The sequence below is a fragment of the Mixophyes fleayi genome, chromosome 2, assembly GCF_038048845.1.
Source record: "Mixophyes fleayi isolate aMixFle1 chromosome 2, aMixFle1.hap1, whole genome shotgun sequence".
Taxonomy (NCBI): Eukaryota; Metazoa; Chordata; class Amphibia; order Anura; family Limnodynastidae; genus Mixophyes; species Mixophyes fleayi.
In genome coordinates this window covers 266,601,810-266,745,988 of record NC_134403.1, presented here as the reverse complement: position 1 = coordinate 266,745,988, position 144,179 = coordinate 266,601,810, and the positions used below count along the sequence as shown (strand labels likewise).

Below are 144,179 nucleotides of genomic sequence, written 5' to 3'. Positions count from 1 at the left end.
GGGTCACCACAATATATATAATAAGAAAACCATCAACTTGTATGATTCGCACCAATAAATGTACCTGGACTGCGTAGAGGAGTGGGTCACCACAATATTATTAAAAAACCCTACACAGGTCTGAATTCCACCCAAAAAGTTTATGGACTGCGTAGTGTAGTGTTCCCCACAATATTATTTAAAATTTTTGCAGCAACAGTCAACATTGTTTAATATCTGATACACCTCTATCTGGACTGCGTAGAGGACTGGCCACTGGCCACCACAATATAATATATAGAAAACCTTCAACAGGTCAGAATTACACCCAAAAATAGTATCTGGACTGCATAGAGGACTGGCCACTGGCCACCACAATATAATATATAGAAAACCTTCAACAGGTCTGAATTACACCCAAAAATACTATCTGGGCTGCATAGAGGACTGGCCACTGGCCACCACAATATAATATATAGAAAACCTTCAACAGGTCTGCATTACACCCAAAAATAGTATCTGGACTGCGTAGAGTAGTGGGCACTGGGCACCACAATAAAAAATATATAGAAAACCTTCAACAGGTCTGAATTACACCCAAAAATAGTATCTGGACTGCATAGAGGACTGGCCACTGGCCACCACAATATAATATATAGAAAACCTTCAACAGGTCTGCATTACACCCAAAAATAGTATCTGGACTGCATAGAGTAGTGGGCACTGGGCACCACAATAAAAAATATATAGAAAACCTTCAACAGGTCAGAATTACACCCAAAAATAGTATCTGGACTGCATAGAGGACTGGCCACTGGCCACCACAATATAATATATAGAAAACCTTCAACAGGTCAGAATTACACCCAAAAATAGTATCTGGACTGCGTAGAGTAGTGGGCACTGGGCACCACAATAAAAAATATATAGAAAACCTTCAACAGGTCTGCATTACACCCAAAAATAGTATCTGGACTGCGTAGAGTAGTGGGCACTGGGCACCACAATAAAAAATATATAGAAAACCTTCAACAGGTCAGAATTACACCCAAAAATAGTATCTGGACTGCATAGAGGACTGGCCACTGGCCACCACAATATAATATATAGAAAACCTTCAACAGGTCTGCATTACACCCAAAAATAGTATCTGGACTGCATAGAGTAGTGGGCACTGGGCACCACAATAAAAAATATATAGAAAACCTTCAACAGGTCAGAATTACACCCAAAAATAGTATCTGGACTGCATAGAGGACTGGCCACTGGCCACCACAATATAATATATAGAAAACCTTCAACAGGTCAGAATTACACCCAAAAATAGTATCTGGACTGCGTAGAGTAGTGGGCACTGGGCACCACAATAAAAAATATATAGAAAACCTTCAACAGGTCAGAATTACACCCAAAAATAGTATCTGGACTGCATAGAGGACTGGCCACTGGCCACCACAATATAATATATAGAAAACCTTCAACAGGTCAGAATTACACCCAAAAATAGTATCTGGACTGCATAGAGGACTGGCCACTGGCCACCACAATATAATATATAGAAAACCTTCAACAGGTCAGAATTACACCCAAAAATAGTATCTGGACTGCGTAGAGTAGTGGGCACTGGGCACCACAATAAAATATATAAAAAACCTTCAACAGGTCTGCATTACACTGCACATACGGCTGCTCCTCCATCCTCTCCATCATATACATGTTGGAGTTTCAGCGTGTGAAAACCTCTTGTTTTTGATAATGTCAGTGCATTTTGAATATTTTTCAATTTGCCCCACACCACTGAATGTACTTTATCTATGATACGCATCTATCTATCTTGACTGCGTAGTGTGGTGGCCCCGGTACACAATTTGGTACCGAGGCCACAATATAACTAAAAAACCCTCCACGGGTCAGAATTCCACCAAAAAAGGGTATGGACTGCGTAGTGTGGTGGCCCCGGTACACAATTTGGTACCGAGGCCACAATATAATTAAAAAACCCTGCACGGGTCAGAATTCCACCAAAAAAGGGTATGGACTGCGTAGTGTGATGGCCCCTGTACACAATTTTGTACTGAGGCCACAATATAATTAAAAAACCCTCCACGGGTCAGAATTTCACCAAAAAAGGGTATGGACTGCGTAGTGTGGTGTGCCCGGAACACAATTTCTTACAGCGCCAACAATATAATTAAAAAATTGGGCATCAACTGTCACCGTTGTTTAATATCTGATACACCTAAATATGGACTGCACAGTGAAGTGGCCCCGGTAGTAAATTTGGTGCCGGGGCCACAATACCTCCTCCAACTTCCAAGTGTAGTGTTTATAAAGACAGACAGCGTCGAAGTGTTATTAGTTGACTTTCTTAACCCTAAAATTGTCCCTGTTGCAAATATTCGTGCAATGGACAGTTACTTTTTTATTGAAAGACTCAAGCTTTCAAGTGTAGTGTTGTCACTCACCGGACTGTGAGTGCTTCTTCCCGGACATTTAGGAACCGTGGCCGTCCTCCATCCTGAGGGACTGCGCATGCGCAGCCCTTTCTATACCTCCAGTGTATGTTCCTTTAACTTAATTGGCAGATCAGGCAACCTCCCTATATTAAGCACCTGTGGTCATCACCACATTGCCTGATCTTGGAGTCTCATTCCCCATGAGTCTCTGAAGGTGTTCCTGTGTTTCCTCGTGTATTCAGCGCTGCTGATTCCTGTGGTTTCCAAACCACTTCTACCTCTGTGGTTTCCAAACCACTTCTACTCCTGTGGTTCCCATACCACTTCTACCATCAAGTTCATCATCAAGACTGTGAGCTGATTCCTATCCGCTGCCTCCGTGCACTACAGTCTTCTATACCACTTCAACTCTATCTCATATCAGTGTGACTATGAGCTGATCCCTATCCGCTGCCTCCGTGCACTTCAGCCACTCTCCACATCTACTCACCTGTTCATCATCAAGACTGTGAGCTGATTCCTATCCGCTGCCTCCGTGCACTACAGACTCCAGCCTGCAACTCGTCTGTGTTTCATCATCGTGACTGCTAGCTGATTCCTACCCGCTGCCTCCGTGCACTACAGTCTTCAACCTGCAACCCGTCTGTGTTTCATCGTGACTGTTTAGCTGATTCCTATCCGCTGCCTCTGTGCGCTTCAGTCTTCAGTCCTTGTCTACTCTACCGTGTTTCCTTGAGTCTGCCGCCACTATTGCTACCCGCTACTCTCCGTGATCATCTGTTCCAGTTCAACTCTGCTCCGGTGTCCCATCGTTACTGCACCTGCTGGTTGCTATTGGTTACCTCCGTGTTCCCGCAGAGACCCGCTGCTGTTACTTCTCAGCGCTACTCATCCATCTACTGCTGATCCGCTCTTCACGCCTTCCTGTGTTCCCTGCTGGTCTACCTACCTGTGCGCTGCACCTGCTAGACTCCTGCTTCACCCATCCAGGGACTTGTATCCTGCTGGCCTCCTGCCCTTCAGGTATCTCTGCACTCCTGTCTGACTGCCTTCTCCTGAACCACGGTATGCATACTTCCCATTGACTGTGCTGTGTATTGCATACCTTGCTGGACTGTGTTGGTTCTCCTCTGGAGTGTACTATCCGCTGAGTCTATTGCCATCATTGACTGTGTTGGTTCTCCTCTGGAGTGTACTATCTGCTGACTCTACTGCCACCATTGACTGTGTTATCTCATGCCGGATTACTTCAAGAGACTTTCTATATTGGCAGTGTTGTTCAGTCATTTATACATTTATATTGTGCATATTACTGTGGATCAAAGTCAAGGTGCCCGTGTATATATTGTGTTGCAGTCTCTCCCCGTGCACCTCCTCACATATATATTCAGTAGTACAACTTGCTAGTGGCAGACCACTGACTCCTGTTTACAGTTTCACCTGTTCCAGTATCCTCTCACATAGCAGTGGTACAACTTGCTAACGCAGACCACTCACTCCCCGGATACCTCCACTTGGATTCCATTCCTTCACTCAGACAGCGGTACAACTTGCTATCCGCAGACCGCTGACTCTCATCACCTCCTCGTTTCTGTTGGACATTCCTCCTCACTATAGCAGTGGTACAACTTGCTACCGCAGACCACTGACTACCTTCACGTGTCCTTTGTCCATACAGTTCCTCGTGTATTACTACCTCCATATTGCCAGTGCTGCTAGTCATAGACTTTCCTGAGCATCTCATCATCTGCTATTTCCTGTTCCGTGATCACCCTGCTACCAGAGTACCATATTACCACCTATACTGCTCTGGTAAGCCTATCACCTGGTGATCCCTGGGTAAAGACTCCTAGTGCCCGTGACAGTAAGATCAGGCCATGACAGACCCAGATACGGAACCTACTGCTAAAGAGATGCTGCAGCATCTGGTCAGCCGTGTGGAGCAACAGGATGCTCGCCAACAGCTGTTACTTCAATGTTACCAATCGTTAACCTCCCAAGGAACATCTGGACAGACTGTTACAGCTAGTATTGAAGCTCCTGTGCTTTCCTCCGTTTCCCCAGTGCCATCCCAGGTGTCTACAGCTCCTACGCTTCACCTGCCTACTCCGTCAAAATATGACGGGGACCCCAAAACTTGTAGAGGTTTCCTTAACCAATGTTCAGTCCATTTTGAACTCCAACCTCAAAATTTTTCTACCCATCGTTCCAGAGTGGCCTATCTTATCTCATTGTTTTCTGGACAAGCCCTGGCTTGGGCCTCCCCTCTGTGGGAGAGAAACGATCCAATTCTACAAGATAGTGCCAAATTCATTTCCACGTTCCGAAGTGTGTTCGATGAACCAGGTCGTGTGACCTCCGCTGCTTCCAGCATTCTTCGTTTGCGACAAGGCTCCCATACAGTAGGACAGTATGTCATTCAATTTAGGATCTTAGCCTCTGAACTTCAGTGGAACACTGAAGCATTAGTTGCCGCCTTCTGGCAGGGGCTCTCCGATAAAATTAAAGATGCACTGACTACCCAAGAGCTTCCTTCGTCACTAGAAGATTTGATCTCTCTTTGCCATCGTGTAGACATGAGATTTCGTGAAAGAGAATCTGAGAAAACAACTTCTGCTAAAGCACCTCTTCGTTTAAACCCTCAATTTCGTCCAGTGTCACCTTCTGTGATTCCCATGGAGATAGGACGTTCCAAATTATCTTTAGAAGAGAGGAAACGAAGAGTAAAGAATAGACTCTGTATCTATTGTGCTGATTCCACACATATGCTCAGTTCTTGCCCTAAGAAATCGGGAAATGCCAGGCCCTAACTAGTTCTGGAGAGGTGAAGTTAGGGTCCCTGGAGTCCTCTCCATTGTCTATGAAATCTAAAGTCTGCGCTTTCGATGTTACGATTTCCTTTGCTACCAAATCCTTTGAGTCACAGGCATTGATTGATTCCGGAGCAGCAGGAAATTTCATTTCTAAATCACTAGTGAATCAATGGTCCCTACCAGTGATCACTTTAAAAACACCCATTACTGTGACGGCTATAGATGGATCACGTCTCATCAATGGTCTCATCACCCAGAGTACGTCTCCAGTAACCCTTCAGATTGGTGTACTACACCATGAAGAAATTTCGTTTTTAATTCTTCCTGTTACGACAAGTCCGATTGTCTTAGGCCTTCCATGGCTTCAATGTCACTCTCCCCAGATTGACTGGCGCACCCCTCAAGTTACGTCTTGGGGGCCTGAATGTCACCATCGTTGTCTCTCTCAAGTTATTCCTCTTAAAGTACAGCAATCTTCCATCTCATCTTCCTCCCCGGGACTCCCTCCTCAGTATGCTTCATTTGCCGATGTGTTTGATAAAGCTCAGTCTGAACGTCTTCCTCCTCATCGTTCTTGGGATTGTCCGATCGACCTTCTACCTGGCAAGACTCCTCCCAGGGGTCGGGTCTATCCTCTCTCGTTACCTGAAACTCAAGCCACATCTGAGTACATACAGGAGAATCTCCAGCGTGGGTTCATTCGACCTTCCACCTCTCCCGCTGGAGCTGGGTTCTTCTTCGTCAAAAAGAAGGATGGATCATTACGCCCTTGTATAGATTTTCGTGGACTCAACGCCATTACTATCAAGAATCGGTATCCCATTCCGCTGATCACTGAGCTATTTGATCGCATCAAGGGAGCTCGGATATTTACTAAGTTGGATCTTCGTGGTGCCTACAATTTAATTAGAATCCGTTCCGGTGACGAATGGAAGACCGCGTTTAACACCAGAGATGGGCATTACGAATATTTAGTAATGCCCTTCGGGCTGTGTAATGCCCCCGCGGTTTTCCAGGGTTTCATCAATGAGATCTTTCGGGACTTATTATATGTATGTGTCGTTGTCTACCTGGACGACATATTGATCTTCTCACAGGACCTGCCTTCTCATCACCAACATGTGGCAGAGGTCCTCTCCAGACTACGGAAAAACTCATTGTTCTGTAAATTGGAAAAATGTTCATTCGAGTTACCCCAGATTCCATTCTTGGGGTATATAGTTTCCGGAGTTGGCCTGAAGATGGATCCAGACAAAGTAAATGCTGTACTACATTGGCCTCAGCCAACTACTCTTCGTGCCATCCAGCGTTTTTTAGGTTTTGCCAATTACTATAGACGCTTCATTCAAGACTTCTCATCCATTGCATCTCCCATTGTGGCCTTAACTCGGAAAGGGGCTAATACTAAGCAATGGTCATCTGAGGCTCTCCAAGCCTTTCAAATCCTCAAAGAGTCCTTCTCGTCTGCTCCTATTCTGCGACAACCTGACGTGACACTCCCCTTCTTCCTAGAAGTAGATGCCTCTAATGTGGGCTTAGGAGCTATTCTCTCCCAACGCTCGGAGCAACAAAAATTACATCCTTGTGCCTTCTACTCTCGGGGTCTTCTGCCCGCAGAGAAAAACTATACTATCGGGGACAAGGAGTTGCTGGCCATCAAAGCTGCATTAGAGGAATGGAGATACTTGTTGGAAGGAGCTCGCCATCCGGTGACGATCTTCACGGATCATAAGAACTTGTCATATTTGCAATCTGCTCAATGCTTGAACCCTCGTCAAGCAAGATGGTCTCTTTTCTTTTCCCGTTTTGAATTAATTATAACCTTCAAACCAGCTGCTAAGAACAAGAAAGCTGACGCTCTATCTCGAGCTTTTGTGACGTCCTCTGATGTAGAAGAGGTTCCCAACCATGCTATTCTAGACCCCAAATGTATTTCTCTGGCTGCTTCATCCACCAAAATGCTACCATTTGGGAAGACCCTCGTGCCTCCTACTCTGAGGAAGAAAATCCTTTCGTGGTTCCATGCCTCTCGTTTTTCTGGACACGCCGGTGAACATAAGACCTTTGAGATTCTCTCTCGTAGTTACTGGTGGCCTTCAATGAGGAGAGACGTCAAAGAGTTTATTGCTTCCTGTGATTTATGTTCTCAGTTCAAATCCTCCCGCAGAACTCCAGCAGGGTTGCTGCGACCACTACCCATTCCGTCCAAGCCTTGGACCCATATTAGTATGGATTTCGTTACTGATTTGCCACCAAGTAAGAATCACAATACTATTTGGGTAGTGGTAGACAGATTTTCGAAGATGGCTCATTTCGTCCCTCTGTCCGGTTTACCTTCCTCGTCTACTCTGGCTGAACATTTCATTAAAGAAATCTTCCGCATCCATGGATGTCCGTCTGAGATTGTGTCAGATAGAGGAGTACAATTCGTTTCCAGATTCTGGCGGGCCCTTTGTAAAACCTTGGGCATACGATTAGCACTCTCATCGTCTTACCATCCGCAATCTAACGGACAAACGGAACGAGTCAATCAAGATCTTGAGACTTTTATTAGGATGTTCTCTTCAGCCAACCAAGACAACTGGGTAGAATTGCTCCCTTGGGCTGAATTCGCCCATAACAACATGTACCATGAGTCATCATCCAAAACTCCATTCTTTGTGGTCTACGGTCACCATCCGTCTTTTCCGGAATTTCCTGCCCTCCCGCCCACCCAAGTTCCTGCTGTGGAGACTGCTTGTCAGACCTTCAAAAATATCTGGTCTCAGGTCAAAACCTGTTTAAAGAAGACATCTAACAAATATAAGTCTTTCGCAGATAAGAAGAGGCGGGCTATTCCACCACTAAAAATTGGAGATCGTGTCTGGTTATCTACCAAAAATATTCGTTTGAAGGTTCCATCTATGAAATTCGCCCCTCGTTTTATTGGTCCATATAGGATCATTCAAGTTATCAATCCAGTATGTGTTAAACTTCTTCTTCCTAAGAATCTTCGGATCTCCAATGCCTTCCATGTGTCCTTGCTCAAACCTCTCATCATCAACCGTTTCTCGACTCCTTCCTCAGCACCGCAGCCAGTTCAAGTTCATCAGGAGGAGGATTTCGAGATTACTGAGGTATTGGATGCAAAAATTTCGCGAGGAGTCCTCCGTTTCCTCGTTCATTGGAAGGGCTTTGGTCCTGAAGAGCGTTCATGGATCAAAGCTGAAGATCTTAATGCTCCTGCCCTTCTGAAGAAGTTTTATTCCAAAAATCCGGACAAGCCCGGTTCCAGGCGTTCTGTGCCCACCTTTAAAAGGGGGGGTACTGTCACTCACCGGACTGTGAGTGCTTCTTCCCGGACATTTAGGAACCGTGGCCGTCCTCCATCCTGAGGGACTGCGCATGCGCAGCCCTTTCTATACCTCCAGTGTATGTTCCTTTAACTTAATTGGCAGATCAGGCAACCTCCCTATATTAAGCACCTGTGGTCATCACCACATTGCCTGATCTTGGAGTCTCATTCCCCATGAGTCTCTGAAGGTGTTCCTGTGTTTCCTCGTGTATTCAGCGCTGCTGATTCCTGTGGTTTCCAAACCACTTCTACCTCTGTGGTTTCCAAACCACTTCTACTCCTGTGGTTCCCATACCACTTCTACCATCAAGTTCATCATCAAGACTGTGAGCTGATTCCTATCCGCTGCCTCCGTGCACTACAGTCTTCTATACCACTTCAACTCTATCTCATATCAGTGTGACTATGAGCTGATCCCTATCCGCTGCCTCCGTGCACTTCAGCCACTCTCCACATCTACTCACCTGTTCATCATCAAGACTGTGAGCTGATTCCTATCCGCTGCCTCCGTGCACTACAGACTCCAGCCTGCAACTCGTCTGTGTTTCATCATCGTGACTGCTAGCTGATTCCTACCCGCTGCCTCCGTGCACTACAGTCTTCAACCTGCAACCCGTCTGTGTTTCATCGTGACTGTTTAGCTGATTCCTATCCGCTGCCTCTGTGCGCTTCAGTCTTCAGTCCTTGTCTACTCTACCGTGTTTCCTTGAGTCTGCCGCCACTATTGCTACCCGCTACTCTCCGTGATCATCTGTTCCAGTTCAACTCTGCTCCGGTGTCCCATCGTTACTGCACCTGCTGGTTGCTATTGGTTACCTCCGTGTTCCCGCAGAGACCCGCTGCTGTTACTTCTCAGCGCTACTCATCCATCTACTGCTGATCCGCTCTTCACGCCTTCCTGTGTTCCCTGCTGGTCTACCTACCTGTGCGCTGCACCTGCTAGACTCCTGCTTCACCCATCCAGGGACTTGTATCCTGCTGGCCTCCTGCCCTTCAGGTATCTCTGCACTCCTGTCTGACTGCCTTCTCCTGAACCACGGTATGCATACTTCCCATTGACTGTGCTGTGTATTGCATACCTTGCTGGACTGTGTTGGTTCTCCTCTGGAGTGTACTATCCGCTGAGTCTATTGCCATCATTGACTGTGTTGGTTCTCCTCTGGAGTGTACTATCTGCTGACTCTACTGCCACCATTGACTGTGTTATCTCATGCCGGATTACTTCAAGAGACTTTCTATATTGGCAGTGTTGTTCAGTCATTTATACATTTATATTGTGCATATTACTGTGGATCAAAGTCAAGGTGCCCGTGTATATATTGTGTTGCAGTCTCTCCCCGTGCACCTCCTCACATATATATTCAGTAGTACAACTTGCTAGTGGCAGACCACTGACTCCTGTTTACAGTTTCACCTGTTCCAGTATCCTCTCACATAGCAGTGGTACAACTTGCTAACGCAGACCACTCACTCCCCGGATACCTCCACTTGGATTCCATTCCTTCACTCAGACAGCGGTACAACTTGCTATCCGCAGACCGCTGACTCTCATCACCTCCTCGTTTCTGTTGGACATTCCTCCTCACTATAGCAGTGGTACAACTTGCTACCGCAGACCACTGACTACCTTCACGTGTCCTTTGTCCATACAGTTCCTCGTGTATTACTACCTCCATATTGCCAGTGCTGCTAGTCATAGACTTTCCTGAGCATCTCATCATCTGCTATTTCCTGTTCCGTGATCACCCTGCTACCAGAGTACCATATTACCACCTATACTGCTCTGGTAAGCCTATCACCTGGTGATCCCTGGGTAAAGACTCCTAGTGCCCGTGACAAGTGTTTATAAAATATAAATAACAATACAGTAGTTTTAGAGCACGTCAATACCTCTTGTTTTAAATTATGACAGGGCATTTTACTTTTGGTTTAATTTCTTGAATTTGTTTAAATTTGGTTTTACTTTTTGAACATGGCAAACGACTGTTGGACGGTCAATTGTTTTGTGAAAGACTTAGCGGTCTTACGACTTCCCCTCTGGGAAGATGACCGACTAACAGCAGCAACAGCAGCAGTGGCAGTAGTAGGCGTACCGCTGCAGGATTCCTCGGATGAATCCCGTATTGAGGAGGACTCAGTCTGGCTGCTGACTTGGGCTGCAGGACTGAATCTGATGGAGATTGTGGAGGAAGTTGACGAGGAGGGTGTTGCTGGTGTGTATCCAACTGGACCACGGGATTTAGGTGTCCCTGTACCGATGAGGGTCCTAGCCCCAGTTCCTGAACTAACCACTGAACTATGAAGGTTATTCAGGTGACGTATAAGGGAGGATGTTCCTAGGTGGGCAAGATCCTTACCCCTGCTTATTTGAGCTTTACATAAGCTACATATGTCCATACATTGGTTGTCTGGGTTTGGATAAAAATAACTCCAGACCGAAGAGGTGCATTTTTTTTTGGTCTTCTGACCAGGCATGACGATGGGCTTTTTCATCCCATGGACATCAGCTGTTTCCCTCCCTGGTGCCTCATTTACAATAACCACATCACCATCCTCATCATCAAGTTCCTCCACAGCGCCAGCTACATCATCAATAGGCTCCTCCCGAGCCACCTCTTCCCGTACAGTGATGGGAAGGTCAGTCTTGACAACCACCAACACCCTTGGACTCGCCTTGAGGATTTGTGATAATTTCTCTTTAGAAGGCAGAGTTGTTTGCTGTTTTGTTGCTGACAGCATAACTCTCTTCAATTTTTTGTAGGGGGGGGGAGGAGGAGGGATAAGATCCGTGGGTGCAGCTGAACCACTAGTCATGAACACGGGCCAGGGCCTAAGCCGTTCCTTGCCACTCCGTGTCGTAAATGCCATATTGGCAACTTTACGTTTCTCCTCAGATGATTTTAAGTTTCTCTTTTTGCTACTTTTTCTTAACTTGGGCTTTTTGGATTTTACATGCCCGGTACTACGAGATTGGGCATCGGGCTTGGAAGACGACGTTGATGGCATTTCATCGTCTATGTCATGACTAGTGGCAGCAGCTTCAGCATTAGGAGGAAGTGGGTCTTGATCTTTCCCTACTTTATCCTCCAAATTTTTGGTCTCCATTATATATGTAGCACAAGATACTGCAGAATGTGTGAACTTGGTAATATTGCAGTACCAATGGACTTATACTTCTGGATTGGTTTTGCAAATTTGGTTATAATTACTTTTTTTTAAAAAAAAATTATTTTAATATTATTTATAACTTTTTTTTTATTTTTTTAAAAACTTGGGAATAATGGGGAAATAACTATGCCCTTAGAAGCACAGAGCACAGGACACAGCACCACTGGACTGAACAGGACACAGCACAGGACCCAGCAGCACTACGGAACTCAGCAGGACAGAGCACAGGACACAGCACCACTGGACTGATACTGCAGAATGTGTGAACTTTGTAATATTGCAGTACCACTGGACTTTTACTGCTGAATGTGTGAACTTGGTAATATTGCAATACCAATGGGCTTATACTGCAGAATTGGTTGTGCAAATTTTGTGGTAATTAAAAAAAAATTTAATTGGTTTTTGGTATTTTTTTAAATAACTTTTTTTTATTTTTTTAAACACAGGGGAATATTGGGGAAATAACTATGCCCTTAGAAGCACAGAGCACAGGACACAGCACCACTGGACTGAACAGGACACAGCACAGGACCCAGCAGCAGTACTGAACTCAGCAGGACAGAGCACAGGACACAGCACCACTGGACTGATACTGCAGAATGTGTGAACTTTGTAATATTGCAGTACCACTGGACTTTTACTGCTGAATGTGTGAACTTGGTAATATTGCAGTACCAATGGGCTTATTCTGCTGGATTGGTTTTGCAAATTTGGTTATAATTATATTTTTTTTTTTAATTTTAATTTTTTTTTATAACTTTTTTTAAATTTTTAAAAAACTTGGGAACAATGGGGAAATAACTATGCCCTTAGAAGCACAGAGCACAAGACACAGCACCACTGGACTGAACAGGACACAGCACAGGACCCAGCAGCACTACGGAACTCAGCAGGACAGAGCACAGGACACAGCACCACTGGACTGATACTGCAGAATGTGTGAACTTTGTAATATTGCAGTACCACTGGACTTTTACTGCTGAATGTGTGAACTTGGTAATATTGCAATACCAATGGGCTTATACTGCTGGATTGGTTTTGCAAATTTGGTTATAATTATATATTTTTTTTTAATTTTTAATTTTTATTTTTTTTTATAACTTTTTTTACATTTTTAAAAAACTTGGGAACAATGGGGAAATAACTATACCCTTAGAAGCACAGAGCACAGGACACAGCACCACTGGACTGAACAGGACACAGCACAGGACCCAGCAGCACTACGGAACTCAGCAGGACAGAGCACAGGACACAGTACCACTGGACTTTTACTGCTGAATGTGTGAACTTGGTAATATTGCAGTACCAATGGGCTTATACTGCAGGATTGGTTGTGCAAATTTTGTGGTAATTAAAAAAAAAATTAATTGGTTTTTGGTATTTTTTTAAATAACTTTTTTTTATTTTTTTAAACACAGGGGAATATTGGGAAAATAACTATGCCCTTAGAAGCACAGGACACAGCACCACTGGACTGAACAGGACACAGCACAGGACCCAGCAGCACCACTGACCTCAGAAGGACAGAGCACAGGACACAGCACCACTGGACTGAGCACAGCACAGCACAGCACAGCACAGCACTGAACAGCACGAGATATAGCAGGACAGAGGACCACCTAACACACCCTCCCTCTACCCTGATCAATGCCCGAGTGAAGATGGCGGCGACTAGCGGGGAATTTATAGGATCCGAGTATCGCGAGATCCGACAACGGGATTATGAGTCAGAGCCTCAGTTTCAGATTTGAATTTGGCGCCAATACCCGGATCTGTCTCGGATCCGACTCGGATCGGCAACGTTCGGGTGGGCTCGGATTTCATAAATCTGAGTGCGCTCATCTCTACTTAAGACAGGGGGTAATCATTTTAGACAAGAACACAGGCAAAACTGGGTGAACTACTATTAGGTGCATGCATCTCTGCCTTCACGAGCAGTAAAGGCTGAAGCGGGACATACCTCCCAACTATCCTTTCAGTCGCACCAAATCCTGACTAAGCAAGACATTCACCCAAATTCTAGGCTGTCCCACCAGATTCAGAATAGTTGTTAGACTGTCCTGCTCTCGCCTATCTGTTCACTTTTACCACATGTGGCTGCTGGTTTCTTTAGATCAGTTGCTACTTGTCTGGATCCTGGAATGTTGGATGCCCTATTTGGAGAAAAAAATGGGTAAATGAAATTCAGAAAACTTCAACTAGCACTGGCATTTAATCACTAGCACCCACATTTAATTATTAGGCCTCACTCCATTAACATTAAAATACATTAAAATAATAGTACTCACATTTGATAAATAGATCTATTTCCCTCCAACCAGCCCTGACATTAAAGTAATAGTATTCCCATTTAATAAATAAACCTATCTCCCTCCCTCCAAACAGCCCCAGCAATAAATTAATAGCATTTACGTTTAATATAACCATTTCCCACAACCATCACCGGTATTAAATAATTAATAGCCCTCCTCCCCAAAGTCAGCCCCACATTCAATTAATAGCCCTAAACCACCCCAGCATTAATTAAAAGGTCCCTTCATCCCATATTAATTTAAAAGGCCCCAGTATTAAATTAAATAGCCCCATCAATATATTAAATTGCCCCACCATCACTCCACAAATAATAGCACTCATTAAATAATTAACCCCAACCTAAACTCCATTAAATTAATAGCCTACCTCCCACCCATGTACTATTAAGACAGCTCCCCTGCCTTCCCTCATATCACACAATATTCCATTCCACACTTTAGCAGCCCCACCTGTCCTACACACACTTTAGCAGCCCCCTATCTCTGTCGTGCACACACTTTAGCAGCCCCCCTGTCCTACACACACTTTAGCAGCCCCCCTCTGTCCTACAGACACTTTAGCAGCCCTCCCGTTCTACACAAACTTTAAAAGCTCCCCCATCCTACAAACACTTTAGTATCCCTGGCCCTCTGTCCTACACACACTTTAGCAGCACCCTTCTGTCCTACACATACTTTAGCACCCCCCCATCCTACACAAACTTTAGCAACCTCCACCTGTCCTACACACACTTTAGGAGCCCCCCCTCCACCCTTCACACACACTAGCATTCTCACACTTACCTTGTTCCTTTTGCAGACTCCTCTCTCTCACACATGGGATGACACCTGTCATGTGGTGCGCATCCCATGTGACCTCTGTATGGAGACTGCAGCCACAGAGGTGAGGGGAGGAGGGAAGGAGGGAGGGACGGATCATCCATGACCACATCAAGGAAGTACCATTAATGTACTTCCTTAATGTGGAAGTACGTAGTAGTACCACTAGTACTAGTACCCACCTCCCCCCCCCTTCTTGCTGGCTCCTGGTCCGGGAGGGCACTACATACATATCAGTTTTTTTCTTTTTTTTTTTAAATTAACCTCTGAAAAGATGCTATGTTACATGGCCAATCTGCCCCTGCATGCAAACTGTTCACAGCCTCTATCTTTTCGCATCTTTCCCTCCACTCCCACTGTTGGTTTCGCACAAAGCCCTGCTCTCGGACCTCATCCTAACCATTTATTTATATAGCGACATCAATTCAGTGCTGTACAGAGAATATTTGTCATTCACATCATAAGATATTTCCTTACACTGTTCCTAGATAGTCTTATAAATTATTTTCACACTTTTCCTTAGTATACATGCCTACGCCAGCCCTTCCCACAACTTAACTAACAAACAGACCTCACAGAGGTCTCTGCTTAATACATATCTAACTCTTCACCTACATTTGTACATATAAATGTTACACAGTTTGCACATATTTTATCCACACACGTGTGTGTGTGTGTGTGTGTGTGTGTGTGTATATAACTATATATATATATATATATATATATATATATATATGTATATATATTGTTTCCGCTGCAGGTAAGTAGAACAATTTGAGGAGGAAGAGCAAAGAGCTTGACAGCCCAGCTCCCGACGTTGAAACTTCCAAGAAGCCAGCGGTCGAGCTTGCAGAGGCCCTCCTTCCACAGTAGGAGACCCTGGAAGAAATGGTAGAGAAGATGCTAGCAGCTCAGGATTCTAAAACAGAGGAGTTGGAGGTGGAAGAATTCCTGCAGCTGCCCAATATATGCTTTTTCGATCAGCTGAAGTGAAAGGTCTGCTCCCATCTCAACAGAAGGACACAGGAAAACCGGACTAAGACCCACCTGACAAGGATGGTAACTGATGTATTGTAACTTTCTTTTTTCGCCCAACTAATGGCTAATTTTTTTTTTAAACATTAATGTGAGGAGTGTTAAGTATAAGATTAGACGTCAGTCTGTGTTTACTTTTCTTGACAGTCAGAAATGTGATGTTTCCATCCTGCAGGAATGTTCTTTGTTTTTTTCTAGCTCTTATAGACACCTGGGCAGGCAGTGGTCTTATGGGCCCTCCTATTGGTCTGTGGGAGTGACTGTAAGTCTGCGGGGGTCACCATACTTAACAGGGGAAGCCTCTTTACACTAGATTCCGCTCAGGAGCTTGTATGCGACAGATTGTTTATCGTAAATCGCTCTTGGGCGGGTGAGCCTATCAGGCTTATCTGTGTGTATACATCCCCTGGTAAGAAAGAGCATTTGGATCTTTTCCAGACCCTGCAGACCCATCTTGTGACCACCAGGGTGGTAGTGATGGCCAGGGATTTTAACTGTCCTATAGAGCAAGGAGGACATAGTACTAACAGCACTGCTAAACTTGATGTGCCTTCTAGATTGTTGCAGAGGATGATAGCCGAAGCATCTTTGCGGGATGCAGTGGGATCCATGGGGGCTGGCTCTGTAAATTATACCTGCAGCTACCCCGATGTCTCAGTGCGTTCCTGGATGACTTTGTGTTTACCACAAGAGCAGTACGGCAGAACAGGCATGCCATGGTTCCTTGCTTCTTCTCAGACCACAGGGCCATTCCCTTTGAAGGGGTTCTGGGCCATGGTTTTCCTCCTTGCCCAGGCTCCTGGAAATTGAATTGTGCTTTGCTGGAGAGGGAGGATGTGTTGGAGGAGCTGAGGGATGCCTGCATCACGTGGAAAAATTATAAATGTAATTTTGATTGCATGTGTTAGGAACCCCAACAGCCAGCACCACAAAACCCGGAGTCTGCTCTGAAGCCTGGTGTTCGCTGGAGCCTCTAGTGGTGGGGACAGACTTGGCTGCAGACTACAGAGGGTCATGAGTTGCGTACTGACTGGGGGAACCCCAGGAAAATGAAGTGAGGTTCAGGCAAGGGTCGAATAGGTCACAGGCAAGCTGGTAGCGTCAGTATCCAGGCAAAAGATCAGGGGTCACAAGCGAACAATCGTAGTCAAAATCCAAGCACAGGGTCAAAAGGTCACAGGCAATAAATCGTAGTCAATTCCAGGCAAAGGGTCGGTAACAGAAATCAGGATCAGAGGCTAAACAGAGAAGGAACAGGGTAGTGTGCTGGTAAGCAGGGACTATAACCGGCAGGGAGGGCTTGCCCCTTCCTGCCTTATATACTAGAGTGGACCAATAGGAAAAAACGCTATGGGAGGACCATAGAATCAGAGCCCAGCTGGGCAATAATAATACTCTCCTATGCGCACGCGCCTGGCTGAGCTATGTGCCGACCGTTGCCTTGGCAACGGCCGGGACATAGTGGAAGTAACGTCCCAGTCGTCCTGACGACAGCCGGGACGCGAGGGCACCAGAGGAAATGGCTTCAGGCACCGCCGCGGCTCGTTACAGTACCCCCCCTTGAGGAGGAGTCAGGGAACCCCGACAACCAGGTTTTCCCGGGAATTTTTTGAAGAATTCAAAAAGTAGCTTGTCAGCATGTAGACTCCTTTGCGGCACCCAGGACCGCTCCTCAGGACCATACCCCTTCCAATGAACAAGAAAATGAGTCTGTCCTTGGACCTTTTTTGAGTCCAAAATTTTCTCGACTTCATATTCTTGCTGTCCATCCACGGATAGAGGCTGAGGTTTAGAAGGTCGTTGATGTCTGAACTTCTTAGAGGAGCGAACGGGTTTCAACAAGGAGCAGTAGAACGTGTTGGGTATCTTTAATGATTCCGGAAGCTTCAGCTTGAAAGCTACTGGGTTAATTTGTTTCAGGATGGGAAAAGGACCAATAAACTTGGGTCCTAACTTTTTGCATGGTTGGCGGAGTTTGATGCTCCGGGTTGACAACCACACGAAGTCTCCAACCTTAAAGGAACAGGCAGAACGGTGAAGATCAGCAAAAACTTTGGACTTAAAAGAGGCTCGGAGTAAGGATTGATGAACCATCTTCCAAATTCTTCTAAGCCGGGTGGCCGTAGACCTAGGTTCACAGGACTTATCGGTAGGCAAGAAAGACAATGAGTTGGTTCTGGGGTGATATCCGAAATTGCAGTAGAATGGAGAATGTTGGGATGACGAATGGCATGCATTGTTGTAGGCGAATTCAGCCCATGGGAGAAGGTCCACCCAGTTGTCGTGACTTTTAGAAATATATAATCGCAGGTATTGCTCTAGAGATTGGTTCACTCTCAGTCTGTCCGTTAGACTGCGGATGGTAGGCAGATGACAGACTAAGATTAATACCCAGCAGGGAGCAAAATCACCTCCAGAAGGCTGCAATGAACTGAGAGCCTCGATCCGATACTATATTTTCAAGGAGACCATGGATTCGGAATACGCGTTTAATAAATAATGATGCTAGGTTGCGTGCTGAAGGTACTTTACACAACGGAATGATATGGGCCATTTTACTGAACCTATCTACAGTAACCCATATGGTGTTGCACCCGGAGGAAGGAGGTAAGTCAACAATAAAATCCATGGATAAGTGAGTCCACGGTCTGACTGGAACGGGCAATGGTAACAATAGACCGGTAGGTGATTTCCGAGGAACCTTGTTTTTTGAGCACAGATCACAAGATAATATGTATTCTTTAATATCCGCAGACATAGATGGCCACCATCAGTGGTCTTGGCAATTCCGGGGTGTCCAGAAGACTGGTTGTCGTGACATTCAGAAAAAAACTGTTTTCCTGAGTTGGATAGGCACAAACAGTTTGTCTGTAGGGGTTTCAGGAGGTGCTTGCGATTGAGCTTGTAAAAGATTTTTTCTCAAATCCTGAGTGAAGGCAATCAAAACCGATGAGGCAGGAACAATCGGACACGGCTCCATGGTAGCAGTTTGACATGAAATGAAACTACGGGATAAGGCATCTGCCCTAGGGTTCTTCGAGCCAGGCCGGAAAGTTATAATAAAATGGAACCGGGAGAAGAAGAGGGACCATCGCGCCTGTCTGGAGTTCAACCTTTTGGCTGATTGGACGTAAGATAAGTTCTTATGGTCAGTGTAAATGGTGATGAGATGTTTTGCTCCTTCAAGCCAATGGAGCCACTCTTCCAATGCCCATTTAATGGCCAGTAGCTCTCGATTGCCTACATCATAATGCTCTTCAGCGGAAGAGAACCTTCGAGATAAGTAGGCACAAGGATGAAGGCGATGATCTTTTGGGTCTTTTTGTGACAGCACGGCTCCTATCCTACCTCTGAGGCATCCACTTCAACAATAAATGGAAGGTCTAGGTTAGGATGTCTCAACACAGGGGCAGACACAAAAGCCTGTTTCAAAGCTTTAAAGGCAGATACTGCGGCAGGTGGCCAGATTTTCGGATCAGCACCCTTGTGAGTCAGAGCAGTGATGGGAGCAACGAGAATAGAAAAGGAACTGATGAATTGCCTATAATAGTTTGCAAATCCTAGGAATCTCTGGATGGCTTTAAGGTTCTAGGGCTGTACCCAGTCTAGGATTGCTTGTAATTTCATTGGATCCATGGCGAAGCCTTCTGGGGAGATCACATATCCCAGGAAAGTGACTTTAGTAACTTCGAACTTAAATTTCTGTAACCTAGCAAATAGATGATGATGACGAAGTTTCGTAAGAACTTGTCGAACATGAACTCGATGCTGTTCTAATGATTGGGAGAAATAATTAATATGTCATCCAAATAGACCACTACAATGGAGCCCAGGAACTCACGAAGGACATCATTGATCAAATCTTGAAAGACAGCGGGAGCATTGCTGAGGCCGAAGGGCATTATGAGATATTCATAATGGCCTGTCTGAGTATTAAAGGGCGTTTTCCATTCGTTGCCACTCCGGATACGTATCAGATTATAAACTCCATGTAGAACAATTTTAGAGTAAATTTTTGCTCCTTTAAGTTGGTCAACGATGACTGAGATAAGTGGCAAAGGATACATGTTTTTGATGGTTATATTATTCAACCCTCTGTAATCAATACAGGGCCTTAACCCACCATCCTTCTTGGCCACAAAGCAGAATCCTGCTCCAGCAGGTGACTTGGAAGGCCTGATGAAACCTTTTCTTAAATTTTCTTCCACATATGACTCCATGGCTTGGGTCTCTGGAAGAGAAAATGCGTACAGTCTTCCCTTTGGTAATCTAGAACCCGGGATGATGTCAATTGCACAATCGTATTCTCGGTGAGGGGGAAGAGTGTCAGCTTCTTTTTTAGAAAAAACGTCCCGGAACTCACGGTACGGAGGAGGCAGAAACTCAGAACTAGTATAGTTAATCCTAATTGGCAAGGACAAGCAGGAAGAAGAGCATTTAGGACCCCATTGAATTATCTCGCCCCTAATCCAATTAATATGAGGATTATGCAGAGCTAGCCAGGGATGACCCAAGATCAAAGGCACTGAAGGGCAATGAATTAAGTACAATGAGATTGTTTCGGAGTGAAGAGCGCCAATCTTCAACTGCAGAGGAGGAGAACGATGATGAATTTCTCAGTGGTTGAGACGATTCCCATCCAATCCGCACACAGAAATTATGGAATCTAGGGGAACAGCTGAGAACCCCAAGGAATGAGCAAAGTTTAAATCTAAAAAATTCCCAGCGGCTCCACTGTCCAGGAATGCTGGAACTGAAAAGACTTGATCACCATATGTGAGCTGGGCAGGTATTTGTAAAGAATTTGTTGGAGAGATGGCTTGCAGGCCTAAGTGTACTCCCTCCACGTTCACTTGGCCAGATCTTTTCCCAGTCTAATGGGACAAGTACGAAGCAAATGGCCTTTTTCTCCACAGTATAAGCAGAGACCCAAGGCACGCCTTCGGGTACGTTCCTCAGATGACAGTCGATACGCTCCCAGTTGCATAGGTTCAACTTGATCCACGGGGGCGACTTGAGGAGGCACAGGAGAATAAGATGAAGAGTCTTCCTTCTCAGCTTTCCTTTCTTTATATCTCCTGTCAATCCGAATAGCCAATCTCATGAGTTCCTCAAGCGACTCCGCAGTGGGATACTGGACTAGGGAGTCTTTAATTTGATCAGAGAGACCCAAGCGGAATTGACTGCGAAGAGCTGGGTCATTCCATGCACCGTCTGAGGACCACTGCCTGAAGTTGGAACAGTACTCTTCAGCGGAACGTCGTCCTTGCCTTAATGATCGAAGCTGTGCCTCAGCAGAAGCCACTCGGTCCGGGTCATCATAAATTAAATCAAGCGCTTTGAAAAAAGGTTACTACGGACTGCAACTGAGGACAATTGGGCTCCAGGCTAAACGCCCAAGATTGAGGATCCCCCTGAAGAAGAGAAATAATTATCCCCACTCTTTTCTGTGGAGACCCAGACGACAGTGGTCTCAATTTAAAGTAAAGTTTACAACTTTCCAGGAAATTACGGAAGTGCCTGCGATCTCCCGCAAACCGGTCTGGAAGGTGCATCTTGGGTTCCATAACAGAAGGCTGAGCAGCTTGTGAAACTCTGGACGCCTGTTCCTGGGCAGCCTGTCGCTGGGACAACTCCTGGACCATTTGAGACAGGGTCTGGATCTGTCCCGCCAACACTTGAGCCGGACTTGGTTCCATAGGACCGGTGTCAGACAATTCACTCACTTCAATAATTTGGGCCGGTTATAATGTTAGGAACCCCAACAGCCAGCACCACAAAACCCGGAGTCTGCTCTGAAGCCTGGTGTTCGCTGGAGCCTCTAGTGGTGGGGACAGACTTGGCTGCAGACTACAGAGGGTCGTGAGTTGCGTACTGACTGGGGGAACCCCAGGAAAATGAAGTGAGGTCCAGGCAAGGGTCGAATAGGTCACAGGCAAGCTGGTAGCATCAGTATCCAGGCAAAAGATCGGGGGTCACAAGCGAACAATCGTGGTCAAAATCCAAGCACAGGGTCAAAAGGTCACGGGCAATAAATCGTAGTCAATTCCAGGCAAAGGGTCGGCAACAGAAATCAGGATCAGAGGCTAAACAGAGAAGGAACAGGGTAGTGTGCTGGTAAGCAGGGACTTTAACCGGCAGGGAGGGCTTGCCTTATATACTAGAGTGGACCAATAGGAAAAACCGCTCTGGGAGGACCATAGAATCAGAGCCCAGCTGGGCAATAATAATACTCTCCTATGCGCACACACCCGGCTGAGCTAGGTGCCGGGACGCGGCGCTACAGCCAAAGAGCGTCCTGACCATTGCCTTGGCAACGGCCGGGACATAGCGTAAGTGACATCTCGGTCATCCTGATGACGGCCCGGGACGTTAACTGGTGGGCATGTGAGAGGAAGAGAAACTTCAGGAGGCTGCAAAGACAACTGGAGTCCCTTTTGGATCTCCAACTTTGCGGCTGGGATGTGAAGGATGATCTGGCGAAGGCCAAGGGGGGCCTGAAAAGGCACTTTGAGGAGGAAGCCAGGCGCATCGTCTTCTGTTTCAAGGTGGAGAACCTGGAAAAGGGTGAGAAATGTAACTCTTTTTGTTAGGCTGCTAGCTCTGATTACCAACCCACAGAACTGATGATGGAGGTTTTACCTTTAGCAGCCACCTTTCCCTAAGAGCTAGATGCGCTCACTGGTACTCAGATGCCCCCAGGACTTAGCTCCAGGTGTAGTGTGGGTTGGTAATACAGGTCCACAGCGGCAGGCCAGGAGACTGGTAGAAAGCAGCGAATAATCAAAACTATAGCCAAGGTCAAGGGTCACAGGCAAGCAGGATAGTCAAAAAAACACGCCAGAGGTCGGGGTCACGAGCTAGGTAGCAGGGTTCAAAGTACAAGCCAGAAGGGTCAGGGTCACAAGAGACAACAGGTAGAGTCCAATTCCAAGCAAGGGGTCATACACGAGAAATCCGACAGAGTATCCACAGGACAAGAACAAGGAGCAAAGCAGGTCAGCAGAACTTGAAACAGCTAAGCTATAACCGGCAGTGAGGCTGCAGACCTCACTGCCTTAAATACACAGAGGGACCAATCAGGGCTTGCCCCTCAAGTATACACACTTGTAGGCTAATGCCTGCTAATTGTGGCCTGTGGGCTGAATCCAATAAATAATCTGCTGATAGCGCGTGCGCTCCCGGCTCTCTATACTGCCGGGACGCCGCGCTGAAGGAGCGTCCAACCGTTGCCTTAGCAACGGTCAGGTGCTGGGCGGAAGTGACGTCCCGGTCATCAAGGTGACAGCCGGGACGCCAGGGAGCGCAGGAAGCGAGCCGCGGCGGCTGCGAGTACCGCTGCGGCTCGTGACACTTTCTTTTTCAGAAAGCTCCACTCCTGTCACACGCCCCTGACTGAGCTGCAGCATTCCCAGGAAGGGGACAAAGGGGCATCATGGGAGTCACCACCGACCATTATAGCAACTTCTACTCCCCTAAGAACATCGACACAGATGCGGCTGAATCATTCCAGCCAGGTATCACTAACACAATTGATCCTGCAGATAAAGAAGCCATGAAAGCCCCCTGACGTTGGGGGAGCTGCACTCTGCCGCTAGATTTTTTAGGCCAGGTAGAACCACGGGCAGTGACGGTCCCCCAGCTCTAGGTAGCACTATGGAACCTCATTGGCCCGGACCTGCTAGAGCTGTATGAGGAGATGGTGGTGGAGGGCACTATGCCTCCTACTCTGAGAGAGAGACTGATCATGATCCTGTATAAGCACAAGGGGGACAGATGTGACCTTAAAAATTGGCGGCCCATCTCTCTCTCCTGAACGTGGATTACAAGATCCTCGCTAAGGTACGGGCCAACAGGCTAAAGGTTGTCATTGGGCAGATTCTTCATACGGATCAGACTTGTGGTGTTGCTGGTTGCAGGATTGCAGAAAGCCTTGCACTGCTGAGAGGCATGGTCCATTATATCAAAGATCACCATGCACACGTGGCCCTGGTTCGTCTTGATAAGGAGAAGGCCTTTGATCGTGTTTCTCATGATTTTATGCGTAGGGTTTTGTGCGGGTTTGGGTTGGGTGATATGTTTTGTTCCTATGTTATCCTGATGTACCTTGACATTTACAGCTTGGTGTTGGTGAACAGCTGGAAGAATGACCCCTTTTCAGTCATATCTGGGGTCAGACAAGGCTGCCCTCTTTCATTTCTTCTATTTGTTTGTTGTATAGAGCTCTTTGCGATGTGCATCATGAGGAATCCAGAGATAAGAGGCATCACCGCACTGGGTCCAGACCATCTAGAGGCCAAGTGTTCGCTCTACATGGACGTCGTCACTATCTTCTGCGCTGACCAGTGCTCGGTGACAGCACTCGTCCAGAGAACTTCGGCCAAGCTTTAGGGACAAAGTTCAACTGTGGGAACTCAGAAGCGATGCTCTTCGGGCAGTGGCACTTGTCATCTTCCGCTGCATTCCCCTTCACAATCAAGTCGGACTTCATCAAAATTCTTGGCGTTTGGTCTGATGGAGAGGAGACGGCCCTGAAGTGTTGGAAAGAGAGACTGGCGACAGTCAGACAAAAGATTGCCCAGTGGACCCTCAGAGACCTTACCATCAAAGGGAAAGCACTGGTACTGCACAACGAGATCCTTCCCGCTTTGCAGTACACGGCCCAAGCCTTGCCACCTCTTGCTGCTGTCTGCAAGACCATCATGAGGACAGTCTTCCACTTCATCTGGGGCTCCAAAATGGGCAGAGTGAAGCGGTCGGTTATGTACAAGCAGCCCCTCAAAGGTGGGAAGGGATATCCGATATCTCCACCATGCTCCGTGCCTCCTTTGTGTCACTCACCGGACCGTGAGTGCCTCTTCCCGGACATTTAGGAACCGTGGTCGTCCACCATCCTGAGGGTCTGCGCATGCGCAGCCCTTTTCTATACTTCAGTGTATACCCCTTTAACTTAATTGGCAGATCAGGCAACCTCCCTATATTAAGCACCTGTGGTCACCACCACGTTGCCTGATCTTGGAGTCTCATTCCTCATGAGTCTCTGAAGGTGTTCCTGTATTACTTGTGTATTCAGTGCTGCTGATTCCTGTGGTTTCCAAACCACTTCTACTACTGTGGTTCCATACCACTTCTACCATCAACTGTATCATCATGACTGTTTGCTGATTCCTATCCGCTGCCTCCGTGCACTACAGTCTTCTACACCACTTCAACGTTATTTTATATCAATGTGACTGTTTGCTCATTGCTATCCGCTGCCTCCGTGCACTCCAGCTTTTACCTCACTCACCTGCTTCTCATCAAGTCTGTTTGCTGATTTCTATCCGCTGCCTCCGTGCACTACAGTCTCCTGCTTGCAACTCGCCTGTGTTCAACATCGTGACTGCCAGCTGACTACTATCCGCTGCCTCTGTGCACTACAGTCTCCTGCTTGCAACTCGTCTGTGTTCTACATCGTGACTGCCAGCTGATTACTATCCGCTGCCTCCGTGCACTACATTCTCATCTCATCTTTGCTGTGGTTTCCTCGAGACTGCCGCTTTTCATTACCATCTGCTACACTTCGTGATCTACAGCTCCTGCCCTGCGCTGCACTCCTGTTTCCCATCGCTGTTGGTTCCTGTGGTTGCTACTGGTTACCTCCGTGTGCCGCTGAGTCCTGCCGCTGTGGTCAGCGCTATTGTCCATCTCCTGCTGATCCACTCTCCACGCCTTCACGTGTTCCACTGGTCTCTACCCTCCTGTCAGCATTGGATTTGTATCTCTTCTACTACCCTCTGCTGGATCATCTCCATTCTCCTGGGTTTCCTATGAGTCCAGTTCCACGTGTTGCTGACTCCTGTGGATTCGTGTCCCTGTCGGTCTACTCACCTGTGCGCTGCACCTGCTAGACCGCTGCTTCTCCTATCCAGGGACTTCCTATCCAGTCGGCCTCCAGCCGCTCAGGTACCGCTGCAATCCCATCTGACTGCTACTGCTGAACCACGGTATGCATACTTCTCATTGACTGTGCTGTGTATTGCATATCTTGCTGGACTGGGTTCTCTCTGGAGTCTGCTATCCGCTGAGTCTATTGCCATCATTGACTGTGTTATCATTTTGCTGGACTACTTCAAGAGACTTTCTAGATTGCAGACCTGATCAGTCATTTACATATATATATATCTATATTGTGCATATTACTGTGGATCGTGTATAAGGTGCCTGTGTATATCCTGTGTTGCAGTCTTCCCCCGTGCACCTCCTCACATATATATGCAGTGGTACAACTTGCTGATGTCAGACCACTGATCCCTGTTTCCGGTATCACCTGTTCCATTATCCTCTCACATAGCAGTGGTACAACTTGCTACCGCAGACCACTGACTACCTGGATGCCTCCACTTGGATTCCATTCCTTCACTCAGACAGCGGTACAACTTGCTACTCGCAGACCGCTGACTCTCATCACCTCCTTGTTTCTGTTGGACATTCCTCCTCACTATAGCAGTGGTACAACTTGCTATCGCAGACCACTGACTACCTTCACGTGTCCTTGTCCATACAGTTCCTTGTGTATCATTACCTCATTATTACCAGTGTTGCTAGTCATAGACTTTCCTGAGCATCTCATCGGTCATCATTTCATGTTCCGTGATCACCCAGCTACCAGAGTACCCTATTACCATCTACATTGCTCTGGTAAACCTACCATCTGGTGATCCCTGGGTAAAGACTCCTAGTGCCCGTGACAGTAAGATCAGGCCATGACAGACCCAGATACGGAACCTACTGCCAAAGAGATGCTGCGGCATCTGGTTACCCGTATTGAGCAACAGGAAGTTCGCCAACGGCATTTACTGCGGTGTTACCAGGCGTTGGTCTCCCAAAGACCGTCTGTGCAAGATGCCACAACTACTGTTGATGCTCCTGTGCCTTCCTCCGTTTCCCCATTGCCATCCCAGGTGTCTACAGCTTCCACGCTTCACCTGCCTACTCCGTCAAAATACGATGGAGACCCCAAAACTTGTAGGGGTTTTCTTACTCAATGCTCAGTTCATTTTGAGCTCCAACCTCAAAATTTTTCTACCCATCGTTCCAGAGTGGCCTATCTTATTTCATTGTTTTCTGGACAAGCTCTCGCATGGGCTTCCCCTCTGTGGGAAAGAAACGATCCATTGTTACAGGATAGTGCCGAGTTTATTTCCACGTTCCGAAGTGTATTCGATGAACCAGGTCGTGTTATTTCCGCTGCATCCAGCATTCTCCGTCTTCGCCAAGGATCTCGCACTGTGGCTCAGTACGTCATTCAATTTAGGATCTTAGCCTCTGAACTTCAGTGGAACACTGAAGCATTAATTGCCGCCTTCTGGCAGGGGCTTTCCGATAAAATTAAAAACGCACTGACTTCACAAGAACTACCCTCCTCTTTAGAAGATTTGATCTCTCTTTGCCATCGTGTAGACCTGAGGTTTCGTGAAAGAGAACCTGAGAAAACAACTTCGGTTAAAACACCTCCTCTCTCAAATCCTCAATCTCACCCAGCTTCATCTCCGGTGATACCCATGGAGATAGGTCGCTCCAAATTAACTTTAGAGGAGAGGGACCGAAGAATAAAGAATAGACTTTGTATCTATTGTGCCGATTCTACGCATATGCTCAATTCTTGTCCCAGGAGATGCCGGGCTCTAACCAATACTGGGGAGATAAGGTTAGGGTTCCTGGAGTCCTCTCCATCTTCCATGAAATCTAAAGTCTGCGCCTTTGACGTTACGATTTCCTGTGCTACCAAAGCCTTTGAGTCACAGGCATTGATTGATTCCGGAGCAGCAGGAAATTTCATTTCCAAATCATTAGTGAATCAATGGTCCCTACCAGTGATTACTTTGAAAACACCGATTACTGTGACTGCTATGGATGGATCACGTCTCATCAATGGTCTCATCACCCAGAGTACGTCTCCAGTAACGCTTCAGATTGGTGGGCTACACCATGAAGAGATTTCGTTTTTAATTCTTCCTGTTACGACAAGTCCGATTGTCTTAGGCCTTCCGTGGCTTCAGTGTCACTCTCCCCAGATTGACTGGCGCACTTCTCAAGTTACGTCTTGGGGAGCTGAATGTCATCATCGTTGTCTCTCTCAAGTGGGTTCATTCAAAAGACAGCATTCGTCTATTCCACCAGGTCCTCCTCCACAGGACCCTTCATCTACGGATCTGTGTGATAAAGTTCAGTCTGAACGCCTTCCTCCTCATCGGGCGTTCATGACGTCATCGGACGTTGAAGATGGATCTCAGGAGTCATCTTCAAAAAGTCAAGTACTGGTGGTTCACGGTCACCATCCGTCTTTTCCGGAATTTCCTGCCCTCCCGCCCACCCAAGTTCCTGCGGTGGAAACTGTTTGTCAGACCTTTAAAAATATCTGGTCTCAGGTCAGAACCTGTTTAAAGAAGACATCTGTCAAATATAAATCTTTCGCTGATAAGAAGAGGCGGGCTATTCCACCACTAAAAATTGGAGATCGTGTCTGGTTATCCACAAAAAATATTCGTTTGAAGGTTCCATCCATGAAATTCGCCCCTCGTTTTATTGGTCCATATAGGATCATTCAAGTTATCAATCCAGTATGTGTGAAACTCCTTCTTCCTAAGAGTCTTCGGATTTCTAATGCCTTCCATGTATCTTTGCTCAAACCTCTTATTATCAACCGTTTTTCAACTCCTCCCTCAGCTCCGCAGCCAGTTCAAGTTCATCAGGAGGAGGATTTTGAGATTACCGAGGTACTAGATGCAAAGATTTCGCGAGGAGTCCTCCACTTCCTCGTTCATTGGAAGGGCTTTGGTCCTGAGGAGCGCTCTTGGATCAAAGCTGAAGATCTTAATGCTCCTGCCCTTTTGAAGAAGTTTTACTCCAAAAATCCGGACAAGCCCGGTTCCAGGCGTTCTGTGCCCACCTTTAAAAGGGGGGGTACTGTCACTCACCGGACCGTGAGTGCCTCTTCCCGGACATTTAGGAACCGTGGTCGTCCACCATCCTGAGGGTCTGCGCATGCGCAGCCCTTTTCTATACTTCAGTGTATACCCCTTTAACTTAATTGGCAGATCAGGCAACCTCCCTATATTAAGCACCTGTGGTCACCACCACGTTGCCTGATCTTGGAGTCTCATTCCTCATGAGTCTCTGAAGGTGTTCCTGTATTACTTGTGTATTCAGTGCTGCTGATTCCTGTGGTTTCCAAACCACTTCTACTACTGTGGTTCCATACCACTTCTACCATCAACTGTATCATCATGACTGTTTGCTGATTCCTATCCGCTGCCTCCGTGCACTACAGTCTTCTACACCACTTCAACGTTATTTTATATCAATGTGACTGTTTGCTCATTGCTATCCGCTGCCTCCGTGCACTCCAGCTTTTACCTCACTCACCTGCTTCTCATCAAGTCTGTTTGCTGATTTCTATCCGCTGCCTCCGTGCACTACAGTCTCCTGCTTGCAACTCGCCTGTGTTCAACATCGTGACTGCCAGCTGACTACTATCCGCTGCCTCTGTGCACTACAGTCTCCTGCTTGCAACTCGTCTGTGTTCTACATCGTGACTGCCAGCTGATTACTATCCGCTGCCTCCGTGCACTACATTCTCATCTCATCTTTGCTGTGGTTTCCTCGAGACTGCCGCTTTTCATTACCATCTGCTACACTTCGTGATCTACAGCTCCTGCCCTGCGCTGCACTCCTGTTTCCCATCGCTGTTGGTTCCTGTGGTTGCTACTGGTTACCTCCGTGTGCCGCTGAGTCCTGCCGCTGTGGTCAGCGCTATTGTCCATCTCCTGCTGATCCACTCTCCACGCCTTCACGTGTTCCACTGGTCTCTACCCTCCTGTCAGCATTGGATTTGTATCTCTTCTACTACCCTCTGCTGGATCATCTCCATTCTCCTGGGTTTCCTATGAGTCCAGTTCCACGTGTTGCTGACTCCTGTGGATTCGTGTCCCTGTCGGTCTACTCACCTGTGCGCTGCACCTGCTAGACCGCTGCTTCTCCTATCCAGGGACTTCCTATCCAGTCGGCCTCCAGCCGCTCAGGTACCGCTGCAATCCCATCTGACTGCTACTGCTGAACCACGGTATGCATACTTCTCATTGACTGTGCTGTGTATTGCATATCTTGCTGGACTGGGTTCTCTCTGGAGTCTGCTATCCGCTGAGTCTATTGCCATCATTGACTGTGTTATCATTTTGCTGGACTACTTCAAGAGACTTTCTAGATTGCAGACCTGATCAGTCATTTACATATATATATATCTATATTGTGCATATTACTGTGGATCGTGTATAAGGTGCCTGTGTATATCCTGTGTTGCAGTCTTCCCCCGTGCACCTCCTCACATATATATGCAGTGGTACAACTTGCTGATGTCAGACCACTGATCCCTGTTTCCGGTATCACCTGTTCCATTATCCTCTCACATAGCAGTGGTACAACTTGCTACCGCAGACCACTGACTACCTGGATGCCTCCACTTGGATTCCATTCCTTCACTCAGACAGCGGTACAACTTGCTACTCGCAGACCGCTGACTCTCATCACCTCCTTGTTTCTGTTGGACATTCCTCCTCACTATAGCAGTGGTACAACTTGCTATCGCAGACCACTGACTACCTTCACGTGTCCTTGTCCATACAGTTCCTTGTGTATCATTACCTCATTATTACCAGTGTTGCTAGTCATAGACTTTCCTGAGCATCTCATCGGTCATCATTTCATGTTCCGTGATCACCCAGCTACCAGAGTACCCTATTACCATCTACATTGCTCTGGTAAACCTACCATCTGGTGATCCCTGGGTAAAGACTCCTAGTGCCCGTGACAGTAAGATCAGGCCATGACAGACCCAGATACGGAACCTACTGCCAAAGAGATGCTGCGGCATCTGGTTACCCGTATTGAGCAACAGGAAGTTCGCCAACGGCATTTACTGCGGTGTTACCAGGCGTTGGTCTCCCAAAGACCGTCTGTGCAAGATGCCACAACTACTGTTGATGCTCCTGTGCCTTCCTCCGTTTCCCCATTGCCATCCCAGGTGTCTACAGCTTCCACGCTTCACCTGCCTACTCCGTCAAAATACGATGGAGACCCCAAAACTTGTAGGGGTTTTCTTACTCAATGCTCAGTTCATTTTGAGCTCCAACCTCAAAATTTTTCTACCCATCGTTCCAGAGTGGCCTATCTTATTTCATTGTTTTCTGGACAAGCTCTCGCATGGGCTTCCCCTCTGTGGGAAAGAAACGATCCATTGTTACAGGATAGTGCCGAGTTTATTTCCACGTTCCGAAGTGTATTCGATGAACCAGGTCGTGTTATTTCCGCTGCATCCAGCATTCTCCGTCTTCGCCAAGGATCTCGCACTGTGGCTCAGTACGTCATTCAATTTAGGATCTTAGCCTCTGAACTTCAGTGGAACACTGAAGCATTAATTGCCGCCTTCTGGCAGGGGCTTTCCGATAAAATTAAAAACGCACTGACTTCACAAGAACTACCCTCCTCTTTAGAAGATTTGATCTCTCTTTGCCATCGTGTAGACCTGAGGTTTCGTGAAAGAGAACCTGAGAAAACAACTTCGGTTAAAACACCTCCTCTCTCAAATCCTCAATCTCACCCAGCTTCATCTCCGGTGATACCCATGGAGATAGGTCGCTCCAAATTAACTTTAGAGGAGAGGGACCGAAGAATAAAGAATAGACTTTGTATCTATTGTGCCGATTCTACGCATATGCTCAATTCTTGTCCCAGGAGATGCCGGGCTCTAACCAATACTGGGGAGATAAGGTTAGGGTTCCTGGAGTCCTCTCCATCTTCCATGAAATCTAAAGTCTGCGCCTTTGACGTTACGATTTCCTGTGCTACCAAAGCCTTTGAGTCACAGGCATTGATTGATTCCGGAGCAGCAGGAAATTTCATTTCCAAATCATTAGTGAATCAATGGTCCCTACCAGTGATTACTTTGAAAACACCGATTACTGTGACTGCTATGGATGGATCACGTCTCATCAATGGTCTCATCACCCAGAGTACGTCTCCAGTAACGCTTCAGATTGGTGGGCTACACCATGAAGAGATTTCGTTTTTAATTCTTCCTGTTACGACAAGTCCGATTGTCTTAGGCCTTCCGTGGCTTCAGTGTCACTCTCCCCAGATTGACTGGCGCACTTCTCAAGTTACGTCTTGGGGAGCTGAATGTCATCATCGTTGTCTCTCTCAAGTGGGTTCATTCAAAAGACAGCATTCGTCTATTCCACCAGGTCCTCCTCCACAGGACCCTTCATCTACGGATCTGTGTGATAAAGTTCAGTCTGAACGCCTTCCTCCTCATCGGGCGTTCATGACGTCATCGGACGTTGAAGATGGATCTCAGGAGTCATCTTCAAAAAGTCAAGTACTGGTGGTTCACGGTCACCATCCGTCTTTTCCGGAATTTCCTGCCCTCCCGCCCACCCAAGTTCCTGCGGTGGAAACTGTTTGTCAGACCTTTAAAAATATCTGGTCTCAGGTCAGAACCTGTTTAAAGAAGACATCTGTCAAATATAAATCTTTCGCTGATAAGAAGAGGCGGGCTATTCCACCACTAAAAATTGGAGATCGTGTCTGGTTATCCACAAAAAATATTCGTTTGAAGGTTCCATCCATGAAATTCGCCCCTCGTTTTATTGGTCCATATAGGATCATTCAAGTTATCAATCCAGTATGTGTGAAACTCCTTCTTCCTAAGAGTCTTCGGATTTCTAATGCCTTCCATGTATCTTTGCTCAAACCTCTTATTATCAACCGTTTTTCAACTCCTCCCTCAGCTCCGCAGCCAGTTCAAGTTCATCAGGAGGAGGATTTTGAGATTACCGAGGTACTAGATGCAAAGATTTCGCGAGGAGTCCTCCACTTCCTCGTTCATTGGAAGGGCTTTGGTCCTGAGGAGCGCTCTTGGATCAAAGCTGAAGATCTTAATGCTCCTGCCCTTTTGAAGAAGTTTTACTCCAAAAATCCGGACAAGCCCGGTTCCAGGCGTTCTGTGCCCACCTTTAAAAGGGGGGGTACTGTCACTCACCGGACCGTGAGTGCCTCTTCCCGGACATTTAGGAACCGTGGTCGTCCACCATCCTGAGGGTCTGCGCATGCGCAGCCCTTTTCTATACTTCAGTGTATACCCCTTTAACTTAATTGGCAGATCAGGCAACCTCCCTATATTAAGCACCTGTGGTCACCACCACGTTGCCTGATCTTGGAGTCTCATTCCTCATGAGTCTCTGAAGGTGTTCCTGTATTACTTGTGTATTCAGTGCTGCTGATTCCTGTGGTTTCCAAACCACTTCTACTACTGTGGTTCCATACCACTTCTACCATCAACTGTATCATCATGACTGTTTGCTGATTCCTATCCGCTGCCTCCGTGCACTACAGTCTTCTACACCACTTCAACGTTATTTTATATCAATGTGACTGTTTGCTCATTGCTATCCGCTGCCTCCGTGCACTCCAGCTTTTACCTCACTCACCTGCTTCTCATCAAGTCTGTTTGCTGATTTCTATCCGCTGCCTCCGTGCACTACAGTCTCCTGCTTGCAACTCGCCTGTGTTCAACATCGTGACTGCCAGCTGACTACTATCCGCTGCCTCTGTGCACTACAGTCTCCTGCTTGCAACTCGTCTGTGTTCTACATCGTGACTGCCAGCTGATTACTATCCGCTGCCTCCGTGCACTACATTCTCATCTCATCTTTGCTGTGGTTTCCTCGAGACTGCCGCTTTTCATTACCATCTGCTACACTTCGTGATCTACAGCTCCTGCCCTGCGCTGCACTCCTGTTTCCCATCGCTGTTGGTTCCTGTGGTTGCTACTGGTTACCTCCGTGTGCCGCTGAGTCCTGCCGCTGTGGTCAGCGCTATTGTCCATCTCCTGCTGATCCACTCTCCACGCCTTCACGTGTTCCACTGGTCTCTACCCTCCTGTCAGCATTGGATTTGTATCTCTTCTACTACCCTCTGCTGGATCATCTCCATTCTCCTGGGTTTCCTATGAGTCCAGTTCCACGTGTTGCTGACTCCTGTGGATTCGTGTCCCTGTCGGTCTACTCACCTGTGCGCTGCACCTGCTAGACCGCTGCTTCTCCTATCCAGGGACTTCCTATCCAGTCGGCCTCCAGCCGCTCAGGTACCGCTGCAATCCCATCTGACTGCTACTGCTGAACCACGGTATGCATACTTCTCATTGACTGTGCTGTGTATTGCATATCTTGCTGGACTGGGTTCTCTCTGGAGTCTGCTATCCGCTGAGTCTATTGCCATCATTGACTGTGTTATCATTTTGCTGGACTACTTCAAGAGACTTTCTAGATTGCAGACCTGATCAGTCATTTACATATATATATATCTATATTGTGCATATTACTGTGGATCGTGTATAAGGTGCCTGTGTATATCCTGTGTTGCAGTCTTCCCCCGTGCACCTCCTCACATATATATGCAGTGGTACAACTTGCTGATGTCAGACCACTGATCCCTGTTTCCGGTATCACCTGTTCCATTATCCTCTCACATAGCAGTGGTACAACTTGCTACCGCAGACCACTGACTACCTGGATGCCTCCACTTGGATTCCATTCCTTCACTCAGACAGCGGTACAACTTGCTACTCGCAGACCGCTGACTCTCATCACCTCCTTGTTTCTGTTGGACATTCCTCCTCACTATAGCAGTGGTACAACTTGCTATCGCAGACCACTGACTACCTTCACGTGTCCTTGTCCATACAGTTCCTTGTGTATCATTACCTCATTATTACCAGTGTTGCTAGTCATAGACTTTCCTGAGCATCTCATCGGTCATCATTTCATGTTCCGTGATCACCCAGCTACCAGAGTACCCTATTACCATCTACATTGCTCTGGTAAACCTACCATCTGGTGATCCCTGGGTAAAGACTCCTAGTGCCCGTGACAGTAAGATCAGGCCATGACAGACCCAGATACGGAACCTACTGCCAAAGAGATGCTGCGGCATCTGGTTACCCGTATTGAGCAACAGGAAGTTCGCCAACGGCATTTACTGCGGTGTTACCAGGCGTTGGTCTCCCAAAGACCGTCTGTGCAAGATGCCACAACTACTGTTGATGCTCCTGTGCCTTCCTCCGTTTCCCCATTGCCATCCCAGGTGTCTACAGCTTCCACGCTTCACCTGCCTACTCCGTCAAAATACGATGGAGACCCCAAAACTTGTAGGGGTTTTCTTACTCAATGCTCAGTTCATTTTGAGCTCCAACCTCAAAATTTTTCTACCCATCGTTCCAGAGTGGCCTATCTTATTTCATTGTTTTCTGGACAAGCTCTCGCATGGGCTTCCCCTCTGTGGGAAAGAAACGATCCATTGTTACAGGATAGTGCCGAGTTTATTTCCACGTTCCGAAGTGTATTCGATGAACCAGGTCGTGTTATTTCCGCTGCATCCAGCATTCTCCGTCTTCGCCAAGGATCTCGCACTGTGGCTCAGTACGTCATTCAATTTAGGATCTTAGCCTCTGAACTTCAGTGGAACACTGAAGCATTAATTGCCGCCTTCTGGCAGGGGCTTTCCGATAAAATTAAAAACGCACTGACTTCACAAGAACTACCCTCCTCTTTAGAAGATTTGATCTCTCTTTGCCATCGTGTAGACCTGAGGTTTCGTGAAAGAGAACCTGAGAAAACAACTTCGGTTAAAACACCTCCTCTCTCAAATCCTCAATCTCACCCAGCTTCATCTCCGGTGATACCCATGGAGATAGGTCGCTCCAAATTAACTTTAGAGGAGAGGGACCGAAGAATAAAGAATAGACTTTGTATCTATTGTGCCGATTCTACGCATATGCTCAATTCTTGTCCCAGGAGATGCCGGGCTCTAACCAATACTGGGGAGATAAGGTTAGGGTTCCTGGAGTCCTCTCCATCTTCCATGAAATCTAAAGTCTGCGCCTTTGACGTTACGATTTCCTGTGCTACCAAAGCCTTTGAGTCACAGGCATTGATTGATTCCGGAGCAGCAGGAAATTTCATTTCCAAATCATTAGTGAATCAATGGTCCCTACCAGTGATTACTTTGAAAACACCGATTACTGTGACTGCTATGGATGGATCACGTCTCATCAATGGTCTCATCACCCAGAGTACGTCTCCAGTAACGCTTCAGATTGGTGGGCTACACCATGAAGAGATTTCGTTTTTAATTCTTCCTGTTACGACAAGTCCGATTGTCTTAGGCCTTCCGTGGCTTCAGTGTCACTCTCCCCAGATTGACTGGCGCACTTCTCAAGTTACGTCTTGGGGAGCTGAATGTCATCATCGTTGTCTCTCTCAAGTGGGTTCATTCAAAAGACAGCATTCGTCTATTCCACCAGGTCCTCCTCCACAGGACCCTTCATCTACGGATCTGTGTGATAAAGTTCAGTCTGAACGCCTTCCTCCTCATCGGGCGTTCATGACGTCATCGGACGTTGAAGATGGATCTCAGGAGTCATCTTCAAAAAGTCAAGTACTGGTGGTTCACGGTCACCATCCGTCTTTTCCGGAATTTCCTGCCCTCCCGCCCACCCAAGTTCCTGCGGTGGAAACTGTTTGTCAGACCTTTAAAAATATCTGGTCTCAGGTCAGAACCTGTTTAAAGAAGACATCTGTCAAATATAAATCTTTCGCTGATAAGAAGAGGCGGGCTATTCCACCACTAAAAATTGGAGATCGTGTCTGGTTATCCACAAAAAATATTCGTTTGAAGGTTCCATCCATGAAATTCGCCCCTCGTTTTATTGGTCCATATAGGATCATTCAAGTTATCAATCCAGTATGTGTGAAACTCCTTCTTCCTAAGAGTCTTCGGATTTCTAATGCCTTCCATGTATCTTTGCTCAAACCTCTTATTATCAACCGTTTTTCAACTCCTCCCTCAGCTCCGCAGCCAGTTCAAGTTCATCAGGAGGAGGATTTTGAGATTACCGAGGTACTAGATGCAAAGATTTCGCGAGGAGTCCTCCACTTCCTCGTTCATTGGAAGGGCTTTGGTCCTGAGGAGCGCTCTTGGATCAAAGCTGAAGATCTTAATGCTCCTGCCCTTTTGAAGAAGTTTTACTCCAAAAATCCGGACAAGCCCGGTTCCAGGCGTTCTGTGCCCACCTTTAAAAGGGGGGGTACTGTCACTCACCGGACCGTGAGTGCCTCTTCCCGGACATTTAGGAACCGTGGTCGTCCACCATCCTGAGGGTCTGCGCATGCGCAGCCCTTTTCTATACTTCAGTGTATACCCCTTTAACTTAATTGGCAGATCAGGCAACCTCCCTATATTAAGCACCTGTGGTCACCACCACGTTGCCTGATCTTGGAGTCTCATTCCTCATGAGTCTCTGAAGGTGTTCCTGTATTACTTGTGTATTCAGTGCTGCTGATTCCTGTGGTTTCCAAACCACTTCTACTACTGTGGTTCCATACCACTTCTACCATCAACTGTATCATCATGACTGTTTGCTGATTCCTATCCGCTGCCTCCGTGCACTACAGTCTTCTACACCACTTCAACGTTATTTTATATCAATGTGACTGTTTGCTCATTGCTATCCGCTGCCTCCGTGCACTCCAGCTTTTACCTCACTCACCTGCTTCTCATCAAGTCTGTTTGCTGATTTCTATCCGCTGCCTCCGTGCACTACAGTCTCCTGCTTGCAACTCGCCTGTGTTCAACATCGTGACTGCCAGCTGACTACTATCCGCTGCCTCTGTGCACTACAGTCTCCTGCTTGCAACTCGTCTGTGTTCTACATCGTGACTGCCAGCTGATTACTATCCGCTGCCTCCGTGCACTACATTCTCATCTCATCTTTGCTGTGGTTTCCTCGAGACTGCCGCTTTTCATTACCATCTGCTACACTTCGTGATCTACAGCTCCTGCCCTGCGCTGCACTCCTGTTTCCCATCGCTGTTGGTTCCTGTGGTTGCTACTGGTTACCTCCGTGTGCCGCTGAGTCCTGCCGCTGTGGTCAGCGCTATTGTCCATCTCCTGCTGATCCACTCTCCACGCCTTCACGTGTTCCACTGGTCTCTACCCTCCTGTCAGCATTGGATTTGTATCTCTTCTACTACCCTCTGCTGGATCATCTCCATTCTCCTGGGTTTCCTATGAGTCCAGTTCCACGTGTTGCTGACTCCTGTGGATTCGTGTCCCTGTCGGTCTACTCACCTGTGCGCTGCACCTGCTAGACCGCTGCTTCTCCTATCCAGGGACTTCCTATCCAGTCGGCCTCCAGCCGCTCAGGTACCGCTGCAATCCCATCTGACTGCTACTGCTGAACCACGGTATGCATACTTCTCATTGACTGTGCTGTGTATTGCATATCTTGCTGGACTGGGTTCTCTCTGGAGTCTGCTATCCGCTGAGTCTATTGCCATCATTGACTGTGTTATCATTTTGCTGGACTACTTCAAGAGACTTTCTAGATTGCAGACCTGATCAGTCATTTACATATATATATATCTATATTGTGCATATTACTGTGGATCGTGTATAAGGTGCCTGTGTATATCCTGTGTTGCAGTCTTCCCCCGTGCACCTCCTCACATATATATGCAGTGGTACAACTTGCTGATGTCAGACCACTGATCCCTGTTTCCGGTATCACCTGTTCCATTATCCTCTCACATAGCAGTGGTACAACTTGCTACCGCAGACCACTGACTACCTGGATGCCTCCACTTGGATTCCATTCCTTCACTCAGACAGCGGTACAACTTGCTACTCGCAGACCGCTGACTCTCATCACCTCCTTGTTTCTGTTGGACATTCCTCCTCACTATAGCAGTGGTACAACTTGCTATCGCAGACCACTGACTACCTTCACGTGTCCTTGTCCATACAGTTCCTTGTGTATCATTACCTCATTATTACCAGTGTTGCTAGTCATAGACTTTCCTGAGCATCTCATCGGTCATCATTTCATGTTCCGTGATCACCCAGCTACCAGAGTACCCTATTACCATCTACATTGCTCTGGTAAACCTACCATCTGGTGATCCCTGGGTAAAGACTCCTAGTGCCCGTGACACTTTGTTTGTAACTGCATCCGCAGGACTCTTATTGAAAAGAACATTTGCTCTGCAGGGAAATCCATGCCTCGCTTTTTCCTCCTGCCTCTTTGGAGGTCCCTTGGTTGGGATAAGAGGCACAGCTCTTTCCCTTACAACTGGACTACACCTTGATTTTACCTGGATGTTGGACAATTTGTGAGGGAGCACCATCTGGAGGGACTTAAGCCAGACTTGTGGAAGCCAAAAACTGTCCACAAGCTCATCAAAGCGAAAGATGTTATGGAGTCTGTTCCTGGGCTCCCAGTTGCTACAGTAAAACATGTGTGGTAGAATGTGGCCTCTAAGAGGCTGACTAATAGACATAAACACATTGCATGGATGGCTATCCAGGGGGTCTGCCTCTCAGGACATTCATGCACTCCTGGAACTTGTGCAGATATGTCCACTGCCTCTTTTTGTATCACCAGAAGGGAAACAGCATAGCATATTTTTTGGGACTGCCCCACTACACAGGCACAGTGTGCCCAGGGCTTGCCTTTTATACCATTCAGTATTTTATGGATTATTTCCTGGGACCCACATTATTGGTGCAATCCAGGAGGCCTGGCGCCTTATGAACTGCTTTAAGGACGCTCTTTTGCTTGCTAGGAATTGCCTCATCTTGAAAACGTAGAAGATGACAATCCAGGACTGCTAAGAGACTATAACACCATTGACAGGCTCCCTCTTCTCCTTCTCCCCCTATGTGTCTGTTTATTCATTGGACTTGTGTCTCCCCCTCCCTTACCCCCTCCAACCCATTCCCCCATCACTGTTTGAAGTTTTGTTGAATGTCATGCCTTAATTTATGCACATTTCCCTATATTTGTGTCTGTCTCAATAAAGCTTCGGACTTGTGATCTCCCCTCCCTACCCCTCTCACCTACCGCCCCCTCACATCCATTGCTTGTTTGAATATGTTATGTTGTTTGGTTAGTGCAGTACTTGATGAATAGTGTAGGATGTCATATATTGTACTTTATGCCTTGTATTGTACTAAAATGTATGAATGATTATGCTTCACGGTGTACTGCGTACATTTGAATGTAATGTATCGTGTTCATTTTGTACCTTTATACAAATAAAGATACTTTTTCAATTAAAAAACATGCTCCCTAAGGTCTCCTCTCTCGCTCCCAGCACATATTTCCGCACTACTGTTCCATTATGCAGTAAGGAGTTTAAGATTTTGGAGCTTGTGGTTATGTGATTGCTACAAATCGGACCTGCGCAACGCCAGGTGACCCTGCTAGTATACGCATATATTCCTCAATACTCCAACACATAATACAGTTCCTGATTTGTCCAGCACAAAAATTAGCCCCTGAAATGTCCAGCTGTTGTCACACACATCTGTTCCCCCCTTGCTGCTATTCACCATAGAGACCAGACACACATGAATTTGCCATTGGTTACAGTGTTATAGGTATAGGATTTCTGTGAAATACAAGTGGATGGCCTTTCAGCAAATTGGAATCTGTATCGTTATGAAAAATGAATGTGCAGGGCTATTGTACCATTTTCAACATGGGAGAATGAAAGGACTGCTGTGTGCATATGGGCTCTTCAGGGGCGCACGCAAGGGGTGTTTCTGGTTCTCCAGAAACCCCCCCCCCCCTCCGTGAAGAACAGTGTACAGTACCGCCGCGGACGCTTCTTTGACAGCGCCGCGGCTGCTGTTCAGTGCAGCTGCATGCGCAGCAGCTCTCTATGTTTTTAAAAATCCTGCGTGCGCCCCTGCTCTCTATGCGCATGTGATCTCGGCAACCATTATCTCCTTGCCACATCATCAAATATATTTTCCAGATAAAGGTTTCTGTATATGCTGAAGAATAAACCAATCAAGGTGCAAATCAATCAGACATTACTACCTAATAAGATTATTTGAATTGCATTTGTCCTCAATGTGAAAATTCATCAATTAAATTGCTTCAAAATGTCTTCCTGTTACTGGATCAATAAAGTGCTCTTATTTGTTAATGACTGAATTTGATGATTGTATTATTGAGTTATGAAAATACACAAGTTGAAATTTATCTTTAAACACATATATCAATTTGGATAGTTTGAAACAAAGCACTGACAAATCCTTATTAGAATGATTTAGCTTGCTGGTCTCTTTTTAAAATTAAAATACCTTATTGCGCTGCTTATGTAGCTGCTGCTATATAGACATCATGAGCAATCCTAATAATAATCAAAACCACCCATAGCACACAGCAGCTGCTGCCTACATTCAACCACCCACACATAAAATATTTCATTCACAGGTGTATTAATATGACAATAGCCATGGCAACTGTTATAATGCATTAATCAACATCTTTCTCACAGTCCAACCTAAAGTATAATGCGATACAGAAAGATTAAATCCATTTAAAGGCCTGGAACTGCTTTATTCCCGTTATTTACATTATCAACCAATTAAAATGGTGAACTGCAAGAGAAAACTTTCTGCAATAATTTGTAATATAGATGAAAACTAAAAATACATATTTTTATGGCATTATACCTACATTCATGGTGCTGGGTGTTTTTAAAATACTGCATTTGTATGCTTTGCTTCTGGATGAGCACAAGAAAGCACTTCTTACATTTATCTAAATAAAAAATAATATGGTTTCCGTCAGTTGTGTGTGTTTAATAAAATGATCTTTTACATTAAATTATACAAATTTAGACTAGGTATCATTACAATTATGTATAAGCAATGGGGCTAAAATGAAAACTCTGAAGAAAGTATGCCAATGTTCCAATAGATCAGTTCTACCAGGGTAAGTATAACAATTTTTACTGAATAAACAAATGTACTTACATCCATCTGTGGTGAATTGCCCTGTATTGTATTCATCAGAACATGAGCACAGCTTAAATGCTTGTTAAAATAGTGATTGATAGATCACTACATCAAACTCTGTTACAGTAATCACAGCAACTTTAACAAATGCAGGACAAATAAAAAATTGAGCAAGCTACATTTATGTTCTGTCCAGCATTTGAGAAATCTGCTGTGAGTACTGTAACATCATTTATCATAGTATAGTTATAGATTTTGACAAGCGTCAAGGAAGAGCGAGATCTTAAAGTCATATTAGGAACATACTATATATAGTATATATTTTTTTACTCCAGGGATGCAAACAATGGATGCAAAAATGTGAGACACATTAGGGTAACTTAGCACTTAGTGCAAATTCTGCACCCAGGCAGGGGGGCCCTATCTGTTACATTTGTACTGGGCCCCGCAATTTCTAGTGGCAGCCCTGGGTCCACTATCTGTTTAGTGAAAAGAAAAGTGCATAGATTTCGGTTCTGAAAGGGATCACAATATGTAGAGCTATGCCAGGAATCTAGACACTAAATAGATTTTAATGGGAGTTAAATGCAGAGATTAATTGATATATTTCTTTGGTAACAAAAAGGGTTGCCTTCTCTAGCATCTGTCTTACCGTTGATTTCAGCAAAATTGCCTCAGTGACAGGGGCTGGCTGGCAAATTTTAGCCCGGCGAGACAAGATTCAGCTCAGCAGTCTATTAGGAAGTTTTAAAGGAAAAAAATGCAGGTTGCCCAGTTGCCCATGGTAGCCCTCTATGGGACCGGTTCGGGTGTCAGATGCCCCCCTGTCTCCCAGGCCAACCATCCCCTATTCAGTGAACACTTGCACCATCACATTAAGACATTAGTGGGCCCAGTACAAAGATCACATTAGTGAGGCCCCATCCCATACCTCCCAAATGTCCCGATTTCAGCAGGACTTTCTCGAATTTAGGACTCTGTTGCGCTCTCTGGTCCGGGAACATGTTTGTCCCTTGGGTGGGAATGTTGGGGGAAGGGATGTAATGGGCAGTCTATACATCGCTAGTACTGTGGCCACACCCCCTATTCTACTCTCCCGGACAGACATGTTGGGAGGAATGGTATCCCCATTGCAAAACATGAGGGTAAACATGCAACAAGTAAAATGTATTTAGCATTATAGAGAGCAAAAAAGTTTCCACTGGTAGGTATTAAATTATTTTAGAGACTGAACTAGGATTTATGGATAGGCTTGGATTAGAGCTTGGGCAAGGGTTAAAGCATGCTGCAAATTCAGATTTACTCTTGTTTAACAAAGATCTTTTAAAATTAAAAATAAAATGAAATTCCTGTTTCTCAGAGCATATTGAAACACCACCCAATACTTGGCCCACAGAGATTGCCATCACTGCTTGCGGAAACAGTTTGCTTTCTGTCATGGAAACAGATGGTGTTGCTAGGAGAGCATGGTGGGAAACTGACATTTGTGGTGTATGTTCAGTGCACTATTTAGACAGAGCAACAGGAATGATAAAGGGAATCATTATACTTTGCCTTTCTCCACCTGAACAATAAATAATTTAAGGGCTTTTCTAAAATAAGATTCAGAACGCTTAGCTGAAAATAGCATGTGTATCTAGTAACAGAGCAATAAAGAATGCAGAAATGGTTACCTTGTCAAGTTGTAGGCTTAATGTTCTCTCATGGGATCTAGGCTCAGTTCCATCACTTTGCTCTAGCTGTATAAGGCTCTGACATTCCCAGTGACGAGAAAATTTATAATCTGTGTATAAGGATAGAGTGCAAGTTATCAAACATAGTTTTTACAGTTTTGCTATAGTTCGTTATTGCGCTAAAACTTCTTTAGACATGTGGGAGTCAATATGCTGTTAACATGATAGCAGAGTGAGTGTTAGGCCGCATAGGCTTAAAGGGGTTGTACAAATTTAGATGACTTAAACTTATTGTCTTATACATATCCTTCAACTTTTACTAACTATATTGCTTTATTCATCTGGCTACCTTCTGTGCCTTTCAATCATTTGTTTATCAGATCAAGTAGAATTGTTTATTTTTACAGCTCTAGGGTATACACAGCGCTGCTGTGCTCTGCTTTGAATGCAACTATATCCAGAGAATATCTTTGTGTCATATGCAGTGAATAAAGTGAGTCAGTATGCAATGGTATGACATGCCAGCACTTGTCTCAGTCTAACTCACAGTGGTGATCACGCCTTGTCGATCCCTCCTTAGAGGTCATCTCTAGGTAACCAATTGTCACAATCACATTTGTCTCCAATGCAGAAGCGATAGTAGATGAGTTTATACATAGGCCTCGGCGCATTTTGGTCTACAGAAAAATGGCTGCCAGAATGGAACAAACTTGGAGTTCTGGTTTATTTATTCATTCCTCGCCACAATTCCCAGCATCTATCTGTCCCATGGCCGTGTCTGTCTGTGCATCTCATTTATTAAGTGCAAGCAAAGATAAGTAAGGTGTAATTAGGATACAACAGAAAAACAATTCAGAGTAAAGTGTGGTATCCTCTGTCTGTTGTGACCAGGTCTTTGCATGCACTTGGCTTTATAGGCCACTTTGCCAGTTAATGTCCCCAGAAGTTGTGAAACTCACAAGTCTAAGTGGTACATGGGAGACCATATTAAAAAAAACAAACTCATTCCTCTAATATATAATCTTCTTAGTGGGCCATCTTTGTTCAAATCTCTCACTTTGATATATTATTTCACTCACTGCCTTCTTAGATACAGGGTCTACTGACAGTTTTATTTAGCACACTCTGATCACTCAATTTATAAGTTCTACACTTGGAATGATGCTTCCATTACTTTTAATGATGAGCAGAGGGCTCATCATTAAAAGTAATGGAAGCATCATTCTAATGGTATCATTTTAGTTCAAAACAGTTACTCTATAAAATAGTTTTTCTAAATTAAGAGATGATCAAGAGATTAAGGGCTAGATTTACTAAGCTGCGGGTTTGAAAAAGTGGGGATGTTGCCTATAGCAACCAATCAGATTCTAGCTTTCATTTATTTAGTACATTCTACAAAATGACAGCTAGAATCTGATTGGTTGCTATAGGCAACATCCCCACTTTTTCAAACCCGCAGCTTAGTAAATCTAGGCCTAAATGTTATTTATTATTTATAATCAAATAAGTGCTGCCCTTCTCAGTCTACAGTGATTTCAACAATATCTTACCTCTAGACTGGAGGTCTGAACACATTAAACAGACTGTAGAACTGTGCACTCAACCTTACTCCTGGAAACACTCCGCCCTTTGATCGTGTCTATCCTGTCTTTGTGCACAAATTTAAGGCCATGTTGGATTACATTAAGTACAATCTTAAAAGGGGGTTTATCTGGAAAAATATCTTCAGACAAAGCTGGAGCTTGATCTAGTACTAGTGAGGTCATAATAATTTATCATGTTCTTATTCCGTAGTTCACAAATAAGCCCATGGTGTAAACAACTGAGGGAGCTGCGTAAGGCAGTAATTTTATTGGGCATCACAATGCAAATGCTGTAAATGTTTAAAATAATAATGTGTACCTGCTTTGTTAATCTAATGAAGAATAAAGTCCAATGTTTTCCTTCCATAGAGTCCAACTCCTCTTACATTTTTATGGTTTTAAGGGGTAAGGAAGGGCACTAGTTTACTTGCTGCCTCAGACACACACCTATTACTTGTTCGGTAGCCCCAAAGAGCTATGGAACATACTGGCTATATATAAATGAATACTACTAATAATAATAATATGCCTTTCCCAATACCTGTGTCACTCTTTGGATAAGAGAGAGAAGCAACAGATACAATAAGTATTTTAGTAGTTTCAAATGAAAGTTGTTCCTGCTACTTTAATGGATTTAAGCTTTTCCTATCAATAATCAGGGTTTGAACCCTGTGACATGGCCTCCCTTGCTTATGTAAGCTTGTAATTTTAGGTATTCATTGATGGAAATAAACTGGCAATTAGAATGTACAAGTTTCTGTGAGATTAAAAAGAAAGGTACTAATCACAGCATAATTATCTCTTTTAGAGCAAATCACTTATGCAACACTTCCAAGCTGACGTAAATGGAACATGTTTATTTCTATCCTGTTATTTCATGGTTTGAATAAATACTGGAAAGGCAAGAACCGTGGAGAGGATTTTGATATAGTTGCATTCCCTGGGGAGCATATTTACTAGGGAAGCACCTTTTTGCCAATATACCAGTGACATTTTTGTTTCAGCCAAATGATTTTCCTTTATTCCCTCCCCCCGCCTGATTGCAGGGAGGTGAACACTAGCGCAATAAGCTGTAGCTGAGTTAATCCTTTAGTAAATCACCCCCAGTGTTTGCTAAAATAACTTCACTCCTATATGCTGATTTCCCTTGAGTAACATTTATCACTTACCGTTCTGGCTCCTTGCAAACTCTTCACCTAAGATGCCACTATTTTTATAGAGGTAGCAGTCATATGCATCTCATGACATGCAGGCACACATATGGCCCACTTGCTGATGTAACCCACTCAGATTATTGTAGGCTTTCAATCCCAGTGCACAGTGTCTAAAGTAAACAATAGTTCAGTTGTTAATATATGTACTTGTTTATGCTATACTGACTGCTAGTTGTTGACCCGGCTTGTCTTACGACAACTTTTGTTTGCTAGTGACCCTGATCTCAGCTGGATTTCTGACTATAATACTTTGATGTGTGTGTAGGGCTAAGCCGGGGTCCCAACCTGTTATGTCTAATTCCTCCTTGTTGATATCCTTGATGAAACCAGGGTTCCCATTAGGCAACATGTCTCAGATGAGCCAGCACAAACTACTAATGGCAAAATGGGTCCATATCTGGCTCTCATTATATTTCGATCTGGCTCCATTGACATTCTGCTACCAAACTCTGCTAACCTGGACCTTTCTGAGAAAATGGAGAAACAGAAATCCAGTCAAGACCATCAAAAAAGTCCTGTAACCGAGAATGGGAGGATGTGATGAGAGTGGAAGACAGACGTAGATCTTGTGCAGAACAGAGGTGTCGAATAGGGAGATATTTCGAGACAAGTGAGGAAATGTATGTCGGTGCAATTTTGTTGATGGCCTTGTATGTTAGTATAAGAATGTTATATTGGATTCGTTGAAATACAGGCAGCCAATGTAGAGATTGACAGAGTGGCTCAGCAGAGGAATAACGGTTAGTAAGGAAAATCAATCTAGCCGCTGCATGCAAAATAGATTGTAGGGGTTCAAGTCTGACTTTGGGAAGACCAGTAAGGAGGGAATTGCAATAGTCGATGCGGGAGATGATGAGTGCATGAATTAATGTTTTTGCGGTGCCTTATGTCAGATATGTGCGTATTCTGGAAATGTTCTTTAGGTGTATGTAACATGATTTAGATAGTTCATGTGGGGAATAAACGACAGTTGTGAATCAAGGATTACACCTAGGCAACGAGCTTGCGGGGTGGGATTTATGGTCATGTTATCAACAGAAATAGAAATGTCAGGCAGGAAGCTACTGTTTTTGGGTTGGAATAATATTAATTCAGTTTTTGAAAGATTGAGTTTGAGTTGGCGAGAAGACATCCAAGATGAAATGGCAGAAAGACAGTCAGTAACGCGAGACAACACAGATGGTGAAAGATCAGGAGAGGATAGATACATTTGTGTATCATCCGCATAGAGATGATACTGAAATCCAAAGGAGCTTATTAGTTTTCCAAGAGAAGTGGTGTAGAATAGCAGAGGACCTAGGACTGAGCCTTGTGGTACTCCAACTGATAAAGGAAGCTGAGCAGAGATGGATCCAGAGAAATTAATACTGAAAGAGCGATTAGATAGGTAGGATGAGAACCATGATAGGACAGTGATCCAGGAGAATTAGAAGAGAGTAATGGTTATTATTTTTTGCTGTGATCAGATGATTGACAACCTTGGTCAGCGCAGTCTTTGTGGAGTATTGAGAGCGAAAGCCTGACTGAAGAGGATCCAATAGGTTGTTTGCTGTAAGAAAGTGTGTGAGGCGAGTGTAGGCAATTCTCTCGAGAAGCTTGGAGGGGCATGGGAGTTGGGTGATGGGGTGGTAATTTACGAGTGTGTTAGGGTCAGAATTCTGTTTTTTTAAAATGGGAGTAATCACTGCATGCTTGAATAGTGAAAAATACCAGTAGAAAGAGAGAAATTACAGATTTTAGTTAGAGGGGGAATGAGCACAGGAGACTCTGACATACCAATTTGTGAGGGAATGGGATCAAGAGGACAGGAGGTAGAGTAGGAAGATGAGAAGAGAGTACAAACTTCCCCTTCATTTGTGGGATCAAATGAAGAGAGAGTGTCAGAGGGTGCTACAAAGGAATTGAGCCGATTGCTTGTCCAGGAAGATGATACCATTTCAAGGCTGATCTTATCAATTTTGTCCTTGAAATAGGAAGCAAGATCCTGTGCACTGATGCTAGTTGGAGGATTTGGGGCAGGGGGATTCAGAAGAGAGTTAAATGTGTTAAAGAGATGTTTGGAGTTAGAAGCCTGAGCATAGATGAGAGATTGGAAGTAAGCTTGTTTAGCAGTGTCCAGAGCATTTCTATAGGAGTGGTAGATATCAGTATATGTGATGAAATCATTAGAGGCACAAGATTTACACCAGTGACGTTCTGCTTTACGAGAAAGTTTTTGTAGAGTTTGTATTACTGTAGTGTGCTACGGTTGGCAACAAATTCTATGCGAAGTATGTAATGTCGCTGGAGCCACTTGATCCAGGGAAGTTGCTATGGTTTGATGAAAATGGGGTACTGCCCGATCAGTGGAGGAGAATGTAGAAATTTGGGAGAGAAGGTGTTGGAGAGAGGTGGAAAACTGTTGAAGATCAATAGAGTTGAAATTCCTGCGGTTGTGAGGAGGCTTGGAAGAGTTTGACACTAAGGAGAATGAAGAACTGGGGATGAGCGAGTAGCTAATAAGGTGATGATCCAAGAGGGGGAAAGGAGTGTTAAGGAAATGAGAAACTGAGCATAGTCTAGAGAAAACAAGATCAAGACAGTGGCCATCCTGATGAGTAGCGGATTCAATCCACTGGGAGAGGTCAAGTGAAGAGGTTAGAGAGAGTAGTTTGGAAGCAGCATTGGAATGTAGATTAGAAATAGGGATGTTGAAATCACCCATGATGATGGGGGGGATATCAGTAGATAAGAAGTGAGGGAGCCATGCAGAGAAGTGTTCAAGAAATTGTTGGTGTGTATCAGGGGGCCGATAGATGACTGCAACACGCATAGAGAATGGGTTAAAAATCCTAACAGCATGTACTTCAAATGATGTGAACGTGAGTGATGGGACACTTGGTAGAACTGTGAATGTGCACTGTTGGGAGAGAAGTAGTCCAACAACCCCTCCTTCTCTGCCTCCTGCTCAGGGGGTGTGGGTGAAATGGAGACCACCATGTGAAAGGGCTGCAGGTGAGGCAGTGTCTGATTGTGTGAGACATGTTTCTGTTATTGCTAGAAGGTTTAGGTTGTTTGAGAGGAAGAGATCATGAATGGAGAGACCAGATACTACAATATGTTTAAAGTATTTATAATCATATGCATTTACTCTAGACTACTCTTTGTGGCTGCTCCACACTTCTTCCACAATCTCACTACAGTATACACGGATCATAGGGGTTTTTGTTTAATCGATGTGCTGAACTCCAGACATGGAATATTGTCTCTTAGTGGACCACAGTGGCATTTTTATTATCTCAATAATCTTTGACAAAACTCCAGCTTGGTTATCTACTCTGGGAAAAATAGTATCCTCTGATAAACTAGAGCAGTGTTGGCTAACCTGTGACACGCCAGGTGTTTGTGAAACTACAAATCCCAGCATACCCTTCCAGCAATAAGCTGCTATATATTGGCAAAGCATGCTGGGACTTGTAGTTTCACAACAGCTAGAGTGTCACAGGTTAGCCAACACTGAACTAGACAGAGCCTTTATATAAGATTTTCATAAAGTCTTTGATAAGTCCTGCCAGATCTGTTCTGAAAGTACAAGCCTGCTATGCATACATATGCTATGGTATCTTTACAATCTCTTTCATACAACCAACATGATTTCAGGGAATAGAATCATGAAAAGTTTGCACTACAATATGTATGTCTATTTGTTTTACTCCAAACTTTCAAAATCCTTTAGTTTCTACTACAGAGGAACCAATTCAAGTTGGATTATTTTGTTTCCTACTGAAGAATATTCTCACAGACAATCAATTGGTTTTTGCACCTATTGTGGTTCTAAGGCCCCTTGTCAGCCAATGTTAAAAAAAAGTCAGGAAAATCAAGAGTGTAAATGGTACTGGGGAAGCCATACTAAGCAGAATCCATTCCTAGTTAAAATTAATCACAGGACAGTAGGCATATTCAGACCATGAAGTTGAACAAAATTACTATAGCATTTAAAAACTGATTAGGAGTGTAGGTGATGTAAGTATTTGCCCATGTACAATGTGAATGTATTATTTAAATGAAAGGTAGGAAATGGTAAAAAGAGGAGGGGGTAGAGGTCAATGGAAACTGAGGCTGACTCCATGGCCCACAGTAGGTCTGGCGTGGTTGAGAATTCTACTGAGGAAATCAAATGTCTACAAGTGAGTGTAAAAATACTACCAAAGGAGGTCTGAGAGTCCACTAGTGGGGGGATTTAGGGAGGAAGAATTATAGAAATTATAGAAATAACATGGGCTCCATATTTGGAAATATTTATGGGTTATCTTGTTCAGGTAACCAGATATTTTCTCCATAGTTACAAGGAAGTTACCATATTTTATTGTGCATCTGCTGTAAGGAAGGGGATTAATCTTCACCACATTTTTAATCTTTACTCAAATAGATTCTCTTTTCAGAGCCTCTGCAAAACTTTTTTTTTAATAAAGCCACCCTATAGAGAGTAAACACTAAGGGCTAGATTTACTAAGCTGCGGGTTTGAAAAAGTGGGGATGTTGCCTGTAGCAACCAATCAGATTCTAGCTGTCATTTATTTAGTACTTTCTACAAAATGACTGCTAGAATCTGATTGGTTGCTATAGGCAACATCCCACTTTTTCAAACCCGCAGCTTAGTAAATCTAGCCCTAAAAGTTGCATTGGAGCTGTCAGTGTAGAATAATAAACAGCTGATAACAGTGAACAAAATGGCAAAACCTACACAAACTGAGCAGGACACTATTTGAAATGAATATGTTATTATTTTTTATTCAAAAAATATATTGTATAACTCGGAGTTTACTTTTTTTTTTAGAAGGATTCTTGTGTATTCTTTTCTTCGGCCCAGTTGACATAAAAGCACAGTCCTTACTGGACTATATTTGAATATGAATAGACCAGAAAAAAATATATATTCTTTTACTTTTCTTTATTAAATATTTTTGAACAAGGGGATGGGGAGTGTGTGTATTTTGTTAAATTCTCTACTGAAGCACTAGGAGTCCTCTAGCGCTGCAGTGAGAAGCGGCTCTCTGATTCAGATCCATGGCAAGACTGGATCCCACTATAAATGGAGGACAGGATTGATTAGGAAGAGGCTGTCCAAAGCGGACAAATTTATTAAAAGAGATTATCACAGCAGCACCCTGTCAGCCATCGTGTAGATCTAGAAATGAGGTATATCAGCCTTAATACCTATATTACTTTCACATGTACAAGTTGATGACACTTTTGATTTAAGCATACTTGCCTAAAGTATAGAATGTTGTGGAAGAGGATCAGGTCTTGACATCCAAGATGTCATGTTAGAAGGAATAGATGTAAGTGTTTTAAAAGGTTTCTTGACACAAAAGGTAAAACTTAGCTATGCACTACTGTGAACAGCACACAGCAAATAATACGTTCACCCCCAGCCGCCCACCCAAAGGCAGCTAATTATCATGGATAGAGCTAGTACATTGCGGGAACTGAATGACAATGGTTTGAAAAATGAGTAACATAAAGAGCCTGTAAACCCATTGTTGTATCTCAATACACTGAGAAATACCAAGCTTACAATCATAGAGAAATCAGGAATGGCTGTTTTTTCTTACTTCAGAAGTGCATTTTAAATACAGAGAAATAGAGCTTATTATGCTTATGGTATTTTTATACACCACGGTAAACCACTCAATGATCAGAAGGTTTTTGCCTAATATATATATATATATATATTACCCTGGAGATGTGGTATCACTTCATAAACATTTCCGGTACAACGTGACATAATGTTCATGCGCTGTCTGGTCTCTGCCGGCACTAGGTACAGAACTAATATTGGAAACTGCAATTCCCAAGAACCCTTATAGTGGTAATTCGAGAAGGGTCTGGTAGTGGACTGAAGCAGAGAGGAGCGTGCAATGAGAACGCGCATGCAGAACAGGGTTCTTAAGTTAATAGGAGTCAGTTGGCAGTTGATAGGGGAGAGTTGATGAATGTCGTTAGAGCATAGTTACTTACTCTCCTGGAATGTCCGGGAGACTCCCAAATTTCTGGGAGCTTGATAGCGCTATAAGGAAACACTGAAAAAGGTGTCCCACTTTGAAGATCCACAATTATAATTCACTGTGAAAAGAATCATTCAGGCCTTCTATGTACATTAAGTGCACCAACTGAAGAACATTATATTAATAATAGTTTAATTAATTAATGTATATATTGGGTGTGTGAAAGAGAGACATGCAGGGAGCCATGGCTTAATCTTAAAGGCGGTAAAGCATTAGAAATGTGGTAGTTAGTTTATTCCAACTCATATTAATGGTATAGTACAGAGCAGTGTTATAATATAAGAGGTGTATTGTTAAAATCCATATTGATTTGTACACGGAACAGAGTGGGGGAAGAAAATCTTATGCATTAGGAAAGATGTAATAGGAGTAAAGAGTGATATACTATATGGTTTTAAATAACTTATAGGGAATAGAATATAGAACTTTACCTTCATTAATTTATTGAAAATAGTGCAATCGGTTAGAGGGAGGATAATTTAGAACAACAGTAGTATTAGTAAGTTTGGTAAATCAAAAGGTTATTAAATAAATAAATAAAACGTTTTTAAAATAATGTATCGAATAAAACTGGCGATTGGATCAGTGGCGCACGCAGGGGGGGTTTCTGAGTCTCCAGAAAACCCCCCCCGCGCTTACTAAGTGGCCACCATAGCGGCACTATCCTATACAGCAGCCGCGGCGCTGTCAAAGAAGCGTCCGCGGCTGCTGTATAGGACAGCGCTGCCGATACGAAGCTGCTGCGCATGCTGCGGCAGCTCTCTCGTGTGTTTTTTTTTGGGGTCACACCCCCCCCTGACAATCCTGCGTGTGCCCCTGTGGATTATCCAAAACTCCCCTTTTCTTGTGGCATCATATTGCGGCACCACACCTCTCTGCCGTAGGGTGTAGTGCCGCAGAGTCCAGTGACAAGAAGATCGGAGCAAGGTCAACAGACGTAGGCCTCAGTGACGCACCTCAAAGTGATCCCCATATCCATAACATTGTCACAGAGTGTCTCTTGCACACCTGTGGGCCTCAAATACCAACACAGTATTTATTTTAGGGATGGATTACTTTTGATAATATATTGCAATAAGTATCTTTTATTGTATATGTCTTTATAGATAAAAAAAAAGGATGAACATAGGGGAAAACAGTTTGTTTTATTATTGTAGTTTTTCTTTTTATTATAGTTACTTTTATGCAATTACTGCAATCTGATATACTTAGCCCTATATGTAACAGGATGGGTATAACAACAACAAACAGGTGTACTAAAAGTCTCTGTTGAATGTCACTGGGCCACATTTCTGAAGTGCAGAATGTCTGAGGTGTAGTGTAAAATATCTTTGCAGTGTTGTATGTCCCAATATGCACATGTATACCTAATTAGGCTGGGCGGAGGGAGAGAGTTCCTTGCAAAGTGCGGTGCAGGTACACCAGTGTACCTAGTTTTGTGTAAGAGGTAAGAGTGCAATAATGATTATTGTAATGAGATAACAGGGTGGCAGGGTGCATTGTTTTGGGACTTATGACACAAAGCTGAGGGTTTGGATAACTTTTGGCTCCACTAGGGCCTGTGAGTGCGGTGTGTAGAGGCCCAATTAGGATTCTAATATTATCAGTGTTGGGTATCACAATTGCTTTGGGGGGCGCTCAGGCTGTGATATCAGGCTTACTGCCAGATGTTGGTCAGAAAGGGTCGACGTTTTAATAGACAGAGTTTAAAACTTGTATTTCGGTTTTCGAAAAATCTAAGCTATGATGACTGCAAGTGTTTTACAATCCTTTGATGTCTGTGGTATGCCCCCATCCCAGTTACAAAAACTGGAGTGTTGGGAGGTATGCCGCAAGCAGTCACTTACTAACTGCAGCATATGCATACACCCAAATATCACTTAGAAAGTGCCTGAGTCTCTATAACCTTTTGCAGCATTACAGGCTGCAATGTGAATACACAGCTCAAAAAAAGTTAACACATTGGACCTCATTTAGAGTCGGACGCAAAGTCCGTCTAAGAAGTGTAGGAGTGGGAGTGTACCACAGCTTGGTAGGGTATTACAAGTGCCAAGCAACCCCAGTCACGTACCACTCTTAATACCCTACTGAGCTGCGAGCAGTTCCTGCAGCTAACGCTTGCGCCACCTAATTCCTGCCGCACAGCTTTAGCCCTGTTTTGACGTGTGTTGCGTCTGCGCCTCACTGCGACTAGGATGTATTTACAGGGTCACGCCTTCACAATTCCGCGTTCCTCCCATTCTCTCGTAGTGAGTCGCAAGCTGTCGCAAGTGTTAAGTGCGTCCAAGATGCAGGCGGATATGGTGCATTCTGCACATGCGTGAGAGTGTTTTTTGTTGGATGCGCCTAAAACGGACTTTGCGTTCGACTCTAAATGAGGTCCATTATCTCAAAGTTCTGCCTAATATCACTTTTGGTCCACCGTCCTAAATTCACTACAGCTTTTTAATTTTTAATTTGAAAAACTGTTTGTTTGTAGCTCATTTGTGTAATCTAAATCATGAGAGTAAGGGAAATTGGGACATTATTTCATTTGTCATATTTGTACATTGGATTCAATACAATAGTATTTGTGTATATAAAAATTCACATTCCTGTATAAAGTGCTCCTGGATGGTATAAAATGTGCACCGCTGAAAGTACTAGCCAATGCACAGTTTTGGCCACCGGCTAGCATGTGTAGTAATTGGGTCATGCGACTCTGTTGGCAGCTGCTAAATTAGGAAACATACCTACCCCTTAATGTTCATTAAAATATTGCATGCCATATGAGGAAATCTAGTTTTCTCCATTAGATTGTAAGATCTCTTTCTATCTGTAACACCTAGGGGTATATTTACTAAGTTGCGGGTTTGGAAAAAGTGGAGATGTTGCCTATAGCAACCAATCAATCTATTTGTCATTTTGTAGAATGTATTAAATAAATGATAACTAGAATCTGATTGGTTGCTATAGGCAACATCTCCACTTTTTAAACTCGTAGTTTAATATGCCCCCTAGTCTTGTATTATTACTGTGTTTGTTTCCAATTATAAATGTAATACTAATAATTTTTGCATGTCTGTGCAGAGTGAAATGTTTTCCTGCAACCTAGGCTGTATTCAGCAAGGTATACCCCTATCTGTCCAGCTCCTCTATGAAAGTGTAAACTTTTGCCATATCGCAATCACTGCCTCTGACTGTATGAACTGGTAAGTTTACACACAAGCAGCAGCCATCAAACAGCATTTGCTTTGTGGGTGCTGCAGTTTGACTGCCTTCTAAATAAAATAACCATTTTAAAGTTATGTTCTATCCAATGAGAGACTGGATTATGAAAGAACATGAAAGATCGCAGTAGAGAACTGTTATCTGTACTTGATATTGTTTAACGTTGTATAAATATGAGATTAAGTTAGAGCAGTGTTGCTGAAATATTTGATTTATTTGTGCATTGATTAGTAGGTTAAGCCACATGTGCAGTTTATACATGCCAAGCAACCTTAATTGAGCTTATCGCTGTTGTTTAAACTGTAGGGAATTTCTATAAATGTGTTCTATGTTGTAAAGTGGTAAACATGATTAATGTATAAAATTAATATAACAATGATGTTTTTCTTGTACTCTTAATTCTGGATAAGGGGAATGGATCTATTACCATTGCAGCATTTGGCACAGGCTGCCCTGTATAAATGAGGCTGGCATGTTGCCATAGTAACAGTGGGCATAAAAGCCTTTCCAAGTGCCCAAGATTCCCTTCTGCAGGGTAGTGTTGCTGAGTTACTATGGCAACAAAGTGCATCACAGAAATCAGAATGGGAGTGTTTAGCTATCATATTAATACTTCACATTATCTGCAATAAAAACGTGAACATGTTATAATATTGCATTCCTGCAAAATTATTTCAAGAGACACCGCATCAAATGCAGTTCAGTATCAGCAGACTTGGGCGCATTATAACCCCCAACAGGACATGTTTATTGAACTTTACTTAGATTTTTATTTTGCATTTTAAATACTGCCCTTCAATAAATGCTATATACATATAAAATCTACACAATAAGAATAGATTGTGAGAGATGCATCAGAATAACAATGATTACGCTGTAGCTAGTCAGTATTAAAAATTAGGTATATTTTCAGGGAGAAATGCTTCAAACCTGAAACTGACCTTGGAAATCAGTAAAAAATTCTGAATAATTCAACATGAATTATAAAAGAAGGGAATGATATCAGAAAATGCTGAAAACTGTTACATGGATCACCAATGTTATTTTTTAAAGTGAGATGACACAGCATTGTTACTCAAGAGCAATAGAATGGTAGTGGAAAGGAAGGGGTCTTCATACTGTTAAATTGTTTTACTGACGAAGCAGGTCTAATTAATCGATAACCAGCTCTGCCTGCTCCTCACCAGTCTCTTCATGTAACTGAGCTCAGCAGCAGAGCTTGTGACCTTTCTTCTGGTGTTACTCAAGTCATTGATTATCCCAGCTACTTAGAAGCTGCTGGGAGTCTTAATGAAATGTGGTAGTCACTAGTTTCAGCCATAACCCTTTCACTGCAGTGTAGTTATTGATGCATCTCTGTGGAAAGGCAGTGCTATCACTTGTCAAGCTCGTCATCCTAGAAGGATCTATATATAGGATCTGTATATTCCATCTTATGAGACACTACATAACAATTGCAATATATATGCACTAAATCAATGACATATCATTAGTGTGAGAGTAAATATAGAAAAACATACGACTGCCTATGAAGGTAGTAAGTAGCAGGATATTAACTGAATGAGCCTCCATTGCTCTAATCATTAAGTGACTATCATAGGAAAACGTACTGAAGTGCATAGTATAGTACAGAATCTAATAGAGTGAAGACATGCTTGCTTATTTTGGTACCCAGGGCAATCCTTGAAATGAGCTTAACCATCCAAAAACAACAAAAGCAACACAACTCACTTTTTTGGGAAAACCAATGAGAGAGTCATTTCTGATAAATAGTGTATCTTTATCTTACTGAAAAGATCATTATTAAACATTTGGGCAAGTTGGGTTGAATAATGGGTCCAGATCAATATTCTGTAACACAGGCTTATACATCATTATATTGTAACTCTCTTTAAAAAGCGCTGTCCGCTTCCTTTGCCCTGCTCACACCTATCTAGAATTGGTGCCGGATAAAAGCAACCAATTTTACAAAGTATGACTACTGTTTCCATAACTACACTAAATAAGGAGTCTGTCATCCTGGACGTTTGCTGTAAGTTAGATTGTTATTCAGGTGCCCAAGAATAAATCACAATCAGTTGACACTCACAAGGCATCATATAAATTAATACATGTGTTCTATATAATATAAATAAGAGCAATATGTAGGACAATGTACATTTACTGCAAATTATTGACAATCTGAGAAGTGACTATGACCATATAAGAAGCCACAAGCCAAGAGGGTGAGTTTTAATGTACTATTTTACAGTTAGTATGCTCTTCTATATAATCCATAATTATTCCTTATGTATATTTATATAGACTCGCAATTTATACAAATATAATTTAGTAGTGATAATATTTCAACATTTCTTGAATTGTATAATAATATTGATATAGTTTGCATCTTACCTAGTTTTGTGCAGGAGTTTGAATATGCAACCAAATACTTTTTGCCCTTTGTGTCTTGTGCAGAGTACGTAAGTGGTTAAGTGAGTCTAACTCCAACACCAATATAAATACAATATATTAATTATGTATTTGTTCTCTGAGTGACACAAGCTAGAAACGGTGGGGACTTTGCATTATACCAGCCATTTAAAACTACATTCTAGACTGAAAGCTTTTGCAGCTTCCCCTATCGTTTGGCATGTGCTGTATACAGACATCCCTACACATACTTACATACCTCTCACTAGTAGCAGCTCATGGTTGGGTGTTGGGAGAAGCTGCAAGCCTTCCGACCATGACTTTGACTTTGGAAAGTGTCGAAAAAGGCTGCGGATTTTTTTGGTCACAACTCCAAAGCATGCAGCTGTAGCCTCCGTCCTTCGATGTGCCATTCCGGTTTTGTATCCAATTTATTGAGTTCGACCTACCAAGGCATCCGTGAAAAAGGGGGTGATATTCCTGTACATTATCACTATGATCCCTTAGCAAAGGAATCAATGGGAAAACTTGACAGTCCATATAAACTATACGACAATTAACAGCAGGTATCTTCGAAGGAATGTGAACGACAATGATCACTGTACAGCTCATCAGAAGGCTTCATATACAAATAAAAGAGTTCCTTTTGTTGATAAGAATGTGCTTTGGAAAACCCATTTTTGATTAAGGATTTCTGTAATCTCTGTCACCACAGTCAATAGATAAACAGAAATGAAATTCAGGCAGAAACAGCTTCTGTGTTGCACTGGCTTATAGACTGATTTCTCAGCCAAGTTTCACATATCTGTGTCTTCTCTCTATCAGCTCTAGGAAAAAAAAAACTTTCTATTTCTGTAAGATAAGATGAAAAGGTGGAGTGACTGTAACCTAAAACCCTGCAGTGTTACACAGGGACCAATGTGCACACTCTCCTCTCCCCCTTCACACTGTCAAATATCTTCAGTTTTTCAATCAGTTCAGTCCTGTAACCCTTTAGTAGCAAGATGAGCCAACGACATATTGTGCCACCCACAGCACCAGCACAAGTTTTACTGGCAACACAAGGAGCCAGTACTGATATAGATCTTTCTACTGAACTTCCATGCTGGCTTAAAAAAAAAAAAGAAAAAAAAAAATGAAATGGAAAAAAAGGCTGAATCGTACATTATACATAATGACTGCTGCTGTGGAGCTTCCAACAGAACCGTTACATAACCATCGACATCTATCTCAATATTCATGGAAATATATCACTGGCAGGTTTGGCTTGGATCAGAGCACTGAACAGCAAAGAAGTGGTATTCACATATAAAATAACATATATGATCATTGGGCCCTGCTCATAGCACTCAAATTATCAGCAGGGGATTCTTGACTTGCAGACCAAATTTTTGGTAGTAACTAATGATGTGCTATATTTGATACATTATAGATATTGCTGGGTCAAATGTTATTTTTGCATCCTGGACCTGCTACAGTCAAGGCCAGATTTTTTCATCTGGAGTCTATAGGCACTTAACCTTTATATAATAATAATGACATACTTGCCAACTCTCGTGGAATGTTCGGGAGACTCCCGGATTCCTGGTAGGTCTCCTGGACTCCTAGGAGAGTATGGCAGCATCCTGCAGCTGCCCACTTCCTAGTGAAGTGGGCAGAATTAGATCCAAATGCTGCGATTCCCTGAGAATCGCGTTTGCGTCATTATGTTGCGGGGCGGGGTCAAATGACGTGATTTGCATAGCTCCACCCCCCAAATAGCAACCTCCCCCAGGCAGCTCCCAGACGCCAACTTGAGAAAGTCGGCAAGTATGAATAAGAATAATATTAATAATAACGTGTTATTTATTTAGCACCTTTTCTCTCAATTGGACTCAAAGCACTTTACATTGTTGCAGAGCCTGCGGCAGCTATTTTGCACATGCTCAGCTGCAATTTTATGGAATCATTCAAAAAAAATGAGAAAGCTTTCTCCTGGACAAAAATATGTTACAACTCGAGGGGTGCTGGCTGTTTTTTCATGAAGGACACAAATATTTGATACCTTTATTTCTAAGTTGATCTAGAACATGCCCTATCCCAATTACAAATCTGTGACCACATTTTAAATTTACCTCCCCCTCCAATGCAACATGGCTTTGCCATGGTGAAGTTACTAATTTTTTTTGCCTTCCTTTTCTTAATGAATCAGGCCCAATATTTGGACTGTGTGGAAGGAAACTGAAGTACCCAGAACTCAAGTAAACATATGGAGAACATATAAAAAGATAGGGCCATGGTAGGAATCAAACTCATGATCACAGCCTGTGAGACAGCAAAGCTAACCACTCTGCCATCTTGCTGCCCCTTTGGCACCCTAAGCCCTGTCTATTTCCACTACCCCATAAGCTTTCACAAACATATGGAGGTATGTGGTAAACTATGAGAAACACTACAAAAGGTGTTATGCCTTCAGCATTGTTGTTTTTACATATGCATTTAATCCTGTGTAAACACCACCTAGTGGCCAGCCTAGTGTCAGCTTAACTGAACTCTCAGGCCCTATGTAGTTAGTTTTCAGTGCACCATAGGTAATGACAGGAGGTCACAATTTTAGATATTACATGCTAAGAAGTAAGAGGTGCAGTATATTGCTCCGCTTAGCACAGCATCAATGGTAAGATTCCTTCCTAGTTATGCAGTTTTGATATATTTTTCATGTTTGCATTGCATTAAATATGTGCATGTTGTGTTTGTATTCTATTATCTATTTATAACATAGTTGCCTGCTCTCCGGGAATGTCCGGGAAACTCACAAATTTTTGGGAGCCTTCCTGGACTCCAGAGAGAGCAGGGCAATCTCCCAGATCATGCCGCGTTCGTTGGTGAAGTTATTGGGGCGTGGGGCCAAACGTGTCATCCTGGCCCCACCCCCTGTTGCTATAGGGCAAAATTGACAGTGTTTGACAGGGGACGGGGCCTAATGACACAAATCTCATGGCCATGCCCCCATGATGGAGCCCACAGACAGCCTGATGCCAATGTTGGCAAGTATAATTTATTACAGTTTATACCACTTGATCTACCATGTTCTTCCCTACTTGAATAAACACCATTATTCAGATTTTCACATCTAGGCTGGATTATTAAAGTAGGAGTGGTTATGCTGTCTGTCTGATTAAACTCAAGCCAAAGGGAAGTTATAGTGAGGACAGAACAATAGGCATACACTTTTTCATTAAAATCATCTCAATGTCTTTCATATTCTAATAATTTCATGTTCAAAGCAGTTCAGTAAATCACATAATGGTATGGATAAATATCCAGTCAACAAAACTGCAGTACACAGCACGTTACTGTGCTAATCAATAGCCAAACCACTAGAGGAACTAGGTAATGCTCTGGTATTTGTTTTGTTGGAAAACACATTTGGTTCTTAAATATTTATTTACAATAAAATTATGCACTATGGTTCAGTCTTCCCTTTATGCAACATTAATTTGTTTCCCATTAACAATTTTCCTCTCCATATTATGGAATTTTATTCTACTTTGCATTTTGGCATGGTAAGGATAGGGTGCATAATGTATTATTTATTGCATAATATGCCAAGCAAGCTTCTGCAATTACCAGCATATGCTATACTTTTATAGCCCCCTATTCATTGGGGCCAGCACATCCCCCTGACACCAACCTTTGTAACAGTCTCTCTCTGGCTAACTCCGTTCTCCTCATCTCAGGCTCTGGTAGATTTAAAGTGGCCAGGTGCATGTTCTGTCCATGCAGGTTTAGTAACAATTTAGTTGGCGTGAAGCTGTCACATGTAAAGTAGCGCAGTAAAAATCGTTTATTTAAAGTAATGGGAATGAGATTGCACTTAATTACATCTTTTTTCTCTCTCTTCTACACTATTCGTTAGTATAATATATATGAAGCCCGTGGCTCACACAGATGGTCTCAAGAGCTGACATTCTATTTAATTTGGGACTATTACTCTGCCTCTCGGTGTCTCACTTTTACACTGACATTCTCTGTATATTTCACTTGCTATTAGTCAGCATCTGGTCTCGCTCTCTGCTGCTACAATTTCATATCTCATGGGCAGACTTTATTCACATGCTCTCTGATGAGGCTTTCCAACCCTCACTACTCAATTACCCAATGTGCCATGTTCAGTGATCTGACTGTATGTATATCATGGTCCCCCCCTTGTCCCATATGATCCCCAGCCTCCCTCCCACTGTCACATATAATAAGTGACCATGAGTGGGATGATTAACACCCACGTGACAAGGGGAGAGTAGGGAGGGGATATGTGATGTATGTCCTCATCACTCTGCCCTGGGAGATGTACTCCTGTCTGCACAGGACAGTCCCCAAAATCAGGGTTGTCTTGCCACAAGAGGGACAGTTCTCACACGTTGCTTTTTTCTCCTACCTGTTTTTGTGGCTTTGACTAGTTGCTGCTGGTGTTTTAAGGTTTGATGCTACTTGATCTAATCCTGGAATGTTGGGGGCCTGTTTGGAAAAGAAAAACATACTATTCATTTGGAAATCTGTGTAAAAAATTAACACTCTAAGCCTTCCTCCTCACAACCAGACCCACAAAAAATGAATATCATTGTTAGGAACCCCTCCAGCCAGTACAACAAAACCCGGATTCTGCTCCGAAAATCTGGTGTTCACTGTTGCCCCTAGTGGTGGGGACAGACTTGGCTGCAGACAAAAGGAGGGTCGTGAGATGTGTACCGGTTTCGGGGAACCCAGGAATAGAGAGTTATGGCAGACAGCGTATCCAGAGAACAAGCCGAGGTCAGGGGTCACTTGCAGAATAGAATAGTCAGAAACACGCCAAAGGGTCAGGGTCACGAGCAGGTCAGCAGAATTCGAGGTACAGGCCAAAAGATCAGGGTCACAGGCAAGAAGGCAAAATCCAGTAAGCAGGCAAAAAGGTCACAACAGCAATCCAACAGAAACTGAGAGCAGGTCAGCACAAGTGTACAACACAGACGCTATAACCAGCAGGGAGGCTAAGCCCTCCCTGCCTTAAATACTACATGTGGCCAATCAGAGCCTAGCTCTGAATAATCACCGCCCAGCAGCTGCTAATAGATTTGATTACTTAGCCCGCAGGCTAGCAAGGGGGCTTTTGCGCACGCGCCCGGCTTCTTTTCATTGCCATGACACGGCGCTGAGATGAAGCGCAAGGCAACGATTGGGTCCTGGCCGGAAGTGACATCCCGGTCATCAAGGTGACGGCCGGGGCGCAGGGGAGACCAGGAAGCGAGTCGCGGCGGCTGTAAGTACCGCCGCGGCTCGTGACAATCATTCACACTTATTATATAGGCCTCCACCCTAGTCGCATCATTTTAGCCCCACATTTAATAGAGACCCCACAGTGCATTATTAGCACTTACAATAAGTTAATAGTCTCCATTAACCCACTACATTAATATCACTCACATTTAATTTTTGTTGATATTTCGTCCCGACTAGGCTGAAAATGATACATGGAACCAGACCTGACTTTTGTTGGTGAGGCTGTGGTGATCAGGGGTCCTTCATCCACATCTGGTAGTCCTGCCCAAAAATTGCTCTGTTCTGGGATGACATGGCTTATCTAAATGCCCCGGTCCTTCCTCATGGGCTCTCCCTTTGAAGCTCTTGATAAGCATGTGGAGAAATTGTCTTTGCAAATTCTTAATGCAGCCAGATGTTTGGTGGCCAAGAACTGGCCAAAAACCCAGATTCCCCCCTCCAGACAACAACTCCTAAATAAAATGTGGTTCTTGGCATCAATGGAAAAAATGTGAGCATATTTGAATAAAAAAATCCCATAAATTCTCCCAGATATGGTGCGAGTGGTTTATATATAATAATTTCTCAAGTTCACACGCTCATAAAGCTCATCCTCAGGATATTTCTTTCCTCTTCGTATAACCTGTTCTGTGTGTTGATCAATATTGTCTTCAGTCCCTTCACCATTGGATTGTTGGCCACCAGGTGTCCCAAATTCGGTCTCAGTTCTTCCATTTGCCCTGCCCCCATCCCCTTCCTACTGCCACCTCCCCCCCTTCTAATATTCTGGAACAAACAACAAAACCATACACTCTTATATATCTGTTAGAGGTACTAGCCTACAATTTTCTGCACATTTCAGACCAACTAAATTCATGTGTAACTTGCTCGTTCTTCTTATGTTTTTATGTGTATTGGCTCGGGCAATTGCACAGCCCTTGCTGGATTTATACATTGTAATTTGCTTTTCCTTTTTTTGGTACTTAGTTTGTTTGTGGAAAATGTGTGTTGGTGTTTTATAAATAAAGTTATTAAAAAAACAACCCCATATTAAATAGCCCTCACTAGCCACTACACAAAGTGTCTCCATTATATTTATACTTCCCCACATTACATTAATAGTCCACACATTAATTTAAAAGTACCCACATTACATTAACAACATCACACATTACATTACTCCACCTCATTACACTATATACCTCCACACGTACCTACTCTGTGGAGCTTGAATACATTGGGAGGCAGATTCCTTTGTTTGACTCTACCAATCCCAACCTTGGGATCCAAAGCAAGTCTTTTTATAATCACCAATCCCCCAACACACACACACACACACTATCTGTCATGCCTCGGGGGAGTGGTACGTTCAATACTGCACAACATTATGCCCATTCCTTGGTGTCACAGACATACCAACCTCCCCATATAGCAGCCTCTCAGTCATGACTATATCATTTATTCGTTTTTAGTGCCCCAGCCATTATATCTGCCTCCAGCACAGTCTCATTATAAGTCTCCAGTAGCAACACATTATACCAACTTCCATTACCCGACAGACCCCAAATGAAGGCAGCCTCATCTGCTCTCTTATTATACCAGCCTCTAGTGCACCAGATTTTATATCAGCCTTTGGTACCCCCACATAATATTTGCCTCCAGTGCCCCCAAATAATGCCATCCACTACTGCCTTGTTAAATTAGCATCCAGTTTCCCTATGTCATACCCAATAATCAGTGCCCCATATTATAGCCGCCTTTAGGCCACATTTTATACTAGGAGTTTTTACCACACATTTTACAAATCTCCAGTGCCCAACGATAAAGAATACAAAAATGCAGGCCAGGGCTGCTCTCCAATCAGATCATGTGAACGAGTGTTCTGCCTACAATAGGTACATAGGGCATTCATTCACATTGATACACTCCCTGCTTTTATATTCCTAGTGTGCTGTGTTGGGTTGAGAGTAATGGACTTATGCACGTTATTACCTTGATGCACGTTAGTGAGATCAGTGCTAATGAATACTACCTACATTGCAGGACAGGTAGAGCATTTATTCAAGTTGACTTCTGTGTAGGATATTTAAATCTTTCAGCACACAGGTACATTTGCAATATCTACATCAGATACAGTATACACTACATTGCCAAAAGTATGTGGACACCCCAACTAATTAGTGTGTTTGGCCATTTCAGGCACACCCATTTTTAAATGTGCATAAAATAAAGCATACAGCCATGCGATCTCCACAGTAAAACATTAGAATGGGTCTTACTGAAGAGTTCACTAACTTGTCACGGTCATAGGATGCCATCTTTCCAACAAGTCCGTTTTGCAAATTTCTGCCCTGCTAGCGTTGCCTTGGTCCACCGTAACTGCTGTTATTGTGAAGTGGATTCGTCTAGGAAAAACGAAAGCTCGACCTCGACCATGACCATGGTTTCAAGCAGTCCTATTTCAGTTATGGGAGTTATTGCGTAGTTCTTTTAATTAGGCAACATCATTTTTTTAGGCCACAAAATCTCACGGAATGGAACAAGTGCTGTTGTGTGTAAATCACTCACTACCGAACTCCAAACTGCCTCTGGAAGCAAAATCAGCACAAGAACTGTTTGTTGGGAACTTAATGAATTGTAATTCCATGGCCAAGCAGCCACACACAAGCCTCAGAATACCATGTCCAATGCCAGATGTCGACTAGAGTGATGTAAAGCACACCGGCACTGCAATCTGGCACAGTGGAAATGCGCTCTCTGGAGTGGCGAATCACACTTCACCATCTGGCAGTCTGACGGATGAATCTGGATTTTCATTGATGCCAGATAAACAATTTCTATCTGAATGCATACTGCTAACTGGAAAGTTTTGTGGAGAAGGAAAAATGGTATCAGGCTGTTTTTCATGGTTTGGCCTGGGCATCTTAGTTGTAGTGAAGGGAAAACTTACTGCTACAACATACAATGACATTCTAGAGAATGTTGTGCTTCCAACTTTGTGGCAACAGATTGAGGAAGCCTGTTTCCTGTTTTGGCAAGCCAGTGCCCCCATGCACAAAGCAAAGGTCATCAAAAATGGTTTCCCAAGTTTGGCGTTGAAGAACTTGACTGTCCTGCACAGAGCCCTGACCTCAATCACACTGAACAATTTTGGAGGTAAATGTATGAAGCTCCGATTTCTGCAAGGCGCTGGAAATCGCAGGGGAAATTTAAAGCGGCGATTGCTTATAAAGGCGAGTTTGCCTTTACAAGTCATTGCCGCTTTAAATTTCCCCTGCAAAATCGCCGATTTCCGGCAAATTGCAGAAATCAGAGCTCCATACATTTACCCCTTGGAGCAGTTTGGAACGCCAAATGTAAGCCAGGTCTTATCGTGCAACATCAGTGCCGACTTCATTAATGCTCTTGTGCATGGGTGGAAATTTTCAAAATCTAGTTAAAAACCTTCCCAGAAGCGTGGAAGCTATCATAGCAGCAAAGGTGAGACCAACTTCATATTAGTGCCCATGGTTTTGGAATAAGATATTCAATAAGCCCATATGAATGTGATGTTCAGAGGTCCACATAAGTTTGGCCATGTAGTGTACTTCTGGATTTTTGTTTTATACACACATGCACAGTGGCGCATGCAGGGGGGTTTCTGATTCTCTAGAAACCCCCCCTGCGCTAACTATTGTATACAGCACCGCCGCGGACGCTTCTTAGACAGCGCCGCGGCTGCTGTATAGGACAGCGCTGGCGAAACGGAGCTGCTTTTTTGGGGTCGGCGGGGGGAAACCCCCCCACCCCTGACAATCCTCCGTGCACCCCTGATGCAGTGATTGCAACAGATTTAAAATGGCCTGATTGAACATTCAATTTACAGTATATAAAGACACCATTAGCTGCAGAGTTATAATAACAGGATGAGAACAATATGATTAGTAAATGTAGATCATTTATCAGTTTCACTCAAAAATAATTTTGTCTAATTAAATTATAATGCTGGGTTGTACATTTAACTATCAATAACTATTGACACTTTAAATAGGACAACTGCCTAAATTTGCCAGTTTAAAATACAGAAAAATACTGTCAATGCAGTCCAGTTTGTTTTCATGGTAACAGATGCTGCAAAGGAGTGTTATTGTTCAACAACTCTTCTATGAAACGGCAGCAATAGTTTGTTTCTATCTTTCAAGCAGTCCTATTTCAGTTATGGGAGTTATTGCATAGTTCTTTTAATTAGGCAACATAATTTTTTGAGCGGCATTACACTTTAAGTATGTTGGGCCTGATTCATTAAGGATCTTAACTTGAGAAACTTCTTATTTCAGTCTCCTGGACAAAACCATGTTACAATGCAAGGGGTGCAAATTAGTATTCTGTTTTGCACATAAGTTAAATACTGACTGTTTTTTCATGTAGCACACAAATACTTGATAGCTTATTTGTACACTGAAATTTAAAGTTGATATTTGTGTGCTACATGAAAAAACAGTCAGTATTTAACTTAAGTTAGGATCAGGCCCCTTGTCATGAATTATTATACAGAGGTAACACATATCATTCTGAGACAGTAACCAAAGAACACTATTCAGTGGCTAAATTATCATAACAAATTGCACAATACGGTCTAGGAGTCTTCAACCAGTATTTGAACAAAACATGATTTAGACATGAGCGTATTTCTGCTTTACTTTGCAAGAAAAGCCATTACGCATACATGATTTTAAAAAAAATATGATGACCCACATGAAATTATATATAAAAAAAAGTTTATTATAAAAATGTTCAAGTTTTAAACAGTTTTTAAAAAATAGACTTTGGCACAAAGGATCATAATGTTCCAATATCACAGCGACAAGTGAGGTGGCACTATGATGGCAATTGTTCATTGCAATCATCCCTGAGCGGTAAGTCTCATTAGAAGCATCCACTGTACAGTGAAAAATAATATGTTACATGTATAGAATACATTTAGATTCTAAATAAACAATTACATACAACAATTACATATTCAGTTAATGATTTTTTTTAATCTATAACAGCCACTTTTCACAATAAACCTATTCAATTATTCTCTTATTTAAGTAAAATAAGAAAAAAAATAAGGTTCTACATTCCCTTGCCAAGTAATTATATATATATATATATATATATATATATATATATATATATCACTTGGCAAGTAAATATATAACATAACAATTAGTACATCTACAACCATCTGTGACTGCTGATCTTCCCAGAGCCAGTGTTGAGAGGGAGGAGGATGGACACATAAGGTATGTCCAAGAACCTTGAGCCTGCAGCCCAATGATGGCAGGTGGTCCTCTGAGTCTTCACCTTCAGCCCTCAGGCTCCTTACAGAATTATTGTTTATTATAGCTTGTAACACTTGTTTGTCTTACATTAATGCACCTGCTGATATGTTTTTACACATATGGGCCTCCCCCTATGATTAAATGTATTGTTTTAAGGTATCACTGAGCTAAAATGGAAATGGGATGACCTTTTCAAGAACGTTAGAGGGTCACCCATGTGGCCACTGAAGTGTATTAGGTTGTCCATCACTGCTGTGGCCTCTCTGTTCATAGACATATAGGATTTTCAGGGAGTCTTTAAAATTTGTTTTTCAAATAATTTATTAATTCTCCAGCAAACCAGATTATCCAATTTAAAATTAGATGGGAGTGGAGCTCCATTTTAATTTCCATCCTTAATGCGATTTTCTCTAAAACCATCAGCTTCCCATAATAACATTTTTTTGGACTTGTTCTGTACTCCATTAGCTAAACAAAAATATTAACATCTAGCTAAGTGATGGGGGAATGGCAATACCCTTTCACAGGGAATTTTTAATAAGTACACTTGTGAAAATATTTTACTCCACCAATAACACATTATTCACGCCTCAACCACCAAGCTGCCAGCCAATCAAAGCATTATCCCCAATTAAAGTATTGTGAGAATGTGGCACAAGTTTATCATAATTAAACATTTCAGTGACTAATTAAACTGAAATATAACAAAAATACACTTATTAATCCTTAATGTACAAAAAAATACAACTCTCACAGACAAGCTATGGTCATGCCATAGTTAACATAAAAGCTGTTTCTTGGACAGCTCCAGCTACTCAAACAGCATCAGAAAGCACAGAACTCTTAAATGCCATCTCCTAGGGAAAGCCTGAATATTTCTCTCTTTCAGTTGGTTGTAGATGTCCTTCTGCCTCCAAGGCACTCTTCCTTTGTCCTTTATATCAAGTATATGGAGAACAATGTAATGACAACACACACTCATGTTATTAAATTGTGCGTCAAGTACACTTCAAGTGACTTTTAGATTTGCCAGGATATAGCGAGTAGAAATATACAGCCACAGTCAGATGCCAGCAGATGAGGGTACACTCAACCTGAGGAAGGCAAGATTAGTCCAAAAGTAACAATATGGGCAGAAACAGCTCTTTTGACATTTAATCATACATTATAAAACATACTGTGGTCACCTTTTACTTATCTATATTTCTCAAATGTCCAAAACCATTTTCAAAATCACCACATGGGGCCTGATTCATTAATGATCTTAACTTAAGAAACTTCTTATTTAAGTCTACCATGTTACAATGCAAGGGGTGCAAATTAGTTTTCTGTTTTGCACACAAGTTAAACACTGACTGTTTTTTCATGTAGCACACAAATACTTGATAGCTTATTTGTACACTGAAATTTAAAGTTGATATTTGTGTGCTACATGAAAAAACAGTCAGTATTTAACTTATGTGCAAAACAGAATACTAATTTGCAGTGCTTTTTTTCCCATAGAACGCTGGGAACGGCGTTCCGGGACCTTTTTTTTTTTATTAGCGGCGGCTTCTCCGCCGGCCTTTAACAATAAAAAAAAAAAAAAATAAATAAAAAAATTCCATCTCTCCGGCGCGGCTGCGCCCTCCTCCCTTCTCTATTTGCTATGACTGTCATGCATGATGACGTCGCGCCCGCCTTTCATTCACGGAGGTGTGAGCTGAGGAGCATATTCAACCTAAGAAGAGGAGCGCCACGCCAGAAAAGAAAAGTGAAAAGAAGTGAAGAGGAGAAAGGAGGCAATAGAGGTAAGTTAAAGGAAAAATGGGGAGCCGTTTAAAAGAAAGTGGACAATAAAATAAATGGTGAAAGAAATAATTAGAAAGGCCAGCATGAGGGTGGGGGGAAGGGGGGGGTATAAAAATTAGTGGGGCACAGCATAAAAACTCAAGGGGGACCAAAAATTTAGTAGGGGCACTGGCACAGGATGAACACTGAAGGGGGACATAAAAATTATTAGGGGCGAGAATTGGACAAAACTTTGGAATTTACTATGAACATTTGCGTGAAATACAATACATTAAAGGTATGTTTAGACATTAATATATAATTTTTTTTTTCCTAAAATATTAACAAGATGTGAGTTCCACCACCTTTTTTTTACAAAAAAAGCACTGCTAATTTGCACCCCTTGTATTGTAACATGGTTTTGTCCAGGAGACTGAAATAAGAAGTTTCTTAAGCTAAGATCCTTAATGAATCAGGCCCACGATCTTATAAATGGGACTAAGGTCACCTCCAAACAGAGGATGCATACCAGCTTTTTTTTTTTAAAAAAAACCACATTATATAATATATATATATATATATATATATATATATATTCTGCAAATATCTACCATGTTTCAATCTTCACTAGTCAACCAGTAATTCGTTTTTGACGGTACTACACGTAATACATAATTTATAGTTATTGTTGCACATGTCCATCAGTTACTTTTAGTTTAAGAGCCATCCCAGTTCTGCATGTTATATTTTGCTCATTTCAATCGTGTGTAAGAAATATGATCACTTAACTAATTGGCTGTTATAGGTTTTCTTCTTACAGATGTAATAAATATGTTAATATTCTTCTTAAGCCTTTATTGGAACCCATAAAATGTTTGTACTTAATTTATTACATGGGTGTGATTAACTACCTTTCTGACTCACTAGCCAATTAAATGTTCGTCAGTTTATTTGATTATCTCTGATTGATTAGTTGATTTACTACTCTCTAATTGCACTTATAGCATTGCCTGTCCATTCTTTCCATTCAATTCCTTTGCTAAGTATGGCAGCAGCTAGGCTTCTTTTTATTGCCTATTTGTGTCCTAAACTTTACTCCAATTTCTATATGTATAACCTTGTTTCCTCAACGTGGTTTAGACTTTATTAAGGAATATCCATCGTTTTCCCAGGGCTCCTTTTAGAAGCCTCTATTGTTCCCCTCAATTTGGATAATCGTGCAATATGGCCTTCTGACATTTTCTATAAGAGTGTATGTTTACAGTGTCCGATCACCATTTCTATGTATCAACTGTGGATATCATCTGTATTTTATTTGTATTGATTATGTATTAAATGTTTGTTGGTTTTACATCCCTTGTTTCATTCAAACAATACTACCCTTCCTCTCTCCTTATCCTTATCCAATTACATTGCATTTAATTATTCAGTCATAGGACAATTTTGAGCGCTAATACTATACTATATTACTCCATAACTATTCTTCGTATATTAGATTTCAGTATTTAGCATGTCTGTTTTGTCAATTAGTTTCTATACACAGCTATGGGATCTTTAACCGGAATGCTTGGGACTAAAAGTTTTCCTTATTAAAGGAGTTACTAAAATACATTTAAATATCAGCCGTGTATGTTCCTGAAACTGCCCCGGCATACCTATTGTTAGATTATTTAGCAGCACTCCTCATAGTGACTACAGGACGAACAGATGTGATAGCATCTGTATGTATGACATGATCACTAAGCAAATATTAGTTACCTTTTGGCTTTCTGAATGTTGTGGCTACTGGATAAAAGATCCCATACCTGTGCATATTATAATGGTTGGCTGATGTTAAGCTTTATAAGACCACAACAAAATGTTCCTTTTGTCCACCCGAATCTTCGTTTTATACTGACATGAATAAAACGTAGACTGAGCTGTAAGTCATTTAAATCCATCTGTTGAAAAGGTATACACACTGTCTTACCTGTCTATAATACTGTTGTTTTTCTCTAACTCATAAGACACACTCTTCATTTGATCTCGTAGTTTTAGCATCCTGGTAAATACAAATAAGTATCACTGATCATCACTGCAAGGAGTGAGACTGCTTAGAAAGAGCAGGAATAGCTTATAATGGGTAAACCTAACAATGTGTGGACATTACTATTTATTAAGAATGCAAATATAAAATGCAATTCTATCACCTGTCTATTATTAAAGCTGCACATTAGGTAATTTCCACTTGAGGCAGTGTTCGAATGTGTGACATTTGACAATGTTATTATAAACTAGAGATGGGCGGGTCCGGTTCTCCGAGAACCGAACCCACCCGAACTTTGGGTATCCGAGTACCGAGCTGAGCAGCTCGGTACTCTCCCGCCAATTCCGAATCCAAATCGAGGCCGAACGTCATTGTGACGTCGTCGGATCTCGGGACTCGGTTCTCGCGATACTTCAACTTTATAAATACACGCCTCCACAGCAATCCATCGCCATTTGACAGAGGGAGAGAGCAGGGTGTAGTCATAGGCTAATTAGAGCAGGGACAGAGAAAGAATACAATATTGTTCTTGCAATTGCTCTAACCAAAATCGCTAGTGCAGAGAGGAGGATAGAGGTTTATTATTTTTTCTTCATATTTGGCACTCCCCAGCGCTTTTGGGTTGTCCCCCATAATTGTGCATTAATATTTCTGGCTGTCAAAAGTCATATCTGTCAGCAGTATCTACTCAATAAATGTTAGCACTCCTCAGTGTTTTTGGGGTGTCCTCTCTAATTGTGCATTAATATTTCTGGCTGTCAAAAGTCATATCTGTCAGCAGTATCTACTCAATAAATGTTAGCACTCCTCAGTGTTTTTGGGGTGTCCTCTCTAATTGTGCATTAATATTTCTGGCTGTCAAAAGTCATATCTGTCAGCAGTATCTACTCAATAATTTTAAGCACTCCTCAGTGTTTTTGGGGTGTCCTCTCTAATTGTGCATTAATATTTCTGGCTGTCAAAAGTCATATCTGTCAGCAGTATCTACTCAATAAATGTTAGCACTCCTCAGTGTTTTTGGGGTGTCCTCTCTAATTGTGCATTAATATTTCTGGCTGTCAAAAGTCATATCTGTCAGCAGTATCTACTCAATAATTTTAAGCACTCCTCAGTGTTTTTGGGGTGTCCTCCCTAATTGTGCATTAATATTTCTGGCTGTCAAAAGTCATATCTGTCAGCAGTATCTACTCAATAAATGTTAGCACTCCTCAGTGTTTTTGGGGTGTCCTCTCTAATTGTGCATTAATATTTCTGGCTGTCAAAAGTCATATCTGTCAGCAGTATCTACGCAATGGATTCAAAGCAGTCCACATATGATCTAAATGAGCAACCAGGTTCTGTCACCAGTCCTGATGTTAGTGTTCCCAGTACGTCATCTGGCCAAGGCGATGTCAAACAACAGAGTGTTTTCAAATTAGTGCAAAAAACAAAAACCAAAAAAAAATTTACTGTATTGAAGCGAAAAAGAAGTGTAACTGAGCAAAAGTTAAGTGACGATAAAAAAAAAATTGCAAGCATGCCATTCTACACACGCAGTGGCAAAGAGAGAATGAGGCCTTCTCCTTTGGCTATTAGTGGCAGATCCCAAAAAGTTACCCAGCCTACAATTGGTGCACAACTACTGTTACGCGTCAAAGCCGAGCTGCAAGATAACAGTGAGGCATTACAGGAGAATATTTGCTCTGATTCACAAATGACAACAATCCCTGTGGAGAGTCCATCCAACAGTGGGATGTCTAATCGTGAGCATTCTGCTGATGTGTGCCTTAATAGCCCGAGTGTAGCCGGTGATACCCAAATTGAGGATGCCACTTTGGAATTAGAAGAGGATGAGGGGGAGATTTGTGTAGGCGACGAGGGCGCTAATGATGATGTTGATGATTATGATGCAGACAGATACCAAATTGCCTTTCTCAATTTCTATTTATATTCTAGATTATATAACGGCTGAATAGTTTTCTATTTTACTCCTAGTGGAGAGAGGATCTGATGCAGACAGATACCAAACTGCCTTTGTCCATTTCAATTTATATTATGCAGTATATAACGGCTGAATTTATTAGTATTTTATACAAGTGGAGGGGGGCCTAGAGAGACAGAAACCAAACTGGCTTTCTCCATGTCAATTAATATTGTACAGTCTATAATGGCTGAATTTTTTGTTTTTTTAAAAAAGTGGAGGGGGCCTAGAGAGACAGAAAGCAAACTGTCTTTTTTTATTTCTTTACATATTTAACTATAAGTGTAGGGTGTAATATACATCCAAAGACGATGGCTGCATTGCCAATATGCATAGATGGAGAGGAAGACAATCTGTTTTGTGTGTAGAATAAATGAAGGCCTACCAACGAAGAATTAAACAGTTTTTTTTGGATGATTTATTACCTCAACAATTAGATTTCTTATCTCTAAAACAGTTGTAGCACTAAATTGGGTTATTTTAGGCACAAAAACATGTATTTTCCAACAAAATAGCAAAACAAAACCAAACAAAACCAAAACCAAAACCAAAACACGCAATGGCGGTTTTGCAAAACCAAAACCAAAACCAAAACACGACGGTAATCCAGATCCAAAACCGAATCCAAAACCAAAACACGGGGGTCAGTGACCATCTCTATTATAAACACCTTTGGACAGACTACAAGAAAGAACCTCCACCACTCCTGAATTATAGCAATTGTCATCTCACCCCAAAGACCAGTCTCACTTGAGCTCACGGTAGGCAGTGAAAGTTACTCTACTCAATGGTGCTTACTCTGCTCCATGGAGTCCACTTCAATTGCTGTATACATCACTGTCTGCTACCGTTTGGCTACTTTGCCTCATCAGGACATACGTTAAGATAGAACATGCCCCACATTTTTATTTTATATATGAGCCATTCAAATATTATATTCCACCGCAGTTCTGTTACAAAGCATTACCTTCCCACTCCATTATCTACAGCTGCAATTCTTCCACATCTTTAGGACAGTGTACTGATTGCATCTAATACAGGTCAAAAGGCTGAGACCCAGCTGTTGCAACATCACTGTTCCTGGCCCCATGCATGAATCAACCAATCAATGCTACTCATTTCAGCAAAGCAAGTCAGCCTAGCTGTGAGTCATTGCTTGCACCTCCCTCCTAACATTACAGCCTGCTGCAGAGGAGAGAAAGAGATCAATGTGGACATACTAGGCCTGATTCATTAGTTAAGTAAGGCTAAAAAGTACGTTTTCTCCTGGACAAAACCATGTTACAATGCAAGGGGTGCATATTAGTTTATTATTTTGCACATAAGCTAAATACTGACTGTTTATTTATGTAGGACACAAATACTTGATAGCTTTATTTTACACTGAAATTTAATGTTGATCTAGGACATGCCCTACCCCAACTATTAATCTGTCCCCACATTTTAAATTTATATCCCCCTCCAATGTAATATGGTTTTGCCAAGGTGCAAAGTTACTCCTTTTTTGCCTTACTTTCCTTAATGAATCAGGCCCACTGTCTGTGTTTAGTGAAGTATAAACACTAGAACTACCTAACTTCTCATGACAGTCCTTAAAAAAACTTTCTTACAGCACAATATACTAGTGTCGAAAGCAGGACCTATATCTACCAACTCACCTAAGTGTTAGATCCTCTTGTGTTGGACTGTGATATGAGGAGATGTTGCTGTGATTTGAATGTGTTAAACACAACTGCAGCATTCTTTGAGACAATCTGTCAACGGTCTGCAAAAAAGGATAAACTATCCATTTATCAGTAACTCAAAGAGCATAAGCAGCATATGGGAGAAGTGTGCATACAATGAAAGTAAATAGGAATATATTAAAATAAATGTACAATACTTCAACCAAGGAACATAATCTATTTAGAAAAACCCTATATACGATATCACACATACTAACTAAAATAACTTGTTCTTTGCCTGGTGTGAAGTTCTGACTGAAAGAACACTGGCACTATGTTGGTGCATATATGTGCAATTGTCTCTGTCCCTGTAAATGGGTGCCAAGTGCTTGTGATTATTTGAATGTGTATCTTATTGCGGACATAGTTATCTTGCATATCCAATATTTGGATATTACTATGAATTTTCTGTTAATATTGTAAAAGTGCAATTGTGTAAAAATGCAGTGTAATACCAGTGTTCTACATAGTGACCAGGGCCAGATTAAGGGAATGGAGGCCCCTGGGCTAAGGGGGACTCCATTCCCCTGGGAGGCCCCCCCTGTGAGCCGTGCCCCCTGTTATGCCCCCTGTGAGCCACTTGCTGCACCCCCCCCCACCCCGTGCTTACCTCTTTCTGTTCTCCTGTTACTGTAGTCCTTTCGTAGCGCGCTGTAAGTTCCTTACTAAGGAGATCTCGTGAGAGTGAGACTACAAGCTACAATTTGCTGCCAATTAGGTCTAAAACGTTAAACTTGGCCTTGAATATTAATCATTACTGGTTTTTACTGCCTCTGTATAAATGTATTTATGCATACCTCCCAATTTGTGAAGTTGGAGAACTGGGATAACGTGCACACACCGCCGCTAAAAGAGGCATGACCATACATAACAAGATATGTGCCCATGTCCCACTGGAGGCATGTTCAGCACTTCCGAGCTTTGACCCTCCCCCGCCACCTACAAAGCACCCTTTCAATGCTGCGCACACTTGTGACATGTGTGAATGGCACCTGTTCACAGCTGCTATGCAGAGTAATGCATGGAATATAGCTCCCAAATTCCCCACAGAAGGACAAATCTGTTTTTTTTAATATCCTCACTATTTATGTTGATTTCTTGTACACCAAAGTGTTTAAATAAATAAATGTTTTTGCTATTTAGTTTTTGTGAATTAATGCTTGAAGAATATAACATTCTGTGCAGCGCAAAAATAAAAAAATCACTAAAGCAATAAAAAGCCACCATACACTGTTAACAGTCTCCTCGTAACTCCGGAGCTCCCGATCACAGTCTACCAAGTATCCATTCACTAGTCCTAAATGGTTCTGGATCTCAGCAATCGTCCTGGGAAGAGCAAAAGTACATTTATGTATGTTTATTTAATAGTTTATCACCAATGCTTTCATTAGCAAATACTATTTGGGTGAAATACAACAGGTAAAATGCTCATATGTGAATGAAAACCTCATAATATGTATACAAATTTTGATATAAAATATATACAGTAAATCATGAAGATGTCCTCCCCTATCATTAAACCAAATCAGAGAAAGACACATGGGCTGTATATAGTTGTCGCTACTTTTTGTTGGGATCAATGATGTTTAGAATTTTGCTTTATATTGTGCTGGCTGAAATTACGCTTTACACAACATGCTTTAATCTTCCAATATGAAAGATTGTGAGTGATTTAGGGTATGTGTCTAGTAATTTACTGCAGGATGGTGTTTTTGCTCATTCATTGTGGTAGAAAAGCTAAAGCTTAAAAGTGATCAAGAATCTTATGTAGAATGCAGGTTGCGATATAGGAGCCAGATTTCCAATTGGATCATCATCATCACCATTTATTTATATAGCGCCACTAATTCCGCAGCGCTGTACAGAGAACTCACTCACATCAGTCCCTGCCCCATTGGGGCTTACAGTCTAAATTTCCTAACACACACGAGACACACAGACAGACAGACACAGACACACACACATTAAAATGTTTAGATTGAGTACTGACAGCTCTCCCTAAGATCTGTCACCCAATATGTACACACTTGAAAGGGTTCCCTCCTTTCTATATATCACAACAAAATAAATCAAAAGTGTACATACATCAGGCATCAATCTTTAACCACAGCAGAGATGAGGTGCTTTTCCTTCAATATACCGATAAATCTGCCGGCTTGTTCATTTAACTAGAACTCAAAAGAGCATACCATAGTGTAACATGAAAAAAAAAATGCACTTTCTAATCACGAAAAGTCATTCCAACACCATGTGAATAATCTTTAAGGAACACCAAAAAGGGCAGCAAATCTGTGAATCTTCTGTGACACCTTGACCCCAATGGACATATGCTTACAGTGTTTCCACTTTAAAAGAGCCTTCAGAAATCCTTCACATTCTATTTCCTCCCCCTTTCCTTCTCTTGGAGGTCACAGCATTCTCCGTTATGCGTGTAAATGAAAATAAAAACAAGAAGAATCTAGCGCAACACTGTTTTACTTCTTGTATAAACTTTTTAAAAACAAATGATCATATATAAAACAAATAAAAAACAATCCTCCAATGGATATGTCAGGGACTCATACCAGATGAGGACAGAACAGAGGCATAGGTCACACAATGCTCCAAATCTGTTCCACGTCCAGGTCGGTCCCCGCTATCGTCGGCGATTCGATCATCTGGTATGTTTTTTTGGTATGTTTTTATTTTCATTTACACGCATAACGGAGAATGCTGTGACCTCCAAGAGAAGGAAAGGGAGAGGAAATAGAATGTGAAGGATTTCTGAAGGCTCTTTTAAAGTGGAAACACTGTAAGCATATGTCCATTGGGGTCAAGGTGTTACAGAAGATTCACAGATTTGCTGCCCTTTTTGGTGTTCCTTAAAGATTATTCACATGGTGTTGGAATGACTTTTCGTGATTATAAAGTGCATTTTTTTTACATGTTACACTATGGTATGCTCTTTTGAGTTCTAGTTAAATGAACAAGCCGGCAGATTTATCGGTATATTGAAGGAAAAGCACCTCACCTCTGCTGTGGTTACAGACACACACACAGACTAGGGTCAATTTGTTAGCAGCCAATTAACCTACCAGTATGTTTTTGGAGTGTGGGAGGAAACCGGAGCACCCAGAGGAAACCCACGCAGACACAGGGAGAACATACAAACTCTTCACAGATAAGGCCATGGTCAGGAATTGAACTCATGACCCCAGTGCTGTAAGGCAGAAGTGCTAAGCACTATGCCACCGTGCTGCCCACATTGGATTCATACTTGTTTTGAGCCACTCCATGTGACATTGTTTTATACTTAGTATCGCTGTTCTACTGAAAGCCAAATGTTATCTCTAGTCAGAGGTGTAACTCTCAAACACCGGGACCCAGACCAAAATTTTGGGAGACCCAGCAATGCAATTTGGGAGACTGTGTCATGATTTGATCTGACTGCAAGGACAGTTGGGAGCTATGTCCCACTTCACAACATACTGCTAGTGAAGGCAGAGCTGTGTGCTTCTAACAGTAGTGCACACAGTAGTGCCTGTGTATTTGTCTAAAATAATAACCATGTTACATAATAGGGGCCCTGCTGTCTTAAATAATCTGGGCCCCCTGAGCCTTAATCCACCTCTGGTTAGGGGAAGAGAACTGATAGCTGCTCCCAGTTCCCAGACAGGACACAGCCTGCAGAGCAAGCCGAGGAGCTCTAAGTATCACAAGATTTGGTAATCTCGTGAGACAAAGAGCTTCCCTGCTCACTCTACAGGAAGTTCCCACCCTTATGGATGTCAGCAGCACCAGAAGCATAGATAAGTATAGTGGGCTGGGGGTGTCATAATGTGCCTGGGGGGATGCCGTGATGTGGCTGGAAGGGCGTGATAAATGTAATGTTTTATTATAATGTGTGTATCAATGCCCCATATTGGCCACATCCTTTTCGGCACCGCCGCTGCGCATTGACACATAGTTTTTTTCCTGCTGCACCTGAGGTGGGTCTGTGTATTTTAAATGCCAGGGCTGATTTTTAGTCCCAGTCCGGCCCTGCTGTAGAGTCCTGAGCAAGCACAGGAATGGTGTATGCGCGTCCGGGCTTTCAGTTCCACTGTGATTATTGCTAAAACCCTTGTGGCGGGTCCAGGAAGGGGGCGATCGGGGCATTCGCCCCTCCTAGTGGCAGTGGACAACCAGTGGCAGCCCACTATAGTCATGTTCCCGGCGGCTGACAGGCAAGCAGAGAATCCTGTCAGGCCGCTCTGATTGTGTTTTAACACGATCAGCACGGCCAAGCAGCATACTCTGTCTGTATTCTGTCAACAGCCAGGAACATCGGTATAGTGAGCTGCTGCAGGATATCCACTGCTTGGGAGTGCAAAAAGAGGGCGGGGCACAAAAAGCCCCCGCCCCCACAAAAAATCTAGGTCCGCTCCTGATTATACCTCATCTTGCTACTGTGTCCTTGCAAGGTTGTTTGATATTTCTGAACAACCTCATCTTGAAATATAGTTAGGACTTTCTTGGCCAGGTTTGCTAAATTGATTCTGTGGATATATAGAAATGGGAAAAAGTTGGTTATTAAATTACAAAAAAGAAAAAAAGAAAAATCAGGAATACATAATAATATATTTTAAATACAAACAATTACTTACTTATCCAGTTTATGGATTTGCTCCTCGTTGTATGAAAGCTCTACAACAAGAAAAACATATGAAAAACATATGAGTTGTATATACTGGAATATATAAACACTGATGTCACACAAGTTATTTGTGTGCCCCTGTATTTCCAGGCACTTATATTCTTGCCATGTTATGGCTGGTAGGGTAGAAACGCTACATGAAGCATTTCTAAAGATTAAGGACTCATACTAAAAGACAACTGTAAGGTCATGCATTATACATAGCCCTGTGTTCACTGGAAGGTAAACATAGTGTCGACACAAGCAAAAATAGTGATCCATAAATCACTGTCATGTGCCGTTTCTATACTCACAGACACAGCAATTGTAGATACAGCTGATGGTCCCTGGCTGTTTCTTGCTGCAGTAGAGCATTGATTTGGCATGCAATGACACTGCATTCACATCTCTGAGCACAGGGAAACATACTACAGGAGGACCATCAAAATGTACAGTATGTATCCAACGTGTGGCAGAAATTCAGCATTTCCCATTGAATAAAATGTGTCAGTAAATGAGCTTCTAAAAAGTGACAGAATTATATGTTTCACCTGCTGGAAAAATGCAGGAGCAAAAAATTTTGTAAATGAGCATTGCGCAATAGCCAAGTCCTGGAATTTATACTGCAAGCAGAGCACAGGTACATTTTATCACTTGCCACAAATACATTCTACATACAGCATTATAAAATGAAACAGTTTACAAAAAACAAAGAGCAATTACATTTTGTCATACGTTTATATAGTGGATCTATAATCAACTCACATTGGGGCTGTAGGTCGAACTTGAAGCCTAGCCTTAGGGGCATATTCAATTAGGTTTCCGGTCTGTGGTAAAGCGCATTACAGCGGAACCTGCGCAGTACTGATGGTAATACGGTTCCGCAATAATGCGGATTTTCCTACGCAACCCTATGGGGTGCGCACGAAAATCCACGTTATTGCGGTACCGTGGATTGACTTTAAAGCCCGTTTTGGCGCATTCCAGCGGACCGGAAACCTAATTGAATATGCCCCTTGGAATTCAGCAGGAACATGTGACACCTCTTAATGGCCAATACAATACATCAGAGATGTCACTAATTTCCAGTAAATTGATTGGTTGCATTCTCATGAATATTACTTCAGACCTCAAAACAGCTGCCTCAACTATGTGTTTGCAATAGTTGCTGGTGTCTACGACACAGGAACAATAGATTTTAATAAACTAATATTAAAGATTTGATATGTTTTATTAATTTTCTACATTCCAGTGTGTCCCTTAGTAACACACTCCTCTTTCTCTGTTGTGATGGAATCAATTATCAAGTGTGTAAGGGGCATCCTCCAGTATGCATAAGGAGTAAATTGATCCTGATGGATGGACCTAATTAAAGGCAAACTTCTAAGGATGTTTGTAAAAACCACTCTAACATCTGGTATAACTATAATTACCAAACATAATGATTTCTACATTAACTAGTATACGGTTAGATGTCTGCTCGCTCATGTTCTTCTACTTTTCCATTTGCAGTAACCTGTGTTGCATTATTTACTGGATATAAAATGAAATTAAAAATAAACACTTTTAAATTAACATCAATTAAGTAATTCAACAGAGGTTATTGCACTGAGAACAGAGGAAGCACAAAATAGAGCAAAATGTGGGTAAGTGAAATATATCTTTAAATATGCACACACGCATTTGGTGGCCACTTTCTAGGTAAAGTGTACATCTGCTTGTTAATGCAAATACTAATCAGCCAATCATGTGGCAGCAACTCAATGCATAAATACATGGTCAAGAGTTTCAGTTGTTGTTCAGACCCAACACTACAATGGGGAAGAAATGTGAAAATGCTGACCTGCTGGGATTTTCACACAATAGTCTTTAAAGCAGAGGTGTCTAAGCCCAGTCCTCAAGGGCTACCAGCAGTTCTTGTTTTCAGGATTTCTGTCTGTAGAGACAGGTGGGATAATTACTGAGCTTGGACACCTCTACAGTAGAGCATCAGAGTTCTTAATTATGGGAAACCAAACATTGTGAGTTAAAATCAAGTGGAAAAAAAAGGGGAAACCTTTGGAAGCCAGGAAACATGGGAGCCATTGACCTGGTCATTTCAGTCTGTGTACAAGCTCTGGCGCTCATTTCCAAAGTACACCCAATGCGACCTGCAAACACCTTGGTATTGCACCAATGTGTCTTGATGGTCTGCCCAATAGTAAAGGTCCCATTAGAGTCCAACCTCATACCCATTTAGTATCACCCATGTCAATTTAAAGAAATGTGGGTTAAGCTTTTTACTCTCTGCCAAAAGCCTATATTTTTATGGGACCCATTCAGTAGGGAAGTACATATTCAGGCATACTCACCTTCTGTAATAAAATAGTGTTCATGGAAACAGCAAGGGCTGGTTTCCACTATAATAGAACAATGTGGTTTCTATCTAATTGACTCTTGGCTTTCGTCTATATTCCTTCTTGGTTTACCCTTTCTAAACTTTCCTTCTCTTGGCTTCACTCTCCATTTCATCTTCAGTTGTTCCTCTATATTTTCATTGTTTTATCTTATGCATATACTTTTATTTATGTTATATGTTATATTTAGACGTTTAGGATGCACTACATTTTGAGATTCAGTTTGCCAAGAAGCAATTAGTAATATTCATCTAGTTAACAAATCTCAAGTCACAGCATGAGAACTTTTAAATATATTTGAGAATGTTAGATTACACCTTTTTTTTCTATCCACTTGTATTTAATGATGAGTGGCACTCTACGGCCAACAAGCAAGTCTTCCATCTGTAACAATAGGGAATGGCTTCAGAAAGCAGAGTGGCCTTGCAAGCAAAGTGGTGAAATCAGGACATGGCCTAATTTGTCCCAATTTTTACAGTGGGAATGCTGGGAGTTATGGCATACCACCACTTCTGGAACCGTGTTTGGTTGATAGACAATTTAATTCAAGACAGCACAGGTGGAGCTCCATATTAGCGACTGTGGATTAAAACCGGAGTACAATTTGCAGCTTTACATCCAATTATAAAACTGAAGCAACCGGAGCATCTGTGAAAGTTGGTAATATTTACATTGTTCTCACCTACGGTGGATTCTTAGCAGCTGTTTGTAGATATTAACTTACTTGGATGACTTTTTCGCTCTTTAAATTGCTTGAAGATCAGTTGCATTTTCTGGAGACATTGGTCTATCCTGCTAATGCTGAAGACAGGAAATAGGCAAAGGCTTGAAAACTATATTTACCCATAATACTATACTTAAATTACATGTATTCTATTTTTATGCTAAAAAAAACAACCAAAAATCGCCCACAACCTACTAACCCACCATTCAGAACTATTTGGCCAGGAATTGTGAAATTGTTAAGTCACGTTTACACGAGTGCCTCAAATATCTACTTTAAACATTTCCACTGATTCACCGGTATAAAACTCACTTTATCAGTGACACTCACATAACTAGTTTGCTGATATGTTCGAAATGTTATCAAGGTCACAATGAAAACACTTTACATTATTATTACTAATGAGAAATGGTTCTGATGTTAAAACTAGCCAGCAAAATGTCTAATAACTCTGCAATATTCCCACAAACTATCTTGTTTTGACCTTTGATCACTATATAGATATGTAATTCTGAGTGTGTGATATATCACCTTCTGTTCACTCGAATATGATCCTGGTCCTTTGATACTTCTAAAAGCATGAATCCCAGCATGCTCTCTTTCTCTGAGCTGTGAGAACAACTGGACAAAGCAGTACTTATCTGCAACAAAATTAACATAGATCAGTAACCTTTATTTTGTCAGAATTTCCTGTAAATTATATTTGGCGATTAGTACATACTTGCCAACTCTCCCGGAAAGTCTGGGAGACTCCCGAAATTCGGGTCAGTCACCCGGACTCCCGGGAGAGCTGGCATTTCTCCCGCATCCCCAAATGAATTTGCACCGGGAATCGCGCCGTTTTGCCCCCCCGTGAAAAATCTGCAGTTTACTTGAAGGGGCGGGGCCAAAATGACGTGATTCAAGGCACCATGCCCCTCTCACGGACGTCGCCTACTGGAAGTAGGCAAGTATGGATTAGTATTATAATATTTTCTAGGGCTTGTACTCATATTCTCAGATTTTTAAATCTGCTCGTGGTGTCTAGAATTGTAGTACTTTCAGCAGTCGAAGACCACTTCCTGGAAGCTCATAATTTTAATGATTGATAAAAAAAAAAAAGCTTTACCAGACAGTGGACATATATGGACAGCTTGTTGTATCTTTGGTCAATTTCTCATAAAACAACAAGGAACAAGAGAAATAGGGAAGCAGAAGAGTGAAGGGAGGTCAGAAAATAAGGAATTTATTACAATTAAATGTGATAGAAAAATATATCCAACATCAAATATTAAATATATGGTAACAAATGCTAACAATTGCAAAATAAATGAACAAATAATGATATCGGAGAAGTTATAAGATATAGTGACTGAAACTTGCCAAATTTCGTAGGACATTCCTAATACTTGTGCAAAGATGCATGGACAGCTAAGTCCTAGGACAGTGTTCCCCAAACCCAGTCCTCAGATACCCCTAAAAGTACATGTTTTCCTTATCTCCTTGCTGGAGCTCAGGTCTAATAATTACTGACTGACACAGCATAACAGATCCGCAGGTAGTATAATTATAATGTGTCAGTGACAGAATGGTTTGGAAAATGGGAGGAATTTGTCTGAAAAGTTATTTTTTGTTTAAAGTAGGGATGTGCACCGGCGACTTTTGAGGTCTCGTGTTTTGTGTTTTGGATCCGGATTTTCGTTATTTTTGAGGTTCGGATTTGTCTCGCAAAACACTTGACGAAAGGTCTCGGTTCGGATTTAAGGTATTGGATTCGGATTTTTTTTGAAAAAAACATAAAAAGTTTAAAAATCAAGTTTTTGGGCTTATTTTCACTCCTAGGCTATTATTAACCTCAATAACATTCAATAACAAGCATTTCCACTAATTTACAGTGTATTCTGAACACCTCACAATATAGTTATTAGTCCAAAACGTTGCAACAAGGTATCTTTCTGGACTGCGTAGAGGAGTGGGTCACCACAATATATATTAAAAACCCTGAACTTTTATGATTCGCACCAATAAATGTACCTGGACTGCGTAGAGGAGTGGGTCACCACAATATATATTAAAAACCCTGAACTTTTATGATTCGCACCAATAAATGTACCTGGACTGCGTAGAGGAGTGGGTCACCACAATATATATTAAAAACCCTGAACTTTTATGATTCGCACCAATAAATGTACCTGGACTGCGTAGAGGAGTGGGTCACCACAATATCTTAAAAACCCCGAACTTTTATGAATCGCACCAATAAATGTACCTGGACTGCGTAGAGGAGTGGGTCACCACAATATATTAAAAACCCTGAACTTTTATGATTCGCACCAATAATTGTACCTGGACTGCGTAGAGGAGTGGGTCACCACAATATAAATTAAAAACCCTGAACTTTTATGAATTGCACCAATAATTGTACCTGGACTGCGTAGAGGAGTGGGTCACCACAATATATTAAAAACCCTGAACTTTTATGATTCGCACCAATAATTGTACCTGGACTGCGTAGAGGAGTGGGTCACCACAATATTTTAAAAACCCTGAACTTTTATGATTCGCACCAATAATTGTACCTGGACTGCGTAGAGGAGTGGGTCACCACAATATCTTAAAAACCCTGAACTTTTATGATTCGCACCAATAATTGTACCTGGACTGCGTAGAGGAGTGGGTCACCACAATATCTTAAAAACCCTGAACTTTTATGATTCGCACCAATAATTGTACCTGGACTGCGTAGAGGAGTGGGTCACCACAATATCTTAAAAACCCTGAACTTTTATGATTCGCACCAATAATTGTACCTGGACTGCGTAGAGGAGTGGGTCACCACAATATCTTAAAAACCCTGAACTTTTATGATTCGCACCAATAATTGTACCTGGACTGCGTAGAGGAGTGGGTCACCACAATATCTTAAAAACCCTGAACTTTTATGATTCGCACCAATAATTGTACCTGGACTGCGTAGAGGAGTGGGTCACCACAATATCTTAAAAACCCTGAACTTTTATGATTCGCACCAATAATTGTACCTGGACTGCGTAGAGGAGTGGGTCACCACAATATCTTAAAAACCCTGAACTTTTATGATTCGCACCAATAATTGTACCTGGACTGCGTAGAGGAGTGGGTCACCACAATATCTTAAAAACCCTGAACTTTTATGATTCGCACCAATAATTGTACCTGGACTGCGTAGAGGAGTGGGTCACCACAATATATTAAAAACCCTGAACTTTTATGATTCGCACCAATAATTGTACCTGGACTGCGTAGAGGAGTGGGTCACCACAATATCTTAAAAACCCTGAACTTTTATGATTCGCACCAATAATTGTACCTGGACTGAGTAGAGGAGTGGGTCACCACAATATATTAAAAACCCTGAACTTTTATGATTCGCACCAATAATTGTACCTGGACTGCGTAGAGGAGTGGGTCACCACAATATCTTAAAAACCCTGAACTTTTATGATTCGCACCAATAATTGTACCTGGACTGCGTAGAGGAGTGGGTCACCACAATATCTTAAAAACCCTGAACTTTTATGATTCGCACCAATAATTGTACCTGGACTGCGTAGAGGAGTGGGTCACCACAATATATTAAAAACCCTGAACTTTTATGATTCGCACCAATAATTGTACCTGGACTGCGTAGAGGAGTGGGTCACCACAATATCTTAAAAACCCTGAACTTTTATGATTCGCACCAATAATTGTACCTGGACTGCGTAGAGGAGTGGGTCACCACAATATATTAAAAACCCTGAACTTTTATGATTCGCACCAATAATTGTACCTGGACTGCGTAGAGGAGTGGGCACTGGGCACCACAATAAAATATATAAAAAACCTTCAACAGATCTGCATTACACTACACATACGGCTGCTCCTCCATCCTCTCCATCATATACATGTTGGAGTTTTAGCGTGTGACAACCTCTTGTTTTTGATAATGTCAGTGCATTTTGAATATTTTTCAATTTGCCCCACACCACTGAATGTACTTTATCTATGATACGCAATACGCATCTATCTATCTTGACTGCGTAGTGTGGTGGCCCCGGTACACAATTTGGTACCGAAGCCACAATATAATTAAAAAACCCTCCACGTGTCTGAATTCCACCAAACAAGTATCTGGACTGCATAGTGGGGTGGCCCCGGTACCCAATTTGATACCAGGGCCACAATACCTCCTCCAAACATGGTACAGACAATTCGTCATTGAGATCCCAGACAGACAGGGTCAAAGTGTTATTGTTTGACTTTGTAAACCCAAAAAACTGTCCCTGTTGCACATAGTCGTGCAATGAAGACTGACTTTTTCATTTAAAGGCACGATCTTTCAAGTGTAGTGTTTGTAAGTCTAAGTCATATTATACTTTTGGTAAAATTGGTTTATTTTGTTCCTCTTTATGGTAATTAGTAATAGAATTAAAGTATGAAATAGAATTAAAGTATGAAATAGAATTAAAGTATGAAATAGAATTAAAGTATGAAATAGAGTGGTATAGAGTTGTAGTGTGGTATAGATAGAGTGGTCCACACAATATAATAATAAAACCCTCAACTGGTCTGAATTCCACCAAACAAGTATCTGGACTGCGTAGTGTGGTGGCCCCGGTACACAATTTGGTACCGAGGCCACAATGTAATTAAAAAATTGGGCATCAACTGTCACCGTTGCTTAATATCTGATACACCTAAATATGGACTGCACAGTGGAGTGGCCCCGGTAGTAAATTTGGTGCCGGGGCCACAATACCTCCTCCAACTTCCAAGTGTAGTGTTTATAAAGACAGACAGCGTCGAAGTGTTATTAGTTGACTTTCTTAACCCTAAAATTGTCCCTGTTGCAAATATTCGTGCAATGGACAGTTACTTTTTTATTGAAAGACTCAAGCTTTCAAGTGTAGTGTTTATAAAATATAAACAACAATACAGTAGTTTTAGAGCACGTCAATACCTCTTGTTTTAAATTATGACACGGCATTTTACTTTTGGTTTAATTTCTTGTATTTTTTTAAATTTGGTTTTACTTTTTGAACATGGCAAACGACTGTTGATTGGTCATATAATGCCAAAAAAAAAGGTCCAAGATGGAATTGTCCTTGGGCCCTCACACCCACCCTTATGTTGTTGAAATAGGACATGCACACTTTAACAAACCAATCATTTCAGCGACAGGGCCTACCAAACAACTTTGGCTGAAATGATTGGTTTGTTTGGGCCCCCACACCAAAAAAGCTATTCATCTCTCCCTGTACAGACTAAACAGGCTCTACTGAGGCAAGATGTCGTCCTCATCCTCAACCTCTGATTCCTCTCCCCCTACAGTGTGTACTTCCTCCTCATCACACATTATCAATTCGTCCCCGCTGGACTCCACAACCACAGGTCCCTCTGTAGTATCTGGAGGGCAGTGCTGTACTTCATTGAGGAATTGATTATTCATTTTTATAAACATCATTTTTTCAACGTTGTGAGGAAGCAACCTCCTTCGCCGCTCACTGACCAGGTTCCCCGCTGCACTAAAAACTCTTTCCGAGTACACACTGGAGGGGGGACAACTCAGGTAAAATAGAGCCAGTTTGTACAGGGGCTTCCAAACTGCCTTTTTTTCCTGCCAGTAACAATATGGACTGTCTGACATGTCTACTTGGATGGTGTCAGCAAAGTAATCATCCACAATTTTTTCTATTGTGACAGCATCCAATGCAGCGAGAGTAGACATGTCTGCAATGGTTGGCAGGTCCTTCAGTCCGGACCAGATGTTATCAGCATCCCCGCCAGTGCCTCTTTTGGGAAAACTGAGCTTTTTCCTCGCAGCCATAGATGTGGAAGAAAATGAGGGTGGAGCTGTTGGCATGTCACGGTCCTCTTCAGAGGACAATCTCCTGACCAGCAGGTCTTTGCACCGCTGTAGACTTGTGTCCGCCGGAAACAGAGACACAACATACGCTTTAAACCGAGGATCGAGCACGGTGGCCAGAATGTATTCCTCTGACTTTAAAAGAGTGACCACCCTCGGATCCTGGCAAAGCGTACGAAGGGCTACATCCACAAGAGCTACATGCTTGGTGTAATCGCAATGGCTTACCAGCTCCTCCCTCACTTTCTCCAGCTGCTTCTGCAACAGCCTGATCAGGGGAATGACCTGACTCAAGCTGGCAGTGTCGGAACTGACTTCTCGTGTGGCAAGTTCAAATGGCTGCAGAACCTTGCACAACACGGAAATCAGTCTCCACTGCGCTTGACTGAGGCGCATCCCCACTCCTTTGCCTATGTCGTAGGTGGCTGTGTAGGCCTGAATGGCCTTTTGCTGCTCCTCCATCCTCTGCAGCATATAGAGGGTGGAGTTCCAGCACGTCACAACCTCTTGTTTGAGGTGATGGCAGGGCAGGTTCATGCTTTTTTGATGTGCCTCTAGTCTGCGGTAGGCACTGGCTGAATGCCGAAAGTGTCCAGCAATTTTGCGCGCCACCGCAAGCATCTCCTGCACACCCCTGTCACTCTTGAGGTAATGCTGCACCACCAAATTAATGGTGTGGGCAAAACATGGGACGTGCTGGAAATTGCCCATATTTAATGCCCGCACAATGTTACTGGCATTGTCTGACACCACAAATCCCCATGAGAGTCTAAGTGGGGTAAGCCACTGGGAGATAATTTCCCTCATTTTCTCTAATATGTTGTCAGCGTTGTGCCTCTTATTAAAGCCTGTAATGCACAATGTTGCCTGCCTTTGCATGAGCAGCCATTTTGTAGATGCTGCTACTGATGCAGCTGTTGCTGTTGCTGCGGAAGGGGATGCATCTACCCAGTGGGCTGTCACAGTCATATAGTCCTTCGTTTGCCCAGAACCACTTGTCCACATGTCCGTGGTTAAGTGGACAGTGGGTACAACCGCATTTTTAAGAGCACTGAGGACACTTGATCGTACTTCTCTGTACATTTTTGGTATCGCCTGCCTAGTGAAGTGGAATCTCGAGGGGATTTGGTACCGGGGACACAATACCTCCATCAACCCTCTAAATCCCACTCCACTGATGGCGGACACCGGGCGCACGTCTAACACCAACATTGCAGTTACAGCCGCAGTTATACGCTTTGCAATAGGGTGACTACTATCGTATTTTGTGGTCATGGCAAACGACTGTTGGATGGTCAATTGTTTTGTGAAAGACTTAGCGGTCTTACGACTTCCCCTCTGGGAAGATGACCGACTAACAGCAGCAACAGCAGCAGTGGCAGTAGTAGGCGTACCGCTGCAGGATTCCTCGGATGAATCCCGTATTGAGGAGGACTCAGTCTGGCTGCTGACTTGGGCTGCAGGACTGAATCTGATGGAGATTGTGGAGGAAGTTGACGAGGAGGGTGTTGCTGGTGTGTATCCAACTGGACCACGGGATTTAGGTGTCCCTGTACCGATGAGGGTCCTAGCCCCAGTTCCTGAACTAACCACTGAACTATGAAGGTTATTCAGGTGACGTATAAGGGAGGATGTTCCTAGGTGGGCAAGATCCTTACCCCTGCTTATTTGAGCTTTACATAAGCTACATATGGCCATACATTGGTTGTCTGGATTTGGATAAAAATAACTCCAGACCGAAGAGGTGCATTTTTTGGTCTTCTGACCAGGCATGACGATGGGCTTTTTCATCCCATGGACATCAGCTGTTTCCCCCCCTGGTGCCTCATTTACAATAACCACATCACCATCCTCATCATCAAGTTCCTCCACAGCGCCAGCTACATCATCAATAGCCTCCTCCCGAGCCACCTCTTCCCGTACAGTGATGGGAAGGTCAGGCTTGACAACCACCAACACCCTTGGACTCGCCTTGGGGATTTGTGATAATTTCTCTTTAGAAGGCAGAGTTGTTTGCTGTTTTGTTGCTGACAGCATAACTCTCTTCAATTTTTTGTAGGGGGGGGGAGGAGGAGGAGGGCTAAGATCCGTGGGTGAAGCTGAACCACTAGTCATGAACACGGGCCAGGGCCTAAGCCGTTCCTTGCCACTCCGTGTCGTAAATGGCATATTGGCAACTTTACGTTTCTCCTCAGATGATTTAAAGTTTCTCTTTTTGCTACTTTTTCTTAACTTGGGCTTTTTGGATTTTACATGCCCGGTACTACGAGATTGGGCATCGGGCTTGGAAGACGACGTTGATGGCATTTCATCGTCTATGTCATGACTAGTGGCAGCAGCTTCAGCATTAGGAGGAAGTGGGTCTTGATCTTTCCCTACTTTATCCTCCAAATTTTTGGTCTCCATTATATGTAGCACAAGATACTGCAGAATGTGTGAACTTGGTAATATTGCAGTACCAATGGACTTATACTGCTGGATTGGTTTTGCAAATTTGGTTATAATTATTATATATTTATTTATTTTTTTAAATTTTTTATTTTTTTTTACTTTTTTTTTATTTTTAAAAAACTTGGGAATAGTGGGGAAAAAACTATGCCCTTAGAAGCACAGAGCACAGGACACAGCACCACTGGACTGAACAGGACACGGCACAGGACCCAGCAGCACTACGGAACTCAGCAGGACAGAGCACAGGACACAGCACCACTGGACTGATACTGCAGAATGTGTGAACTTGGTAATATTGCAGTACCAATGGACTTATACTGCTGGATTGGTTTTGCAAATTTGGTTATAATTATTATATATTTTTTTTTTAAAAATTTTTTTATTTTTTTTTACTTTTTTTTTATTTTTTAAAAACTTGGGAATAATGGGGAAATAACTATGCCCTTAGAAGCACAGAGCACAGGACACAGCACCACTGGACTGAACAGGACACGGCACAGGACCCAGCAGCACTACGGAACTCAGCAGGACAGAGCACAGGACACAGCACCACTGGACTGATACTGCAGAATGTGTGAACTTGGTAATATTGCAGTACCAATGGACTTATACTGCTGGATTGGTTTTGCAAATTTGGTTATAATTATTATATATTTATTTATTTTTTTAAATTTTTTATTTTTTTTTACTTTTTTTTTATTTTTTAAAAACTTGGGAATAATGGGGAAATAACTATGCCCTTAGAAGCACAGAGCACAGGACACAGCACCACTGGACTGAACAGGACACAGCACAGGACCCAGCAGCACCACTGACCTCAGAAGGACAGAGCACAGCACACAGCACCACTGGACTGATACTGCAGAACACAGCACAGCACAGCACAGCACAGCACAGCACTAAACAGCACAGAACTAAACAGCACAGAACTAAACAGCACAGAACTAAACAGCACAGAACTAAACAGCACAGAGGACCACCTAACACACCCTCCCTCTACCCTGATCAATGCCCGAGTGAAGATGGCGGCGACTAGCGGGGAATTTATAGGATCCGAGTATCGCGAGATCCGACAACGGGATTATGAGTCAGAGCCTCAGTTTCACTTTTGAATTTGGCGCCAATACCCGGATCTGTCTCGGATCCGACTCGGATCCGCAACGTTCGGGTGGGCTCGGATTTCATAAATCCGAGTGCGCTCATCCCTAGTTTAAAGCTTACCTACCAGAAACATATCAATGAGGAAGGTGATAATGTAGAATCCTTACATTGTGGTGGCAACAATAATAAATTACTGACTGGGGTTTGTTACAAGTGACCAGGTATAATAGATTGTACCCAAATGTAAGTACTAATGGGAGGGCAGCAAAGTCCAGTCAATCCTCATTAAAGGTGCTATTTACAGGGAGGACTAGAGTGGGAGTTGTTGAACTTTATTTTATTTAACAGCATCAATATCTAACGTACAAGTAAGGAGGCATTTAGAAAATAGTGATTATAAAAGCACCAATGCCAAACAGGACATTCCCAAAAATAGCTTACAGAAACGTTGCAGCTTGTATGTACCCAACGACAACAAGAGATCATTAATGTTGCCACTAGAAGGGACTGAAAGGTAAATGGAAGTATTGCAACAAAATATGCAAAAAGGAAATCATATTAGTGAAGATAGAAAACGTATTGCAAATGCAAGGTTATTGCCAAAACATTTTTCATGACATTAAGTACATTATTTATTTAGAATTCTTAAGGGTTTATACTATTTCACTTATCAGATTTGTACATAAGATTAGAGCACACGGACTAGAGAAAAAGATGTACATCGACAGAAAACCTGTCCCGGAATAGAAATCAAAGTTGTTATAAATAGAGATGAGCGGGCTCGGATTCCGCTAATCCGAGGCCACCCGAACAGTGCGGATCCGGCGGGCAAAAAATTGAAAACGAGGCTCTGTCGTCCAAGTCTCGCAGCGAATCTCGCGAGGGGTGGGAGGGAGGGCCCAGAACAATTCCATCTTGTACCTTTTTTTTTGGCATTATGTGCTCAAGCTACCTCGGTGCAACCTTTTGGCCTAAAAACAATATTGTGAGGTGTTCAGAATAGACTGGAAATTAGTGGAAATGATTGTTATTGAATGTTATTGAGGTTAATAATAGCGTAGGAGTGAAAAAAAAACCACAGAACTGGTTTTTAGCACTTTTTATGCTTTTTTAAAAATAAATTAGAACCAAAACCTTTCGTCGGATGTTTTGGCAAAACAAATCAGAACCCAAAGCCTCAAGCTAATCAGAACCCAAAACCCAAAACACTAAAAGTGGCCGGTGCACACCCTTAGTTATAAATGAATAATGTTTACACTGGGCTCAATTTGGTAGTGAGATATCTCATTGATCAGTATTGGGCACTGTCCTTTTAAACGTTTTGCTAATGAACTTGAAGATGGCCTAGGAAGTAAGACGTACTTGTCTGTAGAGGACACTAAATGTTGTAATGTTATTAAGACAGGACAAGATGATAATTCTTGGCAGAAATCGGCAGGTTTGGCACAGACATGGCAGATGAGGTCCAATGAAGAAAAATTTAAGGTCAGGCAGTTAGCCCTTGGAAATTACTCTACTACTTATATATTGAATGATATACAATTAAGGAGATCAGAGTGGAACATGTTTTAGAAATGAAGCAGACAATAGGCAGAGTAGCAGCTCTCACGGTCAGACAGTCCCTGCAGAAGCTAATAACATCCTGGGAGAAAAAGGGACAGATGTATGGAAAATAAACATAGTTTTGCCATTGAGTAAGTCACTGTTCAGACTGTACTTTGAATATCGAGTATAGTGTAGAAAGACATAGGAGAACTTCAGAAGGTTCAGAGATGGACTACTTAATTAATGAAGGGAATAGAAAGTTTAAAATATAACAAAAGACTACACAAATTAAGGTTGTCTTAGCTTCACCAATTATCAGATGAGGGCTGGCAAATTTTAGCCTGGGGAGCAAGACACGATTCAGTAGCCTGTTTTAAAGGAAAAAAATGCAGTTGGCCCAGTGATCCAGCTCAATGAAGCCCACTATGAGACCAGCCCAGGGGGCAGATGCCCCCAGCCCACCCTGCCCCTGCCTGCTATGTAACTCTATGGGGGGTATTCAATTGTTAGCGTTAACGAAAAAAAACGAGCGCTCAAAAAATCTTAGCATTAATACGGTAATTACTTGCGGAATTTCAGCTCGCCGCTCCCTGAAATTCCGCGAGTAAACTACCGTATTAACGCTTTTCGCGCGCAATATTACCGTATAAACGGTAATATTTTTTGAGCGCTCGTTTTTTTCCGTTAACGCTAACAATTGAATACCCCCCTATAAGTAATCAGACAATAGAATTCCCTACCAAGAGCGGTGGTGATTGCAGATTAACTAAATGGCCTTGAAATGGATTGCGTAACTTTCTTACAAAAATCAATATCAATATAGGGATGACTGCATTCATCCGGTTGCTATGCATGTGTTTAAGAGGGATTTTTTTCTGTCTTCACCTGGTTGTACACAACAAATAATTTATGGTTGAACTTGATTAACCTTTGCCATCAGTTTAACCTCACTAACAATGTAATGGTGTATTTAATGAGGAGTACAGAAAAACGTTACACTGATAAATCAAATCACAATCTATACAAACATTCAAGCAACAGTCACTGCAAAGCACTGTCCCAAGGAATGGATGGAAAAACACCTATAATTAAGAATCCATAATCATCGTTGTCAGGAGGACAACATCAGGGGGATGCAGGGGGTACAACTGTATGTGACCCACTTGTCCTGCCACCTTGAATTTGACTTTTTTAAAATCATTTATCTTTTACTTTGGTGATGCCAAAGTGAATGGGACCAGCGCATCACATCAAGAACGACAAGGTAAGATGGGGAGGGGGGATTGAATTAGCCTGAGAAGAGAGGTTTGAAGAGGGTCTGGGAGAATCTAGGAGGGTGGGTGCCTCATTTCTTTATACTGGGCCCCACAATTTCTGATGGCAGCATTGTGACAAACACTAACATTTATTAGGAATACTGCAACAGTGCTCTTATTGTGGAGAAGGTCCATCTCTTCATGCAGTAAAAGAATTGCACAGAATACTTGTAATACTCTTTAATATTACACAACCTGTCAAAACCTTAAATAGTAGTGGATCTAATTTCAAATTGTTTAAGAAGAATTCAACTTGTATAGAGGAAGATTTAATGGAGATAAACAGAAGAGAAAATGGATACTGATTAGTAAAAATGGGTAAAATAAACTAAATTTCATACTGTCTTCCTTCTAGGGACAGCAGATCTGCACACACAGGAATTCAAAATTATTGAAAAAAAAGTTGTTTTTTTTGTTTTTTTTTAAAAGAGTAACTTTAGATGTGGGATCATTAATTACAAAGTGCTAGTAAATATTTAAAAATAAAAAAATATAGAAAACAGCACTTTATTTTATGATGGTGTCCCTTTAAACCAGCCCTGTATGTCACTTCTGTGTTACTAAACTGTTCTGTCCTAAACTAGTCATACTCCTTCCATGAATCCATTTACATTGTGAACCAGGACCTAACCATATCTTTAGATTAAATGACAATCTAAAACACACAAATATACTAGTTAATGACTTACGCTCCCCATATGTTCAGAGGCCAGTTTGTTTTGGTTTTTTTTAGTTCAAACTGGCCACGAACTGCTGTGGAGGATCAAAAAAACTTATACAGGTTCAAATAGATGAATTAGAGATACATAATACACTGGAACATTAAACTTACAGCCTGTAGTTTCCTGGAAAATTCCCCATGCTCCTGCATCTCTTTGACATCTGCGGTCACTTTATACACAGTATTATACCTGTAAATCAGTAAAAAACAGACATATATTACTTTCTTTCATTGAATTCTCTTTTACCAAGTAATAGCCATAAATATATATTTACATACTGAAAATAAATAATAGTTTTCATTATACCTGAATATATCTAATGTTTCTAAAATGTGTGTCTTAAATAAAGGAATTTCTTTGATACAGACATATCACCAAAGTGTCTTTGATTTGGAAGTGGTTCTATATAGCTTTCAGAGATAATTAAAATAAAAAGATTATTTTAGTTTAAGTTCTTATTTTATTAGCACACCACATGATGAATCTGATCCTTTTTCGCTGTACAAGCATTTTTGATCCACCTTTGCACAATACATAAACATATGGGACCTCATTTAGAGTCGGATGCAGTCCGTGTAAGAAGTGTAGGAGTTGGGAGTGTGCCGCAGCTTGGTAGGGTATTACGAGTGGCAAGCAAACCCCAGTTGCGTCCCACTTGTAATACCCTATCGAGCTGCGAGCAGTTCCTGCAGCTAACGCTTGCGCCACCTAATTCCTGCCGCACAGCTTTAACCCTGTTTTGACGTGTGTTGCGTCTGCGCCTCACTGCGACTAGGATGTATTTACAGGGTCACGCCTTCACAATTCCGCGTTCCTCCCATTCTCTCGTAGTGAGCCGCAAGCTGTCGCAAGTGTTAATTGCGTCCAAGGTGCAGGCGGATATGGTGCTTTCTGCACATGCGTGGTAGTGTTTTTTGGTTAGATGCGCCTAAATCGGACTTTGCGTCCGACTCTAAATGAGGTCCATGATTTCTTATCATAATATCAAACCCTGTGAAAAATCTCTTATTATCTGTTCGGCTGATAAAGGAGGAGGAGTTGTGCTACTTCTCCATGAGGATTATCTTAATGAAATTAGGATACAATTATCTGATCTAGATTGCTATAAAATAATTAAATTTAATTTGATCCCTACTATGTCATATAAAAAACAGATTTTTGCTAGTTTTGCATATACAATTGTTGGATACAGGAATATATATATATATATATAGATATATATATATATATATATATATATATATATATACACACACACACACACATATATGTACACATGTACCTAAGTTGTTCAGCATTTTAACTTTTTGTTCACGTATACTGGCTGCTCTCAGCCACCATGGGGTAAATGTATTAACATGCGGGTTCTTCAACAACCGCGAGTTCAACGTCTTCGGCGATTAAATTTAAAGCGGCGCTGCATTGTAAAGGTTTCCCTTTACAAGGCAGCGCCGCTTTAAATTTAATCGCCGAAGACGCTGAACTCGCGGGTGTTGAAGAACCCGCATGTTAATACATTTACCCCAATATGTCTTGTTTACAGGCACAGGCGGTTGCAATGCAGTGCCAGTCAGATGACAGCCTATAACATATTTACACTACCTCCCACTACCCTCCACCGTTGCACAAATGATGATTGAACGTCTTTAGGTTGCTAGGTTACAGGGGTGTGTGGCCTAGTATTATTATTATTATTATTATTATTATTATTATTATTGTAGTATTATTTTCTTGGTGACAATGTGGGTATTTAAACAGGGTAAGTTACTTGTTTGTAGGAGCCCTTGATAAAGGTATCTTAGGAGCGCCAAAATGACTTTTGGGTGCATTGAATGCACTGATGCTCTGCTGCTAAGTATAATGTTATCTTGCTGCTCTTCTATAAATACTATGCTACATGGAATATGTTGCGACATCTATATTGTCAATGGTACTGGCCTGTTAAACACTGATGTCAGCTCTGACAGTATAGAAGGTAACCCGTACAGCATTGCATCCTTACAGTCTTGTGTTTCTGTTTTCAGCGTTGACCAGGCACTTAAAGTAGGACATCACTGCCGATTTCTTCTCATAGATCCTGCAGCATTCTGCTTTCAGACTCTCACTGTGGTAAGATAAATGATACTGGATGACTGGTCTAAAGCGACATTCATCAGTTATTACCAATGCCATATATAGCATGCAACAGCAAATCATTAAAGAGCTAGTAAACTCACCACTGAGCTGCTGCTATAAATATCCGCTTTCCCTATAGGGACATTGATTTTGCATTATCTCCTTCCAAACCCTTCCTGTATAAATGGGTGTAGTATGACATACACAACCCCTTAGTTTGCTCAGAAACAATAAAAATGACGAGGCTAATATGCTTGGTGTAGTAAGACTAATGAAAGCGAATACTGATTGGCTGTAATGGGTTTTAATCACACATAGAAAAACTCTGAAATGTAGTCAGGCTATAAACAAATCAAATGACCCTGGTCGTGAAGGAGTTAAAGGCAATATTATTATTATTATTATTATTATTATTATAATTATTAGCCTTTATTTACATGGCGCCACAAAATGTCCACAGCCTCGTTCAGATTACAAATAATAAGATCGCACAAGGTGTAACCGCACGGAACAATAAACGAGTAACACTATAAATCCTAAAGCTCCGAGCACATGTAATATTATCCAGCTATAGGAAGGCTGGAATGGGAGGGGGAGCAGGGTAAATTCGGCACAAGATGAGAACCTGTGCCCGTCTTATCACTTTGTATCTGTCTAATGGAAACATTTAAAGATGAATATGTAATGATATGCTTATTAAATAACATATCTATTATATAACATGCACATTTTCTATGGAGGTGCTACTATATATGCTGGATGTGTTTGCAAATGCATCCAGAATACACTTGCTCCCCATTCATTTAAAAAAACATTAATTTCAATGGGATTTCCAGTCTGCGTGCACTACATGTAAAAACCCTATTGAAATGAATGACCTTACATAGATAAATAAAACAGGCAGCACAGCTCCCCCCAACCATCTAGAGTGCAAAACATTCTGGGCTAGTTTCTTCTATTAATAGGGAAACCCGTAGCTTGGGTTCCCTCATGACAGAGGATAAGAGACCCATGCTGGTCAATGCAAGTCTTGAACTCCAAGGTGTGAGCTGCAAAAGCACAGTGCACCCTGCACTCTTCCAGAAAGCACCAACCCTGCTCTACCTGGCTCACCTGGGTTGTGGTGTTCAGGATATATTGGGACACCTTGGAGGGAATTCAATTGGCCGCATTGTTCGGGAGAATAATTTTAACATGGCTTTTTGCTTGCGGCTCACAGAGCTGCGAGCAAAAATCAGCATTGAAATGACCACACTAATGGTATTAGTGCGCGGGCCACGTTATTCTCACGAAAAACGTGGTAAATTGAATTCCTCCCCTTGAGCGGCAACTTGGGCATCTCAGTGGTCCCAGTATAACAGTAAGGGGTGCAGTAAACCCTGGCCCATTATATTGAAACAGTAAAAAATTAACCTGTAAATAAACCACAGACACATGGGACCTGATTCATTAACAAACGCAAAACGAACGTAACGTGTGTCCGTATTCAACAAGGAGCAGGTCTGTTGATGAATACTGGTCTAGGTCCGCTCTGCTCTAACAGACAAGACACTGCAGGATAATTCCAATACATATGTGCAATATCACGCCACAAAAGAACGCACAGAAAAATAAATCTTTGCAGCCTTGATCACACATCAACAGAGAATAAGTGAATCTTTATTGATGCAGGAAAAAAAAACACACAATGCTGGGAAGTTTCATTCATTTCAGTGGCCTATTCATCTCAATGGGGTACATGTAGTCACAATCTCAGTGAAAATAATGGGCCATTGGAATGAATGGGGACAATACAGCATACAAAACACTAGTGTAAATGCTCTTGTTAACCACTAGTGGGTATGTACACAAAGCGCTGCCTTACAGATGAATAGACTTTTTCAAGTGCTGTGACTTGTAAACACGAATATGATAATGGATATTACTTTTACATGCAGTTGCATACTTTGCCCTTACAGTAAAAGTACAACTCAAGAGGCGTTTAAACACCAATGGATAAGGGCCCTAAGCGTGCTCATAACCTGCACATAGGGATAATATAAAATTATGACTAGTATATGCTTTCTGCTGTATTGCGCACAATTAAACAAATAGATTTTTTTCCGGTTAAAGAAATGCAATGTACAGATTTGCGGATTCACATATAAGGGGCTGGGGGCAGGAGGAGACATGCAACGATGTCGCGGGTATCTGTTTTAATTGGCTTCGGACTGCTTCGGACTGCTTCTTACCTGGATATGTCCAGGGAAATTTCCAGCTGATATGGAGTAAACTATTCCACCTGACCTGTTAGGATTTCTTTTAAACCTGGCACTACAGGCCTCAGACAGTGCAGCAAGAGCCTTACTAAGTTGTACCAAATGTATGGTTGTAGAATTTGTTTTCATATGGCCTCAGTCTAAAACTGTATATTTATATATGTGGCTGTATTTTTCACTAATTTTACTTTTCAACATATATTCTGCCTACAGTATACACAATATATATTTCTGTTTGTGTGTATTTGAACACTATTCTTGCAGAGTTTAGCGTGCAACTGGCACAACAAGCGCCTATTCCTGCTGTTAGTGTAGATTAATAGTGTGCCCTCTGGGCGCGTGATTGTGCTTTGTGTTGGAGGAGGACGGAAATACACCATTAGAATTTTAGAATTAATTTTTAACAAGGCTGCAATTAACAAGACAAAACAGTGCATTTCAATTTATACAGTACATTTTCAATGTGTGGGTTTAGTCATCCTTTAATGGACAGATTTAAATATAAAATAATTTATCAACAATGTGCCATGTCACAATTCTACTGGGGAATTACATAGTAAATTACAGTTCAAGGAAGCAGAGAATTAGATTGCCACTTAACATGTAAATGTTATGCAAGATCCATGTAGTCAGAGATCTTACTGCACAGAGTACGTATAAATGTCTCTGGGGTTCCTAGTTAGAAAACAGGGGAAGCATGTTGCTCTAAGATTAGGGTTTAGCTGTAAAATACTTGAAAGTGGACCCTATCTGGATGATATATATATCACTCACATAAGCCAATATGTCCCTCGAAGTATAAACTCTTGACATGTCAACAAAGATTGTGTCACTCGCAGTGTCTGATATACAGCACTAACAACAGTCTGAAATAAAACAAACACTTGTTAAAATTCATTTTCTGTATATTCACTTAATTATACAGCCTCATGTACAGTCATCAAGCTTACTCTAACCACTTTATGGTGTCGAAGTCAGCAAAGTGGATAAAGTCATTTCAATTAATATTGAGCAAACTTGGTTGGCTTTGTCTGAAATTATGCGTAGAGCACGCTACGGCCTGGAAGGGCGTATCCAGCCGCAACACGCGGCAATAACAATGTTTTACATTTTAACACACATTCACACACACTTGTAAATAGTACACATTAATTGTAGTTGCAACACATAGTTATTTATGTCGAAATATAGTAGTATTTATGTTTAATAACATAAGATATATGCATTTAAGTGAAACCCAAGGTTCAGGTTGCAGGAACTGTGTCATGTTTAGTATCATTTTAATCTCCTATTTATCAGCAGTTGTCCGGTTCATTCGCCGAAGAGATCGCACATTGCATACTCTAGTTATTGATGTTAGGGAATAAACAATTAAAGTGATACCAACTGTAAAAACTGGATTCATGGCGGGAAAGTCGGAGCACATCCCCTGGAGAGATGACCCCCACCCTTGGATATTATGGTTTCAACTGGCCTATGACCTGCAGTACACTGGACCTTCCTGAAGCCTGGACCAATAGAAGCAAGCCACATCATCTGCATTGTTTTACTGTATTTCTGACTGCGTATAAGCAGGAGCTTTTGGCTTAGTGACCAGTATTCTTTGACCACAACCTTCAGACCTGAATGACTGTTCACTGGATCCAGAGCGCCAGCGATAAGTAACGGCTATATTTATTATTATTTCACTTGAATTATTCTGCTACTTTTGGATAATAAATTACTTTGTATTTTGGAAACTCAAATCGAGATTCGACAATCGTTATTGGATAGCGACAAAACGTGCTTAACAATGGTCATAAAGTTTGTAGGGCATGTACAGTCATCATCACCATTTATTTTATATAGCGCCACTGATTCTGCAGCGCTGTACAGAGAACTCATTCACATCAGTCCCTGCTCCATTGGAGCTTACAGTCTAAATTCCCTAACATACACACACAGACAGACAGAGAGAGAGAGAGACTAGGGCCAATTAACCTACTAGTATTTTTTTTTAGAGTGTGGGAGGAAACCGGAGAACCCGGAGGAAACCCACGCAAACACGTGGAGAACATACAAACTCCACACAGATAAGGCCATGGTCGGGAATTGAACTCCTGACCCCAGCGCTGTGAGGCAGAAGTGCTGATGTACAGTGCCATAAGTAACCATTCATAAGCTGACAGTACCTTATTAGTAGTGTTGTTGGGGGGGAGGGGTGAGGGGGGGGGGGGGGGGGCAGAATCTCTGGGTGCAAAAAGGTTGGTCAATTAGGTAACTGAGCATAGAAGCGGTGGTCAATTATAGCACAGAGTCACGTCTCTCTGGGTGCTAAACAGGTGGCCCATTAGTTGACTGGCCTAGAGTTAATGGTGAAAGCCAAGGTAAAAGGGATACTTTTAACCTATCAAAATAAAAAATATATCAAAATCTACTAAGGCTTTTTTCTTTCAACCACAATGCAGGAGGAGCAGCCATACAACATGTTGCAACAATGGCAGTTCCTATTGAGTGTTGTTTCATTCATAGCAATATTATTCTAGTGGATATTAATTACAAGTTTTTACAGCGTACATATACCAGTACTTCTGCTCAGAATTGCCAGATCCCCATGTTTATATAACATCAATTACTACTAACCTATTCTATGCAAATAATGACAAGAGAAGTCATAGAGCCAAATGCACTTGAACTCATTAAGTTTGTGCATCGCATACAGAAAACACTTACCTACCAAGGGTTATGTGTTTTCTGTAAGCCCCTTTCAGCCAATGGAATCCATGGGGGAGTTTTCTTGGCTTTCTTGTAAAACTATCCTCATGTTGTTTCTCTGACTCTTCATCCCGCCCTTCCGTTTGTGCTGCTTTGTGGAGTACGTCATTTTGAGTCTAGAGGGGGTATAGTCACTTTGACACCAGATATAGCGCCGGCCATTCGGTAAGGGAGAATATCCTTGGTCTAGTAGAGGTAGGGACATTCGGCCATCCACTCATTTGGTTCAGTATTTAGTTGTTTTAGCTGTCTTGCATTTTTGCTTTCTCCGCCACCAATTTATTCTAATTAAACTGACCTAGTTCTGCAGTCGTTATTTATGATTTACGGTACTAAGTTTTACATGTTAGAAAGGTTTATTGTTGGAGTGGAAAGAGGCATCACTAATATGCAGTTTATTGGACTTTCATTCTCTACTTACTTTCGCGACAGAGCAATCAAAAGAAACTTCAACTGAGTGCAGGAATCTTGGGAAGTCAAGTGCAGCTGGAAACCAGAATGGAAAGAAGTGAGAGCCACGCTGGACACAAATCAGTGGCAATGACATACGTACATGTGTGCAAACAGGTCTAAACACTGTGCATTCTTCAATAGTGGAATTGAAGCCCCCGATTCCACTGCAGTGGTCACTACAATTAATTACAGGGAATGCAAACTAAATGTTTCTCGCTTACACTAGCCAATGTTTAATACGTTTGCTATGTGATGTAACAATAAAATAAAAGTATGATCATTTAAGTATGGCCGGTACAAACATAGGGTTATTGTTATTTTATACTATGTACAACAGATTATTTAAACTTTGCAGTACATTCCCTCACAATATGCCGGCCAATTTGCTATTGCTAAACAAATGACAAAATGCTATCCATAGTGAAAGAGACAGCGCCATCAATAGGCTGTACGAGTGTACTGCATGCTAATGAGACTATTAAACTGGAAACTATATTTTGACTACTGTATCAATGCATTTCCCTGTAATGACTGTGCCTTTGTTTTCTTTTACTGCCTGAGACAGCATCCAAAATGGTGCCATCCATCACACAAACATAAATAGTTGTGTTAGTGTAGCATACACCATAAAAGACAGACATGGTGGCCTTATTCATTATTAAACCTACTAGTAATATGACAATACTCAGTAGTTGACTTAAATGTTAAACTATTAACTATAAAAATAAAATTAATTGTTCAGTATTAATTTGAATATCCACTGCAGCTCTATTAGAAAATATAATATTACACCCCCACACCATTCCAGACAGCTGAAGCCACTCCTACATCATTATGACGGGATCTGATGCAGGTCAAAAAGCAGAGAATGCAGTCATCTGAGTGCCATTCCTGGCCTGTGTATGAATCCACCAATCAACCTACTGCATTTCTGTAAAGGAAGCCTTACAAGCTGTCACTCACTCTATGCCTGCTCTGTCAGAGAAGCAACTCCTTCCCTGTTAACATGGCAACCTGCTGCTTTGTTATTTCATGTATATTATTCAGCTAAATAATACACAATCTTTGATATATAATGCATGTGATGTAAATAGTGGATTTTTAAATTCCATTTAATTATATCAATGACAGTAGAAATGTATTGAAAAAGAGACTGAATAGAAAACAGCTCCACTGCGTGACACAGAAGCACAATCCCATATGTATTCACCCATAGGCTTATACTGGAAATAAATCCAACTCACGATCTTTGTAGGCAACTCCCATTGGGCCCTCAGACTCGCAAGCCACTAAAATGAGTGGGTACTGTTCTGTTGTCTTGGAAAGCTGCAGAACCTGCCAGGTTGGGCTGATGGGATATAGGTGTCCCTCACAGAAGTAGGTCTGTCTCTCAGGTGCAACTCCAGTTTGCTTGGTGACGGTTTCCATAAACATACCTACACTATGTGAAGAGAAGAAGCAAAGAAGTTTCAGCTAACATCACATTCTGTTAATGAGAGGCATTATAAGGGCACAGTGGTTATCATTTCTGCCTCACAGTGATGAGTTTATATGCTGTCCCCGTGTTTGCGTGGGTTTCCTCCGAGTGCTCCGGTTTCCTCCCACACTCCAAAAACATACTGGTAGGTTAAATGGCTTTTGACAAATAATGGACTGGGTGTGTGTTTATGTGGTACATAATTTAGACTGTACGCTTCAATGGGGCAAAAACTTATGTCTCTGTACAGCACTGTCTAATATGGTGGCATCATAAATAAACTTTAATAAATAAGACATTTCCTATTACAACTGATGTGAGTGTGTTGTCTGTACAGCGCTGCGGAATTATTGACACTATATAAATAGCTGCTGATGATGATGAATATGCATAGGGAGGGCATACAAAGATGTGATTGCAATTGTTACTCCATTCACACAGCTATCAATTATATTTCCTGTTTCATATAAAATTATAGTAATAATCATCATGGTTTAAGATCAAATCTCCCTTTAATTTTCACTTGAAAAATCTAAATATTAATTTAATTTTACATGATAAGACCATTTATTACCATGACTGGCTATGGTATTGAACTATTATTAAAAAAATGCCATTTTAATTAAAATACCAAAGTACTTACTATTGATGATCAAAAATGCTTAATATTTAATAATGTGAAATGTTTTTTTTTTATCATATTACACATTATTAATCATCCACTGCAAAGAACAGCAAAAAAAACAACAAATAATATAAGGTGAGATTGTGGATGAAAAATGTGAGTGATGTCAAAGTTCTTCAGGTTAAAGCTCTTTATACATATTAGTTTTTTGTTTTTTAAAAGACACTAAATTCAACCTTTTATAAATTCTAGATGTGTGGATACAGAGGGAGGCAAAACAGCAGCATCTGCAAATTGAACCTCACAGAAGAGGAGGGGCCTGATTCATTAAGGATCTTAACTTGAGAAACTTCTTATTTCAGTCTCCTGGACAAAACCATGTTACAATGCAAGGGGTGCAAATTAGTATTCTGTTTTGCACATAAGTTAAATACTGCCTATTTTTTCATGTAGCACCTACTTGATAGCTTATTTGTACACTGAAATTTAAAGTTGATATTTGTGTGCTACATGAAAAAAAACAGACAGTATTTAACTTATGTGCAAAACAGAAAACTAATTTACACCCCTTGCATTGTAACATGGTTTTGTCCAGGAGACTGAAATAAGAAGTTTCTCAAGTTAAGATCCTTAATGAATCAGGCTCGAGATTCTTCTTGGCCTAGCTCAGTTCTAACCATGGTGCAAATGCATTTAATCATTTATTTGAAACTTACGAGTTATAATGGTGTAAGTAGATCTTGAGCATCCTGGCCTGGGGCAAGGAGAATACATGGATGACCATCCTCTCCAGCATGCTGTTAGTCTCGACAAAGAACTGATCAAAGCTCCAGCATTTGACCTGATCAGCTTCGAGGATATTTGGAAGGATGGATTTCAGCTGTGTCTTCAATCCTCTGAAAAGAAGTAGGGCTTACAATTATCAAAACGCGATTTGATTGAATTTTCAAATCAGCTATACCTTGCACAGTAGTGTCAACCACCAGCTGTTGTGATAATAGCCGATGGTGAGAAGTGTAAGTCACATTATTTTCATAGGCACAAAATGGGAAATTCACAAACGCAGAAAATTGTAGAGGCACAATGACAATGCCTTTTTTTATGTAGTTGCACCTACTTTTACAGGGACATATCTTAGGGTGACATGATAACTATTGTGTGGGAAGAAAAATTATTGCTTTAATTTGAGGACTTGGCCAGATATGGCGATCAGGGCGTTCCATAGACAATGTGAGCTACCCATACTAATGTTCCCATTTCTAATTCCTAATGTAACACAGAGATTATGTTTTGTAGGACAAGATATTCCAATGAACTTGGAATGGTCTATACTATTAATATGCACAGATAAAACGTAATAAATGAAATAAAGACAGCCCTGATGTTTCCCTACTCTCATGATTTAATTAAAACACAAATGAGTCTCTAATGGGCTGTATTATTATCAAAAAAACTAATTAACTTAATTAAGAGAGGTGATTAAAGTGATAGTAGGTAGGACTTTAGGGTAATGTTTTCCTGTTTGCCCACATGCATATTCCCATCACAGAACCCTATCATCACAAAATGCTGGGTGAAGTGTCTCCATTGACTAATATCCACTGACGAGTGGAATGTGAACAGTGTATGAAAATGATACTGAAATAGGTGCATTCAAAAAATATATAATGTGGATTCTTATGTTTATGATTTGTTAATGACTGTTGAGCATGTACGTCCAAGTGTTATATCATTGGTACAAGCAATTGCCCAATGTTTTTGCTCCAATTTTATTAGAGTCTTATTTTTATCTGAAAAGGTTCAGCACCTGTATCAACCTTATGCTTGATGAATGGCCCATTTCTGACAGAGGTTGCAGCTAATCTATTTACGATACTTCATAGAGAATACTTTCCTGCACAAAAGATCACTTCATGTGATAAGATCTAGAGCAGTATTACCTAAAGCTGGGTACACACTACAGAATTTTCCACCAACTTTTTATGCCGATCAATTTTACATCCGATCGATGGTCCGATCGCTCGGTCCATGGGCTGCCTACATACTAGCCTTATTTCTGACGATAAAGGGAAGACAGGCAGTCCCAGTAGCGACTTTTTACAGCAATGCTGTCATGAGCAATGATTTTAGTTTCGTACACACTGAAACAACATTTGCGGGGCATGTGACGATATACCAAAGACATTAGCATAAAGGGGCAGAGCTTTCACTATAGTTAACACCCAAAACCGCATAAAAAGAGAAGACCACACTGTCTCTTCATTCTTTCCTATAAAATTGAAGTTTATTACCATACATAAAATTTAGAAAAAAACATTTAACTTGTAAAGTGCAATGCAATAATTATTCCCTAATAATAAAATCCCTTTGTATGTAATGGTCCTGTACAGGTTAAAGTAATAGCCCAAAATCTCCATACACAAGGTTATTCTCTGCGGGCATCATCGCTGATTGGTCCGAAGCAGAGACGAACACCCATGTCTGAGTGTATAAAATGACAGGAGCCTGTCTGGCGCCGAGGAACGTGAGAAGATGGCGGGTGAGGAGAAGGTGTCAGTGGGGGTTGCAGCTATGGAGACAGAGACAGAGTCAGAGATGATGCTGGAAGAGCCAAAAAATGTTGAAAAAGTTAAGGTGGGGGATGGAGATGCTCAAGAAGAGCAAAGAGCAAATCCAATGAGCCCAAGAGAGGTGGATATGATGGTAAAAGTACTGGACCAGTAGGACTACGACATTAAAAAAAAGTGAGTAGCACGTGTAGTGTACCTGTTTAAAGGATTTTATGTATTATGTATTATGTATTCTAGTTTCACACGAAGCAATGCAAACACCTGATTTGTAACATAGATTTTATTTTGTCAGAACAAAGAAATAACGGTGAAAAGTCCTGTTTAGATACCACTTATACCACTAATGTAACACCTGTTATCAAACAAAAAACTAAATGCTTTGGGCACATACCTGTACCGTTATAATAACCAAACTGGCGTCTGTTTTCCAGAATATATGGAGGTTAAGCCCGCTATTATTGCGATTGTGCCAGAGGGACCATAACATAATATGATCTCGAGCAGTGTGCAAGGTGAGCAGATGAGAGTATTTCTGGTGTTGGATATAAATCACAGATATAGAAGTTTAATGGTAAACATTTTTTATTTCCTTGTTTCGTAAGTAAAGAAATCAAAGGGAATAGAAACCCAAGAGACATCAAGAAAAAAATTAAAATACTTGAGAACATTTTTGTTGAAATGTGTATGCTGTTTGGAACTGTTCTGCCACAAACCACTAGCACCTTTAAAGTGTAATACTATTTTTTTCACTTGTCATATTCTGCAATAAAAAATTTTGTACTTTTTCCTGCAATAAAACTGTGTGGTTTATTCTGGGTATTTTACAAATATTAGTTATTAAAGGTTAATATGACTTTATAAGTTTATTAGTTTATAAAGGTATAAGTTTATAAAGGGTAAATATGAATAGGTTCCCAATATAGATGCAAAGGGTAATAACACACATGCTTTTTACAAGTGAAATGGCCTGCAACCAGACTGGTGCAATACACAACTATACAAAACACAAGTCAGTGATGTGCGGATACCGCACCACGTGGGACTGGTACAGGCATCACAAATTCAAAGATCGAAGAAGTATCGGAGGATTGTCGTGGATCGGTCGGAAGTTTATACACACTACACATTGGATAGGAGATTGGAATGAAAATATTTAACGGTACGACCAACCGAACAAGATGACAATCGTCCATTTGGGCAGACTTTCGACCATCGTGTAACTACACACACTGACCTGACTTTCGAACGAGCAGTCATATGTCAGCTGGTTGAGCCGATTATTGGACAAAAAGCCTGTAGTATGTGTATACAGCTTAAGTGATTGATCACAGTCTATTGCAGGACAATGGCTGGTAGAAGATGTCTGGGAAGCCACCACCGCAGCTCAGTGTGTGAAAATGTGTCTCTCTGCACTTACTGACCGTGGTGGAGGAAACTCAGCACCGTTATGCTCTGCATGTGATATTGGGGGTGAAGGGGCGACAGCGGGAGGAAGAGACCAACCATAGAATACTTCAAAAGGGGAATTAAAAAATTAACTGCTCAGATAATTGTTTCTGCAGCCAATTGGGGAAAACAAACAAGGGATTTCATAACTAAATATATAATTGGTTACTAATGTTATATATTTGGTTTTCCAGGTCTGAGTGAAATAAGGAAGGTGACTCATATATGGGAATGGGGATGGGGGATAGAGGCAGTTCCACATATATAACATAAGTATCCTGCTGGTATGTCCTTGAATTTTGTAATTAAATGTTGCTGTTTAAAACATTGATTCTCTCATATCTGTGAGATGCTTCATTAGAAAGGCATTACTTGATTATATTGCTTAGGAAGTAAGGAAAGATGTGGCAGAGGGAGAAAAGAAGGGGCAATAAAGGAACAGGGGGGGCAATGAAGTAATGTTTTCGTGTTTGTGCTCTTGGAATATCTTGCTGTAGTTTATGCTGCATTTCATGCATCAAGGAGAATTATTACAAGAGGTGCTGTATAATAGTCAACTATATATACAGTGAAAGACTGTTCAAAAAGTAGACCCCAAAAGTCTGGGTAACACTGATGTAGAAGCTACTTCTGTATGTAGGTCACTTCTACTCTGGCTCTGTTTTAGAAAATGTTTCTTTACCACAATTCTTAAACTTTTCAGGAAACACCGGGTTCAAAATTTATGTGAAAAGGTGACACGACTATTTCATAATCCGCTTTCCTCCCCGATTTGAATGCTCTGTTTTAAGGGGCCAGTAAACACAAAAACTTTATTAAATATTCCTGACCCTTTACCCTGCTCCTACTGTTATGCAGGGCTACACTGCCCTTACAGAAAACAGATTGCAATGGTGAATTAACACATTATCATTAATTGCATGCTAAGTAGATAATTTCCCAAGACAAGCCTCTGCTTTATTCCATAGGGTGGGAAGATCCCAGACATCAGAAGTCACTAACGCCACATTAAATCTGATGAGCGAACACAATAGTTTAAATTATGAATGTGGCACTAAATAGTAACCAGTCATTATCTGATCTTTAAGCAACATAATAATTTGATAAAAACAAGGAAATTGTAACGACAGACTCCAAGAAAATAAACATTTTAATAAAAACCCTATTTTCTTACTCTGAGAGGCGGCAGTTAACTGGCAGGTCGTAAATCCACTCAATGGGGCCCTTTAGTTTCTTCTGCACTCCAGCAATGGCTCCTTGTGGTTTTTCTGTCGTTATTTTGTGCCTGTATGTTAGTAAAACAAATGGAAAATATTTTTGTTTGTTTTTTGTTTTTTTTAAAAAAAAAAATGGTTCATGCAGGAGACGGGAGTGCCATCCTCTGCTCCTCAGAATGAGAATGTAGCGTTTGGTTGTGACATCATAGCCAAATGCCGCATTCCCAGCCTATCACAGACATAGAGGAGGAGCAGCAGATGGCAGGCTCACAGCTAAGAAGCTGGTGGATGCTTTACCTCCATGTCAGTGGGAGGTGCTCTGTGGCTGGGCACCATGGGGGCATTAAAAAGACTGGATGAAAGGCTGTATGCCATTCATTCAGCGGTTTAGGGCGCCTAACAATTGGCACCCTAGGCAACCGCCTTGGTTCACTTAATGGTAGAGCTGGCCATGCTCAAAAGTTACCACTGAGTTAGAAACCTTTATGTGTAGTTAATTCATGTCAATATTCTCTTTCTAATGTAAATAGTTTACTTGTTACCAGATTATCTATTTGATTAAGGCAACCAAATTTTTAAATACCCACCACAAAAAAAAACAACAAAAAAACACTGGACATACTGCTCAAACTTTGTAGGTCACAGTTCTCATACAAACATGTCAATATGCTATAATGCTGAATATGATCCCCATGTAATATAGTTCCAATGACCATTCTATTACCCTGTGTCTAATTACCACACAGCAGAAATGAGTACCATAATATACTGCTGCATGACTACCTTATTATATACAGCCCAATGACATACCTATTATACAGCTACCTATACAGCCCAGTGAACAATCTATGTTGTAGCTGACGGATGATGATGAGAGACTTAAACAGCTAACTTTAGGGGGCTAATGTAAGAAACTATATCCAGCAGTGTGAGATTGTAATTTAACAAAATGAGGCATTATGGATTAATTTATAAACTGGTTAATCAATTTGCTGTCACCTTCTAGGCAGCCATTGGAGCAGGTTAAAGCTATGGGAAGTGCAGTGTATTTCTGTAGTGGTAAATACAATAGCCTGGCTGTTTGGCATCTTAGTAATAAAAAAAATAATTCCTGAGCGCATGTGATTTCCAGGTGAACCTATCGATGAGTCACTAACTATTTGCTGACCTTCGTGTTGATAATTGTAAATTACATTTCCTTTAAATATCATTTTTAAATTGTTGTTTCTGAAATGATGCATGTAGAACTTTATTACTCGTATGTATGTATGTATGTATGTATGTATGTATGTATGTATATATATATATATATATATATATATATATATATATATATATATAAAAGCAAGAACAAAGGTGTCACGGGCACTAGGAGTCTTTACCCAGGGATCACCAGGTGATAGGCTTACCAGAGCAGTATAGGTGGTAATATGGTACTCTGGTAGCAGGGTGATCACGGAACAGGAAATAGCAGATGATGAGATGCTCAGGAAAGTCTATGACTAGCAGCACTGGCAATATGGAGGTAGTAATACACGAGGAACTGTATGGACAAAGGACACGTGAAGGTAGTCAGTGGTCTGCGGTAGCAAGTTGTACCACTGCTATAGTGAGGAGGAATGTCCAACAGAAACGAGGAGGTGATGAGAGTCAGCGGTCTGCGGATAGCAAGTTGTACCGCTGTCTGAGTGAAGGAATGGAATCCAAGTGGAGGTATCCGGGGAGTCAGTGGTCTGCGTTAGCAAGTTGTACCACTGCTATGTGAGAGGATACTGGAGCAGGTGAAACTGGAAACAGGGGTCAGTGGTCTGCCACTAGCAAGTTGTACCACTGAATATATATGTGAGGAGGTGCACGGGGAGAGACTGCAACACAATATATACACGGGCACCTTGACTTTGATCCACAGTAATATGCACAATATAAATGTATAAATGACTGAACAACACTGCCAATATAGAAAGTCTCTTGAAGTAATCCAGCATGAGATAACACAGTCAATGATGGCAATAGACTCAGCGGATAGTACACTCCAGAGGAGAACCAACACAGTCCAGCAAGGTATGCAATACACAGCACAGTCAATGGGAAGTATGCATACCGTGGTTCAGGAGAAGGCAGTCAGACAGAAGTGCAGAGATACCTGAACGGCAGGAGGCCGGCAGGATGCAAAGTCCCTGGATGGGTGAAGCGGTGGTCTAGCAGGTGCAGCGCACAGGTAGGTAGACCAGCAGGGAACCCAGGAAGGCGTGGAGAGCGGATCAGCAGTAGATGGATGCGTAGCGCTGAGAAGTAACAGCAGCGGGTCTCTGCGGGAACACGGAGGTAGCCAATAGCAACCAGCAGGTGCAGTAACGATGGGACACCAGAGCAGAGTTGAACTGGAACAGTTGATCACGGAGAGTAGCGGGTAGCAATAGTGGCAGCAGACTCAAGGAAACACGGGAGAGTTGACAAGGGCTGAAGACTGAAGCGCACAGAGGCGGCGGATAGGAATCAGCTACACAGTCACGATGAAACACAGACGGGTTGCAGGTTGAAGACTGTAGTGCACGGAGGCAGCGGATAGGAATCAGCTAGCAGTCACGATGATGAAACACAGACGAGTTGCAGGTTGAAGACTGTAGTGCACGGAGGCAGCGGATAGAAATCAGCCAAACAGTCACGATGATGAAACACAGACGAGTTGCAGGTTGAAGCCTGTAGTGCACGGAGGCAGCGGATAGGAATCAGCTGGCAGTCACAATCATGAACAGGTGAGTGGATGTGAATGAAAGACGGTAGTGCACGGAGGCAGCGGATAGGCATCAGCTAACAGTCCCAATGATACAAGGTAGAGTTGAAGTGGTTAGAAGACTGTAGTGCACGGAGGCAGCGGATAGGAATCAGCTCACAGTCACGATGATACAGTAGATGGTAGAAGTGGTATGGGAACCACAGTAGTAGAAGTGGTTTGGAAACCACAGAGGTAGAAGTGGTTTGGAAACCACAAGAATCAGCTGGGCTGAATAAACGAGGAAACACAGGAACACCTTCAGAGACTCATGGGGAATGAGACTCCAAGATCAGGCAATGTGGTGATGACCACAGGTGCTTAATATAGGGAGGTTGCCTGATCTGCCAATTAAGTTAAAGGAACATACACTGGAGGTATAGAAAGGGCTGCGCATGCGCAGTCCCTCAGGATGGAGGACGGCCACGGTTCCTAAATGTCCGGGAAGAAGCACTCACAGTCCGGTGAGTGACAGTACCCCCCCTTTTAAAGGTGGGCACAGAACGCCTGGAACCGGGCTTGTCCGGATTTTTGGAATAAAACTTCTTCAGAAGGGCAGGAGCATTAAGATCTTCAGCTTTGATCCATGAACGCTCTTCAGGACCAAAGCCCTTCCAATGAACGAGGAAACGGAGGACTCCTCGCGAAATTTTTGCATCCAATACCTCAGTAATCTCGAAATCCTCCTCCTGATGAACTTGAACTGGCTGCGGTGCTGAGGGAGGAGTCGAGAAACGGTTGATGATGAGAGGTTTGAGCAAGGACACATGGAAGGCATTGGAAATCCGAAGATTCTTAGGAAGAAGAAGTTTAACACATACTGGATTGATAACTTGAATGATCCTATATGGACCAATAAAACGAGGGGCGAATTTCATAGATGGAACCTTCAAACGAATATTTTTGGTAGATAACCAGACACGATCTCCAATTTTTAGTGGTGGAATAGCCCGCCTCTTCTTATCTGCGAAAGACTTATATTTATTAGATGTCTTCTTTAAACAGGTTTTGACCTGAGACCAGATATTTTTGAAGGTTTGACAAGCAGTCTCCACAGCAGGAACTTGGGTGGGCGGGAGGGCAGGAAATTCCGGAAAAGACGGATGGTGACCGTAGACCACAAAGAATGGAGTTTTGGATGATGACTCATGGTACATGTTGTTATGGGCGAATTCAGCCCAAGGGAGCAATTCTACCCAGTTGTCTTGGTTGGCTGAAGAGAACATCCTAATAAAAGTCTCAAGATCTTGATTGACTCGTTCCGTTTGTCCGTTAGATTGCGGATGGTAAGACGATGAGAGTGCTAATCGTATGCCCAAGGTTTTACAAAGGGCCCGCCAGAATCTGGAAACGAATTGTACTCCTCTATCCGACACAATCTCAGACGGACATCCATGGATGCGGAAGATTTCTTTAATGAAATGTTCAGCCAGAGTAGACGAGGAAGGTAAACCGGACAGAGGGACGAAATGGGCCATCTTCGAAAATCTGTCTACCACTACCCAAATAGTATTGTGATTCTTACTTGGTGGCAAATCAGTAACGAAATCCATACTAATATGGGTCCAAGGCTTGGACGGAATGGGTAGTGGTCGCAGCAACCCTGCTGGAGTTCTGCGGGAGGATTTGAACTGAGAACATAAATCACAGGAAGCAATAAACTCTTTGACGTCTCTCCTCATTGAAGGCCACCAGTAACTACGAGAGAGAATCTCAAAGGTCTTGTGTTCACCGGCGTGTCCAGAAAAACGAGAGGCATGGAACCACGAAAGGATTTTCCTCCTCAGAGTAGGAGGCACAAGGGTCTTCCCAAATGGTAGCATTTTGGTGGATGAAGCAGCCAGAGAAATACATTTGGGGTCTAGAATAGCATGGTTGGGAACCTCTTCTACATCAGAGGACGTCACAAAAGCTCGAGATAGAGCGTCAGCTTTCTTGTTCTTAGCAGCTGGTTTGAAGGTTATAATTAATTCAAAACGGGAAAAGAAAAGAGACCATCTTGCTTGACGAGGGTTCAAGCATTGAGCAGATTGCAAATATGACAAGTTCTTATGATCCGTGAAGATCGTCACCGGATGGCGAGCTCCTTCCAACAAGTATCTCCATTCCTCTAATGCAGCTTTGATGGCCAGCAACTCCTTGTCCCCGATAGTATAATTTTTCTCTGCGGGCAGAAGACCCCGAGAGTAGAAGGCACAAGGATGTAATTTTTGTTGCTCCAAGCGTTGGGAGAGAATAGCTCCTAAGCCCACATTAGAGGCATCTACTTCTAGGAAGAAGGGGAGTGTCACATCAGGCTGTCGCAGAATGGGAGCAGACGAGAAGGCCTCTTTGAGGATTTGAAAGGCTTGGAGAGCCTCAGATGACCATTGCTTAGTATTAGCCCCTTTCCGAGTTAGGGCCACAATGGGAGATGCAATGGATGAAAAGTCTTGAATGAAGCGTCTATAGTAATTGGCAAAACCTAAGAAACGCTGGATGGCACGAAGAGTAGTTGGCTGAGGCCAATGTAGTACAGCATTTACTTTGTCTGGATCCATCTTCAGGCCAACTCCGGAAACTATATACCCCAAGAATGGAATCTGGGGTAACTCGAATGAACATTTTTCCAATTTACAGAACAACGAGTTTTTCCGTAGTCTGGAGAGGACCTCTGCCACATGTTGGTGATGAGAAGGCAGGTCCTGTGAGAAGATCAATATGTCGTCTAGGTAGACAACGACACATACATATAATAAGTCCCGAAAGATCTCATTGATGAAACCCTGGAAAACAGCGGGGGCATTACACAGCCCGAAGGGCATTACTAAATATTCGTAATGCCCATCTCTGGTGTTAAACGCGGTCTTCCATTCGTCACCGGAACGGATTCTAATTAAATTGTAAGCACCACGAAGATCCAACTTAGTAAATATCCGAGCTCCCTTGATGCGATCAAATAGCTCAGTGATCAGCGGAATGGGATACCGATTCTTGATAGTAATGGCGTTGAGTCCACGAAAATCTATACAAGGGCGTAATGATCCATCCTTCTTTTTGACGAAGAAGAACCCAGCTCCAGCGGGAGAGGTGGAAGGTCGAATGAACCCACGCTGGAGATTCTCCTGTATGTACTCAGATGTGGCTTGAGTTTCAGGTAACGAGAGAGGATAGACCCGACCCCTGGGAGGAGTCTTGCCAGGTAGAAGGTCGATCGGACAATCCCAAGAACGATGAGGAGGAAGACGTTCAGACTGAGCTTTATCAAACACATCGGCAAATGAAGCATACTGAGGAGGGAGTCCCGGGAAAGAAGATGAGATGGAAGATCGCTGTACTTTAAGAGGAATAACTTGAGAGAGACAACGATGGTGACATTCAGACCCCCAAGACGTAACTTGAGGGGTGCGCCAGTCAATCTGGGGAGAGTGACACTGAAGCCATGGAAGGCCTAAGACAATCGGACTTGTCGTAACTGGAAGAATTAAAAACGAAATCTCTTCATGGTGTAGTACACCAATCTGAAGGGTTACTGGAGACGTACTCTGGGTGATGAGACCATTGATGAGGCGTGATCCATCTATAGCCGTCACAGTAATGGGTGTTTTTAAAGTGATCACTGGTAGGGACCATTGATTCACTAGTGATTTAGAAATGAAATTTCCTGCTGCTCCGGAATCAATCAATGCCTGTGACTCAAAGGATTTGGTAGCAAAGGAAATCGTAACATCAAAAGCGCAGACTTTAGATTTCATAGCCAATGGAGAGGACTCCAGGGACCCTAACTTCACCTCTCCAGAACTAGTTAGGGCCTGGCATTTCCCGATCTCTTAGGGCAAGAGCTGAGCATATGCGTGGAATCAGCACAATAGATACAGAGTCTATTCTTTACTCTTCGTTTCCTTTCCTCTGAAGATAATTTGGACCGTCCTATCTCCATGGGAATCACAGAGGATGGAGCTGGACGAAATTGAGGGTTTAAACGAAGAGGTGCTTTGACAGCTGTTGTTTTCTCAGACTCTCTTTCACGAAATCTCATATCTACACGATGGCAAAGAGAGATCAAATCTTCTAGTGACGAAGGAAGCTCTTGGGTAGTCAGTGCATCTTTAATTTTATCGGAGAGCCCCTGCCAGAAGGCGGCAACTAATGCTTCAGTGTTCCACTGAAGTTCAGAGGCTAAGATCCTAAATTGAATGACATACTGTCCTACTGTATGGGAGCCTTGTCGCAAACGAAGAATGCTGGAAGCAGCGGAGGTCACACGACCTGGTTCATCGAACACACTTCGGAACGTGGAAATGAATTTGGCACTATCTTGTAGAATTGGATCGTTTCTTTCCCACAGGGGGGAGGCCCAAGCCAGGGCTTGTCCCGAAAACAATGAGATAAGATAGGCCACTCTGGAACGATGGGTAGAAAAATTTTGAGGTTGGAGTTCAAAATGGACTGAACATTGGTTAAGGAAACCTCTACAAGTTTTGGGGTCCCCGTCATATTTTGACGGAGTAGGCAGGTGAAGCGTAGGAGCTGTAGACACCTGGGATGGCACTGGGGAAACGGAGGAAAGCACAGGAGCTTCAATATTAGCTGTAACAGTCTGTCCAGATGTTCCTTGGGAGGTTAATGATTGGTAACATTGAAGTAACAGCTGTTGGCGAGCATCCTGTTGCTCCACACGGCTGACCAGATGCTGCAGCATCTCTTTAGCGGTAGATTCCGTATCTGGGTCTGTCATGGCCTGATCTTACTGTCACGGGCACTAGGAGTCTTTACCCAGGGATCACCAGGTGATAGGCTTACCAGAGCAGTATAGGTGGTAATATGGTACTCTGGTAGCAGGGTGATCACGGAACAGGAAATAGCAGATGATGAGATGCTCAGGAAAGTCTATGACTAGCAGCACTGGCAATATGGAGGTAGTAATACACGAGGAACTGTATGGACAAAGGACACGTGAAGGTAGTCAGTGGTCTGCGGTAGCAAGTTGTACCACTGCTATAGTGAGGAGGAATGTCCAACAGAAACGAGGAGGTGATGAGAGTCAGCGGTCTGCGGATAGCAAGTTGTACCGCTGTCTGAGTGAAGGAATGGAATCCAAGTGGAGGTATCCGGGGAGTCAGTGGTCTGCGTTAGCAAGTTGTACCACTGCTATGTGAGAGGATACTGGAGCAGGTGAAACTGGAAACAGGGGTCAGTGGTCTGCCACTAGCAAGTTGTACCACTGAATATATATGTGAGGAGGTGCACGGGGAGAGACTGCAACACAATATATACACGGGCACCTTGACTTTGATCCACAGTAATATGCACAATATAAATGTATAAATGACTGAACAACACTGCCAATATAGAAAGTCTCTTGAAGTAATCCAGCATGAGATAACACAGTCAATGATGGCAATAGACTCAGCGGATAGTACACTCCAGAGGAGAACCAACACAGTCCAGCAAGGTATGCAATACACAGCACAGTCAATGGGAAGTATGCATACCGTGGTTCAGGAGAAGGCAGTCAGACAGAAGTGCAGAGATACCTGAACGGCAGGAGGCCGGCAGGATGCAAAGTCCCTGGATGGGTGAAGCGGTGGTCTAGCAGGTGCAGCGCACAGGTAGGTAGACCAGCAGGGAACCCAGGAAGGCGTGGAGAGCGGATCAGCAGTAGATGGATGCGTAGCGCTGAGAAGTAACAGCAGCGGGTCTCTGCGGGAACACGGAGGTAGCCAATAGCAACCAGCAGGTGCAGTAACGATGGGACACCAGAGCAGAGTTGAACTGGAACAGTTGATCACGGAGAGTAGCGGGTAGCAATAGTGGCAGCAGACTCAAGGAAACACGGGAGAGTTGACAAGGGCTGAAGACTGAAGCGCACAGAGGCGGCGGATAGGAATCAGCTACACAGTCACGATGAAACACAGACGGGTTGCAGGTTGAAGACTGTAGTGCACGGAGGCAGCGGATAGGAATCAGCTAGCAGTCACGATGATGAAACACAGACGAGTTGCAGGTTGAAGACTGTAGTGCACGGAGGCAGCGGATAGAAATCAGCCAAACAGTCACGATGATGAAACACAGACGAGTTGCAGGTTGAAGCCTGTAGTGCACGGAGGCAGCGGATAGGAATCAGCTGGCAGTCACAATCATGAACAGGTGAGTGGATGTGAATGAAAGACGGTAGTGCACGGAGGCAGCGGATAGGCATCAGCTAACAGTCCCAATGATACAAGGTAGAGTTGAAGTGGTTAGAAGACTGTAGTGCACGGAGGCAGCGGATAGGAATCAGCTCACAGTCACGATGATACAGTAGATGGTAGAAGTGGTATGGGAACCACAGTAGTAGAAGTGGTTTGGAAACCACAGAGGTAGAAGTGGTTTGGAAACCACAAGAATCAGCTGGGCTGAATAAACGAGGAAACACAGGAACACCTTCAGAGACTCATGGGGAATGAGACTCCAAGATCAGGCAATGTGGTGATGACCACAGGTGCTTAATATAGGGAGGTTGCCTGATCTGCCAATTAAGTTAAAGGAACATACACTGGAGGTATAGAAAGGGCTGCGCATGCGCAGTCCCTCAGGATGGAGGACGGCCACGGTTCCTAAATGTCCGGGAAGAAGCACTCACAGTCCGGTGAGTGACAAAAGGGCTGTTCTCAAAGGCTTAACTACTGTTGTAGCAGGGGCTGCAGTGACTACGGGCCCCAGTTGAGGGAGGCTTACCTTCCCTGTCAAAACCCCATGTGTGCAAATGAGTTTTTCATGACTGGATGGTACACGGGGCGCTGCCAAATTATCACTATGAGGCCCAAAAAATGTCTAGTTACGCTCCCTAGCTGCTCTCTTTTCCTTATAGATACAAAAACAAGCTGTCAGTCAATATATATTGCCAACTGCCATAATGCTGTCCAAAATAATGGCCAGAAGTCAATTTGCTTCTGTAAAGTACACTATATCATAACTATCACACATAACGCAGTTAAGGGCCTCATTCACACGGCACTTGAAGAGCACTGTGCATATGTGTGGTTTGACAGTGCTGATAACATGCACAACTCACTGAATAGAGAGCCAGCTGACCTGCCCCATTCACAGGCAAGGTAACTTCTGCCGCACTGACAAAGTAGCATGCAGGATTCCTGGCACAGTGGATATTACCTTGTGTTAGCATATGAAAGATGTGCTAGTATCGCTGTAAATGATGCTAATGCTTGCTTTTTTTTAGTGTGTAGTGAATTCGGTCAGTAAGGTTAACTGAACTGCATACACAATACACTTCAGCGCTGAGATATGAATGAACGACACACAGGCACTTTGAGTACTCTTGTTTTTGTTCCAGTTGCCTGGCATGTACACATACAACATATGAACACTGCCATTCAATAGATCTTGAGGAGCAAGTAAAACCACTTTCAGACACTAATATATGAAAACGCCTTAGTATTACAAAATAATCTGAGAGCTGAAGTGTTTATATTTAAACTGAACCTAGTTGGCATGCTGTCTGTCCGTTCTTTACAAAAAATTACAATTTCAAACAGAGAAACAGTAACCTGCATCCCTCTGGAGCAGAACTAGAAATGCTCTATACACAATGCAGGTTGGTGGACTCATACATAGGGCCATGGCTTGTGATGTTACAATACGTATGCTCCACAGTACAGAACTTTGTTATCAAAACAAAAATTGTAAAAATAGATTAAAAATATTGCAAAAAATATTTTAAAACCTTAGGCATTATAAAAATACTTATTGAATAATAAAGCATTTTTAAAAAAAATTATTTTCCTCTTTTGGCCATACTGAAATGGTGATAACAGAAGAGGTACGGCGGTTGTACAGGTACCCCTGCTATACTTGTTAAATAGGCTTCCCCACTACCAGCTCAGTCTTATCACCAGTGGTAACTCTTTCCTGTATAGGGGATGAAATGGAAAAGCCCCAGTTTAATCCTGCAATAGGTCAGTGGAGCATGAACAGGTTTATAAACAATAAACTAGATTAGATCAGGCCAACTAGAGTCTGCCATAGGTGAGAGGATTGTTGGGTCAAACTTGAAAAAGTAGCATAGATTTTGTAACAAGGGCCATACAGAGGACAAGTGGTAATCAATTGTGAATATAAGAAAGTCTGTTTCACCATCAGAATATGAAAGGGTTCTTTAATGTAAGGGTGGTTAACCTGAGGAATTTCTTACATCAGGTGGTGATGGCAAATTCACTAACTGAAAATGGATTTCCAACAAGAAATTGTATCTCTAGCTCTAATTGTCTGGGGATAATATATGGTTGGTTAATTGATGCAAAGAATTTATTGAATTGTAATTTTTTGGGTTAGGAACATTTTTCCCCCCTGAGGCTAAATTGGCAACTGTCAAACAGGGAGATTTAGATTGCCTTCCTCTCGATTAACACAGCCTGTTTCTTAAACAAGTGTAAAGGAGTCTTACAAGAGCTCCATGAACATTACTAAGGGGTAAATTTATCAAGCTGAGGATTTGAAAAAGTGGAGATGTTGCCTATAGATTCTAGCTATCATTTATTTAGTACATTCTACAAAATGACAGCTAGAATCTGATTGGTTGATATAAGCAACATCTCAACACGCAACTTGATAAATTTACCCGAGTGTTACCTTGAGCGTGCATGCACGACCCAAGTGTGTAACCACCTGAAGACGACAATTAAGAGTACAAAATGATGGGCCAAAGGCTGCAACAAAACGTGTGCACATCAAAATAACAGGAAAGGCACTGTCTCAGATAGCAAGCTGACAAAACCTTTGTATAATGTCAATGGTGATCACGATTCAAACATGTTTTCAGTTCAGGGAGATCAAGTTCAATTACGTGAAGAACAAAAGATTGGTTGAGTAAAGCTGTTACACTGTCAGGAAGAGAAAATTGGCCAACCAGAAAATTTGTGAATCCTTTAAACTTTTCTGAACATCTGCATTAATCTGATCTTAAATGCGACAATCAGATGTGAGTTTGGGTGGCCCTGCTCTATTTGAAAAATATAAACCTGAAAACTAAGAGTTAAAACACATATCTTCCAAAGACCGGGACTATCCGTTGGTTTGGTTGTACCTAATCTTAAAAGGTACTTATGTCAATGCCACTCAACTTGCACAATGTCTCGTGTTTGGGTGGATATAGAATCCGCCTCCCTTCCCTCTACTTCAACCTTTGCAATTGTCTGGTACTCCCCAGAGGCTCACTCCCATCCAGTTATCGCTCTGTCACTCACACTCTGGTCCCGCTGCAAAAGACTTAACTCCCTGGCTCCGTCTCCTTCCCCTCTGGTACCGCTCTGGTTCAATCTGGATTTTCCTCCAGGTTTCTCCTCTACTGCCTTCACTTGTTGACTTACTTCGAACATTAATTTCCTTAATGATCTTGCCCTTTCCCTAATTTCACATGCCTACAAGACAAATATAGTCATATAGCCTCTCCACCCATATCTTTCATCAATACATACAAATACGGCACTCTACCTGCCCTCCGCCTTCTGTTGACATTTGAACGCCACTGTCTTTGCAGTCCCTCTTCTAGAGACCTTATCTCCACCCTTTACCATGTAATGTTGTCTTCCACCACCTCTGATGAATCATCTCACAAACACTCTTGGGAACAGGAACTTGGTGAGGACCCTGATGCTGATAACTGGACAGATATTTGGACAGGAATAGCGAAACCTCCATTAGCATACTAATCAAGGAGAAAGCCTATCAGCTTTTGTATAGATGGTATCTAGTTCTAACAAAACCGCACAGAATAGTCCACGGTTCTTCCCCCCCTCTACTGGAGGGGTTGCCCAGACTCTAGCTTTTTCCTCCATATATGGTGGTGTTGCCCAGTCCTGCAGAGATTCTGGTGTGGAGTCCAGGATTTAATTCTCACCCTCACTCACACTGTTACTCCCTTCCTCCCTAAGTATGTGTTGTTTCCTCTACCATTTCCAGATCTTCCAAAACTTCAGAATAGGCTTGTCAGACATATCCTGAGCACTGCTACCAGCCTCATAGCCAACTCCTGGAAAAGTGCTACTCCCCTCCTTACAATGGCAGAGCTATTGAGCAATATTTGGTATTCCTACGAGATGGAACTAATGACAAGTATTTTACAGAACTTCCCTTTCTCTTTCTACAAAACCTGGAGTCCTTTGACCCTCGACCCCCATCCCACTCTGTACTCATCCATAAAAGCGAACATCATGCTGCTCACTTCTTTGCTACATGCCTCTCCTTTTCTTCTATTTTTGTTTGATATGTACACATTTAAGGTCACATTTATGCTGAAATTCAGAAAATTCTGAGGGGTTCACAAACTTTCTAGCACCAGCGTAAGTTTTCCTGTGGTAAAAACAAATAATCCAGGAGAAAAAAAAGAAGTTAATCTCAGCCTCACTTGAACGAAAGCTGTAATGATGACCCCTCTTAAAGGAGGAGTTGAGGTTTCAAATATACAGAGAGCGGATACAATTGTATCATAACGAAAATGCTTTGTCCAGTTTACCTGTTTCCATCTTTCATATACATATAGATAGAAAAGGGAGTCTAAAATGTCTGCTACATCATCAATAAGGATGTAGGATGCACTTTTACCCGGTGGTAGTCATTTCTCCATCGGCAATAAAGCCGACAACAGTTAGAGCGACCTAAGAAAACTGATAACGGTAAGCCCTAAAAAACATGAAATATAGTCTGCAAAATGTAAACCAGGCGGCGGGTCTGGACATTGCTGCTTTAAAACCGGCAATTTCACTCTGCCCATTAGAACTGATTTTACACGTGATGGGATGTAATTGTGAAGGGAATGTTGGCTGTAACTTAATAAGTCTATATTTCATGCTTGTCGGGCTTACACTTATCAGATTTTTTACATCCCTCTAACTTTTGTCGGCTTTATTGCACCCAAATATATCACCGAAATATGCCAGCAATCTCTAATTATTAGTGAGAAATTTCTCATTCATTTTCTGCCAGAGCTGTTCTGACATATAAGGAAAAATAATACAACATATGATTTGCTCAAACATTTTGGGAACAGGTGAGGGAGCATTATGAAAATATGAAAAGGTGTAATGGTCAATGGGACAATGTCTTCCCATTTATAAAAGTACATATCCGTTGGCATCACTGTTTTTAATTTGGAGTCAAACAATAAACATAAATTTACAACATATTGGCTCCCCATGAAAAAAACTGACAGAATTTGCCTAATGAAAGGCTTTAGGAATCACTCCCTTACATGATCTCCTTGTTATTTCGAGGTCCACCATAAGGGATGAAGGGCAGGCTTCCGCAGGCAGCATGATAAAAGGTCACCCCAATACTCCAAAGGTCAACGGTGACGCCATAAGCCTTCTGATGGGATTTTCTTAGGACGGCTCTTTCATACATATCAGGATGCTTACAGGAAAGAACAAAGAGGTAGACTTAGTCTTAACACCCATGTGGTGAAAAACGGAAGCGCAGCATATAGTTCAGTAATATACATTAGATAATTGTCCCTATTCCACTTTACTACATTCAATCACAACTGTCTGCTGGACTGGATAATTAGTCACAGAAATGGGCATGCTGACGAAAGTGAAAACTTAACTTCAAAGCCTTGGATTTACCACTTTTGTATCATCCCATTAATAATTAAATTTTTTCCCCAAAAATGCTGCTCATTTTAGGCTTATTTATGTAAGGAAACAACATGGCTAGTGAATAACATGGATGGCTAGTAATAATGCACATGCTGCTTACAAAAGTAACTTATTGAATGTTTTGTGACAGTTAAGACAGAGAAAGGAACTTGTTGACCCATGTGTGCACAAGCAAGACTTTAACTAAATAATAAAGATACATGCTCACCAAATATTCTTCTGTCCCATATATAGACATGAATTTCTCATCGTCTTGAAGTTGTCGAGCAGCACCGAAGTCTGTCAGCTTGTAAATACTGCGCCCATCCTCTCCTATTAAACGCATAATGTTCCCAGGTTTGATGTCCCTGTGCACAATATCATTCTCACGTAGGTGGTTCATCCCTGCCACTGATAACAAAACAGATATACACAGTTAGAAACATAAAAATCCCAATCAGTAGGCATGTGATGCAGCTAATATTGTCTTATACAGGTGACATTTTCACTTTCAATTCATGCACAGTGGCACAGAGGTTAGCATTGCGGCCTCACAGCCTTGGGGCCAGGAGTTTGATTCTAAGCAAGGCACTATTTGTGCAGAGTTTTTATGTTCTCCCCATGTTTACGTGGGTTTCCTCTGGGTCCTTCTGTTTCCTCCCACAGTCCAAAGACATACTGCTTGGTTAATTGGCCTCTGACTAAATGGACCCTAGTATGTTTCTGTTGGTGTAGTAGAGAACTTAGTTCCAATGAGGCACTGACTCATGTGAAGAATGAAATATTCTCTATAGAGCACTGTATAATAGAGTGGTGCTAAATAATAGTTCTTAAGCTTTGTAGAAAATTGCATGTCATATCATAGTCCAATATACACCATTTTTGCTTTGAATTGTTAAAAATTGCCAGGCACACTTTTGTGCCTAGATATTTATGCTTGCACCCCACTTGGAACCACCAACTTTCCAGCTTGTGCTCCGATTGTGGACAGCTCACAAAGGCAGACACAGTTGTGCAATGGGCAGCATATTACATCTGGCAGGGAAACTTTGGCTCTTGCGCTGCATCTGCACTCTGTAAACCACTTACACTTTATTACTGAAGAATTGTTAACGTTAATCTCACCCACACACTGCACCACGATCAGAAACTCCGACTCGGACAGACCAAAAGCATTCTCTGGCTCTTCCAGGACAGAAAGTAAACTCCCACTAGAACAGTATTCCATGATCAGCACCTTCTGCTTAGTGCTGCCCTAGGACATTGAAGGAAACATGAGAGAAGTAATTGGGTGCAACTATACAGACAAAAGCTAATGCCATAATCAGAAGGTACAGCCATCAGAATCATGATATAAACAGCTAAGATATCAGTAGTGGTCTATGAACAAAAAGCAAAGTTTCTGTTGGGGTGGATACAGCAACAGGAAATAGAACACTATTAACTAAAAAATAGAACCTACTGTGACAGTACTGTATAAAGACAGAGTGGAATTTCCTGGCATTTCAATAAATGAATCATGGCAGAGATTAACTCACATTTCGCACAATTGATTACTTTGTGCAACATCAAAACAACTAATATTAAAGAACAGTGTTTTGAAGAAATGCTTCATGAAAATAAATAGTCAGTACAGGGTGTGAAAATAGCAGGTGTGATTGTGTTTAAGAAAGGTAAGATAGGGGCTTACAGTTTCCTCTACTGCAAAGAGCTTGACAATGTTGATGTGGTTGAGTTTCCCCAGCATCTCAAACTCTCTCATCTGCACTTCATACGGCCGGAGGTAACTGGTGTTATTGAACACCTTGACTGCCACTTCCTCTCCAGACTTCTGCAGGAACAGAAGAAATACAACAGGTAAGCGTGTACCTTCAGAACACTGCTTCAACACACGTGCTGCATACAAAGTCATCTCCAAACTCCGAGGTTTCACCTCTTCATAGGCTGTGAATTTTAACTGGTTTTAAGGTGTCTATTGAAACTACAAATACAAACAGTAATTCTTTGTTTTCTTTGTTCTCTTAATTATTTACCGTTATAATGCAGGACTCCATAAAAGCCATAAAACAATAATAGTCAATGAAGAATGGAACATAAAGAAAGAGCACATACTGTACACACTATGGGCCTGATTCATCAAGGCACACATACTGAATGCAGTCTGCGTTCGGTTTAAAATTCACGTATTTCGGCTTTGTGCAGGCAAAAGATGAAATACATATAGGTCTGCTGAGATCTACTACACAATACACTGCACAAAAGCCTATGTGGATTTTAAATTTGCAAAAGAATGCACAGAAAATAAATAATTATATATATATATATATATATATATATATATATATATATATATATATATATATTAGGGTGCTGTTGATGTCTACTGAACATGAAAAATGTTTTTACAGTTGTTCCTGATTGCAAACACATGTTATTGCATGTGTAGGAGACTGTCATCTCTACGGATCAGGACTTGGACTAGCCCTGTAGCTGGAGCAAGAGATATGGCAGAAAAACGCCTAGTTCTAAGCATGTGCAGGATGATTTTTGCGAAATCGGCAGATACGTGCCTTGGTGAATCAGGGCCCTACAAGTTTATGTGTGCCAGTGTTCAGCTTCAGCACATTTAATCATAGAGATCATTTGTCTAAGGGAAACTCCTAATCATTACAAATTGTCATTTGTATCCAGCACTGGACAGACCTGTTTCTCTGTTTTAGGTCATGACATTGCTTAAAACAATTGTCAGTGTGTATAAAAGCACACTTCCCATAGAGATAAAAGATCTCCATCGTCAGATCTGTGCAAGCTGCATTCACAATGTGCTCCACTTTTTAACTGGCTTGTGACTGCCCATGTTTACTATCATTGAGAAACAAACAAGCCTGGAATTCTGCAACTAAACACCTAAATCTCTCTTCTTTACATTGGCATGTACAGCTTCAAACTATCTTTAAACTATTGCTTTTTGTTAGTCCCTTGCTAATCTCCTACATACAGAGGACTTCTGCCCAGGGTCTCATTCACCCCTATACTCCTGTCCAGCCCCAATCATTATCAATGTATCCTGCATGAATATCAATTACACATGGTTTTGTCCAACTTTTATCACTCTTTAATAGAAACTGTCATTTGCTGTAATGAGTGCCCATCAACCAGTGCAATACTATATTAGCAATTGCTGAATTGCTGGCGGACAAGAGTTGTTTCTACTGGATACACACATGGCATGACTGATATTTCTAGTATCATTCTCAGGTGATATAGTTCTCCCTTTACTTAATCTGTCACCTCTAAAGCCGATTGAGTTCTATGAATGCTAGCACCTTTGTATTTTATTTATTAACAGTTATTTATATAATGCCTACAAATTATGTAGAACTTTACAGAGAATAGTTACTCATTCACATCAGTTTTCCAGCTGAAAAAGCATTGGCATTCAAAGTTCTCGTGTGTCACCCACCTTAAACACAACTTTATCAAGTGTATTGAAGATGCACAAAATGAAAGAATACACTGAAGCACAATAAAAGCCTGGACAAACGTTTTCTTTTGGGTACAATTATGAATGTTCTATTGATGCAAAAACTTTAGCCAAGGGCAACAGGGCTTTACTCAAATTCATAATTAAACATGCATTGTTTTTGCCTTGTCACACTGTCAATAAATGGACCCATCATGTTGTAGATGCTGGAAACGTACTATCTACATCTTTTCCCAGGATGTTTCTATCTTATTTTCACAAACTTCTGTATTTCTGTACAACTATATATATTTTATTAAAAGCTGTCAAGCCCTTTCCTCAAGCTAACATCAGATATAACTTTAATGTGACAAAGGCTAGAAATTACAGAAATAGGGCATAGTTTATGGACTGAAATTGAGAGTTAAATTAATGATGAAAGTTCAAAGTGATCCTTTGTGGTATCAAATTTGGTGTTTGATACCAAAAGATGTGATACTCATTCTTTTTAGAGTCAGTACAAAACGCCACTATGAAACGCATAACTGTCCCCTTCATTTACATAACATAAGAATATATTTTTATCGCAATTGGAATATAATTTACACTCACAAGTGTTTAACTAGGTGATTTTTGCAAGTATATGTTTAAAAAACAAAATTACTTTAAAAAACCAAGTTCTTCTGATCCCATAAATTCTTCCTACCTTATTCCGTGCTTTGTACACAGTAGCAGTGGCCCCTTGTCCTAATTTATCATCCAACTCCCACAGGTAGTTTGGGGTGCTCTGCATCTTCCAATGTGAAGTCACCTTCCTAAACAGATATCTGTTAAAGAGATTTGGTGAATTAACTAAAGATGCAAATCTTAGGCCAGTTTAGTAGGTATGTTTTACTTTCAAAGCTCAATCAGGTTGGAAGACAGCTTTAAAAAATCGATTATTTTAAAAATGTTCTCCTTAACCGAGTGGGCTTGGGAAGCAAACACCGATACACCAACATAGCATAAGAGCAAAATCATCCCTTTTATGTCTTTGTCTTTATTTGCAGTAAATTAATTTTCTATTAAATTTATGTAAAAGCAGAGAATACAATTAACAGACAGGTCTAATGCAGAGGCAATTTCATGGTAGGGGTGATGGGAACGGCCAAGTGCTTCATAGTTGATGTGACCCCACCCCCCACTATCCTGATTTGCAAAAGGAGAAATGTTGGGAGATAGCTATATTTAATGGTATGCATTTTTAAGTTGCACTTCAGTAGAGATGTGCATTTCTTGGCTCACTTTTCCCAATGTGAAAAAGCCTCAAACACACAAAATCCCCACATGAAATAAAAGTAGCCCTTCACTCTCAAGATTAATATAAGACATAAATGAGGATAAATAGACAGTATTTTGGCAGAAAAACTGAACATTTCTATTTAATAAACAGATGGATCTAAAGTGGTAGAAGGTTGAAATCTGATGTAACGTTTACACTTTTGCACAGTGCGCCTCTTCAGAATTCTGTCCCTCTCCGAATAGCTAGGCGCATTTCTAGTTTGCATAGGTGTCTTCTGAGAGCAGATAATAGTGCTACACCTTGAAATGTATTGGGAGTACAATCAATGCAAAACAGTGTTAAACCATGCACAGTGTTTTGTAATTAGGGTTCTATATGCTTTATACAAGAAAAAAAAATCTCAGCGCTGCATTTTGTGAAGGACTATGTGACATATAGTGTTATTTTATATCATTCATTTGTTTGAGCATTAGTGTTACATAAATGCCACAGACCTTCACACCTTGTTTCTATAACAACTTCTGCATTACACTTACTTTTTCCTTTATAGCAAAAAATACTGTCTTGTGGGGGGGTTTTCATTCATAAAATATTCTCACAGATAGGATAAATGTACTTTGTGTATTATCAAAATAAAACATAAAGATTTGATAAGCAAAAGAAAACATTGCTGGTAATATATAATTCATGCTTGCCAACTCTCCCGGAATGTCCAGGAGACTCCGGCATTTTGCGAGTGTCTCCTGGACTCCCGAGTGAGTGTGGCAATCTCCCGAATTCTGCCCACTTCACTAGTAAGTGCACAATTCCTAGTGAAGTGGGCAGAATTAGGTCCCAAACGCCGCGATTCATCATCATACTTAGAGTGGCGTGAGTGAAGGGCGGAAGGGGGCGGGGCACGGCCAATCGTGTCATTTTGGGGCCAAAATTGCGCGATTCACAGAGAATCGCGTCATTTGCGATTCTCTGTGAATTCCGGGATGCGGGAGAAATGCCAGCTCTCACGGGAGCCCGGAAGGACTTTCCCCGAGAGTTGGCAAGTATGACAAAACACATTACTACAAACATATATACATACTACTCACGCACAATACACATACACAAATACATACACACATACAAGTACACATAATTAGTATTGTGTAGTTTACATAGTTACAATTTATTTTTTGCATATTGTAGAGGTGTTATATAGACACATACACACACATTTATTAAACTTGAAGTTACAGATTAATGTTAATACATTTTAGTATATTTATATTGATTAGTAAATTTTTCAGAGTTTATTCAATATTGCAAAGGAATGAATAAAATAAAATGTTGGTCTCTTCTATTTCAAATAATGGGCTAAACCATAATGTACATTAGCATAGGGTGGATATGCAATCTTTTGAAAACATTTTTTACATGCATTATAATGCTTTTTTTAGCTTGTCTTTGAAATTGTATTGAAAAAACAATCAATTATCAGATTTATGATAAATACTTTTTTATTTCATTACTTTTCTGGTGCTTACAATTTTTTACCCAGCCAGGAGAGAGGTGCAAGATAAAACTACCTATATAACAGTTTACATCACCAGGTTAAAATACAAATGAATTACCCCCTTTAGCTTTAGCCTATACTTTAATATGAGGCTCAAACCCGCAGCGATATGCTACTTTGAGAAAGAAAAACACAGTGTTAGATTTTGAATTGAATTGCAGGTAACATCATTTCGCTCCAAAATTACAGAAAATAGTGTTACAATCTATTAACGCTGTGTTATAAACATTCACTCTGTCAATTGAATCGGCCCCTTGGTTTCGAAAAGGAAACTGAAAAATTAGCCCCTCTGAATGTACAAATTCATGGTCTTGTCTCAGAAGGGGCTTGAAAAAGAACCACTTGGGTGGAGGCCCTAAGAGGTCTAAGCCATAACCTCTTTCATAATGCCTCTGACCCACAAGTCTGAAGTAGATCTGATCAACTAGTCTAGAAAGAGCAAGAGACAGGCTCCCACCACAGGAGGGAGGAACCCACTATGCAGTATGTCTGTCAGGAGGCTTGAGGCCAGGCCTCACGCCCAGCCAAACCTCCTTAATCCTTTGATGACTACAATGTGGGGCAAAATAATGTGGGTCCCTTTGACAAAGTCGCTTTCATTTTCTCAGAAAAAAATAGAAAAATCTCTGGCCTTTTGGTTTTGAAACATTAATTCCCTCCCTTAGCTTAAGAGATTGTGCTGTGCAGTTCTAGTTTGAAGAGGACAGTCTTCTCAAAGGGTAAAGCTTCCAGAATACTTTTGGATTCAGTTACTGCCAAAGTGAAGAATCTAGAGAGGCCGAGACCAGTGTCAAGGACCGTGTCTCCAAAATACTCTGATGCTTTCTTTACATGGTTCACTAAGGACAGCAATTCAGATGTGAGCATCCCAGATTGTATGTCCTCACTAATCTGCTCAGACGGAATTTCTACTGCTTTATTTTCCCAAGCTGACGTTAGAATGGGTCTGAGTTATGTACCTACTGTGACAAAGATAGACTTCAAAATTCCTCCACAATTTTTATCCATGCTGTCCCTTGGAAAAACAGTATTCAGAATGGGAATACTGCTGGATTTAGCAAGATGGGAAATGGGGGCACACAATTTAGTTATAGACTTCCTAGAAGGGGTTGTTGAACCGCAACCTCCGCATGGCCTGAAACCTCTAATCTTCTTTCTGCAACGGCCCACCCAAAAGTTCTGTGGAGAACACAGAAACTTTTAAACAAAGAAACATCCAGATCTTCGGGTTCCTCATGATCCTGAATATTGAGGACTTGACGAACTGCTAACACCAGCTCTAGGACACCCTGTCTGCTAGAGAAGTGATTTCCCATTCTTTCAGATTTTCCCAACACCAACTTTGGATTTGGAAGTAGTCCCTTTTTCGAAAGAGAGACCAGAGAGAGAGAGAGAGACAAACTGCAGAACACAATCTAGGAAAAGAAAGTGAACAAGCAGGCAAATGCAGTATGTTGTGTATATTTACATATACCAACTGCCACAGTGCGTCTAAATAAAGTCAGTACTCAATGTAAAATTAACAATTATAGTGCAATGACAAAACACTGTGGCTAAATAAAGTCAGTACTTGATATCAATTAGAAGGAGACAATACAGTGCCAGTACACAGAGGTAATTGGTCAGTATTCCACCAAAATCTATATTATGAAAGGAGTGCACACCTGCACCCCACACAGTCAGTAATAATGGACTGCACAAGTCTACAAATCCCTTAACCAAGGCAAAACAATATAAAACCCTGCTACACAGCATATCTAAAACAAATATACAATAAGAAAGGTGCCCTACTCCTTGGGAATTAAAAATAAAACTTAAGATCTATTGTGTAGGGGTATAAAGGAGAGGTGATTGCGTTCAAACAAGCTAGATTTAGTGCCTACTCTTGCAACACGCTCTCTATACCACAACATTAAGCAGGGTCCTCCAAATAACAATTCCAACAAACAAGGTAAAAAAACCTCAGGGATAAGATCAGTGCCTTGCACGGATGAAAAGAATGTACAGTAAACCAAATGCAGTCACTCTTGGGTCCACTTAATTTTGCGTGCAGAGGGTTTTCAATAGGTGATTGGAATGGATGATATATTGATATAGAAACAATTCATTGTGTAGTTTGAAAGAGTTCGCTTATGGACAGCCTCATACAACCCAATCAAATTATAGTTCGCCTCTACTGGCAGGAAATCCATTCACTCATATTAACTATCACTGAGATGAACAAGAGGGTTTGTAAAATCATCATTGGCTCCGGCCGGAGCATCCATTTTTTACATTATGTTAAATAAATAACATTACCTCTCTCTTTTGCCACACATGCTTTACCTCTAGCGCCCAGAACCTGATATACTACGTATTAACTATCATTGACATTAGTATGCCGCCCCCTGTATTGTACATACAATTTGTTTCCAGACCTATCCCTGACGCCCCTCTTCACTCACAAAAACTGATCCTCCACATAGTAAATGCGGCGACATGCCTCATAGGCGCATTCTGGAAAAACATCTCCCCGCCTACTCTCTCCAGTACTATCCAGAATGTATGGGCCACTTATCGCATGGAGAGCATCACAGCAAAACTTCACCACACCCTTAGTACCTTCCAGGCGGTATGGACCACATTACGGAGTTTCCCCTCCTTTAACTACGACATCTTCCCAATTGCTACATTCACCCCTCCCACCCTCGCAACCAGGGCCGGACTGGGACTAAAAATCAGCCCTGGCATTTCAAGCATACAGGCCCACCTCTGTTGATCAGCAGGACAAAACTGTGTGCCGCTTCCCAGCAGCGGCGCCGCCAGGGGCGTGCCCACATTATGTTGGGGGCGTGGTCAACATGGGGCATTGATACATACATTATAAGAAAATATTACATTTATCAGGCCCTCCCTATCATATCACACCCCACCCCAGAAACACATTACAACACCCCCAGCCCACTGCACTTATCTATGCTTCTGATGCTGCTGACATCCAGCAGGGTGGGAACTTCCTGTAGAGTGAGCAGGGATGCACTTAGTCTCACAAGATTAATAAATCTCATGAGACTTAGAGCTCCTCGGCTTGCTCTGCAGGCTGTGTCCTATCCAGGAACTGGGAGTAGCTATCCGCTCCCTCCTGCTAATCAGAGCTGGATTAAGGCTCTGGGGGCCCTAGGCACTTAAGACAGGGGGACTCCTATGATGTAATATGGTTATTAGACACATTTTCAACAAATACACAGGCAATACTGTGAGCACTACTATTAGGTGCACACAGTTCTGTCTTCACAAGCAGTACAATGTGAAGCAGTACATACCTCCCAACTGTCCTTGTACTCACACCAAATCCTGACTAAGCGGGACAGTCACCCACCAAATTCAGGACAGTTGGCAGAATGTCCTGGTCTCTCTTACCTGTCTTGTCATTGTCTCCACTTGTGGCCGCTGGTGTCTTTAGATCAGTTGCTGCTTGTCTGGATCCTGGAATGTTGGGGGCCCTATTTGAAAAAAAAAATGGTTACATGAAATTTAGAAAACTCCAACCAGCAGCGGTGTTAAATCAATATAACACCCACGTTTTAAAATTAGGCCTCACTCCAGCCCCAACATTAAAATGATAGTATTCACATTTGAGAAATACATCTATTTCCCTCCAACTAGCCCTGACATTAAATAGTATATACATTTAATAAATAGACCTATTTTCCTAAAACAAGCCCCAACATTAAATTAATAGTATTCCCATTTAATAAATTAACCGCTTTCCCTCCCTCCAAACAACCCCAGCAAGAAATTAAATAGCATTTATATTTAATAAAAATAAACATTTCCCACAACCATCTCAGGCATTAAATAATTCATAATTTCATTTAATAAATATACCTAATTTTCCCCAAACAGCCCCACATTCACTTAATAGCATACATTAGTCATATACTGTCCCCCATACACATTATAGTCATATACTGTCCCCCCACACACATTATAGTCATATACTGTCCCCCCACACACATTAGTCATATACTGTCCCCCACACACATTATAGTCATATACTGTCCCCACACACATTATAGTCATATATTGTCCCCCACACAGATTAGCCATTTTTTATTTTCCACCTCCTACAGCCATTGCCCCCATACAGACATTTTCACTCCTAATTCCCCCTGCAGCCATTGTCACACACCCCCCCTTCCCCCTGCAGCCATTGTCACACACCCCCTCTTCCCCCTGCAGCCATTGTCATCCCCTCCCCCTGCAGACATTGTCACACACCCCCCTTTCCCCCATGCAGCCATTGTCACACACACCCCCTTCCCCCTGCAGACATTGCCACACCCTTCCCGTTCCCCCTGCAGCCATTGTCACACACACCCCCTTCCCCCTGCAGCCATTGTCACACTCCCCCTTCCCCCTGCAGCCATTGTCACACACCCCCCCTTCCTCCTGCAGCCATTGTCACACTCCCCCTTCCCCCTGCAGCCATTGTCACACACCCCCCCTTCCCCCTGCAGCCATTGTCACACCCCCTTCCCCCTGCAGACATTGTCACACCCCCCTTCCCCCTGCAGCCATTGTCACACACCCCCCCTTCCCCCTGCAGCCATTGTCACACCCCCCCTTCCCCCTGCAGCCATTGTCACACTCCCCCTTCCCCCTGCAGCCATTGTCACACACCCCCCCCTTCCTCCTGCAGACATTGTCACACTCCCCCTTCCCCCTGCAGCCATTGTCACACACCCCCCCTTCCCCCTGCAGCCATTGTCACACCCCCCTTCCCCCTTCAGACATTGTCACACCCCCCTTCCCCCTGCAGCCATTGTCACACACCCCCCCTTCCCCCTGCAGCCATTGTCACACCCCCCCTTCCCCCTGCAGCCATTGTCAATCACTTCCTCCGTGTATTTTTACTCATTCCCCTCCCTTGCAGTACCTGTCATTATCCCCCGGACACACCAACTCACCTCAATAACCCCGCGAGCTCAAAAGACTGACGGCTCCTAGGCGGCTGCGTGACGTCATGACGTCACATCGCGCAGCCGCGCGGAAGTTAAAAAAAAAAGAAGAAAAAGCTGCGGGACATGAAGCACAGGGACCGGACCGGCCCATACAGCCATCGGCCCTTCTGGCAAATGCCAGAAGTGCCAGATGGCCAGTCCGGCCCTGCTCGCAACGATAAAGATTCAATCCTTACTGATAACACTCCATGCTCACACTTGTTAAGTAACCCCCTACCCCCTCCACCCATTTTTTTCCCCTTCCCCCTCACTCACCCCACTGTACGTCTTCCCCTAAAAGCTTCGGTATAAAGTTTTCCCTTGGTATACATAGGTTCCCTGTGATTGATTAGATTATATATTGGCCATTTGTTTATGTTTAATTGTTAACCATTAAACCTAAGCATCTGTTAATCTATTGCTGACTCTCACCTTTGTACCTTGTCAAAAACACAATAAAAAAAAGTTTTGTTTCAAAAAAGCAAAAAACAGTTACAGTTGTTCACAGATGCGGCCGGTTTCATAAATTTCACAGCTTACCTAGAGGGGAATGGTGCATTCAAATGTGGTGGTTTGAAAAAATCTTAATAAAAATGGCACTATTGGAATTATTCCTCATAATAGTAGCACTAAAATTATGGCTAAACAATTTACCAAACCGGTCAGTTTTGGTGTGATAACACAGGTATACAAGCCATCAGCAATCACACCACTTCCTAACAGGAATTGTGGTGGCTGGTGGAGAAATGTTTGTCTTTTAACATCATTTTGAGGACTAGCCAGGCAAAGACAACCTAATAGCTGATGCATTATCATTATCAAAGTGGGACACATCGAGAACCTCCCATCTATGACAGGTAGCAGAGCAGACATAGACAAACTTGTAGAAAGTCTCTGGTGCCCCAGTGCATGGAATGTGTAAATTGTAGTTGGAAAATGTAGTAGCATTTTCAGGGGAAAAAAAATGGTAAAGACCCATTAGATGCACTACTAGCATTCTTGGCCACATTAAACATGAAAAAAACATACAAAACCCACCATGGCATTTTCCTTAAAATTAAAAGGGACAGGGACATCACAAAGGCTTTTGTAGAGTGCTCCATCTTCAAAGGGTGGCGAAGGAAAGAGAAACAGAAGCCAAACCAAAAGGAGCCAGTAACATTAAATATACTGAAAGAAATAGTGCACATTGCACCATTAATAAGCAACACTGAGGAAGATACAGACCAATTTACGGCAGTAGTCATCATATAGCATTTTGAATTAGCAAGCTGGTTGCAAGCAATTCAAATGGCACTGGAGTGTTCCACAAGACGTTTTCCCAGCATACTATAATACAAAATATACTAACAACTGCCCCTTCCTCCAGCCCACAGCATCAGCAAAGTAATCTGGTTGCCTGGGCACTCCTACATACATTGTACAGTCAGACAGGCAACCACCAGACCCCAGGACCAACACCTGGGCTTACTAGAGACATTGGAAATCCAATGGCTGTGAAAGAGAGGCATGACCTGGGGTATCATCAGAATAATACTTCAAAAAGCTACCAGAAAACACAGCTAACTTGACGTGCTATTCAGTGACACAAGCCTGATTCAATGATTGGATCACACCAAGGAGGGAAAATTCACCTTCACTGCAGTGTTAACATGGTAGGCAGAAAATGTCCCATAAGTTTGTAATTTTATGGTTTAAATTTACTGGTGTACACCTGTTTCTAGTAATTTTTATTGCTAAATAAAGCTGGGACCTGGTTTATTCTACTAACTTCTTGACACAATTTATTCAGGCCTTATCTATGTGGAGTTTGTATGTTCTCCCCTTGTTTGGGTGGGTTTCCTTCAGGTGCTCCAGTTTCCTCCCACACTCCAAAAACATACTAGTAGGTTAATTGGCTGCTATTAAATTGACTCTAGTCTGTGTGTGTTAGGAAATTTAGACTGTAAGCTTCAATGGGGCACAGTCTGATGTGAGTGAGTGTTCTGTACCGCGCTGCGGAATCAGTGGCGCTATATAAATAGCTGCTGCTGATGATGATTTATAAGGGCACTTATGAGCCAGTCACACAACATTTCACTGAAGTTTTGCCTGTAAATTGTAGTCTGCACATATGATCTGGTGTACCATGAACATTCATTGGTACACCAGGAACAAGCTCTCTGATACAGTATTATTCAATTTGAATTTAAATAGAGAAATTGTTTATGTGTTTATTTATATGCCACCTACTTAGTGCTGGATAATACATCATCATCATTTGTAATTTTCTGTACGCTTACACAATTTAACAGTCTAATACATTATAGCGGATACTAAATTGCTGTTTGATATTATTTTCTTATATAACATACAAAGATTAGGCAACTGTTCCCCATTGAATATGTGTTTTCATTTCTGGTTTATATTAAATTTTGGAATAAAATTTGTGAAATTTTATGTGATTGTATATTACTAAGAAACCACGTTGATGGCGTTCATTTATCAGTAACGCGAGTGGTCTGTTTTAGTCCTCTTTTGTTATCTTTATTATTAAAGCTTAAATCCAACCTGGTGGAAGTCCTAGTTGAACACTAAATCACATTGTGGAACTGGATTGTAGGATTTGCCTTTTGAGCGCAAATATCCAAGGCCTCTTCTAATACATTCAAGGATGACAGTGTCTTGACTTAGCAGGTGTAAAGGAGTTAGCCAACTGCCTGTATATGGCCCCAGGTTTAGACATTCAATACATGATTTTCACAGGGGAGTATTCTTGTTCATGTAAATTCTCTCTCTCTCTCTATCTATATATATATATATATATGTAGAGAAAGAGAAAGAGAGCGAGTGAGTGAAAGAATTTTGAATGTGCCTCTGAGACTTTACGGCACATCATACAACATTATAGATGGTTGCTGCTATTTCTAAGCATATTTACTTTAAGAAGACACATGAAACCACAGGGAGATTGTTTGTATTGGGAAGGAGCTTTCCAAAGACTGTTTTTCGGCAATAGAAAAAGCCAGTGTAAGGGGTCCTGGGGTTATGAATGAAGAGAGAAGGACGGGCTCCATTCACAAAGCCCATTTCAGGTCTACCACCATGTTAGCAAGTTGCTGACTAATCAGAAGTTGCATGTGTAGAGCATAGGCCAGGAAGCGGACTGGAATATGTAGATGCATTTTCCCGAGCTTAATGCTTGGGGACTACAACTGTTCCACCCCACAGGTCATCATCATCAACAACATTTATTTATATAGCACCAGCAAATTCCGTTGCGCTTTGCAACAAGGGGGGATAGGTGACAGTAGCACTGAGAAAGTGATTAATCACAGATATACTGTATATAAATAAAACAGGTACTCATATACACAGACTCTGTTTTGGAATTGCCCTCATCCAATCACAGCACATGCTTCTCTCTACAAACTCGTGTGTCCAACCTCAGAACAGGTAAGACGTTCCCATTCCTTATACTGTGTTTTCTTTCCTGTGCTACCACTTCCAATCCTCTGCCGCCACTACTATGGTCCCAACTTCCAATGTGTTGTATCCTCTCCTTCATCACTTATTCACCATGTGCTGATTATTTAGCCCAAAGCAACCATCTAAATCAGGGGTCTTCATTCTTTTAATACCTACCGCCCTCTTTTGTATCTTTGTTGATGGTAAAATTTCTTTACCTCCCACCAGTGCAGTAGTAACTCAATTTAGCGTAAGTGTGAAGTAATTTTTAGAGGGGAGGGTTATTGTATTTAACTATATAAGCAGCAGCTACATGATGAATTAGATATAGAAACTGAGGAAGCTAGTATAGAACTTGCTAATGTGCAACAGGATGAGGGGGATATTTGTGGATCTGAACATGTTACACTGTGTTGTACTTGAACAAGATAAAGAGGAGAATGATGTATGTGTCTAAGTAAGTCTGTCATCAGTGGTACTACCTCATGCCCATGCCCATAAGTGCATTATCATGCCTGGGCAAAAGAACAAAAACATTACCTCTTGCATGTGGAAATATTTTTATCCCAACACAGACAACATTTGTCAAGGCCTTTGTGTTGCCACAATTAGTAGGCACCTGCTGCCTTCATCATTATCATTTATTTATAGAGCACCAGCAGATTCCACAGAGCATTACAATTGGGAACTAACACAGTATTAAAACAACACTAGGTAATAAAGACAGAGAGGTAAGAAGGCCCTGCGTGCAAGCTTACAATCTCCCTGTTACATTATTTGCAGAACGTTCATTCAAGTAGTTTATCAAAAGGTGGAAAATCATGTATAGTAACAAGCAGTCCAGCATCAGCTAGCAGCAGGATGGATAGACACGTCATGCAATCTTTACCGTCAACACCTTCATCATCAACCTCCTCATGGTTAGTGCGTAGTCCAGCATCCAATTTTCAAATGCAAACTGACTCCCCTAATGCAATCCATGATTCCCAATAGGCATCCTTGCACAGTACGACTGCTGCTGAGGGTGAAACTTATATACAGAAGGAGACCAAGAAGAGTAAGCATAGCTATACACAACAATTGTCTGTGAAGCAAGCGTTTGCAAGTATAACAGCCAGAAGATTACTAAAGCCATGAGAGCTTTGTTAGCACTGGATGTGTTGACCTCTCCTACCTGTTCTTGAAACTAGTACTACTAGTTGCTACCAATGTCTTAAGCTGACTTGCTGCTTGTCTGGATCCTGGAATGTTTGGAAGAAAGTGGGTAGTTACATATAATATGGGCAGCCTAGCAGTGAGTGAAGCATTCAGACCTCTTTACCCCCAAAAAATTAAATCAATAGCATCAATGTTTAATAATTAGGCCTCCCTACCTGAAACCAGTGCTGACATTAAATGAATAGCATCAACATTTAATAAATAAACCTATTTCCCGCCTCCAATTAGCATCAACATTAAATTAATAGCATTCAGAATGACGCACATTTTGTAGCCCCACCCCCTATCACGCCCACCTCCTCTGCAGGCTCCCGGAAACCAACATTTTAAAGTTGGTAAGTATGACTTACCTTCTACCATCTGGCTCTGTAGATTTCAGAGACAGACTCTTCTGTCTGCCTCTCTTTATTTCCATGCTGTCAGCACACAAATCTAGAAGACTGATCTCTACATAAACTGCAGTAAAATCACAGCTATTGATACATAAATTGCTTCTTTACCCCTGTTCAACCCCCTCCAAGCGATTAACTTAGCACAGAATTGCAGCCAACCTCCTACCCACATGGTATTACTTCTAAAATGACAGATGAGAACTGGGGTGAGGGCTACATATAGAAAATATCAATCCAAAATTTGCAAGATCTGACATTTTAGCAGAGATTACATTTTGCCTCATTTTCAGATCCAAATTTGCAGCGCGAGCCGTGTTTCAGTTCAACTCAGAACTCCAAAATTTAGATCTGATTGATTTCTCTGAATCCAAACCGCTCATCTCTAATACATACCTTTACCATACCATCTCTAATACTGGACCATTAATATATATTAACCCTACAGTACCAGATAGTTGGAGAGGGGGCGTGACTGGAGGGCGGGACGAGGCTAATCGCGTCATTTTGGCCCCACCCCCGCGACGGGGGATTGGCCTTGTCCCGCCCCCTCCCACCCTCCAAAATGGTGCGATTTTCTGTGAAATCCGGGATGCAGGAGAAATGCCGGCTCGCCCGGGAGCCCGGGAGACTGACCCGAATTTCGGAAGTCTCCCGGGCTTTCCGGGAGAGTTGGCAAGTATGAAGTACCATGTACATGTAAAATAAATTATGTACTCCATTATTTATATATCATTTTAAAACGGAATTTGCAGTTTAATTTTAAGCCGCATAGTATTTGATTTGTACAGTTGAAGTGCTACAAAAAGTAATATTCTTAAAACTACCCATGCAAGATATACAGTATGTTATATTAAAAAAAATAACCATGCCTAAAACATTATACAAATACAACACATGGAACATGCAGATTGGATATATGCAATGTAATTACAATAAATAATTCAAGAAGATCAATATACAATTCCCTCTGCATATCACATATTTATATTAAAAGTACACAGGACATGTTCACACACAACAATACAGTTAAAATGCAGCCTGTGAAACAGTACATATAAACAGTACAATACTGACCTATTGATGATTCAGTAGAAGCACAGTATACACTAATATGTGTATACAGAGTTTACAGACCCTCATACAAATCCAGTCTCGCTCTCTCTCTCTCTCTCTCTCTCTCTTCCCGGTGTCCCTGGCTCTCACATTTAGCCACAGCACGCTCACTCACACATCTACTTCCTTGTTTCCTTTTTCTTTTATGAACAGTGACAAGCCTCTTAAAGAGACAGAGCACATGCAATACAGCTGCTATAATCTAAGCATATTAGTAACTTATTTCGCCACTGTCCTTGTTTATTTCATAAGGCTATATATTATCATCTTTTAATATTCCTCTTTTTATTTTTAATTAATCGGCAGGACTCCAAAATGAACAAAAGATTTCTCAGTTTTCGTGTGGTTATTCCTTAACTAGAAAATGGGTACTCAAAACTACCCAATGCCCTGAAATTCTATTGTATGATTTAATATTGGTATTAAGTAAAATGTCCATGTAGATATCCCCGAATAATCAGATTATCTGATTACTACATTGAGGACTGTCACCAACATCACTGCCAAGTCAGGTAGTAATGTACTGTATAAGTGAAGAGCAATCAACCTTCTATGTTGAGAGATTTTTTAAAAAATCTGACTAGCAATTTTTATTTAAGCTTTGACGACTAGTGCACTGTGCATGGATACATCCA

At 42.1% G+C, this 144,179-nt stretch overlaps 1 protein-coding gene across 1 annotated transcript; it reads right to left on the bottom strand.

Moving 5' to 3' along the window:
* Positions 1-67,977: 67,977 nt before the first annotated feature.
* IKBKE (inhibitor of nuclear factor kappa B kinase subunit epsilon) lies at positions 67,978-143,664 on the bottom strand. The gene is made up of 21 exons (XM_075196156.1): positions 143,506-143,664; positions 130,268-130,388; positions 127,789-127,929; positions 127,224-127,353; positions 126,328-126,509; positions 125,714-125,874; positions 111,671-111,781; positions 107,197-107,376; positions 105,623-105,819; positions 104,347-104,411; positions 101,946-102,037; positions 98,801-98,902; positions 96,909-96,987; positions 84,329-84,438; positions 83,798-83,874; positions 80,649-80,688; positions 80,439-80,540; positions 77,253-77,349; positions 75,958-76,064; positions 72,283-72,354; positions 67,978-69,637 (listed from the first exon to the last, which is right to left on the bottom strand). Exons 2-21 carry the CDS (start codon positions 130,352-130,354, stop codon positions 69,607-69,609), a joined length of 2,163 nt encoding a protein of 720 aa, XP_075052257.1. The 5' UTR covers positions 130,355-130,388; positions 143,506-143,664; the 3' UTR covers positions 67,978-69,606.
* Positions 143,665-144,179: the final 515 nt, after the last annotated feature.

Coding starts and splice junctions, on each gene's coding strand:
- IKBKE (XM_075196156.1), bottom strand. CDS start 130,354: ATGCAGAGCACCCCAAACTACCTGTGGGAGTTGGATGATAAATTAGGA. Junction 111,782..125,713: donor CGAAATAACAAGGAGATCAT/GTAAGGGAGTGA, acceptor ACTAACATACAG/GCACAAAATAACGACAGAAA. Junction 98,903..101,945: donor CGAGGGACATATTGGCTTAT/GTGAGTGATATA, acceptor ATCTTACCACAG/TGAGAGTCTGAAAGCAGAAT.